Source organism: Mycetomoellerius zeteki, unplaced genomic scaffold, assembly GCF_001594055.1.
Source record: "Mycetomoellerius zeteki isolate Tzet28-1 unplaced genomic scaffold, Tzet1.0 scaffold105, whole genome shotgun sequence".
Taxonomy (NCBI): Eukaryota; Metazoa; Arthropoda; class Insecta; order Hymenoptera; family Formicidae; genus Mycetomoellerius; species Mycetomoellerius zeteki.
In genome coordinates, this window is record NW_017255965.1 from 2189169 (window position 1) to 2333347 (window position 144179).

At 32.6% G+C, this 144179-nt stretch overlaps 7 protein-coding genes and 1 pseudogene across 7 annotated transcripts; 7 read left to right on the plus strand and 1 right to left on the minus strand.

Annotated features, from left to right (window-relative positions):
• The first annotated feature begins 5442 nt into the window (after positions 1-5442).
• Positions 5443-11076, plus strand: LOC108721325 (odorant receptor 67b-like). The gene is made up of 8 exons (XM_018445816.1): positions 5443-5772; positions 5921-6041; positions 8924-9206; positions 9303-9648; positions 9892-10128; positions 10337-10450; positions 10586-10741; positions 11026-11076. Exons 1-8 carry the CDS (start codon positions 5443-5445, stop codon positions 11074-11076), a joined length of 1638 nt encoding a protein of 545 aa, XP_018301318.1.
• Positions 11077-12087: 1011 nt separating this feature from the next.
• Positions 12088-29299, plus strand: LOC108721331 (uncharacterized). Its single transcript, XM_018445830.1, is given in 20 exon segments — positions 12088-12344; positions 12746-13088; positions 13248-13315; positions 13317-13473; positions 13643-13756; positions 13868-14023; positions 15427-15446; positions 18768-19110; positions 19667-19780; positions 19900-20099; positions 23069-23329; positions 23754-24096; positions 24245-24478; positions 24673-24786; positions 24906-25074; positions 26518-26797; positions 27279-27624; positions 28688-28801; positions 28921-29076; positions 29249-29299. Coding segments are annotated over 20 exon segments (3840 nt in total).
• LOC108722079 (odorant receptor 4-like) lies at positions 18258-21479 on the plus strand. Its single transcript, XM_018446994.1, has 6 exons — positions 18258-18364; positions 18768-19110; positions 19266-19499; positions 19667-19780; positions 19900-20055; positions 21429-21479. The coding sequence occupies exons 1-6, from the start codon at positions 18258-18260 to the stop codon at positions 21477-21479; spliced, it is 1005 nt and encodes a 334-aa protein (XP_018302496.1).
• Positions 29300-31508: 2209 nt separating the features above from the next.
• LOC108722139 (odorant receptor 4-like) lies at positions 31509-33209 on the plus strand. Its single transcript, XM_018447090.1, has 5 exons — positions 31509-31832; positions 32104-32340; positions 32641-32754; positions 32898-33053; positions 33159-33209. Exons 1-5 carry the CDS (start codon positions 31509-31511, stop codon positions 33207-33209), a joined length of 882 nt encoding a protein of 293 aa, XP_018302592.1.
• Positions 33210-34333: 1124 nt separating this feature from the next.
• Positions 34334-36637, plus strand: LOC108721335 (odorant receptor 4-like). Its single transcript, XM_018445844.1, has 6 exons — positions 34334-34590; positions 34960-35302; positions 35626-35862; positions 35979-36092; positions 36248-36403; positions 36587-36637. The coding sequence occupies exons 1-6, from the start codon at positions 34334-34336 to the stop codon at positions 36635-36637; spliced, it is 1158 nt and encodes a 385-aa protein (XP_018301346.1).
• A 1546-nt stretch (positions 36638-38183) lies between these two features.
• On the plus strand, positions 38184-40754 carry LOC108721342 (odorant receptor 4-like; annotated as a pseudogene).
• A 2381-nt stretch (positions 40755-43135) lies between these two features.
• LOC108721349 (odorant receptor 13a-like) lies at positions 43136-49317 on the plus strand. Its single transcript, XM_018445868.1, is given in 8 exon segments — positions 43136-43183; positions 43186-43437; positions 45910-46175; positions 46644-46980; positions 48193-48423; positions 48767-48880; positions 48967-49122; positions 49270-49317. Coding segments are annotated over 8 exon segments (1452 nt in total).
• Positions 49318-64993: 15676 nt separating this feature from the next.
• LOC108721477 (uncharacterized) lies at positions 64994-68219 on the minus strand. The gene is made up of 4 exons (XM_018446034.1): positions 68102-68219; positions 67176-67375; positions 65973-66116; positions 64994-65232 (listed from the first exon to the last, which is right to left on the minus strand). The coding sequence occupies exons 1-4, from the start codon at positions 68106-68108 to the stop codon at positions 65146-65148; spliced, it is 438 nt and encodes a 145-aa protein (XP_018301536.1). The 5' UTR covers positions 68109-68219; the 3' UTR covers positions 64994-65145.
• Between the last annotated feature and the right edge of the window lie 75960 nt (positions 68220-144179).

Consider the following 144179-nt stretch of genomic DNA (forward strand, 5'->3'; position numbering starts at 1 on the left):
CATAAAATACACTGATTTACTTTTAGAGATTATGATTTCTGCAAATTGAATCTGCAAAAAATTAAAATCTCTAAAAGTAAGAAAATCAGTGAATTATTACTGAAAAACAGTAAATATATTCGCCGATGATTACATCAGTTATAAGTGTATAAGTACTGAAGTTACTGATTCACTTTTAGAATACTCTAGTTCTGATAATCAAAATCCTGATTAATATAATTAAAATTTTCTGGTTAGTCTATTTTCAATCAGAAATTTTTCTCAGTGAAAGAAAACTTGAAAAATTCATTCAACTCACACACGACAACGAACATATAACTGACCATATCGCATTTCGAATGCAATTATCAGCTTTCACTGATGCCGAGCCGTAGTGATATATAGTTTTGATATAATTTTGCCTAATACGGAGGGTGATAACTTTAATACATCAATTGCTTCGTTCGGGCATTTATCCTGAGGATGGAATTTTTCTTCGACAGCAATAATTCATCTGTACAAGCTCATAATGATAACGCAATTTTTTCACCATCTGACAAAAGCGTGCTCGATTGACGTACTAAATACGCTTTAATTATGACATTGGTAAGTCAAGATTTATTGCTAAAGTTCAAAATAATTTTACATGAAGTAATCATCGTCAATATGCTTCTGATCATAAATCTCGTTAATTGGATATAGATAAAACTTTACATTAATTTTGTAAGCTAAAATTTAAGTTGTTTAAAGTAATTTTGCATCGATATTATATGATTTATTGCTATAATAAAGCAATGTAAAAGAAAAAGGCATGAGTTAAATTTTTTTGGCTCATAATAACTTAAATTTTTTAAATCTTTTTTACAGACTTTACTTTATTAAATTTTATAATATGTATTCATTATCTGTCAATATTCTAGCATCATATGTATACATAGTATATATATATATATACAAAATAATGTAAAAAAGTATTTAAAATAACTTTTTTGTCAAAGATATTTACTTATGTATCTTTCTTCCAGTTCAATTAACTTGTTGATACGTGTGTATATGTTTTAGTTTCCCGATAGTGTTATTTATATAAAGTGCGCTATAAGGTTTATCTCAATAGTTATTTTTGTTTCGTTACTGTAATTTTTAGATATTTCATACTAGTGATCAAATTAATTCTTATGAAATCCTTTTTGCAAAAAGGAAAACATGTACCGTTTAATCAGAATCATTATGGTTAATCTGATAAACATTATAAGTTTATTTTATTTATAAAAAATGTTGGGGGTAATATTGTTACATCGCTGCAATTTATGTGTAGAATACTTTAATTATTTGCTCCGTAGAAATTGTTACTGTTATTGCGAGTCAAATTAAGAGATGTCAAGAAAATTAATTGTTATCAATAATTTCATGATTTTCAGTAGTTAAATATATATTATTTAGAAAGCTGCTGACAAAAAAATATGTAGAATATAATTTTCGACTAAAAGTAATAAAAACTAAATTATTAATACTAAAATTAAAATATTAAAAAGGTATAAAATTGATTTGAATTTTATATAAGTGTTCCAACATTACGCGTTAGATAATAATATTCTATAATACTATTCTCTATAATAATATTAAAAAAGGTAGAATTTCGATTTTAGAGAATAGTGGTAATCGCATAGTTTGAAGGATAAAGATATGAAAAGAATGTACAGGATATTATAATGCAAATAACGTTGCAGTCAATAAACGTTTCCACAATATTGGTGAAGAGTATTCCGTTTTACATCATCATGAACCTCGAGGCGTTCAGTTTTTGCTTGGTCGAGGAATTACTACAAAGGTATAATGTTAACTCAATAACTCGATTTCGTAATCCATTTTAAAGTAGTCTACAAATATATAATGTTTCAGCTTGACAACGAGTGACATTTAATTAATACTTGTCCTGTAAACTTTAATTTTAATAACGGATATATAATATTTAAATCTTTATATTTAAACCAATTTAACTGCAGTTACGTAGGAATTAAGGACGATTAGCTTTTGTTATATATAACATATAGCTTGACAGCTTTAATTCTTTTGTCATGTTTTACGTGTAAATTATGTTCGTAATAGTAAATAATTAGAAAATCTGTTTCATTTGGCCTTTAAAATCAGCATATCGTCAATGCGACTTATGAATCTCTTTGGTACAATATGCACGTAAACGAGAGTTAAATGATATCATTTTTTATTTGAGATCGCAAAAATATGATTAACCAAATTATAATTAAAAAACAATAATAATTATAATAGGACTTTCGAATTTTAAACAATATAAAAATAAATAAAGTAGGCTAATGAGAGTCAGCAACGATAAACGGCGCAATTTCTTAGTGAATAATTAATACTCAGAGATTGGATTGATGTCTTCTTTATTTGATGAACGTTTCAACTCTCTTTGAAGTCCTTTTCAGCAAGAAAGATACAAGTATAAATAGCTCACATGTCCATAACGATTAAGTCACTCACAAATTGATAAAGATGAAGCGTTACTGATCATCATGTAACATGAAGCGTGTCAAGAAGCTTAGTTACATATATAATATTTAAATTTAAAAAGTAGATATGTTAAATTCAGATATAAAGATCGTACATTTTGAAATCATGTCCGTGTATGACGACATGATTTCAAAATGTACGATCAAATGTACTAAGCTTCATGATACGCTTCCATGATGATCAGTATATATATATAACGCTTCATCTTTATCTTTAATTTGTGAGTGACTTAATCGTTATGGACATGTGAGCTATTTATACTTGTATCTTTCTTGCTGAAGAGAACTCCAAAGAGAGTTGAGAGAAACGTTCATTAAATAAAAAAGACATCAATCCAATTTCTAAGTATTAATTATTCACTAAGAAATTGCGCCGTTTATAGTTACTGACTCTCATTAGCCTACTCTATTTATTTTTATATTGTTTACAATTAAAAGTTATAGATCTGTCATTGATATATTTTAACAGTATAATCGAAAGAAAACTCCATTATATTTGTTATATTTTTATCCTTTCTCTATAATTATTACAATTACAGATTGTGAAATCATCGGCGTCCTATTTGTATCTGTGCTGCTGGCCATGTTCTAGAAAAAAGTTCATTATGTTCAATTATAAAAAATTGTAAATTTAAATATTTAGAAATTGTTTAAAAAAATAATGTTTATAGTTATATTTTACATTCTGTCTTCTCTTTCATTATTTTTCATTGTCTCATCGTCATTTTGCATATCTCATGTCTATACGTGCGCTACGTGAAAAAAACATACATTTTTTAATATTTTATATTCTGTATAAGATATTTTTGTTTTTAGTTATTTTTATTTTCCCCAACACACTTTGCTACATATATTTATCATATTTACAATTTTTTCTTGACTCTCATCCTACTAATATCTTTAGAGTATAATTTCTCTCTCTCTCTCTCTTTCTCTTTCTCTCTCTTTATTTTTTGTTTTTTCTTTTCATCACTTATTCACACATACTTTCATATTTCTTAGTCTTTTCCACATTTAACCTGTGTTTATCTTCTCTATTATTCGTTTTCCTTTTTTATTTTTCCGACGCTTACATTCCGCTACCCTTCACTACTTATTTTTGCCTAAAAATATCTCAACATCCTTGTTATTCTTAATGCCCTATTGTACCTCAGTTCTCTCATTCGCATTTTTTTCCTACCTTTATACATCTCTGTCTTTTTTCTCCTGTGCTATTTCTAATCCTCCTTTCTTCCATAATCATATATCACTTTTCCTAATGAAACAAATAATAATATTTGATATTACAATTAATTTTATTTATTTTAATTTTAATTTATCTTTTACGCATGAGAAACAATTAACAGATTGTAATATTTAGTTAAATCACGATTCTGCTTTCACTCTATCAAAATGAAATAAGATTTTATGTATCATTCTTTTTTAAATAAATATTAAAAGTTGGATATTATAATTTAATAATTTTGTGCATACAAGTTAAAACTCATAAAAATCTATATTTCGATATTATTGCTGCTCTGTCGTTTATTATGTGCGTTAATGTGCTTGAATGTGCGCTTTCGTTGAAAACCAGAATAAACTCGGAAGAAAAATCAATAACTCGAAATATACGTAAAGTTGTGTTAAATGAAGTCGAACAAAGTGAACTTATGATTCTCTCTCTCTCTCTCTCTCTCTCTCTCTTTCTCCGTGTTCGCTCATTATTCTCTCTTTGCTTCGAGTCCTATCGATTTCCATTCCGACTTAATATATTTTCTGCGCACATAGCGTCCTGTATTTTAACTGCATTACTTTGTTATACTGCGTTATACAAAGGGACAAACAAAGAGAAGGAGGGTGAAGAGCCTGAGTTGTAAATTTCTTTTTCTTCGCTTTTCTTTTTTTTTTATTTTATCGTATTTTAAAGTCTGAGAGCGTATAACTATAACCACGATCGGTGCTCTCGATTTTCTTTAAACATGCGATTTTCACGCAGGTTGAAATTTTTTTTTATGCTCTCCGCCGTTATAAATTTAATATTCGCATTTGCGTTTGAGTGTTGCTTATCTATGTTTGCTTGAATTTTTAAAGCAAATCGCTTACTTCTGCATCAGTGTCTGTAGAATTATTATTGATTTAAGAGATATCCTCTTAATATTTTTTTTCTTACAAGAATTACGAGTAATAGGAAAGGCATAGCAATTGCGTATGTAATTTAAACGCGCAAACGCAAATATTTAATAACTGTGAGAAGACTAAAATGTGTTCTTTTCGCTTTCTCTTAAAATTTTTCAATTCGTATCGAGACGCTCAGTTTTACACATCGTATGATTGATCAGCTTTGTACGATTTAGTAATATCAGTTATAATACAAATTATACATATATATTTTTATAAAAGAAGATGAGAATACAGTAAATTATTATAATATAAAAAGTTGAAAACGAAAAAAGTATGAAACAAATACCTACAAGCACTATCAATCGAACCGTTGAAATTCCGCTTCGTATTTTTGGTATCTGGCCAGGTTCACCGTACATTCCATTTTATAGAATGTTTTGGACGATTGCACTCGTGGCTACTCAATCTTTACAATATCGATATATTATTTTGCACTTACACACTGTCAATCTTTCCGATTTGATGGATGGTTTAAGTGCAACCTTGAGTTTTAGCCAATTTTTTTCTAAACTCATCATTTTCTGGTTCAATCAGCGGTAAGACACGAATAGCTATAATTTAAATGTTAGAAAGATATTAATAATATTTTCATAAAGAGAGGCACTATTATTTTTAATCATATTATTTGTGCACAATGTTATACAAATTCCTGCATATGTAGTAGCTCCAGAAAATTAAAATTCTTTTTACTATTATATTGTGATAATTAATAAAATCGCTCATAATAAAAAATAATTAATAAAATAGAACATTTGATAAGATATTGAAGATGATGGCGATGGACTGGAAAAAAAATAGCAGTGCTGATTTTAGTGCACGTGTGAGAACAAACAAAGCCATTCTATCCCAGAATTTCGCTAAAACCGTCTTTGGTATCTTTTCGATAGCCATAACATTATACACCGCTAGCGTGTTCACATTTGATACGAGTAATCTAGAAGAGACTGACATATCCATGCGACCGCTTATTCTAAAGATGGACTTTCCATTCAATAATAATAATACACGATTTGTTTATGGATTGGTATTAGTTACACAATTCTTTTGCACAGTGCTATGTGGCTGTACTGTTGTCATGTTAAACGTTCTCCTCGTTGTCTTAGTAAGTTGAAATTGTCTTGAAAAGTATTGTTTTAAAAATTTATAATTGTTGCGACCTTAACTAATGTAACGCAATGTTCTATGGAATTATATAATTATTGAGATTATGTACAAAATGTAGATGAAATCACGCTTTCGAAATCTTTTAGGTATTACATTTAGCTGGTCAAATCGAGATTCTCGGAAAATGGTTCACAAACATCATTTCAGAGGAAAATGGACACAGGCTGAACCTAGCAATGATGAGGAAAATAATTGAAAAACATCAGAGTATTATTATCTTTTCAAAAAGCATTGAAAATTTATATTCCGATATTGCGTTGATTCTATTCGTGTCAGATAGTTTGATTATATGTTGCATCGGTTTTGTGCTGGTTACGGTAAGTAATTATGATGAGTGTTCCCAGTAAGCCAAAATGTTTTGAAACATTCCAGCAACACATAGCAGCAATGTCGCTAAAACGTTTCAAAATATTTCTTGCTTATTGGATTGTTGCTGAACAATCAATAATTAAAAAAAAGAAATTTTTGTAAAAAGGTTACTGGTAATTTATTTAACTTTATTTTAATTTATATATAACTTTACTTATGTTAGCCTACTTATCATTAATTATTTTAATATCACCATTATATATATTATATATATATCACAAGTATTATTTTTAATATTCCTAAGTCAATTGGAAGGCCCAATGCTGCTACGATTATAATGAAGTCCCTTGGATTTTACCTTATAATGAATTTTGAGGTATTCATGTTTTGTTTTGCTGGAGAATATTTAAGTTTTAAGGTTAATATTAACGTCTATAATGTATTCATTTATTAATAAATGAACTGTTAATTTTTCTCTTTGCTTAACTCTCTGGTATATAGAGCAGAGCAATTGGAGATGCTGCATACGACTCCTGTTGGTATCAATGCAGATTTCAAGACAGCCGGATTATTTTGCTCTTGATAATGAGATCGCAAAACCAATTGACGATTACAGCTGGAAAATTTATGGACCTTTCCCTCGAACGATATGTCAGTGTAAGAATACTGTCAAAATATTTTTGTACTGTAAAAATTAAAATTCCTTCTTAAATATACATATAATATTTTAAATATATTTAACTTAAATATATAAATATAAATATATTGTTATATGTACTATACATATTATATGTTTACAATCCTACACCTTTTATATTTACAATAGTACAGTTTTTATAATAAATAACATTTCACATATATCTTTTATATTACCTGCATTTTTATGTATTAATTTAATGATAAATGCATAATATTTGTTATAGATTATAAAAGCTTCAGCATCTTATGTATCAGTAATGCTAGCGATATATTGACAACAAAGATACGAGTGCTTAACATTATAGCTACGATGTAGTAATTTATAATTGTTAAATCTGATTATTATATATAAATAATATGCACGTATTGAATAAAAATCGCATTTTGCTGTATAATATAATATTTGTTTTACTTTTATTATTTGAATGATTCGTGCAAGTGCGTGCAAATCAGTAATATGAATTAATTCATTATATTAATTGTAAAATTGACATTAAATTTTCTTTATTTATCCGAGAGAGATATGTTACAGGTAACAAAGATTCAAAGAATTGTACGAGAAATTCACATTTATGATACTTAATTTTAATAATTTTATTTTATTTCTTATAGTGCCTTATACTTTTATATTTTTAAATTTTCGAAAGGAATTAGGGCTACGAGTCAAAGGTTAATTATTGTGAGTTAAATTATTTGTATAAACATATCACAACAATAAAAACACTTTAATGTCTGCTATAAACAATTAAAAATCAAAGACAAAAGAACAAAGAACAGACGTTTCGATCCCTTATCAATGTTGAAATAAAATTAAATTAGAATTATACTACGATCTCATATTATTCAGATGACATAATTGAAGCATGGTGCAATGGAAAACGGTAATATAATGTTCCTCCGTATAAATGCATGATTATAATTTCTTATGTTAGAATCTTAATAGACAAGCAATGCGACGAGAGAGAAAAATCGTGTCATCTTTAGTCTGTACTGAGACAATATGTCTCATTATATTGTCTCAGCACAGACAATATAATGATGACACGATTTTTCTCTCTCGTCGCATTGCTTGTCTATTAAGATTCTAACATAAGAAATTATAATCATGCATTTATACGGAGGAACATTATATTACCGTTTTCCATTGCACCATGCTTCAATTATGTCATCTGAATAATATGAGATCGTAGTATAATTCTAATTTAATTTTATTTCAACATTGATAAGGGATCGAAACGTCTGTTCTTTGTTCTTTTGTCTTTGATTTTTAATTGTTTATAGCAGACATTAAAGTGTTTTTTATTGTTATGATATGTTTATACAAATAATTTAACTCACAATAATTAACCTTTGGCTCGTAGTCCTAATTCCTTTCGAATTTTTAAATTTGTTGAGTCTTATTACTATTTTATATTCTATATTTTTATTTTACCGAGACTTTAGAGCAAGTTTAATTCCGATGTGCAATCGTCCACAATCCGTGACGTTTCATACGACACTCTGAATTATTAAAGCAAATAATAGTTGCAAATACGCAGTAACTATCTTACATGAAAAATATCCTTCAACAGGTCTTTTCTTTCAAAGGTGATTGTTTGTGAGAAGTTGAGACCTTATGACTAAATAATATTTTGTGCACAATTACTTGGCAAATTTCTCTATATTTTCCTCTCAAATCTCTTTTTTGCCCTCTAGATCTTAAGACTTTTCCAAGATCGCGTCTTGCTAGCAGAGGTATATTCATCGTATAGATCACTAGATATCATTATATATTTACGCAAATTATTCGTGAGTGCATAATCTCCATTGAACAGAACGTGAGACGACTTTGCCCATTCCCTTTCTTTTTTTAAATTACAAGAGATTGCTTCTTTATGCGCACGCAGTACGATAAAAATATTTAATGAACAACCATCATTGGTCAATCCCAAGAGTGCTGTTTACTTCATATTTTCTTAGAATTCCAGTCTTCACGTAAATTTTCTACAACGTACATCAAGTACGTGGAGAACATAATTTCAGCTAGAACACACATGTTTCTTATACTTCGAGAGTATTCCTAGATTTTGACTTGTAAATAGACAATTGCAGAGAAAAACAAGAAATTATGAGGAATAATCGTACGATCAATCGAACGGTAGAATTTATGCTCACCATGTTCGGTGTCTGGCCAGGTATATCATGCGTTATACTCTACAGAGTGTTTTGGATGATTACGCTAGCAATTAATCAATTCTTCCACTACTCGTACTTTGTAACGCATTTTCATTTCGACAATCTTTTCGATTTGATGGACTGTTTGAGTAGCTTTTTGGCGCATGTAAAACTAACCGTTAAGCTTATTATTTTCTCGTTGAAACAACGGTAAGCGAAAATTAATCAATTAAATAATTAAAATTTCGTAAAAAAAGTAATGTGAAAATATGCTGCAACCGTTCTAAAATATCCGATTGTTTATAGAAAATTCGTAGAAATCTTGACAACGATGGCGGAAGACTGGAACGATTGCAATAACGACGGTGTTGCGGTGCGCGAAACGGCAGGCAAAACAAAACTATCGAGTCGTATTTGTAATGGATTAATTATTCTTCATACAATCGCCGCGTTTGCATACGTCATTGGTATTCTCCTGGCCGATGCCGACGTCACCGATCGAACGGCTGAACTCCCTCTCATGATGAAAATGGAATATCCCTTCATTATAGACACGCAACGCAAGTACAGTCTGGTATTAGTTACGCAGTTCCTTTTCGTGATGGTGTGCAGTTGGGGAGCTGGTTTATTCAACGCTCTGTTTCTAACTCTGGTAACCTGCACCTACATAAGCAAGTACCATAAGAAAAATATAATTATATTTGTAATTAATAGCTAACTGTAAATCATTAGCATAAATATTAGAGTAAATTCGAGAATTAAATATTCATCAGGTTTAATTCACCCTCGTGCGATTTATTATGTTCATTTCTCATAACAATATTTTTATAGTTTAAAAGTAAAACAAATAATTGTAATCACATTGTGTCATAAATGACAGAATCTTTATTAGTAGACTCTACACGTAGGCAGTCAAATAAACATCCTGCTTTGCTGGTTGACAAAAATTGGATCAAAAGACATCGAGAACAAGCATGATTCATTCGTCACTGTCACGACGAAAATTATTCGAAAGCATCAAAAGATTATCAATCTTTCGGAGAACGTTGAAAACCTCTATTCATACATCGCTTTGCTTCAATTCACATCAAATATAGTGATGATATGCTCATTAGCATTTCTTATTGTGACTGTGAGTAAAGTTATTCAAATTTCAAATATGAAAATACGCATTTTATCTTAGAATCAATACCATTACTTAATTTTTTATACAATGATCTATCTTGCATATTTATGTTATATCGCATTATTTAATTTATTATAAATAACTATTTATAACAAATTGAAACAATTTTTTATGTGTTGAATATGTTTATTTTCGTTCTACCTCAACATTGTAGGCAATTGGCAGTCCCGATGCCACTGAACAAATAGTAAGATCACTTTTATTTTATGCTGTAACGAATCTCGAAGCATTTATATTTTGCTTCGCTGGAGAATATTTGAGCAATAAGGTTAGCAACGGAAAATTATTGCGATTATAATAAAAGAATCCTAAAGATAATTTAGCGTTTATGGTATTGATAATAATATTACAGAGAAAAATATTGTAGAATTTCTATTTTTATTATATCTACATATCTTCATAGAGCAAAGCGATCGGAAATGCAGCGTATAATTCTGCTTGGTACGATATGAAAGCTAAGGATAGTCGTGTTCTATTATTTATAATTTTAAGATCTCAAAGACAATTGAAGCTTACGGCGGGCAAGATGACAGTTCTTTCCTTTGAGTGCTTTACAAATGTAAAAGATATATATATATACATATAATAATTAAAGAAAAAACATTTCTTAACTTTTTAATATAAAATAACATTATAGTTACTTGTTACGGGCAAAGTCCGCAAGTGGGAAGTATCGACATTGCCCAACCCAATTGCATTGGGTAATATTGACATTGTCCGGGCAATGCTGACATTGTAGAAAAGACAACTCGAGCAATGTCGACATTGATCACTTGCGCACTTTGTCCGTAACACATAAATATTTTTCTTTATCACTGATGATAATATGTAACATTGTTATAGATTATGAAGGCTTCGGGATCGTATTTATCAGTACTACTGGCAATGAAATAAACGCCGTAAATCCATTATGTAACTAATTTCTTAAGTTACAGTTGCCAGAATTAACAAACAAAGTGATTAAATAAAGATCGACATTTTTAATTAGAAAAATTAAAACATAATATATATGTACATATAAATACATATATTAATAAACACATAGTAAATATTTTTTAAATATATACTTTTAGACTAATGCAATATAATTATTAATTGTAAATAGAAAACTGTAACACTGAAATCGTGATATTTTTTTTCGTTAATTTGAAAAAAATTATGTTTTTACATGGTTTCTATTTAAGACATACAACTCCTCAGTCCTTCAAACATACTTTCGTATATGAAACATTATATTGTACCATCATTACACCGATTGTTACATATGCAGTCTATGCACTTGTTGATTTCTTGTAAAACACCAGTGCTCACAGATATGCTGCTTTGTGCATTTGAAAATACTTATATATTAGCACTGCATATGGGTTTATTTGTTGCTTTTTTGCTGTAGCTTTAGCGCATGAATTTCAAAACTATTCCGGAGTGTAAGCTGAAGTGCGACTGACCGTATGATGCGTACACCATCGCGTTCATGTCCGCATGAATCATTGCATATTTAAAATGGATAATATGCGATTACATTACGAGCCCCTAAGGGAAGTACAAATAACCCTATGTATTCTCTCTCTTCTTATATCGATGTTGTGAAAAGCTACGGTAAGTGTATGCGAGCGAGGGCTGCATGATGAAAATATTTAATGACATACTCTCATTGGCCGATCATAGTAGAGAGCGCCCATTTGATGATCTCATAGGACCTTCCAGTCTTTGTAAAGTTATTCTAGAAGATACATCGAGTACTCGCTGGAAAATACTGAGTGAGAAATATTGAATATTGTACAAAAGAGAGAAATACAGAAAGAGAGAACACAGTTCCTTTACCTCCCTGAAAAAAAAGTGTTTGTCCTACGTATAAACTGATGTTTTTCCTCGCGTAAAAACGAAAGCGAAGTGAAATAAAGAACTATGACGCGTAAAAGCACAATTAATCGTACGTTAAAATTAACGCTTATTCTGTGCGGTATATGGCCAGGCACAAAGTGCGTTATAATCTGCAGGGCGTATTGGATTATCGCATTAGTAATAGATGATATTTGTCACTGCCGTTATCTTTTAATGCATCTGCATTCTAACGATTTGTTTGACTTGATGGACTGTTTCAGTAGTTTCCTAACGCAAATAAAATTGACATTTAAGTTGATTGTATTCTGGCTGAATGAACGGTAAATATAAATGCTACACAATAAATAATTTGCATGTATATTACCTAAAGTTAATTCTACTATTATCTGTCGTTACTATCCAAATTCATTACAATTAATACATATTTAGATAAATAAATAATTAAAATATTTAATAATCATTATTTGTTATATACAAATATTTGTTTTTTTAAATTTTGTGACAAAAAGTGAGAAAAAAATTTTTGTACACATTTTATTTTGACAAAATGTAAAGAAATTGGCAAGTTAAAATATCATTTTTAAAGAAAGTGATACATAATTAATAATACGCGTTTACATAATTATATGTAATAATACTTTATACAATATACTTCTCTAAATACATAATTCTGTATCATTTGTCCCATAGCCGGCAGAATAACCAAATTAATAATTTGTAGGAAATTCTTTAAGATCTTGACGATGATGGCAGAAGACTGGAACGATTGCTCTGGCAGTAACATCAATATGCGCAAAACAGCGAGCATAGCTATATTAGCAAATCGTATCACTAGTGTAATATTCACGCTTTACACGTTAGCTATTGTTGCGTATAGTATTGGCATTCTTTTGGCTGACGTCGACGTCACCGGGAAGTCCGAATTACCTCTTCTCTTAAAGGTGGATCTTCCTGTTAACATAAACACAAAATTAACGTATAAAATGCTTCTGACCATGCAATTCGTGCATCTCATTATGTGCGGCTGGGGAACGGGTATATTGAACTGCTTGCTTTTAACTTTGGTAGGTTGCGACGAGTGCGAAATGTACTTCTCATAAATAATCCATATTAATAATTATAAAGTAATTACTAATAAATATTATGATAAATCAATATTTTTTTTCGCTGTTTAATGTATTAATTTGATTGATAGATACAATGTACAATTTTTTTTTTTTTAGACTTTACATGTAGGTGGTCAGATGGATATTCTGCGTTGCAGGTTAAATGAACTCGTACCACGAAGGATCCGAATCTGTCACCGTCACGACAAACAGAATTATTCGCAAGCATCAAAGAATAATTAATTTTTCGGAATATATTGAGGATTTATATACATACATCGCATTAGTGCAATTTACATCGAACACTGTGCTGATTTGCTCTTTGGGATTTCTTATTGTAACGGCGAGTGAATACATTAAATATTTCTCATACATAATAATGAATACTATATTTTATAAAATTAAACATAAATTTGTGTTGCAAAATAAATTTTTTGCAACTCGTTAGGGTAACGTAAAAGTCTATTTATAATTTTGGAACGCATTTAATAATTGCTACATTAATATTGCAGGCGATTGGCAGTCCCGATGCAACGGAGCATATAGTGCGATCTCTTTTATTTTATACCGTGACGAATCTTGAAGCATTTATATTTTGTTATGCAGGAGAATATATAAAAGACAAGGTTAGATATGAGGAAATAATTATGAAAATAATCTATAATTATTATTTCGAGATTGTTGGACATTGTAATACATATAAGGGCAATCTTTTAACGGTTTCCAACTTTCTTCAGAGTAAAGCTATCGGAAATGCGGCGTACAACTCCGCCTGGTACGAAATGAAACCGAAAAACAGCCGTAATTTAATATTCGTGACATTAAGAGCGCAAAAGCAATTGACACTTACAGTTGGAAAAATAATGGATCTCTCCTTAGAATCTTTTACAAGTGTAAGTCTTATACGTAGGACACAAGATAACTTTGGACAATAATTGTATACATAGGGTTAACCAGGGTAATTGTGACGAAAAAACGTAAAGTTGTGGAATTCAACAACGTATCATTTTCTTAATTTTTATTATTTGTATTTAATTCTTGTACGAATAATTATTGTAAAGCTTCTACTATTAATAGGAAAATATTATTTGTTAAGAATGAATAAAAAAACATTTATAATAATTACAAAATGCAAACGATATTCATTCTTAGTATTAAAATATATTTTCAACAAAGATGAACATGTCTTTTTAACATTTAACATATGTTATCGTTCTTAATATATATTTACGCAAAAATACACTAATATTTCTTATCATAAGTAAAACTTTCTTTCTCTTCGGAATATATAATAGTTTCGCGACATGATCTGTAAAATAATTACATATATATTTGCTGAGAAACCTTATAATACAACATAAAATTATTAATTTTATATAAGACAACATTGAGCGATAAAGGAAAACAACACGAAGATATGTTTAAGGTTCGTTTTCTTATTTATAACTTCAAAATTGTTACAAATCATTAACATGAAATTAATATTCATTTGATAATATATACGGATTATGCATGACTATTATTGTTGTACAAATATGAGCTAATTGTCCAAAATATGATATTTGAATTGTAATTATGTAAAATTATTAATGAACTCACAGTCGTCAGTATTTCAATGTGTCGCATTTGGGTAAGCCATAACTTAATGCAATCGCGCGCGAAGCATCATGGTTTCCCCGAAACTTATCGTCACAATTACTCCATACATTGAATTCACTGTAGGGTAATTGTGGTGTTCAATTAAAAAGTTATATTCATTATTAATTGTACTATAACCTTGACAAAACGTTTATTTAGAATTATAGTAATCTTAAAGTAATGAATATCGTATTTAAAATGGCTTCGTTTGGAAAAGAAATAACTTTGAATAAATATCTGCGAACTTTGATAACCTGACTATTTTACAACGCTTTACGGATTTGATAATTATTATAATATACAATTTTTGTTCTTAGGAAAACTTGTGTCAATTTAAAGTCAAATCGTCATTAAACGTGGAATAATAAAAAATGTAAAGTCTTTTTGTATTTTATTACAGTAAAACTAGACACTGTCGCATTTACCCCGCCGCTCCATTACAATTACCCCGGTTAACCCTAATATTTATATTAAGATACTTTCTATATAAAATTTACTTTTTGTCTACGTAAATTTTTTTTGCCAGTACATTAAATTTGTAAATTTTTTATAGCAATATTCGAAACGCATTTTTCTTGGTGACAAAATCATAATATTCTAAAATATTAATTTCCAATTAATATTTTATAACTAACAAAAAATTCATTCTTTATTATAGATCATGAAAGCATCAGGATCGTATTTATCAGTACTGCTAGCTATGCAATAAACACGTCGCTTGAAAATTTTTATATAATAGTCGTGAAGCATACATCGTATAAGTATACCTTCACTAGTGACAGAAATGCATGTAGTACAACATATATTTTCGTGAACTGAATAATAGTATAATTGAAAAATATTCTAAAATCGTAGTAATCAAAAGATTATAAAATATAAAATTATAAAAGTCATTTTTTAAATACTGTTAAAGTACTCTTCAGATTTCTATTTTCTAAAAATTGTAAGATATCATATTATATGTATTATATTATGTTATATCGATGATACTTTTAGTCAATAATCAAAATTGAAATAATGAAAAACATAGAAACCAGATTTGACTTTTATGTCATCCATGTAAAATTTTACACACATTTGCATTTTTAGAGGAAATATTAAATAAAATAATTAAATAGTTAGAGATATACATACATTTCTCGTTATAAAAGATAAGGTTAAAATTAGTTCCAAAAAATATAATGTAGCAAGTTTCAATACAACGTTATTAACGACGGTATAACATTTAATTTGTTTGAATATACATCTACGTAAATTTGGATTGATATATACGTAGTATTTTATTTCATATACATTTTCAGATACTCATACATGCATTTGTTAATCCTAATTGTTATTTTATCCGTACCTATATTTCTGTAACACAAAATCACTTTTAGTTATTTTATGCAAATTAATGTAGTATTTACTATAGAATTGCATATAATTGCCCGGTTGTTCATCCTTTAGAGTTTAGAGATTAGAACCTTCCTAAAGCACCATCACGATTGATCATCGGATATATACCTACACCGCTGTATCGTCCGCACGTATCAGATACTTAAAATGAACAATTCACGATTGTAGTACAAACACAAGATAGAAGGGAAAAAGACATCACGTATCTTTCCGTTTTTTACGTTAAACAAAAAAAAATAGTAAGGTCGCTTATATTTTACGCTGTAACGAATCTCGAAGCATTTATACTTTGCTTCGCTGGAGAATAATAACGCTTCGAGCAATAACGTTAGTAACGGAAAATTATTGCGATCGTAACAAAAGAATCGTTAAGATAATTTAGCGTTTATTGATAATAATATTACGGAGAAAAATATTGTAGAATTTCTATTTTTATTTTATCTATCTTCACAAAGCAAAGCGATCGGAAATGCAGCATATAATTCTGCTTGGTACAATATAAAAGCTAAAAATAGTTCGCGTTCTATTATTTATAATTTTAAGATCTCAAAGACAATTGAAGCTTACGGCGGGCAAGATGACAGTTCTTTCCTTTGAGTGTTTTACAAATGTCAAAGATATATACGTATATATACATATTATAATTAAAGAAAAAACTTTTCGTAATTTTTTTTATTTAAAATAACATAGTTACTTGTTACGGGCAAAGTCCGCAAGTGGGCAGTGTCGACATTGCCCAACCCAATCGCATTGGGTAATATTGACATTGTCCGGACAATACTAACAATGTAGAAAAGGCAACTCGGGCAAAGTCGACATTGCCCTCTTGCGCACTTTGCCAGTAAAATATAAATATTTTTCTTTATCATTGATGGTAATATGTAACATTGTTATAGATTATGAAGGCTTCGGGGTCGTATTTATCAGTACTACTGTCAATGAAATAAACGCCGTAGTATCCATTATGTAACTAACTTCTTAAGTTACAGTTGCCAGAATTAACAAACAAAGTGATCAAATAAAGATCGACATTTTTAATTAGAAAAATTAAAACATAATATATATGTACATATAAATACATATATTAATATACACATAGTAAATATCTTTTAAATATATATTTTTAGACCAATGCAATATAATTATTAATTGTATATAGAAAACTGTAACACTGAAATCGTGATATTTTTTTTCGTTAGTTTGAAAAAAATTATGTGTTCTTACATGGTTTCTATTTAAGACATACAACTCCTCAGTCCTTCAAACATACTTTCGTATATGAATCATTATGTTGTACCATCATCACACCGATTGTTTTATATGCAATCTATACACTTGACGATTCCTTGTAAAACACCAGCGCACACAGATATGCTTTGTGCATTTGAAAATACTTATATATTAGCACTGCATTTGGGTTTATTTGATGTTTTTCTGCTGTAGCTTTAGTGCACGAATTTCAAAACTTTTCCAGAGTGTACACTGAAGTGCGACTGACCGTACGATGGGTACACCGTCGCGTACATGTCCGCATGAATCATTACATATTTAAACTGGATAATATGCGATTGCATTACCAGCACCCAAGGGAAGTATAAATAACCCTACGTATTCTCTCTCTTCTTATATCGATGTTGTGAAAAGCTACGATAAGTGTATTCGAGCGAGGGCTGCATGATGAAAATATTTAATGACATACTCTCATTGGCCGATCATATTAGAGAGCAACCATTTGATGATCTCTCGTAGGACGTTCCAGTCTTTATAAAGTTATTCTAGAAGACAAATCGAGTTCTCGCTAGAAAATACTGAGTAGGAAATATTGAATATTGAACAAAAGAAAGAAATAGAGAACACAGTTCCTTTGAAAGTGTGTTTGTCCTACGTATAAACTGATGTTATTCCTCGCGTAAAAACGAAAGCAAAGTAAAATAATAAACCATGACGCGTAAAAGCACAATTAATCGTACGTTAAAATTAACGCTCATTCTGTGCGGTATATGGCCAGGCACAAAGTGCGTTATAATCTGCAGAGCGTATTGGATTATCGCATTAGCAATAGATGATATTTGTCTCTGCCGTTATCTTTTAATGCATTTGCATTCCAACAATTTTTTTGACTTGATGGACTGTTTCAGTAGTTTCCTAACGCAAATAAAAGTGACATTTAAATTGATTATATTTTGGGTGAATGAACGGTAAGTATAAATACTACACAATAAATAATTTGCATGTATTTTACCTAAAGTTAATTCTGTTATTATCTATCATTACTATCTATATTCATTACAATTAATACATATTTAGATAAAAAAATAATTAAAATATTTAATAATCATTATTTGTTATACACAAATATTTGTTTTTTTAAATATCTAACTAAAAGTGAGAAAAAATTTTTGTACACATTTTATTTTGACAAAATGTAAAAAAATTGGCAAGTTAAAATATCATTTTTAAAGAAAGTGATACATAATTAAAAATACGTTTACATAATTATATGTAATAATACTTTATACAATATACTTCTCTAAATACACAAGCTTCTGTATCTTGCATTTGTCCCATAGCCGGTAGAATAATCAAATCAATAATTCGTAGAAAATTCTTTGAGATCTTGACGATGATGGCAGAAGACTGGAACGATTGCGCTGGTAGTAACATCAATATGCGTGAAACAGCATGCAAAGCTAAATTAGCAAATCGTATCACTAATGCCATGTTCACTCTTCATACGTTAACTATTGTTGCGTATAGTATTGGCATTCTTTTGGCTGACGTCGACGTCACCGGGAAGTCCGAATTACCTCTTCTCTTAAAGATGGAGCTTCCTGTTAACATAAACACAAAGCTCACGTATAAAATGCTTCTGACCATGCAATTCGTGCATCTCATCATGTGCGCCTGGGGAACGGGTCTATTGAACGCCTTGCTTTTAACTTTGGTAAGTTGCGACGCGTGTGAATGTACTTTTCATAAATAATACATATTAACAATTATAAAGTAATTGCTAATCAATATTGTAATAAGACAATATTTTTTCCGCTATTTAATGTATTAATTTGATTGATAGACACCACGTATGATTTTTTTTTCTAGACTTTACATGTAGGTGGTCAGATGGATATTCTGCGTTGCAAGTTAAATGGACTCGTACTACGTAGAAATGAAGTATCCGAGTCTGTCGCCGTCAAGACAAATAGAATTATTCGCAAGCATCAGAGAATAATTAATTTTTCGGAATATATTGAGGATTTATATACATACATCGCATTAGTGCAATTTACATCGAACACTGTGCTGATTTGCTCTTTGGGATTTCTTATTGTAACGGCGAGTGAGAACATTAAATATTTCTCATATAATAATGAATATTATATTTTATAAAATTAAACGTAAATGTTTGTTGCAAAATAAATTTTTTGCAACTCGTTAGGGTAATGTAAAAGTCTATTTGTAATTTTGGAACGCATTTAATAATTGCTACATTAATATTGCAGGCAATTGGCAGTCCCGATGCAACGCAGCACATAGTGCGATCTCTTTTATTTTATACCGTGACGAATCTTGAAGCATTTATATTTTGTTATGCAGGAGAATATATAAAAGACAAGGTTAGATATGAGGAAATAATTATGAAAATAATCTATAATTATTATTTCGAGATTGTTGGAAAGAGACATTGTAATACATATAAGGGCAATCTTTTTTAACGACTTCCAACTTTCTTCAGAGTAAAGCTATCGGAAATGCGGCGTACAACTCCGCCTGGTACGAAATGAAACCGAAAAACAGTCGTAATTTAATATTCGTGACATTAAGAGCGCAAAAGCAATTGACACTTACAGTTGGAAAAATAATGGATCTCTCCTTACAATCTTTTACAAGTGTAAGTCTTATACGTAGGACACAAAATAATTTTGGACAATACTTGTATACATAGGGTTAACCGGGGTAATTGTGACGAAAAAACGTAAAGTTGTGGAATTCAACAATGTGTCATTTTCTTAATTTTTGTACGAATAATTATTGTAAAGCTTCTATTATTAACAGGAAAATATTATTTGTTAAGAATGAATCAAAAAACATTAATAACAATTACAAAATGCAAACGATATTCATTTTTAGTATTAAAATATATAATATTTGATCAACAAAGATGAACATGTCTTTTTAACATTTAACATATGTTTTCATTCTTAATATATATTTAAGCAAAAATACACGAATATTTTTTATCATAAATAAAACTTTCTTTCCCTGCGGAATATAGTTTCGCGGCATGATCTGTAAAATAATTACATAGATATTTGTTAACAAACCTTATAATACATTATATAAAATTATTGATTTTATATAAGACAACATTGAGCGATAAAGAAAAACGACACGAAGATATATTTAAGGTTCGTTTTCTTATTTATAACTTCAAAATTGTTACCAAAATCATTAACATGAAATTAATATTCATTTGATAATAAATACGTATTATGCATGAATATTATTATTGTACAAATATGTGCTAATTGTCCAAAGTATGATATTTGAATCGTACTTATGTAAAATTATTAATAAACGCGCAATCGTCAGTATTTCAATATGTTGCATTTGGTAACTTAACGCAATCGCGCCCGAAGTATCACGGTTTCCCCGAAACTTATCGTCACAATTACTCCATACATTGAATTTACAGTAGGGTAATGGTGGTGTTCAATTAAAAAGTTATATACATTATTAATTGTACTTTAACCTTGACAAAACATTAATTTAGAATTATAGTAATCTTAAAGTAATGAATATCATATTTAAAATGGCTTCGTCTGGAAAAGAAATAACGTTGAATAAATATCTGCGAACTTTCATAACCTAACTATTTTACAACGCTTTACGGATTTGATAATTATTACAATACACAATTTTTGTTCTTAGAAAAACTTATGTCAATTTAAAGTCAAATCATCATTAAACATGGAATAATAAAAAATGTAAAGTCTTTTTGTATTTTATTACATAAAATTAAGCACTGTCGCATTTACCCCGCCGCGTCGTCACAATTATCCCGGTTGACCCTAATATTTGTATCAAGATACTTTCTATATAAAATTTCCTTTTTGTCAACGTAAATTTTTTTCTGCCAGTACATTAAGTTTGTGAATTTTTTATAGCTATATTTAAAACACATTTTTCTTGGTGACAAAATCATAATCTTCTAATTTCCAATTAATATTTTATAACTAACAAGAAGTTCATACTTTATTATAGATCATGAAAGCATCAGGATCATATTTGTCAGTACTGCTAGCTATGCAATAAGCATGTCGCTTGAAAATTTTTGTATAATAGTCGTGGAGCATATATTGGTATAAATATAGCTTCAATAGTGGTAGAAATGCATATAGTACAACATATATTTTCGGACTGAATAATAGTGTAATTTAAATATTCTAAAATTGTAGTAATCGAAAGATTATAAAGTATAAAGTTATAAAAGTCATTTTTTAAATGCTGTTTTCCATTGTTTTCTCATTTTTTATGTTAAGTTTTCCAAAAAAGAAATATTTTTTAACTTGTCGGAAAATTATTAACTAATTAAATTATGTCAGCAAAAAGAGTATATATTCTTAACTGTTCAAATTTTATGTATTAAATTAAATTTTCTATAATTTTTTACTGTTGTAATTTTCAGAACTTTTAAAAATCCTATGACGATTTTTTGATTTTTTAATGAAGTAAAGTTAGATCACTTTTAATAAATAATAGCATAACATTTACTTAACTCATTCATAATTACGCTAAAATAACATTTCTAAGTTGTGTCACTTTTGAAATAAAACAATGATATGTCTGATAATAATGCACATTTTTCTTTATCACTGATAGTATTAACATTGTTATTGATTATGAAGGCTTCGGGATCGTATTTATCGGTACTACTGGCAATAAAATAAACCCCGTAGTATCCTTTATGCTCGGTCCACACAAGTAACAAACCAAGTGATCAAATACAGATCGACTTTTTTAATTAGAAAAATTAGAACATACTTGTAATATAGTATATGTACATATAAATATATATTAATATATACATAGTAAATATTTTTTAAATATATACTTTTCGATCAACGCAATATAATTTTTAACTGTACATAGAAAACTGTAACACAGAAAATGTGACATATTTTTCATTCACTTAACTAAAATTATATGTTCTTTCATGGTTTCTATTTAGGACACACAACTCCCCCCTCAGTTCTTCAATCATACTTTCGTATTTGAAACGTTATATTGTACAATTCTAAGCGCACACAGATACGCTGCAAATACTGCTTTGTGCATTCAAAAATACTTATACATTAGCACTGCACTTGGGTTTCTTTGCTGCTTTTCTGCTGCAGCTTTGGTGCATGAATTTCAAAACTTTTCCGGAGTGTACACTGAAGTGCGACTGACCGTCAGATGCGTACACCGTCCCGTTCATGTCTGCATGAATCATTGCATATTTAAACTGGATAATATGCGATTACATTACCAGCACCCAAGGGAAGGAAAAATGACCCTACGTATTCTCTCTTTTCTTATATCGATGTTGTGAAAAGCTACGGTAAGTGTATGCGAGTAAGGGCTGTATGTGGTATGATAAAAATATTTAATGAGATACTCTTATTGGCCGATCATGGTAGAGAGCACCCATTTGATGATCTCATAGGACCTTCCAGTCTTTATGAAGTTATTCTAGAATATACATCGAGTTTTCATTGGGAAATACTGAGTGGGAAATATTGAACATTGAACAAGAAAAAAAAATAGAGAGCACAGTTCTTTTACCTCCCTGAAAAAGCGTTTGTCCTATGTATAAACTGATGTTTTTCTACGCGTAAAAACGAAAGCTAAGAGAAATAAAGAACTATGACGCGTAAAAGCACAATTAATCGTACGTTAAAATTAATGCTCACTGTGTGCGGTATATGGCCAGGCACAACGTGTGTTATAATCTGCAGGGCGTATTGGATTATCGCATTAGTAATAGATGAAATTTGTCACTGCCGTTATCTTTTAATGCATTTGCATTCTAATGATTTTTTTGACTTGATGGACTGTTTCAGTAGTTTCCTAGCGCAAGTAAAATTTACAATTAAGTTGATTATATTCTGGCTGAATGAACGGTAAGTACAAACGCTGCACAATAAATAATTTGCATATGTATTACCTACAGATAATTCCATTATTTAATGTCATTAATTTCTATGTTTATTACAATTAATATAGATAAGTAAATAAATAAATAAGATATTTAATAATTATATATTTAATAATCATTATTCGTTATACACAAATATTTGTTTTTTTAAACTTTGGACAATAAACGTGTACAAAATTTTCGCATACATTTTATTTTGCGAACATGTAAAAAAAATTGATAACTTAAAATATCATTTAAAGAAAGTAATGCATAAATGAAAATACGTTTTCATAATTATATGTAATATATATATAATACTTTATACAATATACTTCTCTAAGTACACAAGCTTATGGGTCTTACATTTCTCCCATAGTCGGCAGAATAATTAAATCAATAATTCGTAGAAAATTCTATGAGATCTTGACGATGATGGCAGAAGACTGGAACGATTGCGCTGGCAGTAACATCAATATGCGTGAAACAGCATGCAAAGCTAAATTAGCAAATCGTATCACTAATGCCATGTTCACTCTTCATGCGATAACTATTGTTGCGTATAGTATTGGCGTTTTCATGGCTGACGTCGACATCACCAAGCAGTCCGAACTACCTCTTCTCTTAAAGGTGGAGCTTCCTGTCAACATAAACATAAAACGCACGTATAAAATGCTTCTAACTATGCAATTCGTGCATCTCATCATGTGCGGCTGTGGAACGGGTCTATTGAACGCCTTGCTCTTAACTTTGGTAAGTTGGAAAATATACTTGTCATATATAATACACACTGATAGTAATTATAAAGATAATTGCTAGTCTATATTGTCTTAAAACAACTTTTTTCGCTATTTAATGCATTAATTGGATTGACACTATGTATTATTTTTATTATTTCTAGACTTTACATGTAGGTGGTCAGATGGATATTTTGCGCTGCTGGTTAAGTGAACTCGTACCACGAGGAAATGAAGGAACCGAGTCTGTCGCCGTTACGACTAATAGAATTATTCGCAAGCATCAAAGAATAATAAATTTTTCGGAATATATTGAGGATTTATATACATACATCGCTTTAATACAATTTACATCGAACACTTTGCTGATTTGCTCTTTGGGATTTCTTATCGTAACGGCGAGTGAAGACATTAAGTATTTCACATAATAACGAATACCATATTTTGTAAAATTATACGTAAATTTTTGTAAAATTTTGTAAAATTTTGTAAAATTATACGTAAATTTGGCAAAATAAATTTTTTGCAACTCATTAGAGTAGATGTCTATAATTTTGGAACGCATTTAATAATTGCTACTTTAATATTGCAGGCAATTGGCAGTCCTGATGCAACGGAGCACATAGTGCGATCTCTTTTATTTTATACCGTGACGAACCTTGAAGCATTTATATTTTGTTACGCAGGAGAATATATGAAAAACAAGGTTAGACATGAGGAAATAATTATGAAAATAATCAATAACGATTATTTTGAGATTGTTGAAGAAAGAAATTATAATGCATTTTAGTGTAATCTCTTTTAACGATTTTCAACTTTCTTCAGAGTACAGCTATCGGAAATGCGGTGTACAGTTCCGCCTGGTATGAAATGAAACCTAAAAACAGCCGTAATTTAATATTCGTGATATTAAGAGCGCAAAAGCAATTGACACTTACAGTTGGAAAAGTAATGGATCTCTCCTTAGAATCTTTCACAAGTGTAAGACTTATACGTAGCACACAAAATAATTTTGGACAATAATTGTATACATAATATTTGTATTAAGATACTTTCTATATAAAATTTACTTTTTTGTCTACGTAAATTTTTTTCTCCCAATCCATTAAGTTTTGTAAATTTTTTGTAACAATATTTAAAACGTTTTTTGGTGACAAAATCATAATCTTCTAAAATATTAATTTGTAATACAAAAAGGTCATACTTTATTATAGATCATGAAAGCATCAGGATCATATTTGTCAGTACTGCTGGCTATGCAATAAGCACATCGCATATTTGAAGATGTTTATATAATAGTCATGAAGTATATATCATGTAAATATATCTTTACTAGTGATGCGTATGGTACAACATATTTTTTTTGGTAGCCTAAATGATAGTATAATTTACATATTCTAAAATCGTAGTAAATATAAAAATATAAAAAATTATAAAATAAGTCATTTTTTAAATGTTATTAGAGTACCTTAGACTTTTATTTCCTAAGAATTGTAAGATAGTCATAATATATTATGTCGTATCGATAATATTTTTAGTCAACAATCAAAATCAAAATATTGAAAAATATAACAATCTGATGCGACTTTTGTGTCATCCATGTCCAGTTTTACACACACTTTTAGAGAAAATATTAAATAATATAGTTAAATATTTAGATATACCTACACTTCTTGTTATAAAAGAATGCTAAAGGAAGGACGCTAAAATTATTTATAAAAAATATAATGTAGCAAATTTTAATACAACATTGTTAACGATCACGCGCGGTATAACATTTGATCTGTTTGAATATTCATCTACGTAAATTCTGATTGATGTATACCTATGTAGTATATTATTTCACATACATTTTCAGATACAAATACATGCATTTGTTAATGCTAATTATATTTTATCCGTATCTCGATTTCTATAACACAAAATCACTTTTAGCTGTTATATGCAAATTAATGTAACATTTTGCAGTATTGCTCATAGTTGCCCGGTTGTTCATCCTCTAGAGATTAGAACTTTCCTAAAGCACCGTAGTCACGATTAATCATTGGATATATACATCGCCGTATCTACGTCCGCACGTATCGTTACATATTTAAGGTGAATAATTTACGATTGTAATACAAACGCATAAGATAGAGGGGAAAAAAACCTCATCTATCTTTCCGTTTCATACGTTAAACAAATGAAAAACTACAACGAAATGTATTTACGGTCTATGCGCTCGACACGATGAAAATATTTAATGAGCAACTCCAATTGCGATCAATTGCTGATGGTTGAATCTATTGATATTTCTTAGAAGCTTCCAGTTTTTTTTATGAGCAAGTATTCTATAATACGTAGAAACGCATGCGTTTGATCAGAATATATTTCTTTTATCTACCTGAAGTTTTTTGTTCTATTGTACGCACCTTTATGAATTCTCTGAGCACAACGGAAAATAAAGAGAAATAAGAAATTATGACTCGTAAAAGTACGCTTAACCGCACGTTGAAATTTATGCTCATTTTGTGTGGTATTTGGCCGGGCGCATCGTATGTTGTACTTTGTAGAATATTTTGGATTATTTCATTGACAATTACTCTATTCTGTCACTACCGTTATTTTCTGACACATGTACATTCTGCTGAAATATTAGATTTAATGGACTGCCTATCCAGTTTCCTAGCATATTCCAAAATAATTATTAAATTTCTTGTGTTTTGGTTAAATGAGCGGTAAGTAATATTATTTAATTTGTATACAATGTCGAAAATATTTGGCAAAAATATTACGATCGATGTCATTATAATAATTCAAAGCTTTAGCGAAAGATATTGTTATTTCAAAATCACAATTTTATAGAAAATTTATTTATACAATAGCTTTCTCTTTAAAAGTATATAGAATTGCAAGTAATATTATTATGTACTCACCAAACATTCTTTTTAAAACATTGTATGTGCATTTCGTGGTAATTCGACCAGCTTCAGATAAGAAAATATCAGCCAGAAAATAAAGCGCTCTAATTAAAAAATATAGTTGTAATATTTTTTCTTTATAATATCAATATATAATTATACTTATTATATTAATAATTTATAAACAAAAATTGTTGATGAATAAAAATAACAAATCTTTAAATATCTATTGATATTTACATGACGACAATTAGGATTATCTTGCGGTAGTACGATTAATAAAAGCAATTATCCACAGAAAATTCGTTGAAATTTTGACAGTGATGGCAGAAGATTGGAATGATTGCGCTAATAGTGACATTAGCATACGTGAGATAACACGCAAGGCGAAAATATCGGATCGCATTACAAACGCAATCATCACCCTTCATACAACGACAGTTGTTGCATATTGCATTGGTATCGTCTTGGCTGATGTTGATGTCACTGACACTGCGAAAGAACTACCTTTAGTCAATAAGGTGGAAATTCCTTTCGACATAAACACGCAAATTACGTACAGAACCGTTTTAATCACGGAATTTTTACTTATGATTCTTTGCGGATGGGCGGCTGGTATAACAAACTCTTTATTATTAACACTCGTAAGTTAAAAATTCTTTATCCATGTAAACTGTATCTAATTAAAATGATAATACGTGTTTAAAATGCCGACGTAAAAGATGTAAAAATTGAAATGACTTATAAAAAATTTTATTTGTGTTTGTTTTGACGATATTATTTAATCATTGTGCATTTACTTAATTCGTTTGAAAGGAAAAAATAAGCAATGATAGATCTTACGCAAAAAATTAACTCTCGTTAAAAAATTTGTATTCTCCGACACATTTTTAAAGAATTACATGTCCTTGTTCGGCGGGTTGTAAGACACGCAATCGATCGCTAACAGCATTGCACATGTCTGGCAATACTAGCCTACATTTTTGCTTCCTTTGGTGTTCTTTTTTTTTGCAGAAATATAATCAAAGAACATGAACTGTCAGACATCACGTGTAACTGAACGCGCGGCTCCTTAAAACTATGTTGGAGAACAAGTTGATTTTCCTGAACAAAAGTTGATCCTTTTTTTTATATAAGATTCTCTAAATTTTATGCTAGACGTCCTAAAACATTCTGTATACATTTTTTTTATTTTGAGAACCTAAGATATTTTTATTTTTAGATTCTTATTTTTTATTTTCAGATCTTACATACGGCTGGCCAAATCGAGATTATGCGTCATTGGCTGATGCAACTTGTGCCTCGTAGGAACGAAGACAAACATAAATCAATAGCTGCGACTACGAGTAAAATTATTCAAAAACATCAAAAAATCATCAATTTTTCAAGAAACATTGAAATACTTTATTCGTATATTGCGTTGCTTCAGTTTGTGTCAAACACAATAATGATATGTTCTATAGGTTTCGTTATCGTAACAGTGAGTAATACTATTAAATATAAATAATAATATTGCAATTCTTCCAATTGTAGTTGACAATAATATAACACTGTTTAATAATAATTTATTTTTTATATTGCATAGCATTATTTATATTGTATATTATACGTTTAAATTTTCTTTGTTATGTTTAATTTATATTTTATATTATATTGTAGACTTATATTTTTAATAACTTTTTGTATATTATTTTTGCAATTTTTCAGGCAATCGGTAGCCCCAACGCGGTAGAACAAATAATGAAATCAATTCTATTCTATACTATAACAAATCTCGAAGCATTTATATTTTGTTATGCCGGAGAATATTTGAATAACAAGGTTAGTGACAAAATAATATTTATAACAATGATAAAAGTATATAACTATTTTCTTCATCTCGCAAAATATTGCAAAGAATATTATAAATATTAAAAATTTTATCATTTCCATTTTCATAGAGTAAAGAAATTGGAGTCGCGGCGTACAACTGTGAATGGTACGATTTAAAATCTACAGAAAGTCGAATCTTGTTATTTATTATATTGAGATCGCAGAAACAATTGACACTCACGGTAGGAAAGATGATGGATCTCTCTTTGCAAGCTTTTACAAGCGTAAGATTTATACGTAAACTTTTTATCTTTAAACTCGAAAAGAAAGATACATGACAAAAGAATCATAATGAACTTACTTATTATATATAGAATTATATAATATTAGAATATTTATTTTAATTAAAAATATCAATTTCCAAAACAAAAGTGGTAACTGATAACTTTATTTTAGATCATGAATGCTTCGGGTTCATATTTATCAATGCTATTGGCGATGCAATAAACAGGTCGACAACTTTTAAGTAATTATAGAAAATATAAATTATTCCTAATTCACTAGTTACAAAAACGCATATTGTAATAAAACATATTTTTTCAAATATAATACAAAATAATCGTAAAGTTTCTTATTTTTTTGTTTAAGTTATCGGTACATGTACAGTTAAGAAATATCGTAAACACTGTTTACTATATGTAAAGAATAAAATTTATTATTTGCTTAAATTTTAACAAGTAAAATAATGTAAATTTCACGTAGCGTTGCACTTTATAATTTTTATTCCTATCGATTCTTTCTCCCCTATAGATTTTAGAACTTTCCTGAGAGGTCATTGGCTATCATTGACCATCAGGTATTATTGTCATATCTGCCTATATATATTACGCATGAATCATTACATATTTAAAACAGACAATTCGCGGTATACTATTAGTGCTCAAGAGAGGGAGAAATCACCCTTCTTTTCTTCCCCTCTCACGCAACGAAATTCACGAAAAACAATAACGAATATTACATACACTAAAATAACAACACGTTTTTATACACTTGTAAGATTTATCTAAAAACACTTTATCTCGACATTAAAACAACATATTTTTTATACTTGTACATAATTTATAATAAATTTTAAATAATTAATAAGATATATTTTGTTTATTTGATTAACTATAAATTGTCATTTTTGTATAGGTAATTTGTTATATATGCTAGATATTATATAATTACGTATATTCTATCTTTTTGCACAATTACGAATAGTTTTGATTTATTTAGGTTGTGATAAATTTTTCACATATATTGTCACATCCGTGATTTCAGAAATCCGTGTAATACTTATAATATTATTATCATATTGCTAAAACATGAATATTGCTAATAACACATAAATTATTATAAAAACTTTCAATTATTATACAAATAACATTTTGTTCACGTAGGAGTTCTCTTTCCTTCCAATTTTTATATAATCTCTATATTTCGAAATTTTCCTGAAAGTCCGGAGACTGACTGACTATAGATTATACATAGTTAATTTATCTACCTCCGCACGAATCAATGCATATTTAAAGTAGACAATTCGCAGTTATATTATCGGCAGTGAGGGAAAAGTGACTCTTTGTTTTTTTCTTTTACCTTGCAACAAATTTGAGAAAAAAATACGACAAATATATTTGCGATCTGTGCTGATAGTATGATAAAAATATTTAATGAATACAATTTTATTGATCAGTTGCGCTGAGGGATATACCTGTTTAATGTTTTAGATTTTTCTTTCTACCTTTCAGTCTCGGGCAGATATTCTGTGATGTATAGTTTCCATCAAAATATAAACTATATTTCACCGAACAGTCCATCAAAGATAAATACACATTTGGTTGAAGCATATTTCTTTTGTCTTACCGAAGATTTTCATTCTGTTATCTGTCACATATTTTGACGAACTTATTCATGCGGGCAAGAATAAAAAGAATATACGAAAAAAACGGTATTGAAGTATGTAAAAATTTAGTTCGATACCCATCTGTAAATAATTTTATCGAACTGTTAAAATAATTATATAGGATGTTCAAGCTTGTTGTCAGAATATCGAAGTTTTTTGCAGTATTGCTCATTATACTTGAGTTTCTTACATAATTATTTTGATGATCTAACAAAATTATTTTCAGATTTGTATATCTAGCTAAATTTTTAAATATTTTAGCAAAATCGTTTTTTTTTTCATACAGAAAATTATGGATCGTCAGAATCCGCTTAATCGGACGGCAAAATTTATACTCACTTTGAGCGGTGTTTGGCCAGGCGCATCATGTGTTCTATTTTTGAGAACGTTATTCATCGTTTCAGTGATAATTATTCAGTACTGTCACTACCGTTATTTTATGATACGTATGCATTCGGCCACACTTTGGGAATTCATGGACATCCTGCCTGTCGTTATGGCACATTCCAAAATGCTTTTTAAATGCTTTGTGTTTTGGTTAAATCAGCGGTAAGTAACATATATATGCAAAATTGAAAAAAAGATTTATAAAAGTATTCCATTAAATTTTGCTGATTGGAATACGTGAAGGGTTGGTTTACATATATTACATTCAGGAATAATAAATATCTAAAACATGGTCACAGCACGAAAATTAAGATTGCTTTAAGATCGACAATATGATCGGCGAACACCACCATTCATAGAAAATTCATCGAAGTCTTGACAATAATGCAAGAGGATTGGAGTGATTGCGCTAATAACGATATCAGCTTGCATGAGACAGCAAGCAAAGCGAAAACATCGGAACGTATTACAAACTTAATACTCATTCTTCATACAATGACAGTTTCTGGCCATGGCATCGGTGTCATCCTGGCCAATGTCGACGTCACCGATAACACGACCTCGGAATTACGTTTTTTCACTAAAATAGAAGTTCCTTTTGACATAAATACGCAACGCACATATAGATGTATTTTAATAATAGAATTCTTTTTCTTGATGATGTGGTCCTGGTCGTCTGGTGCAATGAATTCTTTGTTAATAATTCTAGTAAGTTGTGGATGTGTAAATGATATTCAAGATCGCGAAAATAATTTAAACAATTTTTAAATTTTTTAATTTGTAACTACATTGTATATCATTTAAAAGCTCGATGCACATGGCAGATACAAAAATTGGAATAAACTATGCTATTTAAATTATTTACTATTTCCGTGGATCTTGATAATATTATTCTGTACAATATCCATTTTTGCAGTTTGTACAACTTGTAGTCACGGATTCTGATTAATTCCATAGGCAATGGGATCTTTATTTTCAGACCTTTCATACAGCTGGCCAAATCGATATTGTGCGTTACTGGTTAACGCAACTTGTATCCTCCGAGGATGAAAGTAAAGATGAATCAGTCGCCATCGCAACGACTAAAATTATTTATAAGCATAAAAAGATTATACGTTTATCAGAATATATCGAAAGTCTTTTTACGTATATTGCGCTGGTGCTATTTGTGTCAAACTCGATAATGATTTGTTTGCTAGCGTTCCTTGTCGTAACGGTAAGTAAGATTATTAAATATAAACTTATAGTGTTTCTCTTAATATAATTGCAAATAATATAATATTAAATATTAACTTATTTATTAATATTTAAATTTGTTTTATATATTTAATTTTTTTTTATTAATTACATTTACTTAATAAAATATATGTTGTAATGAAATGTAATAATTAAATATATTATTATATTTAATAATAATACATTTGTATATTACTAGTATTATATTAGTGTTATATTTAATACTAACTAGTGTTATATTTGATAATTTTTCTCACACCATTGTTGCACAATATCACAGGCAATCGGTAGCTCCAACGCGTCAGAGCAATTAGTGAAATCTTTTTTGTTTTACTTTATAACGAACCTCGAAGCATATATGTTTTGCTATGCTGGAGAATATTTGCAAAACAAGGTTAGCAATAAAATTTATTTTAAAAATATTAATATTTACCGTAGAATGTTAATAAATAACAATATATTGTATTTAATTAAAAAAGCTGTTACAAAGAGAATACTAAAGCATTAAAAATTTTTCTATTATTTCAATCTTTATAGAGTAGAGAAATCGGTTTTGCGGCATACAGCTGTGCATGGTACAATATGAAATCTAAAGATAGTCGTGTCCTGTTATTTGTTATACTAAGATCACAAAAGCCACTGACGCTTACAGCTGGAAAAATGATGGAACTATCCTTACAATCTTTTACAAGTGTAAGATTTATATTTATACATAAAAATGTCGTCTTCACGACAAAAAGTATTTTTTAGTAATATTAAAAACAAAATATTGAATTCTCTAATACAATATTCTTCTAGATTATGAATGCTTCGGGATCATATCTATCGGTATTATTGGCAATGCAATAAACTAGAACGTCAATTTTTTTTAACAAAAAAGTGTTATGACTCAGGTAACAAGATATTAAAGGTGCCATTTTAAATGTCAAAATAATGATAAATAACATTAGCTTATTACCTGGGGAATTATTTATATGTTAGTAATTCTAGGAATTCACATTTTGTAATATAGTATATTTATATTTCTCCAAATATAAATTTAGTACAATAATCTAATTCGCGTCTTTTCTTAAATTACAATACATCGTATAACGTAGTCAGATTTTATATTAATTACAAAAATCATGGATTTATTCCTTGCACAATTTAAGGATAAAATGTTAAAATATTTTATTATCTCTGCGAAAGAATCTCCTTTTGCACGATAAATATATATAACGATATGCACATATCAATATTATTTTAATAGAAAGTTCTTAATAGAGAGATTTATCTGTATTAGATAAAAATTTTTCACATAATAGAGAAAAATAATTAGAATTATATGCAACTTTATATATAAAACCAGAGTAATTATGTTTCAAGAATCGGCATTTTTGCCGCGTGACGTTAACATCGCGAATTAATGTGATACAATACTAAGACAATAAAATCAATAGTTACATCGCCAACGCATCGGCACTGCCACCAGTTGTTTCTTATGAAACATTATCGTCCATTTACTAGCCAGTAGATGATTTCTAGGAAAAGCTGTAATACTGCGATGGACAAAAATTGTCGACATTCTCTTGTAGGACGGACGATACGTGTACCTCTCCACATGTATCATTACATATTTAACATACGCACTTCATAGCTGCATTGTCAGTACCCGAGGCGGGTGAAGAATATCTTATTTATTCTCATTTTTTTTTCACAAAGTTTCAAGGAAACATGACGGATGTATTTGAGACTTGCACGCACAATAAAAATATTTCATGAGCAACTTTCATTGGTTGATTTGCCAGAGGTGCACCCACAGCTCATCAGTCTTTACGCAGAGTGTCCAATGATATACATTGTGCTGTTATTGGGAGATATATCTCTAAATTCTTTAATTTTCTCAAAAATTCTCCATTAACAATTCTTACTCTATTAAATATTTTCTAATGCGTTTGCCTGAACAAACCGAGTGCAAAAATAAATAAAGGGTTATGACTCGCAAGAGCACAATTAACCGCGTAGTGTTTCTTATGCTTCCTTGGTGTGGCATCGGTTCAGGCAGAATAATTATTTTAATCAGCAGATTATTTTGGATTATTACAATAGGATTTATTGGACTGTGTCATTGTCTCTATTTTTCGACGCATTTAAATGTGCAGAATTTTTTTAACTTGGTAGATTGCTTATGCAGCTTCTTAGCACACGCGAAAGTAATCACTAAACTCATTGCGTTTTGGGTGAATCAACAGTAAGTAAAGCGAATGTGCAATGTTATTTAAATAAAAAATTTGTCATTGTCATTTATAATTTCATTATTGATGTATAAATATTAATTAAGGTATATGCAATTATTAAGATCAAAAGCCTAATATTGCATTAAAAAATTACAAATCCCTTTTTATAATTATCTTTTTGCGCTTATTTAATTTTTTATTATTACTTAATTTTGTGGAAAAAAAAGAAAATTACAAAAATATGTAAGACAAAATTTCGCTGCAAAAAGACAGTGATGGTCAATATTGTTTCGGAGATGAAATAAAAATACGGTTCACTGTGACGCGATGAATAGGACTTTTATTTGAATTCGACAGCATGATCGAGGAACAATCGTCCACAGAAAATTCGTGGAGACTTTGACGTTAATCACGGACGACTGGAGTGATTGCGCTAAAAATGATGTCGGCATGCGCGTGATGACAGACAAGGCAAAAATATCGGATCGTATCACTAATATGATATTCATCCTTCACACGATGACGATTACTGCGTATTGCATAGGACCTATCATCGCTGATGTCGATATTACAGATAAAATCGAGTTGCCACTTATCAACAAAGTAAAGCTTCCCTTCAGCGTTAATACGCAGCAAATGTATAGAGTAGTGTTAATCATAGAATTTATCCACATGATTCTTACAAATTGGGCATCTGGTGTTATAAATATCATATTTTTAGCTATGGTAAGTTATAATTGCATAAGTAGTTATAACTAAAAATATATAATTATAATATTTTGAAATTTTGTGTCGTCCTTTTCGTCGAATAATATATCTATATATTCATATTTTGCTTTTTAATGTCAAAAACATAACTCTACAAAATTAAAGACCGATTCCGTGAAATATGTTATCTGTATAAGATGTTTTGTTAAATATATTTTTGGAAATTATATTTATAAAAATTGCTGATATTTTGTTTCATTCTTCTACATAAACTATTGATGTTTGATTATTTTTACACGTACTAAAAAAATTTTAATTAAAAATTGAATCTTCTCTTTCAGATTATACATGTAGGTGGACAAATGGATGTTCTGCAACGTTGGTTGGCAGAATTTATTCCTAAAGAAATCGAAAATGAGCAAAAATCAGTCGTTATCACGACAAACGAGATTATTCTGAAGCATCAAAAAATTATTCAATTTTCAGAAAATATTGAGAGCTTGTACACGTACATTGCGTTATTGTTATTCGCATCAAACACAATATTAATGTGCTCGCTGGGTTTTCTTATCGTAACCGTAAGTACAATAGTTACTCTGTGGAAAGAAATTTGTATATTCTGTAAAAATAAATTTTGATTATATTCGGGCATTAAATAATGCATAATGCTATTATATCTTCTTTATTTTCTCAGGCTCTTGGTACTGACGATGTCGTGGAGCAGATGATGAAATGTCTTTTATTTTTCATGTCAACAAATCTGGAGGCATTCATATTTTGTTACGCCGGAGAATATTTAAATAGTAAGGTCAGTGATGAAAAGTAATTACTATAACAATAAAAAAAATTATTAATGACAACGTAGATCATTTTATGTATTTTTTTTTATAAAAGAAGACATAGAATTAAATTTTATTATTAAAGTAATATTACAAAGCATCTTTGTTACTTTTACTTTCATAGAGCAAAGAGATCGGATTTGCAACGTACAATTGTGCATGGTACAATTTGAAATCTAAAGATAGTCGCATTTTGTTACTTATAATATTAAGATCACAGAAACAATTGACGCTAACAGCTGGCAAGATAATGGATCTCACCTTAGAATCCTTTACAAGTGTAAGATTTAAGCAGAATAGAAAATTTTGATAGTTAACTCTATCACTATTGAACAATATATATTCACTATTTACTAGACAAAATTCTTTTTTATCAGTGCATTTTGATATAAAAATATTTTATTCGTAATAGCAATATTCTATTTAAATATCAATTCCTAATGTATAAACAACATTGTTATAGATTATGAATGCTTCGGGGTCCTACCTATCAGTGTTGTTGGCGATGCAATAAACATCACGTTCATCTCAACAATCTTTAATCAATAGTCGTGAAGCGGGTACAGAGAGAGAGACATGTAAATATCTTCACTAGTTATATATTAACACAAATTGTAATATTGCGTGTTTTGCTAAATATTATTCTATGAGATAAAGATAATTTACGATAAAGATAATTTTATTAATGAAATATGATACATGAAGTTATGGTAAACTATACAGTTCTCTGTTTAAAAGTGCTATAGCATCTCGGTTTTTTATGGACAGACAAAATCGTGGATCTTTCTTCAAATCGATTTCGCAATGTAGAAGATACACACAAAGATAGATATATAAATACGCAGTAATTTAATTTTCTCTCATTTTCTTATTCTCTGTCATCCTCCAAACTTTAAAATATTTTCGAAGCTCACTGAGTATGACTCGCAGTCGAATATACCGTACCTATGTCCACGCACATCATTGCTTATTTAAAGAGAGCAATTTGCGTTATCGGTTCTCGGAGAAAGAGAGAAATGACCCCACCTGTTTCCTCCTTTTTATTAAAATTGTCAGAATCCACAACAAATATATGAGCAGTTTACATAGAATACGGTAAAAATATTTAATGAGCTATTTCCATTGGTCGACAGTTCAAGGGTAAATTCGTGTGATGACCACTTAGGAACGCACAGTCTTTACATATGCAGCAATTGTGTGATGTACGTCAGTCCATCGAAACGTACGTCTGGCAGAAGTACATGATCAAATTCATTGTATTTTCTTTTACTTCGTTAAAGGATTTGTTATACATTTTTGTGCTCGCCCTCGTATAGAAAAAGAAGTAAACAGAATATTATGATCCATAAAAGAACGATTGATCGCACACTAGAAGTTATTTGCACTTTGTACGGAATATGGCCAGATTCGCGCATTCCGTTTGGCAAACTATTTTGGATTATTATAACAATAATTATGGAGTTCTACCATTGTCGTTATTTTTTTATACATTTTAATTCCGATGAACTTTCCAATTTGATGGATTGTTTGAGTAGCTTTATGTCATATATGAAATTCACGATCAAGGTTATTGTGCTTTGGTTAAACCAACGGTAAGTATAATGATTGACGTAAATAATGATATAAATAATGATATAAATAATGATATAAATTGTTTATAATCAAATGACAGTTAAGTGACGTGTGACGTATTTTTAAACAATTAATATGACGAAAGAAAATCTATAATTAATTGATTTAATCAATTACATTTTGTGTTAATTAATTAAATCACATTTTGTATTAATTAATCAAATCACATTTTAAGATATGATTGCGTTTAGTAACTACATGTATATTTACATGTGTTTAATATTGCTTTGCATTTCCATTTAATTAAAAAGAATGTAAAAAGCGTGGAAACTGGTTCGAGAAAATTGGAGCATATTATTAGAACTGTCCAGTAACATTTGGGAGATGATAATTTTTTAAGAACTTGAAAATGATCTTTTTTGTGATCGATAGGATAATCGACGAACTAAATCATCCACAGAAAATTCAACAAAACTTTGGAATTGATGATGGAAGACTGGGATAGTTGTGCCAACAATGAAATCTACATGCATGAAATGATACGCAAGGCAAAATTGTCGAATCGCATTAATTTCGTGATAGTACTTCTTCAAATATTCAGTGCTTTTACATACTGCATAAATATCATCTTGACTGACGTTGATGTCACCGATCCCACATCTGAGTTGTTGTACACAAAATGGAACTTCCTTTTGACGTGAACACAGAAAGAACTTACAAAATAATCTTATTAATGCAAATTGTGATTTGTACCATGACAAGCATAGGTACTGGTGCTATAAATTCTATACTTGTAATATTGGTAAGTTAAGGAACATAAGCAATTATCACGAACGATAGTTGTAACGATACCAACTATAAAAGAAATAAATCATCTAACGATATTGAAATCTGAGCAGAGCTTTTGTGTGTAAATAAATATGTGTTACTACCAAAATTGCAGCAACTGTGTCCGCATTTGTTGGCAAGTTGATGCCTTCACGACATGACAATTTTAAGTAGCAACTTGCCAGCAACTTACCGACAACTTTAAAATTTTCATTATCAAAATTTATGCTGTTGCCGTCATGTTGTTATAATAATCTATAAAATCATGCAATGCAATCATATTACTGACAACGCGAGGTAATGCTACTAAATTGCCATTAAACCGCTAGCAATACATATATACACATCGTTGTCTGCTACAATGTCGGTATATTTGAAATCATTGAAGACGAATATACAGCAAGTTGCCAGTATCATAAGCAGATTTGTACGATTTTGTTGGGACACGCTTGATTATCTGAGTTATACTTAAAGAAGATTGAGAATTATAATTTTAATATAAGCGACGGATTTCTTATTTTCAGGTTTTACATGTAGGCGGTCAAATGAATATCCTGTGTTACTGTTTGATGAATTTCGGAACTAAGGAAAGTGGAAAGAAGCACCAATCAATCACAACGGATGAAATCATTCGGAGACATCAGAAAATTATTAATTTCTCAAAGAATGTAGAAAAACTGTTCACGTACATAGCATTCGTGCTATTTATGGTTAACTCGATATTGATTTGTTCATTGGCGTTTGTTATCGTAAGCGTGAGTAAAAGATTGAGGTTAAAATATTATGTATTAATAATTACTGCTTGTCGCTTGCTAAGAAGCGCACGACTACTTTAATTAATTTCCTCGTATTTTATAACAGAGGTATGTAAATAAAGGCAACTATTTTTATAATTGCATAACAAAATAACGATTTTTTTCATGTATAGGCAATTGGTACACCCGATGCAATGGAGCAGTAAGATCGATTCTATTTTTCGCTGGGACAAATCTAGAAGCGTTTGTATATTGCTTTGCTGGAGAATATCTGAACAACAAGGTTAGCGATAAAATGACTTTTATAATGATGATTACAAATGATGCTAAATTTCGTTAAATTAAAATATTTGAAAAATAAATTATCATTAGACTAAAAAAATTTTTATAAAACGTACTGAAAAGCTTTCTCATTATTTCCATCTTACTAGAGTAAAGCGATTGGAAACGCAGCATATAATAACCGCATGATATAACTTGAAACCTGAGGATAGCCGTATCTTATCATTTATAATATTAAGATCGCAAAAGCAACTAACGCTCACTGTTGGAAAAATGGCTGATCTCTCCTTAGAATATTTTACAAGTATAAGAATTATGCGTAGAATATAAATTAATTTTGCACATTATTCGGATGTATAATGTTTTACAACAAGTGCGAGAATATTTGGGAAATAATTCTAAATGATAAAATAAGACAGACATTGAGAATAACAAAATTGTGGTGAATTATCTTTTAAATACAGATGTTTAAATATAGACGTGCTTTAGACATCTTTACGTAAATAATTAAAATTTATTTACAGATTCTATTAGTTTAAGATTTCTACAATAGATGTCTATTGAACATAAAAAATTTAATTTATGATATTATTTCAGTAGTTTAGCTGTGTTTGTAAAGTCCGGAAAAATTTCGGTGCGTAGTGAATATGACTACAAATATGATATATATGCAAGTACATATATAGTATATATATAATTCACATTTTTTGAATTATTTAAAAGCAATTAAGATCTAACTTCGACCGGCATTAGGCCTTTAATATATAATATTATTAGTAAAATCATAATCTTATTATTCTTGATTTTCGTCTTATTTGATTTGTGATATATTATTTCAGTAGTTTAGTTATAATATCACAAGTCTATTACAGTCACTTCTTATTAAATTTTCTTCCACCTGTTGCCGAACATCCTGCATATAACAAATATTTTATATATACATGTATATAAAGTTTTTTTATAAAATATGTATTAACTTTTCTTATTCTTAGAACTGGCTAACTTATTCAAATTTTTTGCATTTAATTAATTTCAAATTTTACGACATTGTTTAAAATGTGCTTGTTTGTGATCATTTGATATCTGTTACAAATTTATAATTATGTATAAAGATAGTTTTTACTTGTAAAACAAAGTGACACTGTCATGAATGCTTCGGGATCATATTTATCAGTGATGTTGGCGATGCAATAAACGTTATGTCCGTCTCGTCGATCTTCTCAGCTGGTATTTATAAAACACACAGATAATGTGCAAATTACATTACGTTAGTTCAAAAACACACGCAATGCAAATCATTTTCCAAAAATATTTGGAGTAATTTAGAAAAAGCATGATACGAAATTTAAACTGCGATCTGAAACTCTGAAATGTAATATACACATAGTTAAAGTTAGGCAAAGCAAATTCGAAACAGATCGATATTTCTCAAATAAATAGGTATCTTTTAGTATTGACACTGTTAAATGGTTTTATACGATATCGTGTGACATACATAACATGCCCCAGTTTTATTCCATAATGAACTACTTACTTTTATATTCATCAGTCGATATCCATAGGTTTTTAATTAATCTCTCGCAAATATCGCTACACCAATGCACATTCAGATATTGCGTACACAAAAAAACATACACGTCTCGTAGCATCGCAATACAGTTTTCTGTTTCTTCGTCAAAGTCTTTTCACCCTCTAGATTTCAAAAACTTTTCAAAGGATCCCTTCTAAGCTCGATTTGCCATCGCACATACGTCGCCCCGCCTATACGTCCGTTTGTATCGTTGCATGTTTAAGGCAAACAGTTTGTGATCACCAGTGTACGAAAGAGGGAGAGAGAGAGAGAGAGAGAGAGGGGAGAGAATTAATTCTGCCTATAGCTTTCTTTTATCAAAGTGAGGAGGAGCAGCGGCATTACATTGGTGGTCATGGTACGATAAAAATATTTAATGAGTAACTTCTATTGGTTGTTGGCTTAGGGGTGCACCTGTGTAATGACCTCTTACGACCTCCCAGTCTTCACTTCGATATTTGTTGATATAACATCAAGTTGTAGACAGAAAATATATATTTAATGAAACTATATTTTTTTATTTCTTTTTGAACGTATTCTTGCCTACTATATACACGGTGTGACAATAAAATTCGGTGAATATTCTTATATTCAATTTGTAAACGCATGCAGCCAGTTGCGGCATCGTACTTATTATAGATTAACGAATCTAGAAATACATTTCAACATGTTGCACGCCTGCCCTTAATGGACGGCTATGTTCAAGCGTGGACTAGTAACGAAGGAGCATACGTTCGTTAATGAAAATGGAACAAAGAGCTAATATCAAATTTTGTTTTAAATTGGGCAAACCAACTGTACACACATTTTTACGTTACTGCATCATTTCCATAAACTTGTAACATTAAGTGCGTTTCCGATACGTTTTGCCCAATTTAAAACAGAACTTGATATTAGCTCTTTTTTTCCATTTTTATTAACGAATGTGTGCTCCTTCGTTACTAGTCTACGCTTGAACATAGCCGCGCATTCGTTAAGGGCAGGTGTGCAACATGCAGAAATGTGTTTTTAGATTCGCTAATCTATAACAAGTACAATGCCGCAACTTGCTGCATGCGTTTACAAATTGAATATAAGAATATTCACCGAATTTTATTGCCATACCGTGTATGTATATATATTGATACACTACCATGAATGTGGGTGACTTGGGACAAGCGTAGATGACTTGGGACAGCATATATTTTTGTTAAATTCAATCATGGAATCCATCCATGAGTCTCTAAAGGAAGTTAAGTTTAGTTTTGAACTTCCTTTAGAGACTCATGGATGGATTCCATGATTGAATTTAAAATACATGCTGTGCCAAGACACCTACACTTGTCCTAAGTCATCCACATTTACGATAATTTACATATACAGTTGACAGGTAAGAATAAATACGAAATTATGACTCGTAAGAGTACAATTAATCGCACGACAAAATTTATGCTCATCTTGTTTGATATATGGCTAGGCTTTTCATGCGTTACATTGTGTAGATCATTTTGGTTTATTACGATAACAATCATTCAATTCTGGCACTATTAATATCTCTCAAAACTTTATAATTCCAACGATGTATTTGATTTGATGGATTGTTTCAGTAGCTTTTTATTTTTAACATACTTGAAATTAATCGTCAAATTCATTCTCTTTTGATTAAATGAGCGGTAAGTAACAAATGCAATGCAATTAATGAAATAATATGTAAATATATTTTGATAGAGCTGTACTTACACATTTGTTATTTTTTTATTTGATCAATTTATTTTATCAATTCGTATACTGTCTGCTTAAAATCTCTAATGTTTATTAAGAGTAAATGTTATTTCATTTTTAGTAGTATTTTTCGAATGCTCCTTTTTCTCTTTTTGCATTGTCGTTCAATTTCGGAAAGTAAGAAAAGACGGGAAATTAAAATTTTGTCACACTGCTTTACGATCCAAAGATTAAGAAATCATTAAATTCATAGCATAATTTATTATATTTTACATGACATAGAATATTCAACGAAACGTTGACAATGATAATAGAAGATTGGAATGATTGCGCTGACAATAATGTTGAGTTGTGCACGAGACATCAGGCAAGGCGAAAACATCGGATCGGATTATCAACACGGTCGTGACTATTCACACAATGGTCGGTTTTTCTTATGGCATGAGTGTCATGTTGACCGATGTTGAAGTCACCGATCAAACGACCGAACTGCTTCACATTCATAAAATGAAAGTTCCTTTTCATATAAGTACACAGTTTATGTACAAAATTGTGTTAATCATAGAAGTGATATATAGTATGTCCTGGGTCCTTTCTGTGCTTTTGGTTTGATAAATAGTTTACTGTTATCTTTGGTGAGTTACAAGTATACAAGTAATTAATACAAATGCACAATTATTTATAATAAAAATAAATAAAATTTATGTTTAAGAAAAATTAATTTACTTTAAAAGTATTTACGTTAGTGTCAGTTCTGTACAATTAGTCAAATTTTTTACTAACAAAAGTACTTTTGCAACTTACTACAATTTAAAAACATGAATTTTCATTTTCAAATAGGTAGTGAGTTCTTTATTTTTAGACTCTATACGTGAGTGGTCAAATAAGTATCCTGCGTTACTGGTTTGCAAAGATACCCGAAACTAGCATTGACAAATAAAAATTTACTATCATTATGAACAAAATTATTCGAAAACATCAGAAGATCAATTGATTTTCGGAAAATATTGAGCACGACAATAAACACTATGGATAAATAATTCTTACTGTAATCTTCTCTTTAATTAATAATATCATTTTTTAGACCGTATATGTGAGAGATACACCGATAAATTAGAGCCCTGGTCGAAGCTAGATCTTAAAATGCTTAAATGATTCAATCTTGAATCACTAAATATGATATATATGTACTTGACATACACACAATTGTAGCTTAACGAACTGTGTACCGAAATATTTCCGGACTAAACATAATTAAACCACTGTAGTAATTTCGCGAATTAAATTAAATTCTAATAATTTCGATGCTCAATCAGGCATCATATTTCAAAGATGTTAATATGTTGAAAAAACTGGAATTAAACTTATTGCAAAAAATATTACCTTGGCCAGGAGTTGAAATCTCTTGTATTCCGTACAAGCGTTCTAAGCCATTAGATTACCGACAACTCTCTTTAATTGTTCTATAAACAGCCTTTCATAGTGAAAGAATTTCAATAGTGAAAGACTGTTCATCGAATAATTCAAAAGAAAATTATAATAAGATTCTTGAAAAACACAACTTTTCAATTCTCGAATCGAAAAGAGATAATGAATAAGTTGAACCTCGGTTAAGAGTTAACCGTAAGTTGTGAATCTGAGCCTTAATAAGAAAATAATGCTGAGACACAACGCTAGAGGTGCGTTCTGGTTCACTCATGATGTGCATGATGTATCATTTATCTTTGTTATTTACCAAATATAAACAGGTTGAGTCAACAATGGTACGATTTTAACTTTCATCAGAAAAATTTTTACATAATTTAAATGCAAAATACAAAATACTTTCAAAAAAGTATTTAAATACGAAATACAAGATACAAAAATGTATTTAAATACGTATTTTAAATACATATACTTCAAATACTATCCACCCCTGATTTTGTACATAACACATTTACCGTAATTATATATCTTCCAGAGGTTTATATTTACATAGCTCCTCTTATCATATTTAGATGTTGCAGACTATTATATTTATTAAGTATTATATTCTTATAAAGCTATAGCTTCAGTATATAGTAACAAATATATTAAATTCTGACACGTTGTTGTAGGTCGTAAATGCTATGGGATCGTATTTATCTATATTATTGGAGATGAGATGATCGTCACATTCTATCTCTTTACCTTTCAACTGAACAAATATTAAAATACTCAGATAGCCAAGTCTGTCGAAAACAGATCATATATTCAATAATATATAAACTCACTAGTTAGATGAGCGTATAACACAATATATAGTTCTTCAAATACATACTCCAAATCTATTTAAAATTCTCGATTTCCACGAATCCCGCGAACTTCCCTTCCTTCCCGATGCGACCCTTCGGAAACTTCTTTGTCTCTCTTTAGATCAATGCGCATGATTTTTCGACGTACTATAAAATTATAAACCGGACCTGTGTACATCGACCTCCTGCGTGATCGTACATTTTTAACGAAAATTGCACGGCATCGTATCGTTCGGCGCATAGGGCGGAAGGACGGTCCCTCGGTTTCCCTTCCATCCGTAAAATCGGCGATCGCCGATGACACGCGCTACGACAATTTTATCATACACAGAGCGATGAAAATATTTAATGAGCTGTCCCCTACCCGGTCGACGGTGGACGAAGGTAGGTTTCGTAGCAAGTAACCCTCCGGCATCCTTCAGTTCATCCGCAGCGTCTACAGGGACATGTCTCGTGCTTCTATCGTTCATAAATTTGTTTTACAATCGCGCTGACGTACCTTCCGCGTTTTGGTTAACTGTGAGCTTTGTGGATTCATTTCATTAATCCTCGTCGATTGATAACGCGCCGGTACCAAACATTCTTTCTCCGTTCTTGATAATTAATTATACTTATATATAATTATTTTCCGTAAACCGATAACAAAATCTCTGATATCTCACTTTGAAAAAGTTTACAATAAGTATCTCTCGCGCTTCCTTTAAAGGAAGAGATTTTCTAAAGAAGAACGTGTATGGTCTACTCTTATTTTAGCCTCGACTTATCGATTATGTCATAAAGTGTTCGCGATTGATCGAGAATTAAGTCTTGTCAAATGATGTCTGCTAATACGATTACCCGATCGATCGAGATCGGACTTCGAGTCGTCGGCATTTGGCCAGGCGCGACCTACGCGATCATCAGTCGACTTTTCTGGACCACGACGATGATAGTCGCACAGATCTTTCAGTATCGCCACATGGCGATGCACCTTAATTCCGAGGATATCTCACAGCTGATGGATGGCCTAAGCGCGACGCTGTCATACAGTTTGTTATGTGTCAAGTTGATTGTTTTCTGGACAAAACAACGGTATGTCCGCATCGTCGCTACTTGCAGTTCATGACTTGCACTTCACGATCGCGCAAATCGAACAAATGTTTGATAATACGAAGCTCGCATGCATCCGTAATTATCATTAAATCGTTTCAAAAGGTTATAGAATTAGTGATTGTTTTTTATAATGAGAAAGCTTTGCGAGCACACTTAGAAATCATTATTCCGGTAAATGACATATTTTTTTTTCTCGTAATACATCATTTCAACAATTTACAAATAATACATTTTTAATACCTCCTTCACTATCTTTCTTATTGTAATCGTTATTATATTGGGGAATATCGTTATTAGCAACAATGATACCGATATCCACCTTCGCATCTTTCGACCTACCCTCTTCATCATTCATCATCGCATAGAGACAAATAGTGTCCTAATCATAGTCTTCGAGGGGGGAACATCTTCGCTCTCGCGGTGCTGCACGAAACCGATTCTTCCTAGAATATTCAACGAAGTGTTAGCGAGCATCGCGACGGACTGGAAGGAATGCGGGGATGCCTTGTACAGCATGAATAACGTGGCCAATCTCTCGCATCGTTTCTCCAATTTGATCATCGGCTTGCACTCAACGGCCGTGCTGTTCTATGGCATTGGCGTCGTCGCCCTGCGCAGCGACGACGTCGTCGACGCTGCTGATCGTGAACTTTTTCTCAAAATGGAGTTACCCTTCGAGAGTGGCACGTCGCCAATATACGAGGTCGTCATGACCACGCAATTCCTGCATCAAATGACGGCCGCCACCGTGATCGGTGTGCTCAGCGCACTGCTCGTTACGCTGGTAAGTTGGAGCCTTGGAGGCTTTCAACCCCCGGGGGATTTTCAAGTTCCCGACTGAGATTACCCCCGGGAGTGCATCCCGAGAGATAGCTCGCGTTACTGCGATAACTGTTCGTAGTACATTTCAATTTATTTAAGAAAAATTCGAAAAAACTTATTTGTGAAAAATTAATTTCTAAGCGAGTATTGATTTGATGAAATTATTAAACGAATTTTTGATGCTAGATATTTTATTTGTCTTTTCTTAATTAATGTTAAAAATATTGATTGTTAGGTTACCGTCTCATTAAAATATTTACATACCTAATATTTAATATTTATTAGATACATTTCTATGAAAATATTTCTTTTTATCTGAAAAATTTTGGATATACCAATAAATTATAAAAATTGTTAATAAATCTCTGTTTCAATAAAAGTATTAAAATATCTGTTATCTAATATATAATATTATATAGCCTTAGCAGAGATGAGGGAAGATTATCATACAAGATTGATTGTCAAAAAGCTAATAACTCAATTAGTATATGAAGAGCATTCTCTTCTTTTTACTTTAAATTATTAATATAATATTAAATTGTTGCATAATGATTTATGTCAAAAATATTCTTATATTACTCACAACGATTTTTAAGAAAATGAAGTTGAAGAATAAATTTCTCTCCTATTTCGTTTTTTAATTAAATTAATACATGTACAATAAGTTACGTATTTTATAAGTGAAATAATTATTTTACTTATATTAATACTATAATTACTATTATTTCTTGATAGAACTGACATTAAAATAAAAATTGTATTTTTTGTATGTTTTATCTATATAAAATATGTAACTTGCCAATTCTGACACGTGTGACAATCAACTCCGAATACGAAACTATAATTGTCACATTTCTGTAGCTTTATTTAAAATTAAATGTTTATTTAAAAAAAATATTAAAATACATCATCGTACAAATAAACTTTATTTAAAATTAAATGTTTATTTAATTTTAAATAAAGTTTATTTGTACGATGATGTATTTTAATATTTTTTTTAATACCTAAGGGATGTAGGTGTATTATAATATATATAGTGTTTTAAAAATTTAGTCACTTTTTCCTAAAAATCATTATTTAAAATTTGTGACAACCAGCCCCTATATTTTTTTAATACTTTATTAGGTAATATTAAAATTTATAGAGTGAACGGATAATAGAATCAAATCTCTAGGTGCTTCATGTAGGTGGTCAAATAGATATTTTACGAGAAAAATTATTGGACATTTTACCAAAGGAAAAGAAACCATTTGTTTCTATGATTACCATAGGCTCCTTAATTCGAAAACATCAGAACATCATCGTTTTCACCGAAAAGATTGAGAATCTATACTCATATATTGCGCTAGCCCAATTCATATCAAATACTCTCGTTATATGCTGTTTGGGCTTTATCATCGTAAACGTAAGTAATTTTAAGGGCTCTTTCACAGCACAGATTAATAATCACACATTTCTGATTTATATTAATAACACATATACATCGAATATTTACGAAAATCAATTGTTATTGTTTATATAAAATGTTATTATTTTTATTTACATACATGTATGTATATATATATTGCATATATGTATATATATTATATATATATATATATATTGTGATAATATGTGTGATAATAAATTATAATTTTAATATTTTTATAACGCAATTATTATTTCTTAAAAGTAATTACTATTATTAGTAATTACTATTATTTCGCGGTAGAAAAGATCCGATCGTGCACATATTTTCAATATTACAGTCAATCGGCGCCAATGAAGGCTCTTCTATGTTAGTGAGATCTCTTTTATTTTACGTCGTCATTAATTTAGAAGCGTTTATCTTCTGTTTTGCTGGCGAATACTTAAGTATCAAGGTGAGCGGCTGTTGACTTTACTATGGCAATTTTATTTCTCTTATTTTCCACGTTCCGAATTTTCGCTTCGACTTGACTTCCTGCAGAGCAAGATGATCGGCGACGCGGCGTACCAGTCTGTATGGTATGATTTGACTCCCAGCGAAAATCGAATCCTTCTATTCCTGATAATGAGGTCACAAAAACAACTGACGATCACCGTCGGCAAGTTCATGAATCTCTCTTTGCAACAGTTCGCGAATGTAAGTTTTACGTAACGTTGCTCGGATTATTGTTGAAACTGTGTACCTTATTACATTCGCTAGGTGTAAATTATGAATTTAAAAAGAAATGTATACAATTATAATAATATTTATTTTTTATACACGTAGAAATTTTGTTTGTCGTAGATCATTAAATCGTCAGCGTCATATGTCTCTGTGCTATACGCGTTGTAAAGATGTAATTATAACAGATAATTGCTAATATTAAATTACTTGATATCGCTGAAAATTGAAATAAAATGGAAGATTATTCTATTTTGAATAAAAGTCAATGATCAGCTGACGTACCTTTGGTTAACGTCCTTTTATTGCAATAATGTTTACGCAAACGTTGTTAAACGCTTACAGTTTACGCCATCAGCTCACTAAATAAAAAATATGCCGTTGCTTCTGAAGGCAGAGGAAAGAAAATATTTTTTATAAGACGCGCATGTCCCGGGCTTTCATCCCCTAAAAGAACTTTGAAACGTCATTCTACGCTAAATTGCGGAAGTTACCCCGACGCCGGCACATCGGGAACTCTCCCCCGTCCTCGTTATATTCACATGTATTTCGTTCTGGCGATACCGCGCGATCGTGCCAGATGGCCAGAACGAATAGATCGCAACGCCAATGAAATTATACTGAGATTACTCAGCGCTATTTCGCGCATACAATTAGGACGCTTTCACACGGCAACGGAAATCAGCCCCCGGAGGGACAATTTTATTAGAGACGACCGTGTCTGCGTAGCACAAGTTGCTGTAATCCTATCGCCCCTCGCGGTCGTTCAATTTGCGAACTTTGAGTTTACACCCGGTACGAGAGAAGAGAATTTATGCCTCATGTCGTTTGGTAAAAATACACATCTTATACGTCAACCGTGTCAAGGTAATGTATAGGGGAATTGTGGAATTCTATCCTTCGTACACAATTTCCTGTCTGTTAAAGAATTCCAACATGATATTATCCCACAAAAGTTCCTTAATGAAATCTCATTTCCAATTAGATTTTAAATTGAATTTTTTATGAAAATGTAAAATGACCATTTATTACAAATGTACATTTCTAATTTTATTCTGTAATCACCAGTTCTAATTGCTTATATTAAATATTTTGACGAGAGAAAAATTTCATACTTTTATATTAAATATTTTTAAATATTAATTATTCATAATTATGTTTGAATCTGATACTGTACAGAATATGTTCGTTCAAAAATATTTCTCTACAGATTTACTTTACATACACGGAGAGTGTAATTTTCAAAATAAAAACTTTTATTCCCTGCGGCGGTTTTATATCGCTGTAGGGGATGAACTTTCTAGATTGTCTAAGAATTATATCCTGACAATGTAAATTATGAATTTTCGCTTACGTCAGATTTTATGTAACGATGCGGCGATGTCGCCACATCTTACTAAGTACGGAATTATCGGAGTCGGAACGTTGGCGTCGTAAATTTCTCTTCGAGTTTCTCATCATCACACGCTGAAAATTCTTGATTTTTGCATTTATATTCTCAACTTCCTTACGACTTTCTTGAATTTATTGACATGCAACTACATAAAATGTGCCAAGCAGAAAAAGACTTAATATTTCTAAATAATTTTTCAACAAAAAAAACGTGCATTTAATTAATCTGTGTACATACAATGAATCTGCTGCTATGGCTTTTCAAAAATTACATGACTAGGCGCCTTCGTATTATTATTTTTTTATCAGATTTACGCATCAAATTTTTTTCAGAAATTATACAAAAAGTAAATCTGTTACTTAAGTACAGTTGTCTTTCTAGAGACAATAGGGAGTTTTTGCAATAGCGTTTATCTAGATACGGTGAACGCTAAGGTCAGATTATTTTCTTCTTAACAACTAATTAAGAAAAAGATAGCGTGACTTTAGCGTTCACCGTATCTGAATTTACGTTATTGCAAAAACTCTCTAATATAAAGCCTTCCTATCACAATATAAATAAATTTTACTATAAAGGTTTTATAAATTATTGTAAAAGTTATGCATTTAATTTGCTTCTGTATTTTCCTCTTATTATTTTCATCAATCATATGCGAAATGTGGGTCAAAAATAAAAAATAAGAGACAAACTCAATATATATATATATATATCATGTGCTTCACTATTTAAAACGCAGTCCGTTATCGAGACCAAAATTAAGTCCGTCAAAACAAATACAATTTACTGAATTTAATCGAGCTTTTTATATCGAAGGAGACCTGGCTGACAATTTTACTTTTCCATCGTGAATTTCCAACAAGTGGAGATCTCGCGTGCGAGTACCCGCAGGTAATGAGCGAACCAGTCGTTTCCAACTTTTTGACGTTTAGAGGCAGTACGATTTTCCGGGGAAAGCTGCGCTAGTGGTGGCAGTTACGGTGGTGGCGGTGGTGATGATGGTGATGGTGGTGGCGGTGGTGGTGGCGGCGGCGGTGGTGGTGGCGGTGACGGTGGTGGAAGCGGCGACGACGACTTCCCCGGGCCGAGCGAATTGGTTTCCATGGAAACCATCCCGAAGCCAATCCGGGGTGCATTCGTACGTACATTTACCCTTGTCGTGGCGCGTCTGCAGCACCCTCTCTTCTCCCCTTCTTCCGCTTACCGCCCTCAACCTCTATAAACTCGCACCCTCTCTCACTCTCATCTCTCGCACAGCTCTTCGTTCTCTCCAACATTTTTTCTCCGTCTGTCTTCCTTTCCTTCTTTCTTTCACTTTCTTTCCCCTTTTTGTCTCTCGATTCAAGTTGTTCCTTCGTCCGCAATTCCTCACCGTTTTCCGTCTCTTTTTCCCCGCCTTTTTCATTCATTTTATTTATTCCTTATCCACTTTTATTGTTTTGTCTGCACACGGTCTTGCCGTATCTCCAAGCTTCCATTTATTACTTCGCGCTCCGGTGATCTCGTCACTTATGAATCCAAGAATAAAGTTTCCACCTCCATTTAAACATTTTGTTTAAATAATGAACGGATATAAATAGGACACGGACACGAATATAAATACTAGTTTTAAAAAGTTATCGGACTTGTCTATGCATAGCTCATGTTCATTTTGTAAATGAACTTTTCTCACGTTAAAATATGATTTTCAATACTAAATTACTGCGACCATTTTGTAATCTAGGTCGAGAGTTGAAAGAACTGCGATTCAATTGAATTCCGGAGTATAAATTAAACATTTGGACATTCTGCACAATAGAGAACTTTTAACGAAGAAGAACTTTTCTCTATAATGTTTCATCTTCGAGAAATACATATGAGGGATACTCGAAGGTTTTTACTGTCAGGTATATAAATGAATATTAAATATCGTTCTCGTTTAATATGTTTCTTCCGTAAAGTGTACCTTTTTTTATTAAAACTGTTATATTAGAACTGTTTATTTGTTATTAAAGGATTCTTTTTGGCAGTCCATCCATCATAACGTCCATTAATTATCTTGTTCTACTTCCTCTTTAATCTCTGATTTTCCAGTTATCTCTTAGTTTTTAAGCGCAGCATGCGCGTTCTATCTTTATTCTGCTCTCGTTTATTTCAGTCTACGAGGTTGTCGCTGAATCCATAAAGCGACGATGTGACATGTCGATCGTTACGTGACCCTACAAATGTTATTACGTGTCCCATTACCCCTGCTCCGAATACTCAGCAACTCGATGATCCACAAGGGTGTATTTCGTTCAACACATCATACATAGCATTCAAGTCTAGCGAATTACGCGAATTTCGCGTTCGTATTTAGTGTACGGCGAGAACAATATAAATTTTATTTAGAAGCTGGAATTTAGAATTATATACTGCAATATTTGGAAGATCGAATTTAAAAATTACAATTTATATCGTTTTGTAAGTATAACATTAAAACGTAATGCATTGAAAAGAGAGTTTGATAATAACTAATTTAGCAAATGTTGAGTGAAATAATTTCAGTCAAGTGTTCGACTAATACAATAAAAAATAATTTTATTTTTCTAAATATTTAGTATTATGGTTGATGATATTATTATGTTCAGAAATACTTACTAAATATTTACATAGAAAAGTAAAATTATTTTTTATTATGGTATATTAATCGAAAATTTGGTTGGAATTATTTCACCCAACAATTGTTAACTATTACCAGACTCTTTCTTCAATATGTTAAAATTTAATTTGTATCTTATTAAAGTGCGTAATATGCTGCAATAATGTTCTACGGAGAACGCGCAAATCCTGAACTCTACCTGTCAGAGAAAATTTATTTCTTCCTTTTAGATGAAATAAGTACATGTGGCATCGATTCTGGAACTTTGCTCGCAGGGAATGTCGCGGAAATCAAATTCCGCCTTGCAACACGTGAGTACCGACTTCTCTGTTATTTCGTGAAAAACGGCGCAATACTCATGCGTAGAGGAGAGGAAGTTTGTAAGGAAGTTTGTAGTCGCTTGTTCAATAATCCTCGAAGAAGGTATGGCTCCTTTGTCGAAAGCTTAGAGTTCAGTTGCTTTATTGCCTCGTAATACATATTTATATTTAATTTACGGAGTCCTCGAAGATCTCGTAAACCTTTCCTCTACCGTGTAAATATAAACGATTGTGTAATCACATCGTAAAGCACAAGTACTGAAGTGAGAAGAATTATTTCAATTTCGTTATTAATTTCATTATTAACACACGTGATAACAATGATTACTCTAATCTTCTAAAATATAATACCTTTCAGTCGATTTATATTTTTAATGTAAGCGAGATTAAATAAGAGAAATTAATACAACCGTTGTTCATAATTCACACAATATGATTACAATATGTAAACGAGTACGATAAGAAAACTGGTTTATAATTCATGAGTTACCCTCCGGTTATCACTCATGAATCATTCGACGGTCACATAATGCTTACTTCTGCAATGGCTATCGGTAGAATTAAAATTCATACTGAACGCATTACTCGACCGCAATTAACATGCATTAAAGCACGGTGGTTTTTCACTAGAGCTGACATGTACGATCAGACCGATTTATGTAACTTCTTTTTTCCTCTGGCGACGTGATTAACGTCCGCGCGTATAATTTAATTGTAAGTATATTACAAGTGCACACGTTATTGACGCATATTCAAAATGTGAGGCAACCACGCGATGTAGACTGCATGTTTCAACATAGTTCATAAAGATAGCGAGTTCATATACGACGATAATCGTTTATCTTTATCATACACATCAAACACAACCGATCGTGAGAACGTGCCTTCGGCACTCACGATGGTCAGCACACGAATACACATTTCTCGATATGAGTAAGCAAACGAACTGCTTCTGCGTTCAAGGACCATCCCCTCGCTTTAGGACAAGACGGTAGACAAAGTGTTGGTCGATTGTGCCCGAAGGACACTTTGTCGATCGTACGCTCTCTTATCCTTACACGTACACTTCTCGCGAGATCTGTTTTTCCATCTTTCAACCTTTTCATGTCATTATCTTCCTTTCCGTTGTAAAAAAAGTAGATGGCTCGCCACTTTCAATTGTCCGCGATGAAGAGCAAGAAGATCTCCGTAAAGCTCATTCTACAATTGAGTGAGCGTAGTTGTAAATAGTTGTAGTTGTAAGAATTAACCAATCACAGCCGAATATGAGGAGAATATTCTATTGTGCTTCGTCAATTCTTGCGACTACAACCACTTATGCCTATTGCACACTGAACGCGATGAGCGATGAACGACGAGCGATAAAGATCTGCTTTTTCTCATGTGACGATGCAAAGCAAAGCTTTCATTAGATATCACTCGTCGCTCATTGCTTATCGCGTCCAGTGTGCAATAGGCATTACAACTATGCTTACGCAATTGTAAAATAGATTTAATAGAGCTTTAGATTTACAAGAGTAGCGCGATCTTAGCCGAATTGTCAACAACATTCCTACACTGAAAAAAATTTTAGTCATTTTTGGTCCAATGAATGATCGTTAATTAATGTCCGATTTAATGTCCGACTTAATGTAGTTAATTCATTGATACGATAACTGAATTCATTTATATAATTATATATTCATCTTTGCAATGAATTCTAGTAATAGTTTTATAACCTAAATCATGATGAAGATTTATTGGACCAATTTTCATTATTTTTTCATAATTCAATAAATATTTTATTGTATTTACGTACAGTTTTGGTTTAGTGTATTGACTAATTTGACTGTCATTTTTACAGTCTAATGGCTGTAGTCCAATAAGTATTTAGTAATTCTTATAACATGATCTAGTTACTAGGTCAAAAATGGCCCACTTTCGCGCTACTCTTGTAAATCTAGAGCTTTATTTCGTAAGCGACACTCCGATTGTGAGATGAAATGTTTAAAACTAACGTCGTTATAGTTTGATGTGCGTCAGCACGAAAGATAATACGTCCGGTGCACAGGAATAGACAAAGCTCTCTCTACGTGCTATTTATTTTTGAAGTAATAATTCGCAATAGCTGTCGATACCAATGAGCAAACAAAAATTGGCACGCGCGCGAAGTTGCACTAAAGTTCTCAACGTCGATTTCACGCTGCTTGAAAAATGTCAAGTGCACGCTCCATGGCAACAATTTAATTTTCAAATTGTATCCGCTTCCATATGAGGTATTTGAAAAATCATCGATGGGAGCTCCGTCAAATCCCGCATGTGCGTAGCTACGTCTTTCGTAATTCCGAAACAATTTAAATTCAAATCGCACCGCCGCAAATCCGTGTATTGCCGTTGTTTCATAACGCGGATTAAAATAGCGGCCGCTTGCAAAATCATCCAGTTCGTAGTGCGTTTTTAAAATATCATATCGGTTTTTACGATAGCACGATGGAAAAAGTTTTACAGAATTGAGAGCGGACATTATAACACTGATAACATTTTTTTTCATGACGTGAACACTTTGTCACGCTTATGAAAATAATTCTTTCGAGGTTGCGAATCTCTCGAATTACTTATAACGCGAAAACGGACTTCTTATATTTACGGATAAATATCAGTGAAAAATAAAAGCTTGATTATCGATACAATTTTAGCTTAACGAGCGACTTTATAATTATAGTTATATAATGACAACCGCCTTGAATAGGTAAATGTTGTTTTTCTGTGGTACAATGTTACGTAGAGAAGTTGGCGTCGGTGTTACGTAATCCTTTGATTTCTGTGAGAATTATTAATATGCATGAGACAAAGATAAAAAAACTCAACCCTTTTTATGAAATAAAAATATAGTTCTATCAAGCGTGACTTTGTGTCGAAATTACACTGTATTCTTGTAGTCTATTTGAATACATCTCTCACGTATCGCATACACGTGCTACCGTTGATTTTTGAGCGCAAACGCCGGTCATGATTGAGTTCACCCGCAATTTGTCTTACATTAAATCGGTTCAAACGGGTTTCAAAGCGAAATGCTTTAGGTCGACCTCTTGGCTGCACCTCGCCAATTTCGACATGATTTACATTCGAATCGCGAGCAATTCGACCTCAGCTACGAAGTGCGCTTATTAAGTGCAAGCACCGGCTGAAAGAGACTTTAGTCCCCGCGTTAGACGCGACGATAACGAGACTTGGACATCTTCGGTCATTCGAACAGCCACCAAGAGTCAGGGTAGTTAATTAAGATCCGTCTTCGTCTTTATCTCTCTACCTTTCACCCTGTTCGCTCCACCATCCACGTAGATCCTTCTTCGGTGTCCTTTTGACATATTTCGGAGCCGTCGCACCGTCGCGATCGAGATCAAAGATACGCTTTTGCGAGTTTTAATGAGCACGAGTTCACCGCGAAAACGACGACTCCCGTAATTATTCAATTACGGTGATGCTTGTCGGTGAATATCGTCGCGACGTCTACCGAAAAGATTATATCAAAGAGCTGTAGTTAAAAATTCCTTTGTGCAGGGAATTGAGTATTCTCTATTACGCGAATAATACCGCGGCGAAAATTTTGAAATTCGTGAGGGAGAATTTAGTTACGACTTATTCCTGTGATGTAATACTTCAATTTGAGCGGTATTTATTTGATCTCTTCAATTATTAGATATGAAATACTTTAAATAAAACTTTCAAAAAGCACTAAGCCTAACGTTAATTAATTATGACGAGATTAAACAGTTCGATATAGAGATATTTCACAAAATATCAATAACAAAAAGAGAGAGAGAGAGAGAGAGCAGCAACATCTTTTCCAATATGTCTTGTTTTCAATTTACCACCTTCGACGATTTCGTACGAATTGTTGCATCTATTGAATTGAGCCAATATCTCTTCCTTGGATGAAACAGCGCGGAATACATCCTTTGACAAATCGTTCGCATTCGAACACACCGCGAATTTAGGGATTGAAATCTTATCTCCTCGATGCAGACAATTCTCTATTCTCGCTCGTCTCACTTGCGCCCTGCGTGCAACGTACATAACGCGTACGGGGACCACCCTTAAATCCCCTCATACATTCATAAAGACCGCCTGCGAGCAAACAACTAGGATGAATTCTCGTTTCATCGGCCATCAGGAGGGCCCGTTTACATCCGAAAAGGATGGGCGGAGCGACATATGCGGGCTTCCTTCTTTGTTCTCCCGCACCCTTACGCCCTTATCGATTGGCTTCCACATGACGGATACGCACGCCACCCACGCGACTGATCGAAGTACACGCATATATTCAGGGTGTGTGAGTTCATATACGCATACGTATGTACGTGTGTTCGTATAACGCACGGTAGGCATGAGACCAAGGGTTTCTCGTGTGTACATCTGGCAGTTTCCAATGATAACGTCCGAACCATGAATATCGCTGCGATATTTGTTCTCCGATGCGAGAGCACAGAGCGAAACTATGATTTCATTTGCAGTTCCACGTGTGATTGTGATGTTCTGCTGTGAAAAACGATGCAATATCCCGAATAGTCATCCCTTTCTATCGTATCGTATGTCGATGACCGTCAAGTGGTTTTTAAAAAGCTTTGAAATGAAAATTCCACGTTAATTAAAGTATCCGGTGGTTCTAGTAATTTCTGTTGCGTCGCAGTTTCAGTTTTAACTCTAAATTAAATCTTTGTAATCAAATCGTTAAATTTTAACCATGTTATTTGATTATTCCAATCAAAATAAGTAAAACTATCATATTAAATAAAATAAGATATCTCATTGGTTAATGATGCCATTTCATATTTATGGAGAAATTTATGGAGAAATTTATATCGTGTAAAAATTAATGGTGCACGTAATTCATTGTACGTTTCGTTTAATTTCTAAATTTATTAACCGATAAACTCGCTCTAAGGAAAAAGGTCGACTCATGTTGCGCCTCTCACGTATTTCCTCGCGAAGCACCAACAAAACGGAAAGGAGGGGCTGATTCTCTGGAGGTCTTAACTTTTAATTTTTTAAACGTATCCGTGGATGCTTCGGGAAAGCCAGATGCTCGAAGCCCGTAAAAGCCTAGCAGTTACCTTCTGATGGCCGGTACAATTTGTGTGCACGATCACGTCGCGCATGGGAAACTTGAGTAGTCAAGAAAAACTGCAGCAGAAAATAACGAGCAATATTTTTACGAACAAAAATATTTCTCTGTGTAAAACATTCTGAATAATAAAACTGGTAAATCGTATACTGATTTGTGTAAAGATATGTATATTTTTAAGAAAGATTTATTAATCATGAATAACTTCTTGGACCGACTTCGAAATATATTGCTGATACGTTCATTTGTAATTTTGTGGGAGAGATTCATATATTCATCGATTAATGACTACGAATCGATCGACTGTTCTTTTCCATTTCTTTTTTTGTTGTTGCTAGTGTTGCTCAAGCGTTGCTATAATAATTCTTGCTTTTACATCTGTCGTGCTCAATGCCTCACATTGAATAGCGTGCAGATCTGCAATGAAAAAAGTAAGCTTTTTGTGAAGCCGGTTTGTCATTATGTGACAGGACCACGAAGTTTTTTTTTGAAACTATCCAGAACCACGCCCGTGCGCTGCAGACGCAGGATCGTCACTTTGGCTATTGTTGCACCCCTTATGTCGCGTGTCATGCTCGCACCCCCTCTATTCGCCTTTAGTTATGCTAATTTCTGCGTGGCTCTCCCTACAAAATCGTATGAAGCGCGAGAATATAAAATCGATTTCATAGGCTGTCGCGAGCATATTAGTGTATATATGTGAATTTTATATATATGTATTATATATAAAGTTTTTTTAGTTATATGCAATTATACATATATACATTATATATTTAATCATATTTAAAAAGAGCGGTGAAAAAATTCGATTTTAAAAATTTCATTAAAAAAATTTTTAAATAGAAATTTCGTATATTAATTAAAATGTCCAGTGATTCTATAATACTTGCTGGCGCGTTGCAGTTTTAGTTCTGATCCTAAATTAAATTTTTATAATTAAATTGTTGTTAAAGTTCAACAATATTATTACTGATCGATCAAAGAAAAATGATTTACAATTATAACACCAATACACAAATTAGTGATTAAAAAAAATTACCAATTTTTCTTTGCGATCAATGAATACACAAGCGTGATTAATTTCAAACAATTCTCATCACTTCATTTATACGCATTTCTCATTGCCGCTATTATTCGCACCAATAAATAATTGAAAATGAACTGCGATTACAGTAATCGCACATACAACATACAACACACGCTCGGATGATATTTCTTTATAACTTCGAACGGGAGAAACTGTCCTCACGAGGGCAATCGAGATCTTATAGTACATTCCGTATTGTTACGAGGCCATTACACGGCTGGAAAAACGCGTGCAGCCTCTAATGGCAGATGGTGTTGGGGCTCGCGTTAGCGGCGCAGCTGCAGACGGGAAGGGCGGCACGAGCGAGAAAGGACGAAGGGGAGAGGATCCGCGAAATCGCGAGGACCACCCTGTGACCCCCATAGTCGTCGGAGGGGCCCCCCTTGCACGCGGGTTGCTCCCTGTAGCTCTCGAACGCTAACCTGTTAGTGTATGGTTGGGCCCGTGCCAACTTGACGATTATCGCGCGACGAGGAGAAAAAGCTCGTTTTGAAAAACCGGGAATGGGAGCTACAAGCGCGTATCGTGCATCACGCGAGAGAGCGTGAATCCCGTTATCATCCTGCAATGCACGCCGCGCGCGCGTGCCTGTTGCAGACAACAGTGAAAAGCTCACTCGCGTGGACCGCGAATAATGGATATGCGTTAAGCACGCGAAACGGGCTGTCGTTCAGCACACGTTCGCCTCGTCGACCCTGTAAATGGGAAATGCACGCTCTGTCGTTTAAATTGATTAGTATCGGCAGTGCCATATAATCAGATTAAAACAGAGAGCAACGAGAAGCACTCGAGCTAACTGTATGTATATGTCAGGATTTTCAGAAAATTGACTTTCACATTTATTTGAAGAAGTACTAGGAACGGACCATGTATCGAAGTGCGTCTGAATTTAATTTGGAGTTCAACATTCTTTTGTACTAAGGTGCTTAATTTAATCGTTAAATACTATACTGTGATTACGTGGTTACTATACGGCAAGATTATAAAAAGAAGATTATACGTCTTGCATCTAATACTTTGCTAATACTTTATATATTTAAAATATATATTTAAAAAATGGCTGTATCATGTATAGAACTCGAATTTGATTACGTAGAAAGCGTTGCATAGTAAAATAAGAATAATGATATGATAAGAATATATTTTCCCAAAAAATTTATAATCGCTTTTGGCACAGAAGTAATAAACATGAGAGATAGAGAAGGAGAGGGAAAAGAGAGAGAGAGAGAGAAGCGTTTATTTGAAATTCTGTGGCAAGCCGTCTAAGAACATGCAAAATAAATTGAAACTTAAGAGAAAGCGAATTATGACAGACAGAGGTAAATAAACGGTAAAAGCTAAAGATTAAATGGAAAGGAAAAGATGTGTATAACTATAAAAGTAAAATAAAAATATAAAGTAAAATAAAACGTGAATACAATGTGATGCATATTAAAATTAAGATAAAAAAAAGAAGAGAAGGAGAGGCAATGTGTGTTATTCTTTTAATTACGACTTCTTTAACGTTTGACACGATAAAACGAGATTTTATTGTTGGAACCAGTCGCGATTGCAGTTTCATACTTACGTATCGTTTCAGCTATAGACTCACCCTATCATGGAATCGGCGGATTCTCAATACTAAACAGCAGCTGTCGCTGTGCTCTCGACGCAGCGGGGGGAGCAGCTGTCCTCTCTCTCCCTCTCTGCTCTCGAACCCGGATCCCGATTCTGGTTTTGCTTGTCGTATCTTCCGCGCCATATGCGTGGATGGATTCGTCTCTACGAGTGACCCGATGTACCTTCCAAAAAACGTGTTTATCCAAATAAAATAAATGTTGCACTCGCAACAGTACATTCGATGTACAAAGCTCGATACGAACAAATTGGATCGAACCCGCTAATGTTTCTTCCATCAGAACATTAATCCCATTTTTTTCAAGGCATCGATTTATAGAAACAAATTCCGATTTTTATTTTGTAACTATGGACTAAAAAACTGATTCTTTTTTAACCAAAAAGATCTGCGGAACATATACGTTTTAAAATATATTGAAGACGTAAATTGTAAGGAAGAATATTGGTGAATTGGAGTATGAAAAGATCGGTCTAAGATGTTAAATTGAATAGATTTTCATGAAACTTCTATCAAACGTTATATTGGGTCATAGAATATTGGTGAAAAGATTTTATGTAGAAATGATAAGAAGGGCCAATATGGCGACTTGGGATAAAGGCTGTGCCGCCTTTCGAATAACGTTCCATTCTTTTCAGCAATTCCAGGAGATACGATAGATATTTGTTCTAAATCTTTGTAATTAATCGATAAATCGCAATGACACTTTGCAAATCATTTTGAATACTTAAAGTACCATAAAAATATTTAGATTTTTATTATTTTTTAAAATTTTAGTTTTCAACAATAAAAATAACAAATAAATAGGTTATAAAAATGTATTATTCAATAAAAATAAGGTATTATAAACATAACTTTTATATGTATATAGTTTGTTTAAAATATAAACATTAATGTATACGTTGTATATGTCTCTCTATCGAACCTTCTTAATCTTATGAATTTCGCAGTGCATTCTCTCAATCATTCAAATGGTCTGCGAATCTTTCAGCTTTTTTCTCTCATTATCAAATTTCGAGAAATGGGATGATCTATCAGGTTCTACTTGTTTTATTGATTTGATATATAAAATCCTTTCACCAGTATGATTCCATATGATGAGTAGAATATTTGATGAGTTACATGAAAATCTATTTTGTTTAATATTTTTGGACCAATCTTTGAATACTCCCTTCAACACACATGTCGAATAACAGCAATATTATGAGTGAATACTTTTGTAACGAGTTTTCCGTTGTTGCGCTTCGACGATACGATTGACGTAAACCGCAATAAGCGCGGATTTATCTAGTCAGTATATCGATACGCGAGCGCCAGCGATTTCCGGACCGCAGACATAAATAAAAAAAAAAAAAAAGAAAAGATCCAATCGAGTGCGAAGGAGGTACGATAGAGGAAACGATGAAAATTGTAGACAGACGTGAAAACGATCGACATGAAGTCTTTTATTTTGTGATGTAAGTCACTATTTACTTACAGTCACATATCGATATCGTGGAAACTGATGCGATAACGCAAAAAGCAAACTTGGATGAAGGAATCTTTTTATCTTGGGGAATGGTTTCGACGATTTATCAATATTTGTAAATCCGGATATAAGACGTTTTTCAACAAGGACACAATGTAACACAACGAATTATTCCAGCCTTGTTTAACGTTGACAAACAACATGGATGTAATGATTCATGAATAACTGTGTTACACTGATCCTTGCCGGAAAACGTCAACAAGATATATGTTCTGCGAAATGTTTCGTCTCAAATTTATAAGCTCGACATTCGAAATGCGACAATCGCGCAAAACGTTGTTTGATTCTCGCTTAAGAAGATCTCATTATCAAATTCCCCCAGCTTCAGAACTAAGAACTAACAATACTCTCGTATTATCGTTCTCATCATTTGAAAATCCTGTTCAGCCGAGTTGGACTCGTCCTCCTCATCAGCTTAATAAACGTCGCTCCCCTTTCGCTCATCCACATTGTCAATTATGGCGTAACGTGCACACTACGCGAGGATGATCGCGCGCGTGTCAATCGACTCGCGTCGGCGATTCGGCGATGAGAGGGGTGGTTCGCCCTCAACCTAAGCAGCATTGTCCGCCCGATTCTGGTCCCGCTGCCAGCTGTTGCCATTTTTTTTATTTAGCCCCTCCTCGCTCGTGCTCGCCCCCGGGCTCTTTTGTCGAGCGTCGCGTCGTACTCGTTCACGTCAGTCGATCCGAGCCGAAATTAATCAAAAGGGGACGATCGGTTGCACGTGGGCAAGCCTCTTCCTCCTCCTCTTGTCCCTCGCCCTTGCGCAAACGCGCACTTTTCCTCGATCAAAATATTAAATAGCGCAATCCCCAGTAACAATTCCGCCTGGAATAATGAGGGGGACGAGGAACAAGAGAGAGAAAAAGGAGGACGTGGAAATGAAGAAGCGAATGGCCACGTGCCAACCATGGGAATATAATGCCGCAACGGCCACGTGCTTAGTATCTATCGGGTGAGCGGCAGAAAACGACCACTGGTTGCGTCACGGCGGCTTACGCTTCCAACTTTGTTTCCCTCGCGCAGTCGGCAATATTTATTTGCATCTGGGATTTATCTCGAGCGCGGATCCTAACTGAGGAGCGTGAAAATTGAATCGCCACCGATGAAGAAAACAGGCAGCCACTCCGTGTGTAATTTACCCCCGCGATTAAGTAAATACGTGTGGTAATTGATTCGAGTAGCTTTGTGATAATTGTAAAAGTCCAAGAGAATGTATCTCGGTTTTAACGTTAATAAATGTGCCTTTATTAAAATTAAATGCACGAATATTACGTATGCCGAACTGTTATATTAAAGTAAAATAATCTTCAACAGTATATAATTATAATAGAGAACACATAATTATTCTGGCGACGTTCTTCATTGGAAGTTTGTTCTGACTGATAAAACTTTTGATATTGACATTTAGACCGAACTACTTTTCTGTGAGTCACTCTGTATATTCAATCCCGATTTATCAACGTATGTTATCATAAGTTATTTAATTATATGATTATTCTTTTAAAAATTTACTCTTATTTTTTTCAAATTTTCATAATCTTCATCTTATCTTGTAGATAAAATAAGTCAAAGTTTACTGGACGTTAATATTTGTCTTTGTTTTCCATTGAAAATTACAGAACATAAGATTTGTACGTAATGGAAAATAGCTTGTTGTAAACTTCCAGAGAACTACGGCATTTTCTGACTCACGCTTTACGTACCGCTGAATCATTTGATGCTCGTGACAGCATCTCGCATCGTAAGCGTGGAAAATACAATTCAAAGACCCAAATGACATGACGAATCGCGATTGGGCCATAACGCTCCGTAATCACAATCCAAAATTACAAAAGGAGGTGCAAATGGCGACGCCATTGCCGGTATAAATTAGCCTGGCTTAGTCTGTTATGCCCTTTCTTTCCGCATTAACTTAAGCGTCGATAAATTACTTTCTCTTCATGCTAATAGAACTTAAACGAGGGTAGATAAGAACTCACGACTCTCCGCCGCCAACTTTGTAAAATTTTAATCTAACTTCGAGAAAGCCTCATAAATAAACATGGCGAACGTTTCGAAACGCTATTCGCCATTTACGGTATACTGTTTATTACTGTTTCGTTTATTGCTGTTTCCTATAAAAGTATTTACATATAAATAAAGAACAAAATAACAATATTAAACAAAATGTTTCAATCATACATATTTGTTAATACAACGTAAAATGTGTTTAATCCTAAAATATACTTATATAGAAATCATTTTTCGCACAATTATAAACCATCCGTTATTTGTCAATCACGACTATTCCAGGTGAAAGTGTTTCTACAAGCAAATGATTGTAGAAGATTTAATATTGCACCAAGACTTCATACTCCTTGTATGATATTTCCTTCCCAGCGAATGGAATGTACAGAACACCGTGACTTCTATGGATCTGTTAAACAATAGATTCAGGCATATGTAAAGATCCCTGATCGTTTTCGCACAGGCTGTTTTCCAGCTGGGACACGCTATGTCACACCGTGTAAAGTAATTGTTGGCAAGCAGTTTAGTTTCATAACATAACATCAGAGTGCATTATAGTCTTCCATTCTTTTTTATACAAGTATTAGTGTATCTATAATAGACTTATGATTTTAATTTATAGACTTAAATTATAAAATTCTTTGGAAGGATTGCAGTCTTATTACAAAATAAGCATAGCTACTAAATAATTTTTTTGTTTAAATTGATAACACTAACATATTGTACACACTCGTACTTAGAGCTTTTTACATTCAGTAAAGTAACACTATGTCATAGTTGGAACACTTTGTATTGAACACATCAGTGTTACACTGTCATCTGTGTATTCCTCATGGAAAACAACCACAGACTGCGTTCGGCTTGGACGTTCACGCGCTGTAAGTTTCATTCTATCTTCTTTCCGTATGTAATGAGCGATAAAAATAGAATAAAGCTTATAACGTAAGCGTCCGAACGTTCAAATCGATGTTACAGTTTCGCTAAAATTAACGAGCAGTTGAACTCAAACAATGGGCGCGTTCAAATCATCAAAACAGTTAGCCTGCTCACCAAGCAAATGAACATGATTGGTTGTTACTTATAGATCCAACTAATCATATTCACAATCACTCGGCTTAAACGCGCCAATTGTTCCGATTCCTAGCGTACCTTTCCTACGCAGGGTGCACCATTGTGATAAACACGGCCGACGTAGAGCACTTCCCCGTTCGCAGTCCTCCCGGCCTCTACCGCGTATTCCGGTACGTGACCGTGACCCGCTCGGATCCAGTTGAAATGGGCGGGCATCAATACCTAAGGTACAAAAGCCAGCGTTGTGTTTCGAATTACATCCGCCTGGATTTCGCGACGGAAAGAAGGAAGGGGTCTCGAATCCAGCCAACAAAGCGACGTACTTCGCACTTTCCTTCCGACCCCACCCGATGCAAATAGATTAGCCCGCGGACGATCGTGCGGCTGTGTAAGCCGAGTCGAGAAGAAATTGATTTGGACGAACGCGATCGAGTGCACGCCAAATAGCAAACAAAGGGTCCGCCTAATGCGGGATCGAAAGGATGTACTTCAGTAACGCATCGAATCCCGCTACCGATCAATACTGAATAATACGTTTCGTCCTGCATTCGCTATCCTTGTGCTTTCGTTTTTTGTTTTATCTGGAAAGTTGTCGAGGATTATCCACTATTATCCCTCAGTATTTTTAAGAATAGTGAATATCGATGACAGCTATTGCCAATCGGAGAGATAATAAATTAAATTATACGTCATTTCATTCGTATAGAAGGTGTCCCGGATTTGCTACGACTTCATCAAGGGAGGAAATGATTGCGAAAATGGAGGGAAACTGGAAGAGGATTTGTCGGGGCAATAAAACGCGCTCAATCGTTTCTAGAATATCGCCGTGCAAATATCCATGACTAACACACTTCGCTCGATCGCACAGTCGTAATCTTATCTTTGCCATCGAAATGAGATACGCCAGGGATATAGAGGTAAAAGGCAATGCGTTCGTGGGTTACGTTATGTAAGGTTTTACGTGAACTCTTTAATTCGCTTATTAAGGAAAAGAGGAGCATTATGAAACCAGTGCGCTCGTAACTATCGATGCGGAGGCAGAAACACATAAAAATGTAGTTCGCGTTACGTAATTACAGATTGATTAAAATTACGATGTCGTAAAAGATAACTAAATGAAAATAATTGACACGCGATTGATGGCGTTCGAACAACGGCGTGTAATTGGAACTTTATTTCACGTAATTGGAAGAGAAATAATTTCGTTTAAATTCCAACTCGATGTCAACGTGTGAAATAACGAAGAGAATCGAATCTCTCGTTTCTCGCGATCAGTTATACCTCAAAGTCATGTTTTATGTGCTCGGCACCTCTGTAGCTCACGTAGGCAACTCCATGATCCGGCTTCACTTTCGCCGGTAGCATGTCACCCTGGTGCATGGCACGACCTATGACGAGATTCATACCGTCCAGATCCCTGCCGATGGAGATCATCATATTACGGTCGACACAGGAAGACGGCCATCTGACCCATTTGTATCCTACAATAGAACCATCAAATCACGATACTTTCACGAGGTCGCTCGTAATGTTGACGTATTTCAAGATTTCCAATCAGAATTTATCGTGCCTTCTTATCGTATCGGTTATTTATCACATCGATTCTCACAAGTAAGTAAATAAATGAGTAATCGTTACATTGGTTATTAAGCAAACTTTATCACATTTTTTTATCACAAAAAGAAAAACTTTATAAGATAACAAAAAGATTATTAACTTTCACGTTGAACTTTCACGTTTTGATTTATCATGTTTGTCGATAATTATCGAAATATTATACCCTTCATAATATTTTTTAAATGATTAATAAATAAATGAAACAATTATGAAACCATTTTGTTATAATTACAATTGTATATATATATATTGTTAATATAATCATAAAAAAAATCGTTTTTCAAAATACTTATTATCAGAAAACTTTTAAATGAGATAAAGCGAATACAAATGATCAAGAAATTTTTTAATAGTTTATAATTATTAAAATAATTATATTAAAATATTCAACATATTTATTATTTTAATATATAATAAATAATAAATTATAAAAATAGAATCGTATTTCGTCTTCATTTTTTAAAATCGTATCCTAAAACCAACTTTGTATTTATTTCGTAATTTGATTATTACTTTTACCTGTTTACCTATGATTTTACCTATGACTTTTACCTATTTACATATGAATTTTATTCAATATCACTGCTTACCAGGCATTATTGTTCTTTGATAGAAATCCGCTGTCGTACTATCACGCTACGATGAATAATTAAATAGTACAAGTGACGATTTGCGTGGCGACACGTTTAAGTGAGAATTATCACTGAACGTGTCTATACTTTGGGCGTAAACGAGCTGAAGTCGCAATCCCACCAGTCGAGACCTTATCAATCTTATCAGCACGGAAACGCATGTTACATAGAGCCTGTGGCACGCAAAATGCCATGTTCGAACACATGAGCCATATTATGCTATTCATTCGTCATATCACGCGACGTGATTCCATACCTATAATAATCTCATTGTTACAACTTTTACTTTAACTTCACGGTTGTATGACGAAAAGTGATGTAAATATATCGATAAAATAGCGCGAATTTGCGACACGTAATACATTAATCACTGTTACGTGCAAGATAAAACAAATTCATAATAATCGATCTGATCGCATATGTATGTCATCGAGAACAAATAAAGGAGTCACTATAGTGAGCGAAATATGTTGTACTTCGCCTTTCGATTACTTTATTTGTTCTCGATGACATACATATGCGATCAGATCGATTATTATGAATTTGTTTTATCTTGCACGCAGAGGTGGGCAGTATTTGAAGTACTTTTTTAAAATACGTATTTAAATACATTTTTGTATTCTGTATTTCATATTTAAATACTTTTTCTCAGAGTATTTTGTATTTTGCATTTAAATACTTTTTTTTTAGTATTTTGTATTTTATTGTAAATTTGTAAATACTAAATACATTTAAATTATGTAAAAATTGTTTTGATGAAAGTTAAAATCATATTATTGTTGACTCAACCTAAAGTGCGTTCCATTTCACGCATGATGTGCATAATGCATCATTTATCCTTGTTTACATTTGGTAAACAACTAGGATAAATGATACATCATGCACATCATGCGTGAATCAGAACGCACCTATAGCGTTGTGTCTCATTATTTTCTTATTAAGGGTCAGTTTCACAACTTACGGTTAACTCTTAACCGAGGTCCAACTTATTCATTATCTCTTTCCAATTCTAGAATTTTTTGCCAACCTCGGTTAAATTAACCGACGATTACAAGGTAATAGTGGGCAGTATTTGAAATATATGTATTTAAAATAACGTATTTAAATACAATTTTTTGAGTATTTTGTATTTCGTATTTGAATACTTTTTTGAGAGTATTTTGTATTTTATATTTAAATACAATTTTTTGAGTATTTTGCCTATCCCTGTTTGCACGTAACAGTGATTAATGTATTACGTGTCGCAAATTTGCGCTACTCGATATACCATACTTACATCAAATACTTACTCGGTATATTTACACAAACAATTTATTTTAGACTGTTTGAACTTATTAAAAATGAAAAAAAGAAACGCATGATCCCATTAAAATTTTGATAAATGGAATACAAATTAAATTTTCAGAGCAGACAGTAATTTGTCACTTCACACAGTGCAAGTTTATCAATCGTATTTAGGAAGAGAGAAAAAAGAAAGAGAGAGAGAGAAGAACAAAGCTCAAATCGGACAGTCTCGAGTAAAGAAGACCCGTTATTTTCTCGTCGCTGTAAACGTCGCAATCGTGCCTCGCGAGGAATGCACGACTGCGGAGGAATGAACTTTCTCATTCGTGCGCGGCAGGAAACGAGCGATTTGCCGCGCTCGAGCGAAGAGAAGTCCATCTCTTATGTATCTCCGTGTCGCACACAGAAATACACGAGTTACGCGATTCATGATTCACACTTTGAGCGATCGCGCGTAGAGTGTTTGGTCATTATCGTCAGGTAAAATCTTGTTAGAAGACACATATTATATAATGAGAGAAAATACAGGTGTAATCGAACTTTAGGTGACATTTATTTTAAGTAGTATGTCTGTATGCACATGGAAGAGCGATCGTTTACTGTTCCCGTTAAAATCACGGATAAAATTAGTAAGATAAAAGGTTCGTTCTTTTTCGCCGGAATCGCCTGCCTTCTCTAATCGCTGATCCGTAGTTAATTGTGCCACAGGTAATGTATTTAGAGCAAAGGCAGTCTGTTCGTTTAATGAGACGTATAACGAGCGCGCAAGTCGCTTCGAGCGTAAAAAAGAGGTAAGCATCTAACGATCAGTCTCGTTTGAAAATTCTGTATATCGGATGCGACGGATCTGATGTGACGGATAGCGTCCGAAATTCGAGACATTTAATCGAAAGAGATGAGACAGAAGTGTCTTTTGCCGTGCTCTTATATGCAAGAAGGGTGATTTAAGCTCGAGGGTGCTTTAATGGATTTGCTAAGGCAAGTGCTATCTCATGGATATAACTCCCTCGTCCCTTTATGACTAACGCTTTCGCTCGCACCGTGATCGTTCTTTTCTTTTTTTTCCTTTTTCTGATGTATATATATATATACATATATATACAGCGGAAAAAGAATATATATATACATATATATATATATAGTGTGTAACCCAAGCTGACATAAAATATCGGAATCAAGATGATATTTGCCCAATACTATTGACACGACAGAAAAGATATTGCAGCATTCGTTCTAGTTGTTCAAAAATTCTCAATAACAATTGCCAATGTACATTAAAACGCTACTTTAATAAAAAAAAAATATATATATTATATGAAACAAATCAAATAGCAGAGATTATATATTTTCCAGAATTAGAACAATTTTTCTTTTATAAACATCGATAAATTTATGTGCAATATAAATTCTAAATATGTGACAACACGTATACCAATATAATAATATAAATCTCTAGATATATAACAAATTCGCGCAAAAAACATATACATGAATTATTACAATGTTTAGTGGGGGATATTTGTTTCAGTGTTATTAGATCTATTAATTCCGAGCGAATTGTCGTCATTATCCGCAAAGATAAACATTTTCGTGTTATAGCAACTTGCTTCAATTAGTGCGACGGCAAAACTAGGTTAATTTCGCTTAACGAAAGCGCTCGCCTTTCTAACGAACGTTAAATCACAGGATTCAAGCAGAAGTGCTGTACGCATAGCAGACGCACAGCGGGGTAGATTCCACGGCGGCAGGCACAGAACAAGAGAATTGCTCAAGCCGCTGAACCGAACAAAACACCCTGGCCGGCGCTTTAAGCCGACAAAACAATTCCGCCAGCGGAGTGGCGGCTGGCAAATACGTTGCCGGTAGTCAATGTTCCAAAAGGATTCATTTGTCTCACTCGACAAAACGTCGGACCGAGCGTGCGCGATACCGCGTTTATTCCGTATCACGCTTACGCTGCATTCAACATGCACATCCATGAGTAATGCCATGTTAACGTGTCAAGTGCGACTCTCCGACCTGTTTAAGGCGTTTGAACGTTAACATGTTAAATATGATGACGTTATATATCCATGCGGATAACTAGAAATATTTAAAATAACTCGATCTCCGAGAGATATTTTAAACTTTTATACATCCTTTGAAGAGTTTAATCTCTTTAATCTTTAAGTAGATAGGTGGCTACAACACTATACAGTTATTTCTATACAGTTATCTTAAAAATCTTGTTCTAGAAAAGAAAATTAAAAAGAACTGCCAGAAGTCTTAAAGTTAAATATTTTAAAATTTTTATATTCCTCTATCTCAATATATAAATATATAACAGAATATATAATAGAAGAAAGTCACCGATACTGACATAGGTCTCTTAAAGTCGACATCCCCTTATTTCTTAAAAACTAATTTTTGCACCTTACTAATAATAATAAAAACGTGATCTGTTTAGCTAATTAAAGAAGTACAAACTCATAATTCATATATTTAGTGGCTTATTTCTATACCAAATCAGCTAAAAACAAATTCTATGAATCTAAGAAGAAAATTCTTATGGTGTTCTTTTGCAAATTGCGTAATTAAAATAATGGTGACTGTATTATTGATAATATTATGTCATTTTAAATGTTTATAGTTTCATAAATTAGTTTTCTTTACAGAATAGGATATATTTTTATTTATAGAATAGGAATGTTGGCATTATTGCCTACTATGTCAGTTTTGGAGTCTATTTTGTCAGATGCTCATTTTTGCATAACTTACGAAAAACTTAATTATTGCAAAATTGAAAACAGTATTATAAAAACTGCTTATACTATCTGATAGAAGACATTTTTTTAGTTTATATTTATGTTTTTGAAGTTGTATTTTTACCTTTCGTTTAAGAAATATTGTCTAAAAACAAAGTGGTATGTCGGTATCGGTGACCTTCCTCTATAAATTTAACTTTATACACACTGTTAAAAAATATAACTATAAAAATAAAATTTGTTTGGAGTGTTCTAACCACCCTACTTATTTACTTAAAGGTTAAAGATAATTGTAATTTTTGTAGATGTCCGTAATTGATTCGACGTGATATTACTCGCAAGTATGATTACCAGCCGTACTCTTTTGAAGTACATGTATTCTTCTTAAGGTCATAAAATTTCTGATCATTAATTAAAATTTTATATTTAGAAAATTATATTAATAAGAATTGTCAATAAAAATTATTGCAAAAATTTTGTTTTATGAAATACCCACATTTAACGCATAAAATAATTATACCTCCTTCTATTGTCCCGAGATTATTATCTTTTAAAAAGATAATATGTGTATGTACATATGTATTTTTTTCTTGTAATTCAAATATGGTAATCCTTTGTGAAACGTCGATAATTAATCTTCGTAAAATAATTACAATAATCTCCGAAAAAATGATACTATACAAATCTTTTTAATCTCAAATAAATATATACGGAACGAGTTAACTCTCGCCATATAGAATCGGGAAACAAATCGCTAGACTTTCTTTATGATGACAAAAAGGATTAAAAAACAAAGTACATTTTTCTTTGCTGTTTGGTAATTTTTTTATTCGTACCGTGATAGAGATCCTTTTTAATGGAAGCTCTTTAATATGCGAACAGAAACGTAGCTGTATACTTTGAATTAAATGTAAAAATTCGTCGAAATTCGTTAGCATATATCCAGAGATTGCTCGAGACAGAAAGGATGAAGTCGAAACTTCGATAATACTACTCGATTCGATGCTATGTTTAAATTAGACGTCTGTTTACATATCGCTAAATGTCTTGTATTTATCTCGGTTGATACGAACATAGAAAATGAAATATTTTACGAAAATATCATTTTGCGAAGTTTGTTTAAATCTTATTAATTTCTTGCTGTTTTTGTTCAGCTTAATTCCTATTTATATTAATTTCGTTCAAGTATAATCTCTCAAATCTTTAAATCTCTGATAGCTTTTAAGCACAATTTTTTTAACGGCTTCTGTTATATCACTTACAATTGTTAAATCACCATTAAGAATTCTGAGTTAGCCAGTAATTCCTCGGCGAATGTTATTTTAGCGGCGAAAGGCTAACAAAGGCAAGCAAAGCTCGAGCTGTTGGCTGAGCCAACTGAGGTGGCACAATAGCCGACAATTCCTGAATATCGTCGGGTTATTTAACGTAATTAAAGTAAAAAACCATTACTAATGGCAGTTAAAAATCCTCGTCATACATTAATCGTTTTAATTTCAGGAGTAAAAAGAAGAATGTTTTTTTTCAAGACGAGTCTTGCGATTACTCCATGTCAGCATCCTTTCGCCCGGTGAATACGCAACAACCGAGAAAGATGCGAGTCTCGGAGAATTCCGTCAACAGAAAACAAAGAAACACCGCAAAGGTTCCACAGCAGTATCGCGTTTTCTTTGTTCAAGCAATCCCGCCACGCGACGCGTCGCGTCGCGTCGCACAACGCCGAAGTCTCTAGCGTTCGAGGTGGAGGGAGAGCTCGAAGCTGGCACCGCGATGGATCGATACAGCACCAAGGGGTAGTGTTATGGGGGTGGCTGGCTCGTAATACACGGGGGCTCGCCGCTATTCCATGATGGCTAAAGCGTGCGAGCAAGTGAGAAAGAGAGAGAGAGAGAGAGAGAGAGAGGGTGGGTGGGAGGAAGGGAGAGAGGATTGAGAAGAGGGGACGAGAATGAGAGAGAAAATGTACGTGCACACCCTCTGCTCTAACCTGGCGGAGGCAGAGCTAGCGCCAGCAGCATCCCATTCGTCAATTCTCGTCCCTCGTTGTTGAAGGCTCTTTCTCTTTGTTCGAGTTCGTTAAACTTCCAGTCGGCCGACGCGACTTCCTACCTCCGCACCCCTGAACCTATATCCCTTAACCGTTTCCTTCATCCTCCGCGCGTTTCTCGCACCGGTTCTTAATTATGACGGATTTGCGTCTCATTTCCTTGCGCTTAAGTGAGGCTCACCTTGAGATTCGCGGCACGAGTTCGAAATACTCCAGTACACATTTCACAGTCATCCCAATTATTTGCCAACACGTTGTACTATTACAGTATGCTATTATCTTAAATAATGCTTATTGTTTCTCGATTTCTTTTTAAAACCATTATGCTATATACATTATCGTCACTTAAACATTGATTTTAGAAATAACAAACGCTGTAAATTTATTTCTGAGCAAGAGTGGGTAGCTGAAGACTAATATTTCTGAAAGATGAAAAAAAATATAATCAGACATAAGCTTTTAAACTCGCGAGAAGTCTCGTTCTTCGCTGCAAACGGTCTGACTAGATCGTGGAACTTACTACTTGCATCAACCATAAATGCTCTCAGATAAAGTTGCACAATATTTGTGAATGTGTTTTGTACTACTGTTTTTGTTAAAAAAAAAATTATAAAAGAAATAATATTTACTTCCCGAATAATTTGAGTATATATTTTCTCAATAAATCTAATCTGAAATAAAAATAACAAAGCTAAAATAATATTGATTAACATATCTTCCTGATTGTGTTGAATGTCTTTCTTCTTATTAATAGTTTTTCCGTAATTCTCTCATTAAACTTTATTCAAAACAATCAAAGTTCATTATATATTCATTATCACTGTATCTGAATAAATTGTTTACATAAACAATTAAAATCCGTCATTTATCATCGTTATACGTCGTTATATATAATTTGCTTGCATTACTGTTTCATAATCCTTTAGGTAAAATTAGAGATCCATTGCGATTGCGGGTCAAGGACGAACGAGGAAACTGACGGCCTCGCAATGCGTTTTCCGATATGCGCTCGCTTACAAAATTGAAGTCATGGAAACACTCAACGGTCTGCATTACAGTATACTTTTCCGCGAATATAGCGACGTTTCATTGCGCATAACAGCAGGTCACGAAGTTCCTTGGACTAGCTCGAACAAAGAAGAAAAATGACGTCTGCGTTCTGGTACAGTTGCCTCGAAGTATACTCTAACAATAGAATAAACTTAGAAAGATAAAAGACAATGCGTAAGCGAGCGAAACTTCGAGGAAGGTGCACGACACCATAACGATGATTATTTTTTATGATCCCGCAGCAATGGAACCAGGATAAAGTTCTTGGTCTATGACATAATTTTCGTCTTATCACAATCTCATTAACTGCGCGCACCTTTGCAACAGCATTCTAATCAGAAGTTCGTTTCAAAGAGCAACGATGCATTTATAATTGTTGCAGAATTTAAATAATTTCATGAGACAAAGTCGCTAACTAATCTTTGAATTAATAATTAAATAGCTCTATATACTGCTATATATATACTCTAAATTTCTTACAGTGAAATTTCACTCCGAGGAAATAAAAATACAACTACCCTTAAAAAAGTGAAAATATTTCACTTCTTGAAAAAGAGTGACAATCTTCACTCTTTTTACGAGAATAGTGAATTTGCACTTCAAAGGAGCGAAATCTTAAAAAAGTGAGATTTCATTCAAAAAAGAGTGAAGATCGTCACTTTTGTTTAAGAAGTGAAATATTTTCAAGGATAGTTGCATTTTAACTCTCTTGGAGTGAAATTTCACTGCAAGAAATTTAGAGTGTACGTTAACTATTTTATATATGTGTATATGTATGTACATACAAAATGACGCTATAATTGAAATATAATGTATAAGCTATGTATATACAATATTGAAAAATATACAGGGTGACCCATTTTAATCTATTACCTCAAATATTTCCGTTCCCTTGCATTTTACAAAAAATTGTTTCAGACAAAAGTTGTATGGTTTAAAGGGGACCATAAAATGGTACTATTGATTTGACCTTGGATAGTTGCTTAAAGGTCACATGAAGGTCACCTTCAATTTTTTAAATAAAACCCACTATTTTTCATTACATATTCTTGTAGCTTACCTCGAGAGCTTTCCAAAACACTATAATAAAATATTTTTTCATTAAGTATTCTTCGAGTTATAAGGCTCGAAAGTTACAGTACAGCCGGCATTAGCATTACGCAAGTTGTTCGACCGACGGCTAAACCCTTTTGAATGTTGTCAGGATCATGTCCTGGATAACATTTGTCAAGATTAAGGCCAAGCAAGATTGTAGACTGTACCTCTTATTTTAATTTTAATTACTAAAAATTCATTTTTACGTAAAAATGAAAATAAGAGGTACAATCACCAATGATTTTGATCTTGACAAATGTTATCCAGGACATGATTCTGACAACATTCAAAAGGGTTTAGCCGTCGGTCGAACAACTTGCGTAATGCTAATGCCGGCTGTACTGTAACTTTCGAGCCTTATAACTCGAAGAATACTTAATGAAAAAATATTTTATTATAGTGTTTTGGAAAGCTCTCGAGGTAAGCTACAAGAATATGTAATGAAAAATACTGGGTTTAATTTAAGAAATTGAAGGTGACCTTTTCATGTGACCCTTAAGCGACTATCCAAGGTCAAACCAATGATACCATTTTATGGCCCCCTTAAAACCATACAACTTTTGTCTGAAACGTTTTCTTGTAAAATGCAAGGGAACAGAAATATTTGGGGTGATAGATTAAAATGGGTCACCCTGTATACATATAAAGCTCAACTATTATGCGTTAATAATTTATATAAAAGAGCAATTTCCTTCTCTAGTTCTAAATTTTTTTAAATTATTCTGTGCTCGCGCATCGTATTTATAAAGAAGTTATGACATAAATTGTATAGTCTTTTTTTGTAATAACTACTTTACACACAATACTTGATAAGACAAGTAATTGGTATATTTTATACAATATGAAGAACATTCGTCCCATCTTCGATATCACATCAAAGAATGTAGTTTTAATACGCGCTAATTTTAATATTAAAAAGAGGTTGATCGTGATAATTTAAAAGATAAGTTTGCAGATATAATCTGATTGCACGAGAAGTGCTATAATTTTACAAGCTTCGGAGTGACGGAGCATTATGATTACAAATAGTCAGACAAAACGTATTTAGACGTCAGAGAGAAAGGAATACACGACGGTTACAAGATAGGAATTTAAACCAGGTTTAGTCATAGCCAGCTTTCTCGAAGCACCATCTTTTCTCTCGCCAGCTCTATGGTAGCTTTTGTACCGAAAGCTTCCACGGAGCTTACGTTCCATTCTAAATGCATTAACCCCTGTACATCTCCCGCGTACTGCACTTTACCCGCTCCTACTTCATCGGTACGTCTTATCCCGCAATTCCCACAGGCGATCCGACATCACAACTATTACAATTATTTTCACAGCATTATATTTTCGCAGACATAATACTCTTATTTTATTTCAGTATTGCATATTCTGCAAATCACGTGCTCGAATAAATTTATTAACAATAATAATAAATAAGTAATAATGCAGTTTATGAGAAATTATTTGAAAATTATAATTCTGTTAATAGCAACACACATTTACATTATTATTTAGTTACTTATGTCTTTACATTAAATAAACACTTTAAAAGATATGTTTTGCTTTAAGCTTTTTTTCTAATATTTTTATGTCATATTAATCTTTTCGAGCTTTTTAAAATTTGTAACTACTAGATATTAAATTACAATTGAAAATTGTAATATTTTGTGACGTTACTAAACTTTCTTGAAAAAATTTGTTCATATTAATCGTTTAATGTAGTTTTATGTAGTTTAAAGACAGTTTAACGTTCTAGAAACTATGGTATGTGTAACTTATCATTTAATACATTTAACGATACAATATGGTTATAGGCTCGGCGCGCCAAGTTTGACATTATTTTACTCAGATTTCATATCTTTCGATTCAATGTGCATTGAGATTACTCTGGTCGTTTTGTTGGACAAGTTCGATCTTTAACCGCGTCGTTTTCCTCCCTGAATTGCTGCGGAAGTGATTTCACCATAAGATGATTGTCCCATTGTGAGATATAATATTCTTCCTGTTTACCAGACAATAGCAAATAGCAAGAGAGAGTTTTAGAAAGAATTGTTTAGAAAGAATATATATCTTAAATGTTTCTACAGAAATATAGAATAATGTCTAATAAATTCTTAGAATAATGTTTAAAATCTACAGAAATATAGAATAATGTCTAATAAATTAATCTCGCAAAGTTTATTCATATATGTATGTGTACTTTAATATTATTTATTTATCAAATAGAAAAAATTTTGTACGGGGTTATTACAGTGGCGATATACTTTACCAAAAATAATCAATCAGTGCAATAGATAATCATAATGATTTTGTTTTCTAAAATGGCATTAATATCTTTATAAGTTTAACAATATTTAATGAAATAAAAAAATATAAATTGAAACTAGACTGACAAGAACAAATCACTTAATAAATATAATATTGGTAAAAAAGTGGATTTTAGTGCTTAATAATACTAAATGCAAATTTTTGCAAATATATATTTCCGCTTTGATCGAAAATAGGATCATTTCTACTAATTGAAATAAAAAAGCTGCAAATAATTCTACTAATAAAAATTAAAGAATTCAAATAATTGAGATAATATTACTTCCCAGTAACAGTTATATTGTTGAATGAGAAATTATAACTAACAGGTACGTTACGTGTAACTTGATATTTACTGGGTTCTTTATATTAAAATTATTTCTAACCATCATAAAAATATATTTTCAGAATTTAGGAAAAATGTATGGAAGAGATATATTGTGGCAATGATATGCCGTTCCAAGAGAAGTTAAAACGTAACAAAACTCATTTCGAAGCCAAACAATTCTCGATATAATAGCTATAATATCCATGATGATCGTCAGTTGTGCAAACTATGTGAACCACTTCCAAGATTGACAATACTGAAGTGCAATATCTCCCTTCATATTTTTACGAGGCAACCTCTTCTTCCGCTAACGACTATCTTGGGAAAGAACGTTTCTCAATCGAGTTTCTCCGTGTCTAAACTAAAGTTCATCGGAATCGAATTGATATACCGTGTCCAAGACTAATAAAACTATAATATTAACGCGAAAGTCACAACGTTTGACGTTCAATATTTACGGTAATTTGCATGTTTTTTCTTATATAGATATCTCTATTCTAACAAAAGAGAAAATATTTTCTTAATACATAATAATATATAATAAAAAACATATTCTATATAAAATAGTATTCCCAATATTTCTTTTAATTATTTATTACTGATGTATATCAGAACATTATATAATAAAAATATAATTTTTTTAAATATAATTACATTATTTTTTATATTAGAAAGAGGAAAGTCAAGTTTTAATATATATATAATATATATTAAATGTACAATATATATATATATATATATATGATACATTTAATAGACACGGTTATAAAAAAGTTATTTTTAAATGTTTAAGAAGGAATTAATATTATTAAATTCCATTGATTACTAATAATTGATTAATAATTATGCTTAAAACATTATTTTCTTACAGGTTTCTAGGTAATGATAATATTTCGACAATAATTAAAGCTTAAGATGATTACAGAAATAATTTTGGAAGAGACTGTATGATATTCTATACAATAAGCGGGTGTTTGCATCATCGATAGCATTTGAAGGATCTATTACTTGCTAAGGTAACGGCGATTCAGGTCACTGTAGAAAGTGGATATTCCTTGTATTAGTTGTAATACTACCGGTAGTTGAGCTAACAATGCGAGCTGTTACGGTCGTTAAACGATGTAATTACCGCAACGTTCAATATTATATTACAATGAATTAATTAGCAGTTTTAAACTTATATGTAATGATGTCAATTAAATCTCAATTATTGCGTAACTTTCTCCAAAAGAAATTTATTCAGATATAATTTTTGTAGAGTTCAATCTGCCTAAGATAAAATGTAAGATTAAATATCGTTTTTAATTACTACACTGAGAAAAATGGTCTGGTTGGATTAAATAGTAATTCTGGTGGAAAATGGACAAATCAGAATTTTCTGGTTAAATCTACTAGAATTCTAGTTGAGATAATCAGAATTCTGATTGATATAATTATTCTGATAAAAATGAGAATCCTAGTAGATTTTACCAGAAATATTGTATCAACCAGAATTCCTGTTATCTCCAGAATTCGAATAAATTTAACCAGAAAATTCTGATTCGTCCATTTTCAACCAGAAATTTTTTTCAATGTAGCATCTTTCAAAATATTTAGAATCATTTAAGTTCATTTTAAACTTTATCAAATGATGTGACGTTTGAACAAGGAAAGTTATGAAAAGTGAAACGTGTCGAAAATTTTGAAGACATCTCATGCGTAAACTTCTGTCTTTTCAAAAGAGAAGCTTATACGAAGAAAGTGTTTTTAGGCCAACACTTTCAGATCAGTCGTTCTTTTTTTCTACTTCCTTTTTTACAGGTGGATACGTCGCACTTCCTTTACGTAACACGCGCGCCATGCTCCTTTCGCCTCACCACTGTATCGCACCGATCTACTTACGTTAATTATAACGGAGATTTTTAAACGAAAAGTGCTTAAAAGGATTAAAAAATTCGTCGGCGACAGTAAAGGACCATGAAAAAAGATATCGGATTAAATTTGCTAAGAGGAAAAATCTGAAATTCAATTTCAAATCTTTCCAAGAATTTGCGATTGTGAGAGGGAATGCGCGATTTTCATCACATCTCTATATAAATAGGTTGCTTTAATGAGATTTTTGGCATGCGGAAGGGATGCTCGAGTCCAAGGGCAATGGGTGACTGACATCATGCAGGCACAATATTTTTTTCTATCAAAAGTTCGCCAGGGTTCCCCCATATGCTATATAACGATAATTTCGCTTTTTCTTTTTTTTTTTTATGATCGCCTTTTCGGTATTTACCCTTGGTTGAGGATTTACGTTGTCGACTTCTGTAGTGGCGGATTTTCGCATAGAGGCATCTCGACATTGGAGGCTTCGACTTAGCCTGCGCATAAAAAGCAGTCTCACATCGAAGGGGGATATTCTTTTCTAAAGGTTTTTTTCCTCGTAAAGAGAGGAGTTACAGGCCGTTATTGGAACGCGTTCTTTCAGTCAAATGCTATCGACGTTTCCTACTTTTTTTTTTATTGGAGATAAAGATTTTAAATTGTATTTCGCACAGCTTTTCATTTCATTTGCGCAGCTGAGCGGTTTATTCGAGAACCTAAGATCATTCACTGTGAAATACTAATATTAATTATCACATAAATGGTAAAATATTATTAAATAAACGGCAATAATACTATACCGCGAAATAACAACAATAATACTTAGTAAAGTTACGATTATTACAATTAAATAATAGAAGATTGTTGAAAACTCACATCCGTTTGTTATAATTATTTACAGTTGACCTATTTAAAAAGTAATGTAATCTTATTATAATTCGATAATCATCTACTAATTAATTATTATTGTTTAATATTTTGAGCAAAAGGAGATTACTATCTCTCTTGCACATAATTTATACGTATACATTATATCATTAAAGTAAAATTGTGTAATTATTAGTTTAATAATACAGTAATATTTAAAGAAATTATTAAGAGTATCTCAATAGTCACATTTTATTTAAAAATACGATGACAAGCATTTATGGCATCAAATTTTCCGATATATTTCCATTCAAATATGATATTCTATACACACACACGTAAAACTTAAATAAAATTAAATATAAAAAAGAAATCACTATGTCACGTAGTTAAAAAGTAAAATGGAAAAGAGATCGTTCTATATAGGACATTTATATAGAAGGGATTACGAGATAAAAATTGAAGGGCATTGGAAGGATTGGAGAGGCAATTATTACCGTGAAAAGTACTCTCATACTCTTGATCGGAGAAAAGTTGCATCGTGATAGGAATGGCCTGCAGCCGAGCAAATTAGAATCCTGCAATTTCCTTCCAGGAAATATCCCGGAATATTCTACTGAGAAAACCGGTTCGCAAAGCCAACGCATCCTACGAAAATGGATCCCTTCGTCTTTTCCCAACAGGGATAGTTATTTCTACGGGAGACTGTTTAACTTATTTTATACGTTTCCCATATGAATACGTTATCACGGATTAAACATTTCGTCCAATATTTATTTCGCAAATTCTCGCATTACGATAACAACTTATCGCGTTTATGAAAGTCTATGAAAGTTTATGAAAGAAATATCTAAGATAAGAGTAAAATTCATGTACTGATATACCTAGAATAACTCTTTTTAAAATTACAGAATGTTGAGAGATTTAATCAAACATCATAGTAATTAATTATATTCAAAAGCAATATCTGTAGAAAAGTGCGTTTTATTCACGCGTGAAAACTTCAGGACGAATTTAATTAGAAAATTTTTGCGTATTACCTTGCGCAAATCGTGCTGCGCAAATATGAAAAGAGACGGGGGGAAGGGAGAAAGAGAAAGAGAAAGAGAGAGAGAAAGAGAAAGAGAGAGTCATATGGTAAAATGCATCCGGAAAATATTAATTTACGGATTCTGTACCGCGCGTATACTGCTCGATTATAATTAAAGCGTGACCGAGAACGATTAGATAATTAAATCGATGCGCTGTCCGATGGATTAGGAACGCGACTATCATGTTTGTTCTCCAAAATATTATTTCTATCATGTTGTCGCGTATTGTAAAGAATCATCATGTTGTCACGTATTGTAAAGAATAATCATATCTTTCTTTCTGAAAATCTGTGATGATGCTTTCATTATTTTTCGTTATGACATAAAGGTGATACACTCTTTATCACCGGAAGGGTAATCAAAAGTTATAATGGATAAGTCGATTAATTCAGGAGCTGTCACGATGGTAATGAGTCGATAAACAATAAGTTTAATACCCGCGATGGTTTCGAGGTACGATGGTTCATCGTAGTTTACCTAGGTAAACCCAATTTACTAACTTTAACTTTAACAGCGATGTAGTCATAACACGAATCTGTACGTAACATTTACACATTTACACATTTAGTGTAAATAATAAAAAAATAATTTTTCAACTAGAAACACTAATATAATATTGACTTAAATATATCAGTAATACGATCGTAAATATACTTCGATAAGCCCACAGTATGTCTCATGATGTGTCTACACACAAACATAAAATTATTCCAGATATATAAAATTTGTAATAAATACAAATCAATGAAGAAATGACATAACATTTGCGTAAAATTGTCGTTTCTCTTGCGTGATATAACAATTGCATTTTAAGTAATATAATATTTTGATTTTAAAGATTTTAAAAATTAAATTATACAATAGAAGATATAATTTGATACTATATATAAATATGCACTAAAATTGTGTTAAAAATTTCTAACAAGAAACAGAAGATAAGCAATATTGGACACGGAAAAATTATACTTAAAAATAAAAACATGTTTAACTTTCCGTAACATCCTATAATGAAAATGCGATTGCAAAAACGATCGTTTTTTAAAGATTTTCCATTATTCAGAAGAACGAATTTTATTGACTATGAAAGAGGCTGTACACGCCGCGCCGTGCTGCGCCCGAGGATGACGGCGCGGAGGTAGTAAAAGAGGAGGAAGAAAAGGGGAGAATAATTCTGGTGAACGCCCTCCCTGCCTTGACCTCGGCGACCTCTCGTTGTACTCGTCCGACTCGGGACCAGATTCCTTCGAAGCTCCGAGAACGTACAGACCCGAGTAGGCGCGTGCAGTTGCACCGCGCCGTTCCGTATGACGACGGTATATTGCCGATGCAATTGGAATTTCTCTCCGTGGCGAGAGATTGTAGCAATATTGTGGCAATATACGTCGTTCGAGCTCGAATAGCAAATATTTCCCGGTTTTTAGATGAACATCGAACTATTGTAAATAGCAATTTATTGCAATTGCAGATAAATCTCAATGCATATTAAAATATTAATCAATTATAATATATTTTATTATCAGTATATTAATATTAATTAGAACCGGATTCTTCATTTAGATTATATCTGTGCTCACCTGTTGTTTTGTGAAATTATTTGTAAGATACTTTAGATACTACGAGTAAAATAGCATATTAATGCAATATTATATACTAATGCATTGCGCATCTTTTACGGTCAGATATATTTCACGCAAATGCTTTTACGGATACATAGGATTTGAGAATTATTCCATGAATTTATGCATTTCTCAGATGCTACATGTTGGCTTAATTATGTCACTCGATGATGCATGGTGCAGCAGCCGCGATTGGATCATATCTCACGGGACGTCCAGTAATCCGATGAACCGGTCTTGTCCGCCAACGTGACAGGATATTGTGTTAGCATCCTTGTTCTCTCGTCGCACTTAAATTAAAAGGGCACTAATGAATCCGCCTTGAGTTTTAATTGCATCATTATGTTAAATAAAATATTAGTGCTAAGTGACGATAGAGAGAGAGAGAGCGAGAGAGAGAGAGAGAGAGATATTTATTTCCCTCTTTTTTCTCCTTTTTTCTATCTTTTAAAAATCAATTTAATTTGTAAAACAGTCAATATATTCGATGGACGATCAGTTCAAACAATTTTAGTCAACATACTAGTATAATTATATGCATCCCCATCAATTACTAAAATACTCCGTATATATGAAATACGATGTTTGTTCTCGCTGCGACGATCATTATCGGAATCACTCTGCTGACTTCCCGCTGCATCAATTTTAAATCACCCCTTGGCGATCGGAATATTAGGGGTCGACGCAATTCTCTCTCTCTCTCTCTCTCTTTCTCTCTCTCCCTCCCCTTCTCTTCCTCTCTTCCCCTTTCTCTTTCTCTCTCGGTACAAAGGTTTCGGGCTTTATTATTTTGTGAGATGAATTTGAATAAAAAAGGAGAGCAACCCCAGCGGAGAGGATGAAAAGGGGGATAGAAGGACAGAAGACACAAAACCTGGAGAGGGGTTCTTGTATGGAGAGGTAATTCTGGTTGCAGAAGGACATCTGTCGCCGCGCGAGATGCAAATTAGTCAGCAGGACTCGTCTCGGGACAACGTGTTCTCTCTGTGTCGTCGAGTTTCTCTTCTCGTCTAAAAGTCGCGTTGGCGTTTGCATTAAATAATGTGTATCAGGAAAAAGCTGTGTAGCGAATTCATAAAGACTTCATCTGACGACACGGCTCATCGGGTAACATGATTGAATTTCGCACTCTGCCGAGAGAGAGCGAGAGAAAGAGAGAGAGAGTCGAGAATGCGTCTCCTTATATTATTGATTAAGCGACTCCTTTTGCAGCAACGTTCTACTTGTTGCTTGGATATTCCTCTTCCGTGCGGCTCCGCTTGAGAATCGTATAAATCGATAAATATACCCGAGCAAATACTTCTCCAGATTGATTTAAATCGCTGGCTTAAATAATCGTCCATTAGATACGCGCAAACATTTTTGTAGGTTTAAAAACTTGTATCGAAAATCACTAAACACTCCATTGAATCCGCGCGTTTTCAATTACATGATAAATGAATTCGTTTGAAAAAATGAGAAAGTAAATATTTCTCGGCATCTCGAAATCGCGTTTTATAGCTATTTTTTTATAAGACTACAAGACTATAAACTACTCGTATCTCACCTCTGAGGAAGCATCACTATCATGTGTCTTGTATTTTCAAAAATACGAGGTTACGTCACAGTAAAGAAAATCTGGCGTTCCCACGTGATAAATGTATTTTTTTGTATCCTCGTAAAAACATCTCACTGCGGTTTTATACTTACACTTTTATAGTGTAGGAAGTTATAATATTGTCGATGGACATACCACTGCCTTTTTTTTGTTCGCAAATTTACGTATATTATTTTCAAAAGAAGTTTTTTGATGTTTTCGTCTTATTAAAGAGCATAAATAAAATCAATTTAAATTTTTGTATTAATGTTTTTTTCAATAACTATTCTATATTCTGAAAATTTTACAAAAATTAGAATGTAGATGATAACTCAGATCACTTTGAATGCATAAGTTCATGTTACTTTAACCGCGCTTTCTTTCTTTTCTCATCGCGCGAAATGCTTTCATCAGGATTTCTTGCGATCTGATTAGAAAAATTTCTCATTTCGGCAGAATAATCTTAAAAATATCCAGTATGTTGAGCTCAGCAATTTTCTTTTTCATCTTTTTCTCTGCCAAAATCTCACTCGTTCCCAGGTGACACGTCGTTCAATGTTTCCACGATTATATCATTCTTTCATTCTCGAAAAGTTTCTTTCTCTCTCTCTCTCTTTCTCTCTTTCTCTCTTTCTTTCTCTTTTTCCCTGTTATAGAGCAAGGACGACGCCATCGCGGAAACCAATAAATCCATTGAACGTCGTGCCTCATACGTCAGCGAAGTCGGTGCGGCGCAGCGGTGCGAGGGAAAATGCGAGGAGAGCCACAGGGAAGAACCGCGACCCGTAAAATTTCCTGGCAAAGTCATTCCGCGTTTACGGTGGCCCATAAACATGGGGAAACGTCGTTACGCCCGGGGAAGATTTTACGATAGTGGTACCTGCCTCCACCCAGCCCTGTCGTTACGCTCTACGCTTCTCGTGCGAGAGATAACGCCTCTCGATCGTGAATAATCTCCGTGTTCCGGCACACGCGTGCTCGAACCAGAATTTTGCTTCCTAAATAATAAGTTCATTATTATGTCAGCGAGATATGTATACGCGAGTTGATTTCCTAGAAGGCGAAACCATCTCGCGAAATCACGGAAAGCAAAACTATGTTATCTAAAACAATTAGAGAATTGTATCTTAAAGTGTCTATATTATCCCGTAGACACTTCACTTATGGAAATATCTCTGTTTATCAAGTCTGACAATAAATCTCTATCGAACGTATTCACGCAAGTATAATTTTTTAGCCCTCAATTACAACTATGAAAATTGCTTAAGTTTTAAAGTTGCCTGTTTGAAGTACAGAATGCAAGTGAATTATCGCCTTACGGTGATTGATAGTTCAAAGTTATTTTATAATTTAAAACCTCATGGCTCATAGTACCACTGTCTAAAATTTTCGTTTTGGAGCCAAATATAACTCGTTGCTGTAGTCGAGAGTTAAATAAATAGATTTTCGATCTAAACAATATTTGCGAAGATTATTTTTCTTGTTTTCATCCGATATAATATATTTAGTATCTAATTACGATTTTTTCTTATAGCTCTTTATATAATCATATATAATGAGAGATTTTGATACGATATAATATCAAGATACTTTTATATCATAGTATAAGTGAGATCGAAAAGGAAAAAAGTGAAAGGATGTGCGAAACCCTGCGTAATCGATTACAATTTATTGATAGTATCACCAATGTGGAACGTGAGAAGCTTATCTGTCCCTATTACAGAGATCCCTGATAATTCGAAAAGGGATTGTCAAGATTCTTTACGCGAAAAAAAAGGGGAAACCAATAGCTATTACATCCCGAAGCATCAAAGGAATATTTATTTCAATCTCTATTTCGAGATTTTTGTATTATTGGAAGAAGTATTGAATTCGTAAATTTCGTAAATTTTATGAATTCTTACAAGCACATCATAAAATATATTTTCTTAAAAATAACAAAATAAACATTTGAAAATTATGTAAAAGAGATTAAACGCTAGATAATGTTTCCGTAAAAATTTTCATGGCGACAATTAATGTAAAAAGATTATAAAAATAGTGACATAAGAATAAAACAAAATATTCTTTTCAAAATAATATTTCTAAGATAAATTTCAATAGATTTCCTACCTTTTAAAATAATTTAAAAGAAAGTTATAAGAAAAAGACAATTATAAACTAAGTAAATTGGATAAAAGACCGATAAAGTGCGTGAAGTTATGGAATATCACAAAGTCTTTAATTTACAATAGTCTCGCATAGCGACAGAGGATAATGATTGCAAATCACCCGATCAAATCGATTCAACGGAGACCAATGGGGACTCTATAATTAAACGCCTGGAAATTGTATCACTGCGTTGCAAGTTCGTGGGAACGCGTGTGTTGCACGTGGCATGGATGTGGCTCTCATCACCTACACGAGTAAAATATAACAAGCAGAGGCCTAGAGACTTTAATCAGCCATAAAAGTGGCTAGCAACAAGTGGTAAAGCTTTGAGTCTCCAAGAGCTTCGCCTGGCATGGCTATAGATCCGGGAGACAATACCTAGAGAAAGACGATTAGCGCATCTCCGTATTGGCAAAAGAATGACATTTCAATAACCTTTTCCCAATAATTATTTTCTTAAAATTTTTCTTTGCATAAGTGAATAACGTCGCGTTCATTAACCGTAACAATATTTTTTACTAAATTAAAAAAAAATATCTGTATTGCTTAGTAATAAATTATAAATTATATCTTTTCTAATATTTTTTAGAATTCCACTTATGTAAACAAATTTGTTACTCTCTGCTTAATAATGTAATTAGAAGCCAGTAATTTTGAATACGTAATATTAATAATTTACTTCATTTAACTTTTCCCTTCGCAGTTTCACCACTCTCTCCAACTATTGGCAATTAATTTTGCACAAAGAGCTGTATTTATATTATGTAAGTTATATTTGCAAACGGAGCGAATTTCGTATCACAAATTTTCTAACCTTTTTAAAATAATAAATTATGTATGTAATTAAAACATAATTTCTTTGCACCTTTTACATTCAGAAATAAAAAAAAATTTTATAAAATCCATTTAAATTTAATGTAATGTTAGATTATTTATTCAGTCAGTTCAAGATTTTACTAATGTCTTAATACACACATAATAAATGATCACAAAGGCAGAAGTTAATGTGTATAATTGATAATAATATAAATCGAAAGGAAGCCGTTTGTATATCGAGTACTTCCTTGAGGCTACGGCGAATATATACGGCTAATACGAGCTGCCCTAGTTTCATTGATCGCTTTACTCGTCGTTCCCTGGTGTATCCTGTTTGAATTTAAATTACGTATGCGGAATCGTGTATACACATCGAAGCCAAACTAATAAATTAAGAGAATATGACAAAGCCGACATAAACTTACAAAGATCTCTTGTTGCAAACAGTTGGTAAAATAAAAATATTTTAAAATGTCAAATTTTTATAAATCAACAAAATAAAACGTTTTCTCATAACAAGAATTGTTCTCTAGTTTCTGTATTGACACAGTAACACAATAACGCAGGTCTGTATAGTAAATAATATGATTTTTATATACAGGTTTCGTTTCTCTCGTGAACCAACTTCAATAAATCTCTTCAATAAATAAAAGAAAAAAGACTTACAGACACTTTTTGCTAAACCAATTGTTAGAAAATATGATTATTCTAATAGCAAACGGTTAATTGCTGTAAGTTATTAATTCTAAGCTTAAAATTATAAATTAAATGTATAGACGATCTTCTGCTTTTTTGGCAATTTAAAAAAATGTGTATTCATTAATGTGCTTCGTCTTCTCTATTTTTCCGATTTTCTTTCTCTTTTTTTTTCGCTAACTTTTTAGTATTACTCGAAATACTCGATCGACTATTTCGCTAACAGCGCCATTATCATTGCTACAATTGCCACTATTTGTCGAACTATTAGACAGTACTATGTAAACAAGCGCTGGCGTCTAGCTGGCGTAAAGCAATTACATGTTGTTACTTGTACATGTCCGATAATGGATTTTACAGGTCCCTTTATTTCAACATTCTTGAATAAATGGAGAAAAAGAATCTATTTGTAATGTCTACATAAAATTAGTTTGCATTCTGTTTAAGACTATATCATTACAAATAAAGAAAGGTTTGTCCAAATAACAATCAACCGACTAATATAAATTTCACACAGAACATCACGATGAAATTAATTGTGATGATAAACTGTAATAAAAATAAATTGCTATTTCTGTCGATAATAATTAACGCTTCTCTTGCTTGAATTCTGCAAATTCAATTACTCAAAATAGTTCAATTGGAATTTTTTATCGGCAATCTACTTATTTTATTAGGTTCCATTATTACTTTTTCAAATGATGCGGTTTTTACAAGCTGTCGCATGTTAACTGTTATCATTTTCATCGGGAGCCGCGAAAGGACGACAAAGCGACTCTATCGTTTCAACAATAAATTGCACCGTCCAATGCACGTGGTGCACTGAGGTTAACAGCTGTCGCAGCCACCTCTCGTGCATGTGTCTGTACATATGTTGAACGCTACAGTGAGAACAAGGGAAAGACAGAGGCAGCAAAAATATTATATACATGATACATAATGCGTAAGTCTACATGTATATTTTAATTATATCAATAGGTAAGACCACACCTGTGCGGACAAACCGATGATGCTGCTTTTTAACCTTCCTGTACAAGAATATCTTTCCCCAAGCAGTTCATCGCGTGCAGATTAAATGTTATATTAATAATTAAAGTAGCCTGTTGCCTGCTAACTCAACGAGAAGTAAAAGATCTCATTAAACGAAATGCGGGCAACATCCATACCATATTGAAATTATTAATTCTCGTCTGATCATTGAAGTTAAGCACGGTTAGAGTACTTGGATGATCGCTTGGGAACATCGTGTAATATTGTCTTTCAATTTTTTATTTTTTGCTCTGAGTCAGAAAAAAATCCTATGCAAAGAAAACCACTAAGCAGAATACTGATTATTTTGATATATTGCAACTTTTTTAATTTACTATTTAGATCGAATTTAGTTTAACTTATTTTTATTTCTAAAATATAATTGTATTAAAAAAATCCAACTTTATATTGAATTTAATTTGTTCATTTTGCACGATTATAATACAACTTTCTCATTTTTAAATATGTTATACTTATAAAATATAAAAAATAATACATTTAATTTTTAGAAACTATGGAAATCTGATAGAATTAACAGAACGTATTAATTGTAAGTCAGGGAAGAGTTACTTTTACAGTTATTTTTTATAATAACAATTTGATAATGATGCAATTTTTTATGATTGTAATGATGATATTAACTAACGCTGAGGTTATATTAAGGTTAGGAAAATCACTTTAAAAAGTAAATTTCATCATTACGCGGTACTTATTAAAAAAAATAATAAATAATGAGTAACGCCGTAAAGTTACTCCGTTACAAGTTACATTAAAAAATAAAGAGTTACAAATTGCGAGTTATTTTTTTCAATAATGAATTAACTTTTCCAACTTTAGTGTTACATTATACCATAAAAAAATTCACAAAGTCATTACCAAATTGTTATTACAACAAGGTAATTATGGTAAGTAATGGCAATTACAGTAAATAGTTACTTCCCCCATTCCCTATTGTAAGTATATAAGAAATAAAACAGAAGTAAATAACGAATATGACGGCAAGAAATAAATATATTGCATAACTTTGATACTTTTTTATCTTACCCGACTATAATATAACTTTCTCATTTTTAAAAGTTATAAAATATAAAAAAATATGAGGAGCAGATTTTCAAAATGCGTTTTGTCCAAAATTTGTAATTTTCAGAAAACGAGAAAGAAAGAAACTACGCACACAAGAAAATTACGCACTTTTACAGAAAATAACAATAGGTATGCCAATCAATAGGATGTGAAATATAATATTAAACAAAATTGCTAAACAATTGCTAAAAATGTTAAACAAATACATTTTGATCGTCTCTAGTTAAAAATCATAATGCCCTTCGAAATGTCTATGTTTTTTCAGCATATAAATTAACAATGAAAAAATACTTTCTGAATATTTCAGAATAGCTTATAATATAAGTCTTTCAACACTGAACACCACCTCTAATTAAAAAAGTGAAATTTTGCACAAAACGCATTTTGAAAGTCTACTCTCCAAATACAAAAATAGTAAAATACAAAAGCAAATAAAAGCAAGAAAATTAAATACGCAATATGATATCACTGCATCAAAAAATGCCGATAGATAATTGCATCAATTTTCACATTTATAAAATATTAGATATTAGTAAATTTATGAAGTTTTACTTAGAATGCTTCTGGAATTTTTCATTCTTGACTGAGAAATTGACCGTTTTTTCTTCTCGGCGCGAGCGGTACGGACGATAAGCAATGGTATTACAAAAATAGAATTCTTTTTTACGCACCAGCCATCACGTGTAACATGCGGCGATGCTTACGCCAGCAAGAAAACAGCTTAAAGCCCGTCGTGGGTGGGTGAGATAAGAGGTTTTAAGAATCGGTATTTGCCTGCAGTGGGAAATACGTGACGTTAGCTTGCACGATTAGATTCGTCATTCTAACAGAGAATGCGACTAAACTAACACATTATTAGTATAAATAATATAACTATTTCCAACATAAGACATAATTTTCAAAATATAAACGAAACTTATAATTTTCGAAATTTAACGAATGAAAAATCGATGATCTGCCTTGACATTTTTGTTAAGGAAAGATCTTTCAAATTGACTGAAGGAGCTTTAGTTAAAAAGATATCCGCTCGTATAGGAAGAGAAAAACACTTTATGTGGTCTCGCGTTGCACACGAAATTGGAGTATTCTCGTGGTGTGGAAAGCTTCCAGCGTGGCGATAAAAAGCGGTCACTTTTATCCTTTCGAGGTGATTACCGGTGTGTGTGTGTGTGTGTGTGTGTGTGTGTGTGTGTGTGTATGTGTGTGGAGAGGAACTTGCCATCCCTGCGAGCTCTTTTCGCTTTCGGTATGCTGCCATTGTGCGGACTTGCGCTACTTAGAGGGAATATGCTCTTAAAGATAATGACGCGACAGGGTCTCCGCGGACATTATTAAGTCTTCCTTCCTCTCACCGCGATCCTTTATCACAGGACACACGTTTCTGCTGTTGTCTCGACAAGAGCAGATTGATCTTTGTGTAGAGAAGTCCCTTTCCTTCGAACCGAAGGAAAGAGAGATCAAAACGTTTCTTCGTCAGTCGCGAGGGTACTGAAAAGCTTTTTCAAAATCAAAGAAGATCGAAGCAAGTCAGAATAAAACGTCCAGTTTAACGACTGTCTTTTATGTTGAAAATTTATTCACATTTATTTCTTCGCTCGATTTAATTTAATAGTTACGGCCATTACGGCAAACTTTAAGTAATAAATTTCATAAATTGTATCATATTTTTTAGAACGTAACATTATGCGCTAAATAAACGTCATAAATATAGTTTTTGCAATCAATTTTTTAAATATTCACTTTTAAGATTTCTGTGAATAAAGTCTTCTTCAATCGATGTGTAATTTTATCCGTTTTGATTATCCTACGTACCAGAAAATTTGTATATTAATTGCACAAATTAAAAATATATCACACACACACACACACACACACACACACACACACACACACACACACACACACAATAAAATAATATTTTATTTAATTCTATCAACATTTGTATATATTCTCTGACTCTAATAAAGTCTCGTATATCTCAAGAATATAACCACTTCAAACAGATGACCTGTTTCGTGGACTTTAGAAAGGTAAACGTATATGTGTACTAACCGAAAAAATTATTTCATTAATAATGAATGATCGACGTACGCTTCGAACGTAATACTGTCAAACGAGGACGAGAGAAGTGCAACGTAGGGGAGACCGGGGTCAGTAAACTATAGGGGTAAGTAAAATAATCGAGGCTACGGTATAAACAAATCGCACCAGACACGCGTAAACTCGTCTGAGCACGCAGCAGCGACTGCCGCTCAGTCTGCTGTAACATCTCGTTCCTAACACATCTATGATAGAAGTTACGCTACAATTTAAAAAAATCGTACACCTAAGTAAACATTTTTATTCTTAAAGTTTTTGTTTTACAATTGTATATAATTGTCTGAGATATTTTATTTCCATTTAGGTAGTAAGCATAGTTCTTACTTAATAAAGTCCAACAGATTTTTTTTGTTTATCTGGTTTTGTTGTCGTATACTGTTAATGTTTTTAAAAAATGAACGGATGGGGCTAATAGGCTAACCACAATACGAGGCTATATGATTAATTTAGTGACGACTCTGATAGTATCTACTCCCAAACTTCTTGAAATGAAATCTCGATACAAATTGATAGAAATCTTATCGTTCTCAATCATTCTCTATCAACTTTTTTTACCAGTAATAATAGTTAAATTACATGTATAAGAAATTTTTCATGCATATGTATAAATATGTATAAACATATATAATATGATAAATTATATACGTTTATGAACATTTATACATAAACATGTATAAATATTCATAAACATATATAATTATATATGAAACATATCCATATATGTTCATACATCCTTCTTTCTTTTGTAAAATTATTTTTAAGTGTAATAGAAGTAATAATAATAATGTGAAAATATTAAGAATAATTAAAAGTATAATTTTGTGAACATGCGTGTGGATACTCTAAATGCATAAAGGGTAACTTATCGTATTATGTTTGTTATAACTGTAATTCGGATAACGATTCGGATTAGATAAATTGTCATTTAGTACAAAGTTATACATTTTTTATAATAAATATGTTTGTGTTTAAAATACATTTTTATAAAATTTTTGTTATTATGTAGCCAAAGATGTACCTTAAAATATTTATTAATCTTCATTTTAATAATGTTAATCAAATTACCCCATACCATCAGTCATTTTACCCCGGTCCCGGGGCTAGTTAAATCAGATGGAATGCATTAGAAAAATGCATTTTTTTTCATAGTAATTATCAGTTTAGTAATATGCATATTAACAGAGGTAGCTGCAGTCCGCGAAAGTTTTGGCATAATTCAAAAGCACTCGTCCATCTTGCGTACTTTGCATCTGCAAAGTTTGGGAACGATTCGAATACCGAATGACTGAACAGGTACGAAGACATGAATACGATACATATTTATTATCGATACGTTGACATTTTTCTATATAATATTTTCTTATGTAAATTATATATCCGTACTTAAATATGCAGTAAGTGAAAAGCGAATTATTAATATTATATCGATATGTACAGGTAAACAAACCATTAATAAAATACTTGTTAAAATGTATCAGCGCTAAAACGCTTTTATTTTTTGTAATACTGACGTTAAAAATTGATCGATCGTCGCTTTAATGTTTGTTAACAAGCAGTTTAAAATTCAAAATAATAGAATAAATCATGTAAAAGCGATAAGAATTGCAAGAACAATTATGCAAAAATAAGACAGTTTTTTTTCTGTCAAAACTTTTACAAGAGAAAGTTATGTAATTATAGTAGTTTTGCATTATAATAATAAATGGAAAAGCAAATATTTGAGAGATCTAATCGCAGTCGATGGAATTTTTATGATTACAAACATGACTTATAATATAGATCATATAATTAATTAAGATCACCAATATAGCGACACTCTATAAAGAAGGAAAGGGGATGAACAAATTTCTCGGAACAAAATTTAATATCTATCACTAATGATCCCTTTTTCGAGAGGTAAATTTGAAAATGTAGCTTGAAGGGCTGCGACACGAGGAAATCGATGATCATCTAGGGGATGATAACCAATCTCCGTGCTTCCCGGGTCGACATATGAAACCGACGGGTCGATTAATAAAAGGACCGTGTCGAGATTACGCCATATTGTAATGCGGTCGAAATAATTACCGAATTCGACGGATGGATTGATGGTTGGTCTGCGATAAATTATTCGCGCGAGCGCAATTAGACGGGCCGCCAAACCGGCGTAATTGCGCCCGTTGACCGCGTCCAATAATGTACAGGAAACGATGTTAAGCGGCAGAAAGACCGATTCGTATTTCAGCTACATCGTGCAGCAGGTGCCTGTAGCTATTACATAGCGGTAATGTTTAAATATCTCATGACACCAAGGTTCCATGTTATATTGCGTATGTAATTTACTACCAAAAAATTTGCGTGTAACAAAACTCTCTACAGTTTTTAAGTAATCAATGATATTAACGTTTGTTAAGACAGAGCCTTGCCTTTACGTTATGCATTTATTATCATGCAAATCACAATAATGTTATAAACACCTACAAATCATGAAATAATAAATTTAATGCATTCTCTAAATTTGAATCAGTGAAATTCAAATAAAAAAGAAAGGAAGTTTGATCATTATATGTATAGCAGTTATATTCATAGTTTGCTAGATAAAATAGATAAAATTTCTTTTTTCTGAATTATATACATTTCTCAATGAGATTAGAGTATCAAGAAAAAATTGTACTTTTTTTCAACAATAGAAAAATGCGAATGGTACTACAACTTCGTTAGATAGATGTCTGACTGTCTGGTCGAAGGTCGACGAACAGCGAAGGTCATTTTTCCTGTGTGGCCCTCTCTCTTTGTGCGGCCAGAGAAAGGGCTCCCGTGGGGAAGAAGAGATAGCAAGTTAGCTCCCGACAGACTTTCGCTTTTCTGTTCGTAGGGAAGTCGGACGTGAGCGAGCAACTTCCGGCTGAAATAGAGGGAGGGACAGTGCTCTCATCAGTCTCACCTTTATTTGCCCCGTAAATAGGATTCCGTTTCTTCAGAGTGAGAGAGATAGACTATAAATCGAGAACAATCCTTCTTGATAAAGAATTGTCTACATTTAAGTCATTTGTTATATCAAGACAAAGTTTTCGAAATTTCGCGTCTCAGTTCAATTTTACTTCTATTAATTTTCTGATATAAAAATGATTGAAATAAAATTTTCTAGGTAAGTTTTATTACTTTCCAGATGAAATCATAATTTTTAATATAACAGTAAAAAATGAAAATATATTATAATTATTACAACATTTTAATTCCTGTTTCAAAGTTGTGATTATATTATATTAAATATGTATATTATATAGGCTAAAAAGTTCAAGGTGAAGTATATTGCGTTACTCTTTGTAAAACTCGGATTCAATTTTCGGTTGCGTCAATTTTTCCTCAACAGAAACATCTTTCTCGCGCAGTTCATATTTTATTATTAACAAGAAGCACGTACCAGAAACATCGACCTTTGCACATTCGCAATTCCCGATTGAAAGGGGAATATCACTGGAATAAATTCCCCTACACACGAGGTTCTAGCCATCATACAAAAACGTCGCGAAAATTTTGCATTTGACAGCCAAAAATTTTCTGCGGACTTAAAGAAACGATTGAATTTTTCAAGATACTCGTTCTGGGACGAGTCATCTGTTCCCTCGTATCTTGTGAAAAAAATGTGACGTCAAGAGAAAAACGAATATGGTCGACGAAAAATTACGCATTCTACTCGTAAAGCGTTCCTCTTTTCGTTTTCTTTTTCTCTTGAAAAACTCATTTTGCTCGGAATGCTTCATGTTGCGTATCGATTAAACCACATTTGGCGTGTCTTCAGCATAATTCATGTTTCGGTGATTGCGCAGAGCAAATATTCAACAATAAACGTGTTTGTGTTACAGAATTATGAATCGACACGAATTACAGACTGTCATATGTTACATACAGAATATCGGAACTTACGAGTTTAAACTGACTTTCACATACTAGACCACCTGAATAATTCCGAATTCTAATTAATGATAAAGTACAAACATGTTGATCGGCGTTTATTACTATTAGAATTGAGAGTTGCAAATACCGAAAAGTTAACAATTCATATATAATATTTATGTTATAATAAATATATATTCACTGTTTCCAATCAGATGAAAAGTCTAATTATTGAGATGAGAAACCTGATTATGAGATAAAACATTTTTAAAAAATAATGATATGCACAAAATTCTAAAGATTGAGAGATTAATTCACAAATGTGAAACGTGTTACACATTTTATATTAAAAAAAAGCAAATTTAGTTAGAATGTATGTGTATCTGTTAACTATAGTTGGAAACAGGACAATACACGCAATGACGATCACATTATACCAATTGGATGGTTTACAACCCTCTAGCGTAATATTCACATTTGTCTCCGAATTTGCTAGACACATTGAAATCAAATCGCTCGCTTGCATTGCAAGCGAACAATTCTGGACGTTCGTGTCGGGTTACCTGTCATTAATTCATATCGGTTAATGCATGCAGCAATCACTAAAACGCATACCTGTCGAAGCACTAAGTACGAAATACATTTTTCCGTTATATGTAATGATTTCTACTATCTCTTCGATTATAAAATTTTGATAGAATATCTGAAATTATAAATTATGAAATTGGAAACAATGATTTCTATTTTATTTTTTAAATATTAAAGTCTCTGAAGTACCTAAGTTTATAAATTCAAGCGAAAATAAAAGATATAAATTTAATAAATAATTCAAAGTACGATTCGAGATATTTAAATCCCAGAATTGCTAAAGAATCAATTACCATTTGTAAATATCACGAGTCAATAATGTATAATTTCTGTTATCTATTACTTCGATTCCTATGTCAAATGAATAAATCGCATGAAATATCGAGTTTGATAAACAATTGTTGCCTCGATACGCTTGCGTGAGAGTTAATTAATCGCGCGAGCTGATAATCGCTAATTGTTCATAGGGAATCGCATATCGAGGAATAATAATACAATGCACAGAGCAACTCGCGCAGCTGCCTTCTCGCTCGAGGCTCGCCAATAGGCGACAAAATTACCGCGTGTATTTGCACACAACACGCGTTAACGCAAAAAAATGAACACCGTACACCGTACACAATTTGAAATATTCAACAAGCTTCAAAACAAACGCCGATTATTCTTTATACATTGAATTAATCTCGATGAATTATTGTCGCGTATTAAATTTAATTTATTAAAGGAATGAAATTATTTTGTTTGTCAATGGAACAAATATTTATGCAAATTAATTCAGTTTTTTTTTTGTTAAACTTTAGTATTCCAAGAGAGATTCCAAATTATATACATAAATATAGTTAAGGAATTTTTTTCAGTATCTTTGAGTTACAAAAACAATTGAAATGCAGAGAAAAGTTCAAAGAACAGTAAAATTTTCAAAATTATTCTCAAAAATTTGTTAAAAGAAGAAATGCTTTAAAAATTATTCTTAAAAATTGTTAGATTATAAGAAAGGTTTTCTTCAGTATATATTTTGTTAAAAGAAAATTTACGGTATTTCCTTGCTAAGATAAAAGTTGATCAGGTATCATCAAAGACAAGAACAAGAAGATCAAAATAAAAGAATATGCACTATTTCTAAGAAAGTTTAGCCAATATTAGTTCTTGTGCTTGAATTATCGTTTGTAACAGCACATCATAATTTTTTAAAATAGAATGTCGCTTTTGAAATATCTTGTTTCACTTTTATTTGTTCTAATTTTTTGTAAACGAAGAATGTAATCTAATCTAATTTAGTTTTATTTATACAGGGTCATTTTAATCTATGGATCCGAATATCTTCCAAATTACGGTATCTACAAAAAAATGGTTTAGATAAAAGTTGACCAGGACAGAGGGGGTCATTTAATTGTACCATTAGTTTTGACCTTGAGGTCAATTTTGAAGGTCATTTCAAGGTCACGATGGTTTTTTTAAATGGGACACCCTATTTTTGACTGCGGATTTCGAAAGAGCGGAAAATTTTACATCAAACTTGTCTTATGAAAAAATTGTTTTTGCGATCTTGGAAAGGTCAAAAATGAAGGTCAAATGCCTGAAAAACGATCTGGTGTACTTTTTCTGAAATGACGTGGTTTTCTGGGTAACACAAATGTGCATAATGCTTGAAACAAGTCAATGAATTATAAAAGTGTAAATCACTTTTACACAGAAAAAGTACACCAGATCGTTTTTCAGGCATTTGACCTTCATTTTTGACCTTTCCAAGGTCGCAAAAACAATTTTTTCATAAGACAAGTTTGATGTAAAATTTTCCGCTCTTTCGAAATCCGCAGTCAAAAATAGGGTGTCCCGTTTAAAAAAACCATCGTGACCTTGAAATGACCTTCAAAATTGACCTCAAGGTCAAAACTAATGGTACAATTAAATGACCCCCTCTGTCCTGGTCAACTTTTATCTAAACCATTTTTTTGTAGATACCGTAATTTGGAAGATATTCGGGTCCATAGATTAAAATGACTCACCCTGTATGTATCAAAAGTGCCTATTGCTGGGCAAATTACGTAGTATAAAAGATTGTCTTTATTTTCTTTTCATTCTTATTTATGTGTAACTACTTTTACGCGCTAGATTTCGAATGAATTCTTTTAAATTCTCCTAGTTCGCATGTTTTTTTGTAACGTTTCCTTGAAGAAAATTTGCCGTTAATACCTACGAAACATTCGTCTATGTCTGTCTCGAAGAGGCCTCTGAAATATTCATTAGTGCAGGGATTTTCGTGCAGACGCTCTTTTGCATCGTGCCACTGCGAGTCAAGACTACGTCAGGATGTCGCAGTGCGGTATGCACGTGCGAGCCAATGAAAGAAATCGGACGTTACTGCGCTGTGTAGCGAGCCTCGAAACTTCAGCCGCAACCTTAAATCGCGTACTCGGATTCGCATTGGATTCAAACGCCGCGAGTAAGCCATCGAGGAAATGCAACTGTAGAGAGTCGATGTGATTATTAACCCTATCGAATAAAAAGCTCTTCGAGAGAAAGCTTACTTTTACGATCTCTGGGAAGCTTCACGTCAGATTACAGGATTTAAAAAATTCAAGCAAATTTGAAGAATTCCTATTCAAGTCGATCAAAAACAGCAGAATAGATCTTTTCCTTATTTTATTGTTATTAATAATTATAATTCAACTGGTGAGTTCTGAACGATTTTATAAAAATATTAATCTCATGATTTAATTAACATTAAATACGTTCAAAATTGAAATTGAAAAAACATTTTTATCGTTGCTTTATCATCTGTATATTTTTAAAAATACTCATCTTGCAATTTTACTTTGATTTTAATTTTCTTTTGTGAAAAGAAATGATCTATTCTTTTTTACGAAAGAAAGTTAGAACTTATTAACACTCGCCATGAAAAATCAATTTGTTGCAATGAAATCATATGATTCCTTAACCGCGTGTAATAGCCTTAACAGCCTGCAGCAATAGCTCTTTGTTTCCTCGCGGGTAATCTCATCTCTTCCTGCAGGATTTGCGAGGGAGAATTGTGATATTGTCGACGCAGGTCTATTCCCGTAGCAGTCTCCCTGCGAGCGTCTCGGCACGCGCGTAACCAGTGCCGATACAACGCCAGGGAATCGCCTCAATTAACGGCGTAACCATGAGCTATTGTTTCGACCGGAGCACATACAGCGTACCTTGCGTGCAAGTACGGTACGCTCAGTCAACCGCTCGAAATCGGAGCTCGTTGGGAATGCGACACACTATAGCGACATCCGATGTCCGATAATGATCACCTGTATACGGAGCAAAATGTTTCCGATCAATCATCATCAGCTTAGATATATGTATAACCTTCATAATTTCACAGTCCATTCGTAGATTAATTACAGGGATAGTACAGAGATTGTTCGATCTCGCGCTTGTCTATTCAAAAATTGAAATATGTCATCTTTTTGTAATGGTGCTTAGTACTAGCAATTATTAAGTTTTTCAATATTATTCGAAAATATCGCAGTAACGATTGTAACCGATATTTTAAAGATATTTCGTAAAATATTTTAAAAAATTCTCGACCTACATTTTATTAATTTAATTATAAAATGTTTTTTCAAATAGAATAATTTAGGATTTGAAATATTCTAAATGACATACAGAAAAACACGAAGAGTTACTTGACTTTAAATAAACTCAGAAATGAATAGGTAATTTTTGCAATTTTTAAGTCGACTTTTAACCATTCGTAGGCGAAATTATAAGAATTGGTAGCATGGTTCATTCGGAAAGGTCTCAATTAGACATCGAAGCGACGCTCTGTCGTTGTCTCACGATTCCGATCACCACGATCGACGGAGAAGACCAGAGAGTCGGTTGCTTGTCTCGCTCCAGTGATTTCGAGGGTTTGTCGCCCGCGTTCCTCTCTCATCCTCTTCTCTCCACTCTTATCCCGAAAGGAATTTAATCAGACTACCCTTCGAATCGAGTCGATTCGAACCAAATTGAATCGAATAGCTTGTAGCGGCAGGGACGAGAATTTCTCGCGGCGAATGAAAAGACACCCTCACGAAATATTTGACGAGTTTGAGCGAAAATAGCGAACTGCACGGGAAAACATCGAAGGAGAGAACGGTGGGAGGAAAAGAGATACCATATTTCCGACGATAAATTTCCCGTTGGTTCCTCGGGTCGGTTGAGATAGTTCAAAAACACGCCGAAATGAATATGTTGGGGTCAACCAAAAATGATATTATATGTACGCATAAAATATTTTTCTGCAGTAAAATTAATATGCTGTTGAATAGGAGAATTGGTATTATTTATCATCAAATAATTTTGAAATTTGTAATTAATTATTATAAAATATATATGAAATTATATAAAGAATGTCTATATAATTATATATATCTATTATTTGATCAGTGAAAAATACATAAATAAAAAAGAATTACAAATAAAAATAATTAGCCTTAAAAAAACAAAAAATAAAACGACCGTTAATTTACAATAATCTGTTAAAAGCTAATTTATATTGGACAGTCAGTTTTAGTTTATAATTTATGTGCGTTTATATTAAAAATACCTCGTACGAAACTAGAACGATACGTAATTGTTATTTCGCTAATTGTAATCGCCTTGAGCGTCGTTTTCTCTTCTTTCCATATTATTTTTCTCCCATGATGTTAATTAAAATATCGTGTTTTCTCATGTAAGCACTGAACAATGTTTTTTAAACATTAAAATAACAATCACCCATATTCTGCGAAACTCGTAAAAATTTGTTTCAAAACAAGTAAATTTGTAATTTCGACAAAGCGAAACTAATTAACAATAAGATATTATACATAATAAGATATTATACATAATAAGATATTATACATAATAAGATATTATACATAATATCTTATTATATTATTGTCTCACTTCTATATTATAAATGATTAAAGATTAAATAAGTACTTTTCTTCGTTAATTAAAACACGTTTTTATTGCCTCATGTTGCGCAAAAGAGAATTCCAAATCCTCCAGAGAAGATAACTATAGAAAGAAACTTATAAAAATTGCAATGAAAAATATTTTTATAGATATCATATAAAATGTACGTGTATGTATGTAGAACAGAGCATCGTAAACATAACTCACACGAAAAGCATAAATCTCGTGACAATTTTCTTAACTCTCTTTAGGATCTGATTCATTCGCGTGAAACTCGTGATTAACTCGTCTCATATTTCAAATATTGTTCTCAATCAAGTGCGCTTTGTTCTATTATGTTCGTTCATTGCCGCCGACACGACAAATCCGATCGTGGCGAATAAGAAATAACGACGTTGCGTCGCATTTTTTTGTTATGCCGATAAGAGCGAAACGAAATTCCGACAGATAATTGCGAGTCTTCGGATATCCCCGGTTTGACTGTGCTGCGACATAATTCGATTTTATATCGCGCAAGAGAGATACAAGCGGGGCATGGCTGACGTTACATTCAGGAGACGCTTAGCAGGGCTCGTTTTCATGACCGGAAGAACGCAGCTTGTAATTTCTCTCGCAAAAGCCTCTCTCTCTTTCCACTTTCTCGCTCTTTGTTATTGTCTCTCTTTCTCCCTTACTTCCTCGAGCCTCCTCGGTTTCGGTCGCGCGACACAATAACGTGCAATTACGCGACACACATACAATTGCTACAGTACGTTCAGCGCAAGCAGCACTGCGCGCGTAACCGCTGCTATTTCAAGCTGCGGCTGAACCTCTCCGGTTAGCCCCTGGGGGGGTTGGAACGATTCAGGGGAGAATATGCGCTGTTAACATTTTCTCTCCGCAAGTAACTTAACACTTTAAACCCGACGCTGCCAGCATTTCGTGGCATTTCAATCACCAACGAGACGTGAATTTATTTTCATACGTATTATGTAATTTATGATTCCTTCAACGAGAGAATCGTTTATATATATCACGTTTTTGCTAAAAATAAATGCTTACACATCTCTATGATCAATCTCCATTTCTTTTCCAGTTATGTCTATCGTTTAATTGGCGTTCCTAGAAATGCTTCTGATAGATTTTCTTAAAGTATTGTAAAATAGATTGCTCCGATTGATCTAGAAGTTTGTCAAAAATTGTTTTACCATGGTATACACACAAAAATATCATTCTACTCTTAAGAAAAGTAATTACTCATGTCAGTTTACTTTTTCCTTTTAAGTAATGGTTGTTGTAACAAAGAATATTTTCTTGGAAATAGTCTTAAAATATATTTACTCCAAATTTTAGTAACTATTATCATGTACTCAAAACGAGAATTTATTTTCTTTTGAAGAATATTATAAAATTTTACCAAAAAGCGATTTCATTTGTATAATAAGGAAATTGAATTTGTTATAATTTAATAATTTTGATTGAAATACTAATTTATTAGGATTCAGAATATATTTTGAATAAAGATTGCTTGTGATGAATTTATAATAGATTTGCGGAGAGATGAATGAATTTTTTAAATTCTTAAAGCAAGTAATTAGTATTTAAATACAGTATGTGTGTGTGTGTGTGTGTGTGTATGTGTGCATTATTCTGTATATACGTTCTAAAAATTATGTTCTTGAATGCATTTGTGTCGTGCATCTGTATGAAGATATTTATGTATTTTTAATTTTATCGACATGCAAAATCTAGTGAAATGCTTTGAAAGACTTGTGGAAAAGTATATGTAATTTGGTACAAATGTAATACTGACACACAAACATATAATAGTAACATACAAACATTGTTACAATAAATAAATTCGCTTACAATAAATAAATTCTCTTGCTTTTTTTGATGTTTCTAAAGTTTGTTTAATTTTCTTATATATTATAAATAATTCTATAATTTAAAAAATATTTACGCAGATATTATTTTATACTACTTAAAAAATGTTGTAAATTTTATCTATTTTAATATTATTTTTGTATTTCACTGATATTTCATATTGTAAATAGTAATATTTTATAGTAATCAACTGTATAACATAAATATTCTTTTGATTGTACAAATATTATTGCTAGAACTAAATATCGTAACAATAACAATTATTTCAATGCTAAAAATAATTTTAATGACAGATTTCATTACAAAATTTTCCATAATACATTGCAAGAGTTTCATAGAATGTTATAAGAACACTGTATAAATTTATTATATTAGAATTTAATTATAAAAGAAATTCTTTACATAGAAGTGTGAGTGGAAGAAATCATGTATATTAATTTATGATGAAGAGTTAAAGAGTCCCGTTCATTGCGAGTCTGAGCTATGCGATAGCTGGTTCTCGATATCTCGGGTCGTTTAACTGTGGTAGACTCATTGCGGAAAATTGCATTTCTGTCTGTGATAAATCGTCGAGACGCGCTGTTATGCTCGCGCGAACGGAAAACTCGATGTCTTGCTCTCTCTCACCGAATCCGACGACATTCTTAATGCTCGAATTAAGATCGTTTCAGACAACTCTTTTATGCAGCCTTTCATCATCTAATGCGGCGCCTCAAATACGACATTTTGGAAATAACTTCGGAATAAAATTTTATTTCGTGAATTTTTAAGGAAAATATCTATTAATTTTTCGGCACGTTTGTATTTTATATTAAAGGATTTTATATGTTTTATAATACATGTAAAACTCTTTGACCTTTTAACACGTTATTTATATGTTCATATATGTATATATAATATATACCGATTCAAGTAATATAATATTTGCGCATAGCAATTTGCCATAGCAATATATCTAGCACGCTATGCTTCAAGCTATCTTACATTTCCGAAGCATTTCTGTTCTTCACTAAATCTTCTGTGTAAGTATATATAAGCACAGTCGTAAAAGTACATGAAGATATATAGATATCGCATAAATAAATAATAGTAAAAGCAAATTTAAATTGAATAGATTTCCGAGGATCGTACGAAAATTTATAAATAATCCTAACCGCTATAAAGTTTACAACCAATCAAAGATATTTTTAAAAAGTAATATATTTTAAATAATCCTAGTATCGATTATGTAATGATCGATCATATAATTGAATTTTGTACCTATCTTTCTATAAATGCATAGAGTTGAAGAAAGTTTTACTAAAATAGGAAGAATGTTAAGCCATTTTTAATTAATCATTAAATTTGCTAGTAAGAATAAGGATAGAAAAATATCACGAAAATCAAAAATCTCTTTCGTAATTAGATATATCTAGGAAAATTTATGTTTCATATGAATAGATTTTAACAAAATGATTTAATATAATAAGAAATCATTACCTACTACTGCATATATCTAATCTGTACACCAGAACCAAAATTCACGAGTGGATCTTATCAAATTTTCAAGATATTTTATCATCGTGTTGCGCGAGTAGCTTTAAAACGCAAAGCATTTCTCATGATTTTCCTTACTTGCCTTTCACACATCGAATCTCGCCCGGCGCGAGCACGCTGCGAACGCGTCGAAGAGAATCCGCCTTCCTTTCAAAACCAGCTCCATCGGTTTCCTCCATGGGGAACTAAGTCCATTAGACATTCAGTCTTCTCTTTTTCCGCGAGATAGACGAGATATGGGTACGAGCGCGATGCGACGGAACAGTAAAGCCAATGCGAAAAAGACGCATCCGTCTCTCGGCGAAGAAGATTCATTGCAAGTAGCTGAATAAAAAGAGTATCCAGTAAATTAAAGTATCGAAAACCGCACACGCATTCTCGGATTCGATTTATTTATTTTCTCGAAGGGTATGAAAAGATTAAAGAAACATCTGTTCTTTTATACGATATTAGTTTATCTGGATAGAAGATTACTTATGGGAAAATCCTTATTTCGTCTCTTTGATTGAATCCTTATATGGGTTAAGGGACAGGCCAAATTGCTCCCACAAGATTGACGCTAATTGCAGGTCGTGACGTAAGGGACTGGAGTATATTGTAGGTCAGGATAGCACATAAGGACAAGCAACTTTACTAATACACCTCTACAAAGCATGACAAGGTTGCGTTAGAAGCGTTTTTTACACAATATCGATTTTAATTCACTAAAAAATGTTACTTTTATATTAAATGTTCGATTTTAAGATAAGATGTTTTGAAGAAAAATGTATTAATGTCAAAGATACGTTAATTTTAACAGCTATAAAGTATTCATTAAAAGGTATTAATTTTTAAATTTTATATTGTTTATTTCTCAAGAAACTTATTTAAATACAAAGCTTATTCATTTTATTTCGTATATCAAATTATCTTCCTTATCGCAAAAAATGTACTTTCTATAAAAAACTAATATTCTCTTTTACATAGAAATGAATAGAAATCTTTTCCAAGTTGAAAAGAATAACACATTTATTATTATACATTGGAAAAAGTAAAAGCTATTTAATTTCTTTGTTTGAATAATACATAAAATAGCTAAGAATTTTTTCAGTATTTAAAATTAAAAGAAAAGTATAAAATGGGGTAATGAGAGTCAGCACGGTAATTAGTGCACAAATCTCTTATCTATTATTAAATATAATAACTTAATAATTCATTACACATCTGTTACAAAGTGTAATATTTAAAATCCGTACGTTATAGTATCAACTCCGTTTTTTATCTTTTTTTATTTTAATTTTTTAATTCTTCTATATAAAAAAAAGAAATCTGAAATATACTAAATTATTTTTAATTCTATTTTTAATTCTCATTAAAATTGTATTATCATCAAACAGTGTATTCTAATATCATGATATCCATTATACAATATACATATATTGTTAAGAAATTTGCTTTAATCAACAGTTTTTATTTTGCAAAACTTCGTCACGTAACAGTCAATTATCCGACGAGAAATAATCGATGGACGCGAGAAACTCCAAAAAAAGAAGGTCGGGAATATGGCAATCGAGGAAATGGCCGTCAATAGAAGGGAACGATTAGGGTGCTTCAAAAGCTCGAACGGAGGGGAGATCGTATTTATCACGGTTGTTCAACCTCGTAGAATTGCGTGCGTGTTGCACGTTTCCTTCTATGGTGGACCACAACAGGCCTGGGAATGACAGCTCGTTACGAGAATTTTCAGGGAAACTTGAGCGTATTCGGGTAGCGCTCGCTGTTAGAGGATCGCTTTTACACGTAGGCCTAGGTTGCCTGGTGATTACCAATCAATCCTAAGAAAACACATTCCTTTCTTGTTGCAAAAACAGTCCTTTCGAAAAAAGAGCGTGCGCGAGGTATTTACTAACAACGTGGGTGATATCTCAAACAAAAGTTATAAAAACACAGTACACTGTGATGAATTGAGATACACGTGTTCGTCGCTTTTTCACACAAAAATATTTTTTGTGTGAAAACTTAAATCAAAGTACTGACTTACAAAGAAAATTTTGTGAGCAAGAAAAATAAATATTGTGAATAGTATGAGAGATTCATGTTCTCTTTTTACTTTTATTAGTAAAAGAAGATTTGACATATGAATTTTATAATATTATACAATTTCGAAAATTGTATAATACACTCGATAATATGCTATCGTGTATCGTTTATATTATGTGAGACTATAATTACATCTGTTTATAGTTCATAGATTCTTAAAAATATTAATGGACATAATTAAACTAACTACGTTTATTAATATTTTTAAGAATCTATGAACTATAAACAAATGTAATTATAGTCTCATATAACATAAACGATACACGATAGCATATTATCGTGTGTCGCAATTTTCGAAATTGTATAATATTATAAAATTATATCAAAATTATATATCAAATCTTCTTTTACTAATAAAAGTAAAAAGAGAGCATGAACCTCTCATACTATTCACAATATTTATTTTTCTTGCTCACAAAATTGTCTTTGTAATTAAATTAATTACGTGCAATGATATAGATGGATACGTGCACGTAAAACCTATGCTAATTGGAAATTCGGAACATATCGAGTGTAAATAAAACGTTTTTAAATGATTCATGTTTATAGTAATATGATATTTTATGTCGAGAATTGAAAAAGAGAAAGAGAAGTGAAATTATACTGCACCGATAAAAAATCAAAATTATTCCCACTTAATAATAAACTATTGATATGGATTCTTATTCCAGTATAATAAATTTCATTTCAAATTCGAGATAATCTATTATTCGTTGTATTTGTTATGATTCTACTGTAGAGATATTCTGTTTCAGACAGTTTCTGACAGGTTGAACATACATGAGTACGTTTGTTTTTGCGAGCAAAATATGATTATTGTGAACGATAAACCAGACAATTACAAATAAAACTAGAAAATTCTGACGTTATTACTGATAATACTGATTGTACTCACTAAATAAATAATCTTTTTCCGTGAAAGCGAAAATTGTGATAAAACCGTAAAGCTTTCAAATATTTCAAGCTTTAATTCAATTAAAAATTAATAATTAATTCTTGCATTAATTATTATAATATCAAGATTGTTAGAATAAACTCAATTATTTATTTTGCAGGGTTTAAATCAAAATTTTTTATTAATCAAATAATCTCAATATTTGTTTTTTTTTTAATTATCGTAATCGGATAAAAAATTGATTGATCGAAAATGAAATAAATTTACAATCCTCTTCGTTTCTAAGCAAATTGCGAATTATAGATTAGTGTATCGCGCAAAATGAGATCGATCCAAGATATTTCTCGGCGACCTTACGACTGGCGACTCGCAAAAGAGGGACCAATCCCTACTCGCAGTACTAGACGTCGCATCCTCTCGAGTTTGTTTCCACCCCTCGTTTGCCCCCAGTAGCCCTTGGCCTCGCTGGCTCCTGCCACCTGCTAACCTCTGGCTCGCCTGCGACACGTCAATATTCGCTATCCACCCTCCGAAAACCGCCAACCCCACCATCGCTACCATCCCAGAGGTTTGAGGGGCGCAGGCGCTCTAGATAAACTAGATTGCACGATGGAGCCTCTGGTACCGAAGAACAAAGCGCTCGGATACGCTTGTAGCGGTTCGTACGGATACCATGCACTTGATAAAGCCGCGTGTCGCGAACGCCAAATTCATTTACGAACCATTATTTACAGCGAAGCGCCTAGATTCTGAGATATAAATGAAATAAACTTCTCACGTAATTACAGCTATATTACACATAATACAGAATTTCTTTTAATCAAAGATAAGAAATGAATAGATAAATTAATTATAAAATATCGATAATATATGCAATAACTTGATTAAACATGTCAAAGTTTTGTGGAATTTGGTAGAATTCGGTGCGTTATCAAGACGTTCTTGATAAGAATGTTTACTGAGATAGGAAATATTAAGAGTGAAAAATATCATATTTGGTCAAGACGGTTCTTTGTACATAATAATATTTCTTAGCAAATATAAAGTCCTTAATGTTACTATACAATTATATGTATATTCTGCCTTTTAATCTTCTGGAGATATAATTTCTTAACAAGTAAAACATGTATGTGTATGTGTGTATATGTATAAAAATCGAAAATCAACCTGTAATTTTCCAAAAGAAATAATCGCAGTAAAATAAATAGGGAACAATAGCGTAATAATTTTCGCTTTACATTCATAACAAGCTCGCATTAACGTGTTTAACACACGCATACGTTCACGTGTCAAACATGATAATATAAAAGTCAATAAGCGGAACGTATAATCGAATATGAGGAAGTGTTATCTGCAATCAAATTACAAGATCAAACGCAGCGTTTGTATGCATTTGATGTATCGAACTTTGGCGAGTACGGCCGTAGAGGCTGCGAATTCGATTAAAGCCGGTTTATAATTCACAAGACAGATGAAACTTAAGGGCACTCCATGTGTGCTTTAAATAAACATTATAATAAATTCGAAATAGCGACGGCACGTGTAACGGTAATGTAACGTCAATGTTTCGCGTCAAAGTTGGAGCGAAAAATTATCATAAAGAACGACCGGCTTCTTTATTAATTTTATCGGTTTAATATCACGTTGATTTAATATCACGTTTATTTTAAATGAATCTTAATCCTTTGAATGATTGTTTATAAAAAGTGCAAAAACGATTGTTGGAAATGCTGATACTTTCATAATAATCAGATTAGCATTAAAAACAGACAGTGAGCTTCTATTGAACTTATCCTATCTGCATCTCACGTATCTGACACGTGTTATACCATGTTATATGGTATATCCATCACACAGTATCGCAATTTTTCGCGGCAAACTAAGCGTTGCGCTTGGAATGTAATATCCTTGAAGCAAGTAATAGAATACCATGCAATCTAAAAATTGCGGAAAATCTCAAAAAAATCTCTCTCGTTCTCTTTTAAAGAAATCATTTAATTTTAAAAGAACTTTTCTCTTATATATAAGATAACGCAAATGCAATCTTCGATAAAAGTTTTTAGGCATGAATTGGAAGAATTTAAATGACCGAATTTGTGCCATTTGAAATAAATGGAAATTGCTATTTTACGCATCAACATTACAGCAAATCGAAATTTTCGTTTCACTGGAAGATATTACTCGCGTTTCGCAATTCAACAGGCCGTCTGCTGTAACCTATTCCATTGTACAACAAAATTCTATGATTTTTCCGATGTCGAAAATCGTGAGTGAATTATTAGTTAAAGGTCCGTGGCGTGATCAATAAATAATATTTTGTGTACCGATATTTTTTTTTATAAAAAAGAGATGAAGGAAGTTATCTATATCAAAAAGCGCTGTGTGTGCTGTATTTACACTTTGACTCGAGCAATTCTTTATGTTTAAATGGAACTGACATCGGGGAAAATTAGTTAACGCGAGCGATACTGGCGGAAATTCTTTTTGTCAGAAGTGACCAGCCAACCGGCCGGCAACCGTTCGCACCACATTCAACGCGATACCTTCGAAACAAAAGCAACTAAAATAAATAGTAGAATCGGTATTTTCTAACGTTCAAACAGTCTGGGCTCCATGTAGCGCGCAGTTGCAAAAACGGCTCGTTTTTCACACGAAATTGAATCATAGGAGGATTTCTGTTAGAAATCGGTCAAAAATCGGAAATAGATCCCGTCACTTCAGTTGTTTCACAACTTTATAAAAAACATTTAAAGCTTATCTCTGCGATAATGTTTGAGCCTAAAAAAATACACCAAAGTGACAAAAATTATCATTCTCTGGCGAAAACAAAAAGCGTAAGTTCGAATATAAGAGAAAAGTAACAGAACCGTAAACGAAGCTTCTAGGAGGTAAAAATTGAAGCAATGAAACGTAAAAGAGGTGTAAACGCCGAGTAATCTTCCGTTTTGTTGTTTTAATTTTCGCTTCCTACAAGTTTCATTTACACTTCTGTTACTCTCCACCTACATTCGACTGACTCTCCGATTTTTATTTTTGCCAGGGAAATCTAATCTATTTAACATTCTATTCTCTCTCTCAGCGCTGCAACCCTGTTTAAAGCAATGATCTTTGGGAAAATAGGCACGAACCGCAGAAGTTCCGATGCTCGCAACCGAGAATGTATTTCACCAATTGCTTGTTTAACAGTGATCTAATGCAGAGTGGACCGAAGAAATCCCAAAAGGTTCGTACGAGCGGTAAATATCGCGGGGGCGTGCGAACCTGCGCCCAGGTTCGTCTCACTTCACCTCATCCCCGCACTCTGCTCCCGCACCGCCATTGCTAACCCCTCCTACGGCGGGGTTCCGCATCCCCGCCTCGCAAACGTCGCCTCGTCGGCTGCTTCGTCGACTGGCGTCAGCGCCGTCAACGTCGTCGGCGTCGTCGTCGTGGTGGTCCTCGCGTCGGCGTAAGTCCCGCCGACCAGGCTCCCGCGAGCGAAGCTGCACGGCAAGAATCACGAAAATTCGACAAATTCGCGATTATCTGCGTGCATCTCGCGCACTCGCGCGTACCTCGAAATCTCGCGCGCTCCGCTCCGTGAACCGGAAGTGCGGAAGAGAGCTCGGGTTCAGTGTTATTGTTCTACTACTGTTAACGAGTGTGTTTTTCATTATAGCGATAAGCATTATCAGAGATCTAAGACGAATCCCAAACGAATTCCAAAGGAGATTTCTGGATCCGGCAGTAGTTTACATCTCTGTCACGTGGCGAATGTAACGAAAACGCGTTGTCGCATGGCTGACTCAAGGTAAAGGCATTTACGTTACATTTGTCTAGAAAGATTTACATTTTGCACACATTTTTCATGTCTCTTTATCTTTTAATAACGCTTGCTTGTTAATCTTCATATATACTTTTGAAAAACTACTAAAACTCTTTTTATCGAAATTAAGATTGATGCTTTCACACGTTATATTAGAGTTCTATTAAAAATAGTTTTTATGTCAGCTTCCTCGATAAATTTAAAGTTAATTTTTCTTTAACAAAAGCTTTCAATGTACAAAACTTTTTGTGTACAAACAAAATCATAATTTATGAAATTATTTAATTATATATTATATATATCGCAAACTACATTCTAAATAAATCACAGAAAAATTGCCATAATAAAACTATGATAAACGTCCGAGATTACTACATTTATATGTATATCATCATGAAAATATATCATCCTACTGTAAATACTCTTAAATTATATACCTTTTAAAAAATTATTAAAATTATTTGACATGTATATTAGTATGTACTATATAAAAACAGGTAACACATAAGTCACTAAAGCCATAAAAAGACAGTAAACGACTCACTGGACGAAATTTTGGTTCAAAGAACGAAAAATGATATATGATTTCTTTTGACCAACTGGTTCGAGTTATTTGAAACTTTAGAAGTATCATAAATATATTATATTCTCTCACATCGTTTTCTACCCGTATATCTACGTTCAATACTTCCTCTACCTAAACCCTCATCCTTGCTGGTATCTCGACGTAGTGTAACCAGATGCACTTGGGACGAGCTATTAATATGAGAGCCCTATTTCGGTCTGTGGTGTGTTTACAAGCTCGAGCTTGCCCCGTGCATGAAACGGAAGTACGGCGGATTCGCTTTTACATACGACGCGTTGGAAAGTCGCTTTTAACCAAGTACTCGGCTGCCAGTCGCAATTTCCCTGAATTAATTAAGATTGCGTTCATCGTGTCAGCAAGCCTGGGAGTTACAAAGTTGCGTACGCCAATCAACATGTCGCTAATAGAGAGGAAAAGTGTAGAGAAAAAAATATTCTTAGCTGCGCTAAGAAAAGATCGTGTTTCGCCGTAATTAAGGCTTCTTGATCTAGATAATGATGTGCAATATCCATTATCGTTCCTTTTTGCACAAGTTAGAGGCAGTGATTTGCAAGTAGTGTTATAAATAATTAACTACGGGCGAATGTGTGTTTATACAGAATTGATGTTAATTATTTCTCCGACGTAATTTTACACGAACGTAACAAACATTTACATATACTGCAAATTCAAATTTGTTATGCAAATAAGAATTTTCCAAGCTACAGTTAGAGATTCAATATCACATCACATTTATTTGAAATTTTATGAAAATATAAAAACGTAATTATAGTTTTGCAAAATATCCAAAATAGCGCAAATTAAAAAAAAATTAAACATAAATCTAATAACGAGTATATATTTGATATTTTTATTACCATAATTAAAACGTTCTAATTTATAAAAATTATTACTAAGATTTAGGTCCAAGATATTAAAATTTCAGAAAGATGTGGCGACATTAAGACGGTAGAGTAGATACATATATAAATTATTTTACGGAAGGAAAATTCAGAGTTTTGCCGATGGCAAAATATACACAGATAATCACCATATGCGATGAGATATGAAAAGACAAAGACGCATGGTCTCATGCGTTTTCATGAGACTTCATTGCTGACCGCTTCTCAGCGTTCCTTTTCTCTTCGTTCTCTCCATATTCGCGACCCAAAGATGCCGAGTACACGGTTGCGTAATGCTCAACGGAGGAGAAAGTCGGCCTTACGAAGACTGTGGAGTTCTGTTCGTGCACGTGGAGTGCGCAGACGTTGGTTCTGTAACCGCGATCACCAAGCGTTACACAAAGCGCAGATTTCCATCGTACTTTCGACGGATAAAACACTCGCGCTCGGCCGCATTATCTCGCCCGCTTATCTCCACCGTCGAGTGCTTGGAAAATACGTGTTCCACACGTTGACGTGCGCTTTGTTGATTTTCCTCGCGTAACTTCAAGTTTCGATCGTTAAAATAACAGTCTCACTTTTGCGCCGCAGTCCCAAATAGATATTTTGTTCCAATTGTATCCGAGAGCCGCGTTCACATTGCTGCTAATTGTTTTACGTAAAAAGACATCGATGAGCTGAGAGATTTAGAAATAAATTTGTGTATTCTACCGCAGAAAAATTGGATTACATTATAATTTTATCTCTTTGCGATTAAGCCAACAAAATTTTGATTTAAATATTGTTCAACCTATGATAAATCCGATTGAAGACATAATCGCTACGTTTGCGTTTATAGCATTGTAAAAAGTCAGATAAAGTTAAACTCTTTTCCGATATTAAGAATTACAAAAGGATTCCATTAAGTACACGTAATTCTATGCAGATATGAGGATAATAACGGATGATGCTTTCATTCTGTGATGTCTTTATTCAAGACACCCACAACGACGATTAATCAAGATTTTCTCAGATCGGAGCAGCCATCGACGGACATTTCCGGGGAAATGTTAATGGAAAGGAAGAAGAACGCGCTTATTTGTTAAAGCAAGCTCGTCGACAGGGCGCTTTTGATTCAAAGACAAAGCTCACTTTGTCTTCGCGTAATCACCGCACCGATCCCGATACGGATGACGGTTGTAAGGAGACTGCGCTTTTCCCACGAAAGTACACTGCTAGGCGTGTCTTTTTACTGTCAGATATTCTCGCGGCTATAACGATTCCCTCGCAAAGAAGTCTTCAGCTCGAGCCGGATAGCTCGTTATACTGTCCCGCAAAAGAAGAAAAAAAAGCAGTAAAAAGTACATTTTTCAACATAGCTTGCTCCGTGATCTAAAAAAGATATTTATCTTACTGGTTTATGTCACGGTATTTCATAAACTCTGTGACTACTTCATTAGTTTAAAAATTAAAAATCTGACACAGTAATACATGCTGTAAAATGTGTTACACGTTATTAAATTTTTAATTACTAGTTAATATCAAGATTGCTTCTCTCAATCAGAATTTCTGTCCGTTTATTATATATACCTTCATCATCCGATAGCCAGAAAGCGACGAGCGGAATTTGCTCGTCAAAAGAAACTAGATTTACGATTCGAAATCATAAGTTTCTGACGGTAAACAAGCCAAGAATATATCTTTACGTAATGTTGCACATTTTCTATCAAGTGCAGGTTCTTTGACAGATTCGGAGTCGCAACTTTTTTTAAAAAAAAAAAATTGTAAATTATTCTCTTTAAAAAATGTTCATCCTTTAACAAATATGTGAAATCATTTTAAAATAAAATCCATATGAAACGGAGCAAGCAAAGAATTATTAGTTATTTGTTTACACTTTAGACTTTAATGGACGCTGCAATTCCACATGTCAATATTTAGGAAAGAAGCTTTACCAAACCGATCTGTTATATGATTTGTTTGTATTGGTCATTTAATTTATGTTTGTTACACGTGTTTTAATGGTAATCGTTTTCATTTTATCAAATTAAATATTGTAAGATTTTTGTGTAATACGTAATATGTGAATTTCTTATAATAAATCAACGTTCTACATAATTATTTTAATAGTCCAATAATTATTTACTTATTTAGTTAAATTTTTAGAATGCATTCTAAAAGTTTGACTAAATAAGTAAATAATTATTGGACTATTAAAATAATTATGTAGAACGTTGAAATAAATTGCTAAAATGTCAAAACTTTTTGTAGCATTGTTATCAACATTTATGCTCATTTCTATCAATGTAGTTTAATTTTAATCTCAGTTCGATTAACTCTTCATCTTTTTCTAATTCTAATTCCCAGTTCCACAACTTAACTTATTCATTGTCTCTTTCCAATTCTAGAAAGAGATGAAAAACAAGTTGAACCTCGGTTAAGAGTTAACCGTGAGTTGTGGAACCGAGCTTAAGAATTAGAAGAATAAGTTGAACCAAGATTAAAGTTAATTTACATTGATAGAACAGGCATTACGTTTTACATAATTATTTTAATAAAATCCAACAAAATTATTTTCCAAACTATATCTAACTAAATCTTTAGACTTCATCAAAAGCGTTCTTTCCGTATAGATCTCGTATTATCTTATTCCTCGATACATATATCCCAACAATGATCTCCCGAAAAATCGTGTTATATATTTAGCAAAATTTCTGCGAGAACAATTTCAGTGCGAATTTAATTCACGAATGCGATAATATTCTTGCAAACAGCTGGTCGCTTTTGTTTCTCGTCTACCGGAACGATAATAGCGACTGATATGGCGCGTGTCATAAGACTGTGCGGCAAGCTCTGCAGGTAAAAATTGTATTTTCTCATGAAAGTCGGATGAATCATGCCGCGGTACACGTCGTCAGCGCCGACGATGCAATTCCTACGGTCATCTTTTCTCCTCGAGGTTACGTTGCTGGTCCTCAGTTACGGAGCGGCATAATAAGATTTCGCCGTGTGTTTCACTCGCTGGCGCAGTAAACTCGAGAGCCTCCTGAGAAAGGAGCCCGTCCGCTTCGTAATTACGCTCTCGATGAGCCGTTAATCCGCCGTCGATCTTACGGCTGAAATTGTTTCAACAGCGAGCTTATCGCGTTTGAAATGGCAGAATATTTAATCAATATTGAATCGGTGACTTTAGAAACGTATAATTAAGTCACGAATATACATATTAATCTTAAGGATAGAAAACCTTCTTTTTCTCGTTTAGAAAATATAATTTATTAATTAGAAAATTCCAATCTCTCCAATACCTCTCCGCGCGCGCGATATTCGTTTCAATGTTTCAAAATTATCAAACTTAACATTCATTTAGGCAGAGTTGTTCAGTAGAGGAGAAGGTGATATTATGGCACCCCAGTTACATTTTACACAATAACTTTGTTAATAATCAATATTTAAATTTAAAATTTGATAATTACATTCGTGAAAATGTTGTTGAATCGATTCTGGACTCAAAGTTACGAAATATTTATTACTTAGGATACTATTAATAAAAATGTAGCGACATTGCATGACTCGAAGAAAAAAATGAGTGGTAATGTGGCCTTTTATAAAAATAGCCTTAAAATATTAGTTTTGTTTAGAAAACAATATTTGGTTACAAAATTAACAAAAAAGTAAAACATTTCAAAATGTATGCAAATGAATATATATACATTCACATAACTTCTGTATATAAGCTGCTCAGTATTAAAAATAGTACACGTATAATATAATAGATTAACAGTAGAGATATACAATCGATCATCAAATAATTATTTTGATATGAAAATCTCAAAAAAGAGGTTGTGAGTAATCAATATCCATAGATGGCCACATTAGCAAAATGTCATAGTATTGTTTAAACTTGCATAACTCAAAATATACACGGTCAAATAAAATGTTAAATAGCAAATAACACACTCAAAAATACATATATTTATGTGATAATGTGCTCAAGTTTAAGAAGAATGAGGGGAAGTAAGTGTAATTAAATGCTAAAGTGTACCTCAAAAACGTTTTGAAATACTTGAAAGTAAAAATGTGTTATAATAAGTGCTAGCTATTGAGTATTGGTAATATTAGCGTCATGATGTAACGGCGAGCTACTGAACTAATAATTCCATAAGTAATCATTAGGATCCACTATATAATAGCAGAGATATTAAGGGAAGTCACAATATGTACACTGGTCATAATACCACCTTCTCCTCTACTAATAAGATTTGATATATATTCAATGAAGATGTATTCAGAGTGAAGAATTATGTTGCTTCTACGCGACAGGAAACTGTTCGATTCATCTACTTTCACTCCTCGGATCAGAATCGCACGATAGATGCTTTCCGTAAATCCATGAATCTCGTGAGAATCCGACATCTTCCTGTTTGAGCTCTCGGTGCAAAAAGGCCAGATACCGTAATCTCGGCAGATCATATTTTCGAGACCATTAACTTTCGCAATTTAGCAGTTCTTACCTACGTTTAGCAGAAATGAGAGAGAGTGGGAGAGGGGAAAGAGAGAGAGAGAGAGAGAGAGAGAGAGAGTTGTCTTTGTTTTATAACAAAGCCAAGAAGGTTAAATGAGACCTTCGAGGTTTCGATTATTTTACCCTACCGTTTATTCAGGAAATAGCCTTGCGAGGAAGATACACGATAAGACGACACTTAAAAGTGCTGTCTCTACGAAACGCGACACCTCGATATCTACGCGTAATAGGTGTTGACGCGTTGTGCGGAAGGTGAGATCTCCTCTTCCTCCTCCTTCGCCACTCCTGTGTATCTTCTCCTCTTTCAACTTTCGATCGCATTCCATTTTATGCGTCGGCGAATCTAGGTTATCGCTTAGACGACCATCGCGCATCGTCGCGTATCTATATCGGTTTCTGCACCTAAGATATGAGCCGCCTCGAAATGCTTAGTATTAAGTAACGACACGAGAATCTTAATAAAATTGAGATATTATGCAGTTTTGAAAAAAAATCCTTGTAAATTCATTGTTTTTATATATTTAAGGATTCCATCAATATAAGATTAACTTTGATTTCGGCTCGATTTATTTTTTATCTTTTTCTAATTCTAAGAATTAAAAAAAGATAAACAGAAAGTTAAACCGAGATTAAAGTTAATATTACATTAGTGGAACTAAGCTGTTAATTCTACGCTTGAGCTGAATAATTAACGAAGAATATATATTTGTAGCGATATCTGTATATTCAGATAATTTTCCAAAAGCACAGTACATCGCATCGAATGAATCCTACCGAAAAAGTTTGAAATTTTCTCGCGACACGAAGTTAGAACGAGAAGAAAGATTTCTTTCACTGAAGACATTTTTTGCTCTTTTATATCTTCTCAGATAGTTTTTGCCAGAATCACCGTTGACGTCAACGTTTTTACACAATCTTACAAAATACCTGTTCGTCTCTGATGCTTGGATACATTTGAGGAAAATTTAATGTTCTAGAATTTAATGAGACAGAACGCTATTCCACTGATGGATAAACATCTTATTTGAAAAACACTAAGATTATTATACTACTTGATGAAGAATAATTATAAGTCGGTATCACTCATAAAAGGAGTGTTCAATTTTTTAAGATATAAAAATGTTTTATTCTTGTCTCCGTTTTTCAAACGCTTAAAGATGTTTTAGTTTTAAACTTTTCACAATAAACAAAACACTATATGTTTGGATTTAAAACACTAAAACATTTATAATTTAAGTATCTTTTGTTATTAAACTTTTGTTTTGTAAAGATATTTTAAACGGAAACATTTTAAACATTGCTTCTTACAGTGTATATACATCTTTTTCTACTTTTTAAATTTCTAAAGATAATTAAATGTTATTTAAACGTGGGTTAGAATTCTGTAACTCTTAATAATAGTAGAGGAGAAGGTGGTATTATGGCACCCCAGTTACATTTTACACAATAAATTTGTTAATAATCAATATTTAAGTTTAAAATTTGACAATTACATTCGTTAAAATGTTGTTGAATCGATTCTGGGCTCAAAGTTACGAAATATTTATTACTTAGGATACTATTAACAAAAATATGGCGACAATGCCTCGAAGAAAAAAATGAATGGTAATGTGGCCTTTCATAAAAATACGCTCAAGTTTAAGAAAAATGAGGAAGTAGATGTAATTAAATGCTAAAGTGTACCTCAGAAATGTTTCAAAATACTTGAAAGTAAAAATGCGTTATAATAAGTGCTGGCTATATTGAGTATTGGTAATATTAGCGTCAATGGTGTAACGGCGAGCTATTGAACTAATAATTCCATAAGTAATCATTAGGATTCGCTATATAATAGCAGAGATATTAAGGAAGGCCACAATATATACACTGGCCATAATACTACCTTCTCCTCTATTAATATCTCGGTTTTTATTACATATTATATCTCTGCGCAATGATATTAATATAATACCGACTATCGTTAAGAGTCAAAAAATCCCAATGCTGGACGTTAATTGCTATGAAACTTTCGATAGAATTATATCTTTTCACTTCTTCCTTTATTAAATAAATTAATCGAAACAAAAATCGGTAAATATTGAATAAAAATAAGAAACACTTTCAAAACAACGCTATATATGTTACCGATAACTATCTAACTTTAAATATACTTGTTGCGTCTTATTTATGTAGTTACATACTACTGTTTAAAGTGTTGGACCAATTTACGATCAATTATAATATAAAGTTCTAAATTTAACTTAATAAATGCTTTTCCTTTTTCTAACACAATAATTCTCGGCTATTTGTATCAGATTAATATCTCCACTTACTTTGAATCAAATTATTTGACCTGTCCGACATACAGTTCAACTGGCCGCGGATTTCTGGGATAGCGATGGCTGGTTGCGGAGCAGTGAAGCGGTGTGAAACGGGCGCGAAGGCACGAGGAAACTTGAATTAATAAAGCAAAGCTTATAGGAGCAAGAAAGAAAGAGAGGCAGAGAGAGAGAGAGAGAGAGAGAGAGAGAGAGAGAGAGAGAGAGAAGGCACAGGCAGCGGCCGCGCATGTATTTATAGATCGTCTTGCAAGTAAATCACTTCGGTTGCGTTCAATTACGCTTCTTCCGCGTCGTTCCGATATGCCCATTTTGGCCCAATCTCCGTTCTCTATTAAGTCGATCGTTCGACGGCTCAATTTAAATCGTCAGCGCGGTTATCGACCCGAGGAGAAAGGGTAGAAGACATTGCGAGTGCACAAGCAAAAAACATAGGTACCTTCCTATTAAACGGAATGTACAATTGACACAGAATATTGCAATTTTATACATAAAATGAGTAAAATATTATAAGAGTATTTCTAATCACCCCTGGATCATGATACATTTATTTTATAATTTATAAATCTGACTTTAAAAAATCTTTATAAAATGTCGCTTATATTTTGAGAAAAGATGACACTTCATAAGAGAGATTTTAAGCATGATGTGTGATACGGATACTGTATTATTCGGATTCATTGCTTGAGAAGTAAAAACTCGTGTATTTTTGCGAATTAATGATGATTGATGAAGACTGCAAACGCTCGCCGTGGAACTTTTCACTGAATTGAACTATATACTTCTTTTTCGACCAAACCTACAGTCTAAATGTAACGAATTTAACATACTTGGTTACAACCAACGAGTAGTCAGTAGCGTCAGTAGAGTACTTGTAAACCAAGCAGCCAAAGTTTAAACTATCCACTCCTTAGAGGCTCAAGTATCTGACCGAGTGCTCAGCCAAGTGCCCGCGGTGAGTGTACACTCGGAAGCAACGAGAACCATAGAAAGGAAAACTTTGTTTTACCCTGAGCTTGTTGCTGTAATTTAAGTTCATTCCCGCATAGATCTTCAACCAGGTTTGAATTTAAAGGAGGGATCCATTAGTACATCGTAGAATAACAACATAAATGTGAACAACATTATATTTTGTACGTTATTTTGCAACCTTCTAGCGCTTTGCTTATTTCTCACGAAAGATCCACGAGAGCAAAAGCTTGGTGAACCACGTACTTGAGGAAAACTCAGAAGCTATATCTACGCGAAGGAAGAAACAGTCTTCTAGCCGAGTGCATGATTAATGCTTGGTAAACTTAACCGTCTTGCCACTGCTAACGTGTATACGTTTATGACGCTACAACGTCAATTTAACGCAAGCAACTCGTTGTTCATATATTGAAAACGGCGCCGTTGTTGAGACGAAACGGTTAATTTCGACTCTGCATCTTACTAATATATATTTAAAGGAGCTAACAAACATTTCTGTGAATTTCTTTTATTTGCTTCGAGTATATTTAAAAAATGTTGCAAATTCATAAAGAGAAAGAGAGAGAGAGGAGGAGGAGAGAGAGAGAGAGAGAGAGAAATAAATTATTTCATCTAATTAATTAAAATACTCTTCTTTTGTCTTCTCTCTCTCTCTTTACATTTTTGTAAAATTTTCCTTGTTATTCACACACGTAGATATTAATACTATTTTAATATAATAATATTTCTATTATAAATATATAATATTCAATATAGTTGAATATTATATTTGCTTCAGGTACGTATAGAAAATATAATTCATGACTAGTTTACTAATCAACATTATTACAATTTTACGAATAATTGCTTCTAGTATATTTAACGATTTAAAAAATATCTGACTCGTGACCATCTAAAATTAAATTACACTCTCGAGAAGTTCCAGTGGATCTCATGATGACGTGAAGATTTCTGGCACGACAACAAAACCAGCTGCCACCTGTGAGTCGTGCGAGGCGAGTAATATGATACACGGTTATGATAAATTCGTGATTTAATGATAACGGCAAATGGCGGTTTATATCATGATAAAAACCAATTAACTTCGTGAAACGCTGATCCGAGTAAATTGTACTCGTTTGCAAAGGGCAGCGCGCGAAATGTTAATTAATTAATTCTACAAAGGTTACCTCCTTCGTTTTGCCACGTGTCGCAACGTCGCTCTTAATTCCTAAAACGACTACCTGAGATTTCACAATTATGGTTCCGATCTCATCCAGATTACGCAATTAATTTACTCCATCGTAAAACAAAAAAGGAATTTTAATAGTATAACTTATTGTCGTATATTAGATATCCATTACGTGAATCGAATCTAATGCGATGGAAAATCGGGAATTCCATTTTTATTTCACGGAAGAAGCTCACATCATTCACTATTAAACCTTCCAAGAAGTGAAACTCAGCGAGACGCAATGTTCTTATACTCTATCGTGATTATTCTCGCGAACGATGGCATTTAATCTTCGCGCGAAATCGAAGAAGCTTGTAAAGCAAATCGCATTCGAGGTCTTGCTCGCGGGATATACTGCTTAACGATTGATGGTTTCGCGTGAAGGAGGCATTAGAAGAAAGAAAATAGCGGATAGATATTGACCCCTTCTATAGATCTAAGAGGCTTTTACCTCCTCGGAAGTTCGCAACGTTGTCATTAAATGTACATTAAGATCTAATGCACCCCCCACGTTCAATCACTTTCAATTTAATTCAGTTTTCCCCCTTTTTTTACAAAAGAATTTTTTTACAAAAGGAAAAAGAACGTAAATCTATTCGTAAAAATCTTGAAAATATGTTTCAAACAAAAAATTGTTTAAATTATTAAATAATTAAATATTTAAGACATATTTCTGTATCAAACAAACGATTTTTTCATTGTACAATGGCGTTAACGAAATTAGAAAATACTGAATTTGGTTGGACGCCAATATTGACTTTTAGAAATAAACGTCAAGTTATTATGTTGTAGAAAAGCAATTGAAGAGAGGTATCCGAGAGATGAAAAACAAAGCTATAAAAATGAAAAAAATGGTGTCGAAACTCTAATGTATTAAAGTCTAATGGATGATTTTTCAAAGAATTTTACGTAGAAAAGTTGTGAAATCATAAAAAATACTTATACAATTTTGATTAAGCGAAGTACATATTATTCTTTCGTAGAAAATTCTGTTTGACTAATGACGTTTATACGAGATGTATGAAAATGCTGTAATTCATACGAACTGTATGAAAATGCTATACTTAATTTATTCAGAAAAATGTTATAAATAAACCAAGTTGATTTAACTTATATAAATTCACCAAATTTAAATTCCTATTTTGTATTTGTTCTACAAGTATCTGATTTCTAATTAGAAAATCATTTCCTCATTTAACAAGACAATTGAACTAACAATAATCGTTAATACTGATCATTCGCCAATGCTTAATAGTAGATAATAAATGGATTTAACTCACCGGTCTGCTTCATCAAGGTGCCGAGACGTGTAAGATAGGGAGTTGTCATACATCGTTGAAAGAATTACGCGAATAAGTACGAAATGTACGGACAGATCTATCGTACAGCATGACGCACAGAATTCCGGATCTCCGAGAGAATTGCAGACAAAATTGCATTATGTCGTCCGAGAGATCGTATCCAACTTTCGGTCCCTCGAGGGCGTGGGAGACTCGCGTCGAAAAGACGGTGACGTTACCAATTTAATAACCAATTACACACAAGCCGCATCTATGCCGCATTATCAACCGTGAATTATGTTTGCAGGGTACACTGAAATCAAATTTAAAGCACAAAATAAAGTACCGTGTAATTAAAAAATGCAATATTAAATTTTGTGATGCCACACTGAAAAAAAATATAGTCAATTTTAACAAATATTTAGTTTAATACTGCCAACTAAATATTTCTTAAATATAAAGATATATTTATTTGATACAAGAAACATTAATTTGATTTAACAATCATTCTTTTTACTGAACAAATATTTATTTACTGTAAGTAAATGTTTAGTTGGCCGTATTGAACTAAATATTTATTAAAATTGACTATATTTTTTTCAGTGCACCTATTACTAAATAAATACATTTTCTGTTTTAATAATACATGTATATAAGAAGAAAGATATAATACTCGTATATATAAATAAATATAAATATATATAAAACGCATTTAAAACAAAATATAAAAATATATATTTTATATGAGATAAGATATATGTATATATATATATCTCCTGTTTTATACATATGTATATACATATATATATCTATTCTATATATACGCACATATACGCGATATATTATATCTTCTATTCCCCCCCCCCACACATACACGAGTTTGTCAATAACAGAATGCGTTAATTACAAATATAAAATCCTTGCATATTATTACGTATGATAATTTGGCGTTATATGGAGAGCATAATACAAGAGAGATAAAATATCAATATTATCGCGTGAATAAATGAAATACACTACCTATATGAGATAACGCGTTCCGATGTACATAATAGTGTAATAGCGATATGGAAGTATAATTGAGTACAAAACCAAATTAATTTAGTATTTTGCGGTGAATTGTTTACCTTGATCATTTCTCTTGTGTCGAGAAATATTTCGAGAGTAACGTAAATGCTGTTTTCTTATTTTATTAACCTGCTCGCTTGTGTTTAATCACGAAACGTTATATGCAATACTATACAAACAAGGTACATGATGTAAACATAGAACGTGCACGACTTTCGCGGCGCAAAATGTGCTTAGTATAAATGTTGACGATAAGCAACGTAGGCAGTGATAAATATCACAGGTTTATATGCGAATTCATACACAATTCGTTCGTAATAATTGATTCTGAATAAAAAAGAGTTCGTGTCGAAAAAAGATAATCCGTTATAATCTTTTCTTGGATTCAAATCTCACGAGTTGCAACACATGAAATATGATGATCCGTAAACACTCACGTCATCTTAAAAAGCATTTATCTTAATTACCATTTGATTAATGAGACAATTTATGTTTAACTTTCTATATCTTCGCATAGATTTGTTCAATCTTTTTGAAACTCATGTATTATTGCAGAATGTGAATTTTTGATTAAGAAATATGACACCGTTTGTTTTCGTTTTTCCTCGTTATGCACGAAAATGTCTATATGCAGATATTCGATAGTTTATACCCCGGAACAATGTGTAAATTCCGAGCTGGACGCAAGTGTGAGCCCGTTCGCATCATAAACACGTCGCGGATATGGCACAGGTGGACGCTACACGTGCGCCCGAATGATGTCATTATGCTTACTCTACCAGTGATCTTTCCATGTTTGGTATTTTGCAATGACGAACATGCCCGCGGGATAGATAAGTAGTCTCGTGTGGACGTCACACACCGCGAATAAAGGCAATTTTTTATTATCGACTCAAAAAATGCGTCCATGACTCGTTTCGCCCGAGACGTATATTTACGATTCATGCTTATAATTAATTAAAAGGATTTATTTATGACCATTCGTTGCCATTTCGTATAATTTTATAATGGCAATAAGTTCTTAAGGATCATGTTTTATTCAAGATAAAAATTTTTTATTTAAACGACGTCTTTTTTAGCAAAAATTTTAGAAATTAAATTTTAGGTACATTGAAAGAGTAATTTTACCGAAGAATCTAAAAATTTAACTAGGTCTGAAAAATAATTTTGCTGGACTATCAAAACAACTAGATAAGACGACAAAATTGGTTACTAGAATTTATTAAAATATTTTGCACCATTGCTTATCATGTTTAAGATTCCTGCAAAATTATTTTAATGATCCAATAAAATTATTTTCAGATCTAGATTTTCAGATCTAGACCAAATTTTTAGATTCGTCAGCAAAATTCCTCTTTCAGTGTACTTAAATGGTATACTATGAGTCAATTCAATTTACAATGAACATTGCCTCAATGAAAATTTAATATAGGATAACATAAAAAATAGCACAAAAGCGGATTATAGTCGTTAAAATACAGACACAGTTTGGAAATTTTTCGAAAATAAAATGCTAAAGCTTTAAAAATAAAGGAAGAAATATTTAGAACGCCACATATACGTCGCATTGTAATCCACATGGTAGATCAACGCGTTGCTCGTGTAAATTTTAACATATGCGTTAGGACCATGAAGCAAAGTTGCAAATCCACAAAAAATACTGAAAAACGTTCTGGAAACCATATCGAATACGCGGACGGGATTACGATTTATGCTATAGTTCGAGATACAGGAAGAGGCCCGACAAATCTCGTGCATTCTTCGGGATCGTATATCATCGCCGCTATCAAAAATCTATCGCGATTTATGGATGTGACGTATCCGTCAGACGAATACGATATAGGTGCGTATAGAGTGCATAGATCTCTTTTTTTTCTCCGTAAGCAAAAGCATATGCAAGCAGTTGATTTATTCTGCGGCTATATCCATTGCCGCACGTTCGCGTCCATGACACGAAAATCCATCGTCGCGCCGGATCCGAGACGCGTTCAAAATGATGAGGTACGAGTTGGAATGCTGTGGTCCAGCCACACCTATTCGGATTCCAAACCGATAGACCGTCTTCATCCGAAGGATGTTTTCCCGCTCTTCGTTTCTCGAAGTTGAACAGGCGTTTTTGGAGCCTTATTGATCCCTTTTCACGATACAATGGAGTTTCCTAATGGATGCACGGATATTTGGCGTCAAACGGATAATAAACTGATGGGCGATGTGCCAAAATATGTCAGACCAAAGTACAAGGTGTCGCGTACAATATTCAACTGTCCGATAAGCGATTGACGATGGCCAGTATGCTTTTCGTTCGTGCTCACATCGATGCCTGCGGTCGTGGCGTGGCAGATTGTCGCGTCGTGTCGTCTCGCGGCCAGGGTCAACCACTTGTAGAATCCTGGCAAGCGTCTATGTGGCTCGCGGTATTCGACCGGATACCGTGCCAAAATTTCATGCCATTATAGCCTTTGTTTCACCGTCAATGACCCCTTGAAGCTCCCGCATTCGCGTTACCTCAGCGATCTTATCCGGTGAACGCCGTAAATGTCATTAAACGAAGCTATTAGCTTACTCACCATGTAACACTCTGACTATCTTGTCGCTGACAAATGTAGTTTGTAAGGACTCCGTCATCTATCTATAGTTTCATTTACTCAATCAGAAATAACTTAATTAAATATTTATAAAGATATTCATTGAAAAAAGCAGAAAATATTATTTGGATGATATAATGTGCATTTTTTTTTAAAGAATCTCTTTATATCCTATAAAGCCGACTTTAAACGTCCTCAAATAGCACAAAACGCTTATGAAATGTTAACAAAGCGCTAAAAAAGCATATATAACCGTTTTTTAGCGCTTTGCTAAAGCGCTGCTGTGCTACTTGGGTCGTCTTTACAAGACTTTTCGGCTTTATGGGATATAGGAAGTTTTTTTTTTTTTTTTTAAATGCATATTATATCAAATAAATAATATTTTCTGTTTCTATGAGGTATTCGTAACAATGGATTTTTTCCGGAATTAGCTTGTTAAGCCTAATATCCAACCTCCAGTCTGGAGGATTCATACATATCCACTGATATATGGGACCTACAGTTTAACGCCGGATTTGAACGGCGCTGGTGATCAAAGATCTCTTAATCACCAGATGGAGTCATGTTCGGCTCTTTAAACGAAAAATATGGGCGTAGATGGGATTGAACCCGATATACAGATCGCGAGTCAATCGTACCGAGCGGCAAGCCACTCGACATCCAAAGCCTGTCACTCATGAAATGCATAAAAGAGCATAAGCATAATGAGACTGCAATAAGCATGAGACTGTTGGACCAATGAGCATCCACCATAATGTCGCCATTGATATTGATTTACAAAAGATGCTCATTGGTGCAGCGGTCTTATGTTATGCTTATGCTGTGTTATGCCTTTCATGTGTGACAGGCTTAACTACGGTACGATACAAAAGATAGCTACCTGAGCGATTACCAGTCTAGTTCTGCATACTTTACATATATTCGTGCATTTTTCAACTTTGAGTTTTTCAAGACTCACGCGAAATTAGCTTGGCAAAAGCAATAACCAAATAATGAAGTTAAATCTATCATTGTACTATTATTCGAATTATAATCATTTTAGTTCTGTGTATAGAAAAACTATATGGAATATTATTTAATACAAATGACGCTTATTTGTGACCAAACGCTAAAATGACAGTTTAAAAAAAATTTATGAGTGTAGCGAAAATCAATGACGGATTAACGCATAGGCAAACAAGGCACTTGCCTACGGCGGCAAATTTGAGGGGGTGACAAATTTTTGAAGACAAAATATTTACACAGTTGAGATAAACTTTTAATTTGTTAATCTAACGTTTTTACACGAGTTGCACCGAGCATATTTTATCAGAAACGATATTTTAAATATACAGAGAGAGACAGAGAGAGAGAGAGAGAGAGAGAGAGAGAGAAGAGAGAAGTTGAAAATGTATTATATTATTCATTAAGAATTATTAATTGTTTTCACTTTTCACCAACCAATGTGGGGGCATAAAGGGAGCAATGCACTGCACACAGTTCAATTGTACACACCACTAATCTCGGCCTGTTCCTAGTAATTTTTTATTGTTTCACCAATGAAATTATATTATTTTAAATTAGCCAATTAACCAATTAGTGATGTGGGCAATTGATATACACCCGAGTATAAATCATTTTTTTTTATTCATTTTCCCTTTTATCAAATTTCTAAATTAATGAAGCTACCTGGGGGCGGCTAGATATTGGTGCCTAGGGGCGATAAAATGCTTAATCCGTCACTGACGAGGATAAAAAGATCTCGTGAATGTATTATCTGCGATATTCGCAAAATACTAAATCTATCATAATACCATTATTTCAATTATAAAACAATATATTTAATGTAATATATTTAATACAATATATTATACATATATAAATGATGTTTGTAGCAGTGACCAAGCGATAAATGACAGTTTAAAAGATATTTGTAAACATAGCGAGGAGAGAAGGATCTCGTGAATGCGTTCCCTGTGATATTCTCCAAACGTCTTATTTACGCCAGGTCATTAACGAAAATCGTTGTCGAATCGTCACGATAGGTCGCACGATAATCATAGAAATAGATATCGTTCCCGTAGTCTGGCGTAGTCTACCCGGGGCGCTAGAGCACGCACGCCTGGTTGAATGTAATGTACATGCATACCGTGTGACATGTATGCACATGCATATGTGTATGCGTGCCACAATGATATACACGCAAGCCTGAACAACGTGGGTGCTGCATTGCGGAAATTCCAGAATCGCATATATTATCGATGTTAATTCGTTCCCTTTATATATATTCGGCCATGTGTGCATTAACGCGCATTTACGTGTGCCGTACACAAAAGGATCTCGCAAATTCACCACGCAGCCTTTTGGCGGAAAAGTCTTTCTTCGTTGAAACCGAAATGAATGTTTTAATAGAATTTCATTTTATTCCAAATATATCACAGTTTTGTGGAAAACATTTATTTTTAATATTTTAAAAATTCTCAGAGATTATACATATCACGAGACACAAACAACAAAACGTAAACAGGAAATTAGCTTCCTTTTATTATTATAATAGCATGCATATATCAATGTCACTATATACACGAAAGATAAATCGAGTACTATCGCATCGGTGATTAGCGACACGGCGATCCTATATATTCTTCAAACATCGGGTTTTCGCACTTTCATCATGATGCAATTAGTTCCTTCTTCAGTAGATTACGATCACATAATTGAACCAAGTGCGAAGATCTTGTTCGTAAGTAATAGACCGCGCCGGTATAATTAGTCATGTGCAAGTCACGTGGATAGATTTTATAATCGCGAGTAAGCAACAGGCTTCAATTTCGAGATCCGTTGGAGAGTCTTTATGCGCGATGAAACGGAAAGTTTCTCTCTCTCTCAGATAATACGGAACGATAACTCCTCGATAAAAAAAGGAAAATCCCGATTGAGAAATCTCTTTGTCCTCTGAGAAACAAGATTTTCGTTTGCTTCTCCTCCTCCTCCTATGCTTCTCTTCAAATAATTAAAATCTATAAATCCTTTAGCGAGATTTTACGACCTGAATACGCAAGTGGCGATTAAATCAATATCGTCTTTAGTCTTATATAAATTTATAAGGACTCTTGTAAAGAATGCGAGAGAGAGAGAGAGAGAAGTGGATACAAATTGTTCATACTTAAATGAAATATTAATTAATACATAGAAGGTACTGTCTCTTGTTGTCGAACTCGGTTACAACATTAGTTCATTAATAATGCAGGACACTCTACCTGTGATGCGGATCAATTCGATTAATTGAACCAATTTACAATTATAATTACATGCATAATATTCGCTTATTACCCATACATTTAATTCAAAATTTATGACTGTCGCATTATTTAAATCATTTGATAGAATTATAAATGTTGGGTTAATCAATTTGCTTTTTTCTTCTTAGATGTTACATAATTTGAAAGATATATTAATTATTAATCGTCATACCAATATCCTTGCATAAATTTTAACTATTATTTGATATCTTTAATCGATTGGAATTTATGATAAATAAAGTCACGGTTTAAAATGGCTACGTTTACACCGTGCATTTAGGCCGCGGCATACAATAGATGTCCTTGTTTATCCTGTAGGTTAAACAAAGACACCTATCGTATAGGTCGCGGACTAAGCGCACGGTGTAAACGTAGCCATTAGCAATAGAAAGCATACGAAATTATACGATTGCTACTTTGACAACAAAAGACATTACCATATATGTAACGATTATACAAGTACATATGCACTGTAAAAAAGTTCCGTAAATTTACACATATAATAGATGTAAAAATTACATGATTAGTCCTGTAAATATAAAAAATCATGCAATTTTATAGAAATTATGTAATTCCACAGAAATTATGTAAATTTGCTTTTATTGTGTAAATATATCTTATTATGGAAAATTACGTAAATAACAGGATATTTTGAATATTTTCTGTAGTTATCCAAATTTTAGTAATATTATGTAATATAACAGTTTAGTAATATTATGTAATATAACAGTTTTTCACGTATTGCTGTTGTAATGTATAATAATAATAATAAAATGTATAATAATAATAAAAATGTGTAATAAAATGTATAATAATATATAGTGCGAAATGTATTGTCATATTATCGTTCCTATAACTATACATACATATTGTAATTGTACTTCCACAATCTGCTTAGTTATAAACCAAGAAATTATTTTTATTTGCATATTGCAAATTTACAAACGCGTGAACGTTTACAACTATTATAGTGGGTCTCAAAATTACCCACTATAATAGTTGTAATTTTACACAAAAATTTTTTACAGTGTGCTATGTAGTACAGATTACGTCATATTATGAGAATATTATAAGAAAGTCACACACAGATACTTAAAATTTTTAATTAATTTTGATTTCATTAAGAAAGATATGACAAAAGAAGTGATAAAAAGAAAAATAAAATAGGTATACACTATTTTATTGGTTTACAACTAATGTTTCATCGCCGATCCTAATGAAATTCTAATAAATTCTTGAGAGAGAATGCTTGCAACTGATGCAAGTTGTAATATTATCAATAATATAATACCCTGAGCGATACTCGCATATTTCTGTAGCGATCTATTGCTAATAATAGTTTACAAAATTCTAAATTATTTTAATATACAAAAACTTGCTTATTTATTATGAATTCCTTGTGGTACTAAAAAATGTTTTCTTTTTTAAATTGGAAGATTTATAAATCTTAAAAAAAATTAATGATAATTATTAAAAATGTCGAATATTATTAAAGTTTCATTACAAAAATAATTTTGTCTGTATTTCTTTGTAAACTTATCAAAACGTTTTTAAAAACTTCTTGTATGTCAAGGTGCTGATTTTTAGGTAATTCCTTGAACATCTTTATTGCCATGGCTTGGCAATTTGAAAACCGCTTGCAGGTATTCGAGATATCATCTGAAATTACTTAGAGATTAAAGGATAAAATATTCGACTCGATGCTATGTCCGATATTAGAAATTCCAGCGCGCAGGCACCCCTAGATAACATCATTTATGTGCTCTCGTCTGTGTGTATTCCCATTTGGAATCACAGCCGAGCCATCGGAAGAAATTCCCGTTAGTATGCTCCCATCTTAAGTTGCAATTTAAATGCGCGTTCTCAGTTACCATGTAGCTCCCGTGAAAACCTCTCATACGAAAATTCTAGATTCTACGAGACAACAAGAAGCGTCAGAAAGAAACAGAATGTATTGCAAAGTTATCGTCTTTATTACCGTCTTATCAAGCCAAATTTGGATTATCGTCATATCTAAACAAGTTCATAAAGATAACTAAATTTTTCCAGGGAAACTTTTCATTTGGAATATTGAACTGAAAATTTTATGTTCTATCGCAAAAGCACAAAGATGTCATTATATAACAGATATCATTATATAAAACTAGCCAGTCTCCAATTTAAGTTCTCTCGGATTAATATCGGATAATTCTTATACGGATTATTCTTAAACTTTGTGGAATTTCGATGGTCGATGAAAAACGAGCTCAAACTAAGAAGATCCAGTCGATTATTGTCGCTCTTTCCTCAAAAGAGAGACGCTCATGCTGCTGCGTCTTTGCATTCTTCGCCGTTCCGTCGTCACGGAACCGCCACGTCCGGAGAAAAGAGAGGACGACGAAGAAGGTGGCAGGTAAACCAGTTTCTCTGAGCCCCGGCGGGACCCTCGGCTCGGGTCGAGGTCCCTCAAGATGCCCTTCGTTCAAGAATTCCCAGGCCTCAGAGGAGTCCTGGGTTCAGTCCGGTGTACCTTGCTCTGCACCGCGTCTAACGGTCTGCCTATTGTCCCCTTTGGGGTCCGTAGCCTGAGGCCCTAAATCGCGATCTGGGCGCCCCGAGATCCATCACGCACCCTCTTTCCTCTTTTCTCCATCTTTTCGATCATTCGCATCATTGACGAGACACAGATGTACAAATTTTTTCTTCGAACGAATCGTGAAATGATGAAACGAAGTAGATATATATGACAGACAGACGGAAATATATTTATTCTCTACGTTAATTCTTTACTTTGCAAAGTAGTTTTCTTTGAAATTCCAATTATAAAATAATTGAAAAAAATTAGAATTGAAATTAATACATTGAGCAATTAATTGTGATACTAATTAGAATATAAACCTTTATTTCAATATAAAACAATAGTATAAATCTAACTAATAGCTTTTTTGACACTGACTTTTTCAAATCGTGTAATAGACTTGACTTTTCTAAAAGCAAAGATTTCCAGTTACAAAGTGGGTTGTCTACAGAGTTCTACACTTTGGACAAATTTATGAAAAAATTGAAAATCGATTACGACGTTTACATAAAAAAATTCAAAATTATTAACACATTGACATGCGTATATGGTCGGCTTTATATAGAAACTGCTGTTCAAAATTTACTTGACAATAGGGAAGACTATTTGAAACTAGGGAAGCTCCTTTTTCGAATCGTGACTATCAAAAGACGCATTCCGAGGTAGTTCGAACGGAATGCAGCCGACAGGATGCAACGTTGCACAGTCGCAGTCGCTACAGGCGGCGAGACGTATCGCGAGGTATATAATGGTTGCCCCGGCTGGGAAAGAAGGCGGATGGAAACGATGGAGAAGGCGAAACTGGATGTAGCGAGAGAGGTGCAGCGCGAGATGAAAGGGAAATGACGGGTATAAATGGCAGATATGCTGATCTAAGAAATTCCATAGGCCACAAGATATCAGGAGATCGTAATAAGTAGGGAAATAAAGAGGAAACGTGAAATAAGAAATCTAGGAGGAGGACAATATAAATTATATGGCAACAGCACAGTTTATGACGAAAGTCTCATGAATAGTCTAAAGAAGTTCAAAAACATAATATAAAAGGAGATGCTTACTCTCTAAATTCTTTGAAATAGAATTTCACTCTAAAGAAAATTTAGCTAGTCTTGAAAAAGAGCTCAATTTTCAATCTTTAAAAGTGAGTTTTTACTCTTTAGAGTAACAATTCACTCTAAAAGTTTTAGAGAGCACGAGATTTAAATCTCCCTGCAAACTCATTGAGATAAAATAAAACGGAAATACATAAGAAAAAATAAAAGCCCATAAATAGCGACGCAGAACATATTGACAGTAATTACAAGCGGAAGAAGCAACCTCGTAAAGAGAATCATGGCCATAGGAAGAAAAGCGACAGGTAAAAGGAAATTGTGTGAGCCGGGAAGAAATAGAAGGATACATGAGAGGAGAAGAAAGGCGATCGTTTCGATCTGAAATGGACGAAGAGCGGGGTAGCTCGTACACCTTCTACGTTCCAGTGGAAAGGACGAAAAGGATAAGTGGAAGCGCAAACGCGCACGTTTGTAGGAGAAGAACAACGAATGGCAAAGAAAGGCGAACGAGGGAAAGGGAACAACAGGGGGAGGGGGGAAGGGAGAAAAAGGGAAGAAGACGGCTCCTTGGCTCCCCCGCCTCCCTGTGAGACTTCCACGAAGAGAGACCTATGGGGTCTTGCAGTCCTCGGCTTCACGAGCTTCCTCTACTCTCAGCACAGACCTGCGCGGAGAGAATAAAAGAGAATAAGAGAGAATAAGAGGCGTAGGCCTGGCATGGGTATCGTAGTTTCTAACTTCGTATTATTATACGCCTTATACGGCGGTATGCCATACATCACGGCGGTGAGTCGGTTGGTTTTACCAAGAATCAGGACTCAGTCTTGACCAGGATTTGATGGCACTTTCAGGACACGTGTTCGTGATTAAATTTAATTAAACGCGCAGATTTCAAAACGAATCTTAGAGGGATAGACAGCACCTGGCAGATTAATCGCTTGTCTTGTTAATCCTAAATGACTCTTGATATTGTTGAATTTTTCGGTATAATTAAATTAATACGTGATAAGGAGATATAAGAAATACGAATGTAATATTTAATTTGCTTTATCTGTGAGTTGTATGTTTAAAAATGCAAATTAAAAATATAATTAAAAATATAATCTCTTTTCTTACTAAAATTATAATAATGTAATTTTAACACTTTTATATAAATTATATATAACTTTTTATAATTACGACGATACAGTTAAATGACGAAAAGTTAAACGAAAGAGTTAATGAAAAGCAAAGGCTCAGATATTATTCTGTAAAATAATTAAATCATTAATATTTGTCTCTTCACTGTTTTATGGAAAAAATAAAGACAAAGTCAAATATGTGATTTCTTCCCTTTTAAATAAAGTTGAATGGTTACTAGAATTTATTTTTGAATGTTTCATGTTCATTGCATTACTCATTGTGTAGATTAATATTCATTAACGTTCATTATTCAGAGCATTCTAGATCTACCAGCGCGACTCTTTAATTAATTACAGCGAATTTTATTTATAACCATCGTATAATAGAATAAAATCACAATGAAAGATCATTTACAACAATATCTACATTATCTACATGTACTATATGCTTGTTATTATTTTAGTGGAGACTGGCGTTTCACGTTATGAAAATTTTCATATTGGCAACACAATTAATATTTCAATCGACACAAAGCCGATGCATAATGAACATTCGTGCATTCGTAAACTTTCGCTGTCCTTTTTTGCTGGTTTTACTGAATATTTAATTCATGCTGTTTCATAGCGTTTTTTTTTCTATCGATAGACGTAACTCGTATGTATAGGACAAAGAATGCACCGCGCGATCTTAACGTTCCATCGCGTAGACATATCCAGGCTATCTTCGCCAAGGTCAAAACCAGTTTGGCCATCTTCCGAAAGAAAAGCAGCATCGTGCGAGGCTTTTCCATAACCAGTTTCACTTGGCCCAGATACTCACGTTCAGATACCCAATGTCGTTTCCGATCTAGATCGCATGAGTCTTTTAAGGAGAGTTCATCCTCGCGACTTAAAAATTATCTTGTTAAACGTCATTATAAATACCTTAACTGATTTTAACGGTATAAGTTAAAGCACAAATATATAAATAAATTGTGTACAAACTCTTCAAATAGTTTTCATCTAGAAACTCGTTCAAGTTTTAAGTTCGAAAAGTTTACAATAAAACGAGGAATCGGAAAGTTGAATTGCGAAGCAATCCAATACTCGAGGATTTCGTAAAATAGTTATATCGAGAAATGTTTATATATATACAACAGAATAAGATTTTTTAAAAATACAAATAACCAGTTTTGATTTTTTTTTCTTTTTCGCAATATATCGCTCGACTTTACTCTGCCATTTTACCTAATTCAAATTGGAAATATTTTTCAAGTCCGAAATATGCAATCATTTTAAGGTTCAATTGTGAAAAATGTTAAGATTAACTTTTTTATTCAAAATTGAATCATAAATTACGAGTTCCAATATAAAATAAAATAAACAATAATTATAATTTGCTTTGTAGATATCGATAAAGTTATATCTCTTTTATTTTTCATCATTTGCGCCAGACAGATATTGCGTCTATATTACACTACTCACGTTTGATTTTGTCATTTATCTACCATCACCCTTTTCACCCTTGCAATTTGTCAATCTGTCACTGGAAAATAAATGTTCCGTTAATTTTCACGGATCAAAGGAAAGTAGACAATACGTTAATTAATACCTCGCCCGTCCATCGTATATAAATGTTTCGAATGAAAAATTACGTCAACTTTATTGCGATTCCACCTCGCGCCTTCTGTTACGAGTCTCAAAGGGTTGAAAATGAACGAGGTGTCACGGCGTGACCTCATTCGCGTCGACCACCGGTTGCTTCCAAGTCATTCGTGAGAGATGGAAGAGACAATTCTCGCGCCTTTCAGAAGGAAAAATTCTCGACATCTCACCGGAATATAGAGTGATACTCGGAACAAATGATTCTCGATTCGTTAGTCACAGTGCTCGCCAACTCAACCACTTTCACGATCAGTTCGAGCCGATAGTTACGTTTCAGTCGTTTCGTTTACAATTTCCGGGGTCAGGAAATTTTACGTACGAAACAGCTTCCGGCGTCTTACGCCTGGCGCGTGTCATTTCCGGTCTATGAGGAACGTTAAACTGGAACGGCGAGTGTCGCGTGCGGAAGGAAATTGCGCGTCGGCGCGGCGACAGGATGCAACCTGATGCACGACGTACTAAAATATCCGCGTGCAAGAAAGGGCGGGGAGACCTTCGATCGGATACCGGTTTTACGGGAAACTATTAGCTGTGCAAATCACACGACGACACGCACGCCATTAATTACGCGTGTACGTTCAATCCCTTTATTTATTAACGTAATTGAACTGTACGTATATATAATAGTTTACAGGAGTTTACAGGAGTGGCCCTTCCTTGCCCTCCGATTGACAAACGCTATCATTAGTCATAATTTAGGTTCATTCTCGATTGAAAACTTTTCGTTTTGCATCATTTTGTATCATTTATCATTTTTCTATGCGATTTTATTAACTTTCTGGAACTAACGCCAAAATATGTAACACAATTACTGACGTTGAGTCTGTAGAAAAAGAGAAAGAGAGACCCATTTAATTTATGTTAATTAACACGGTGCCGCGCTAATTTTAAGTGACTCGCGCCGGGCTGTGTGAGTTGCCGGTGACCTACGACATTTTTGTTTTCGTTTATTATATTTCTCAAATAACATGTATTTTATAACAAAATTATTGTTAAAAAATTTTTTAAAATTATTATTATAAGAAAGGCCTAATATAACATGCATTATCTATCATTATGTATCCATATATATAGCGCATTAAAAATTATTTTATAATTACGTTTCTTTTTATAGCTAAAATAAAAATGAAAAATAGAAAAATAAAAAATGTCCTGAACGAAAAGTTCAGCGTGGCACAAAACGTGTTAAAAGACACTAATTAATTTTAAAGAATCAAAATGATATAAAGGAATAAATACTAAGTATACATATATATAAAATAATCCAAATTTGCAAATGTAACATAAACAAAATTTAATTGTTTGATATTTTTGACAAAGAAATTTTTAACTGAGTGAGTCCTCAATACACACATTGTCAGCTCTGAAGAATTAAATATTAAATTATAATGGAATTGTTTAGCTGTAAAATTATTTCTCTCTATTTAAACCACAAGAATTGTATAAAAATTTTAAATCCGATATTAGATCATTCGACGATTATGTTAATAATAGCAATGGATTTCCAAGTAAGACTTACAAAAAAATTGGTCTTGAATAGGACACTTGAATAGATCACTTGAGAAGTGATCCAAATGAGATTAGATCAATGTAATCCACGTCTATCTTCGAAGTTCATTCAAGCTATTTTTTTGTCAGCGTTTCGTGGATTAAATTTTAATCGTCTTAGGGGCGACAAGCGTCTTTAACTCTTGCGCAACCGATCGATCAATATTAAAGCGAATAACGTAAAGGAATAGGTCGCTAATTAAATGAAATACAAACTTGTTGAAGTAGCGAAATCGTTATTTCCGTTGCAGCACAAACTTTTGTAATTTGTCGAACGTTAACTCCTTCGAAGTTGTTTATTTAGTTTTCTTTTTCGCAAGTTGTTTCATTATGAATTACGACGAAACTTTATTCTGTATACTTAAATGTAATTTTTGTGGAGCATTCGAGAATGTCTTTATTAATAAAAATATTTGTAACTCAACATGCAAAATTTTGTATTTATGAGAAACGCTGATACGATTTTAACATTTTCGTTTCCAGCACCAACCTCTTTTCTCCATCGCTGTACCTTTCACCACGAGAATGCCAATTCGGATTACGATACGCGGTCATATTTATGACATCACGAGGTTGCCGGGCGGGAATAAACGAAAGTTGCAGGATTACTCTCACTCTCGTCGTGCTTGGAACGAGAACTCGTTTCTCATGTATAACAACAAGAAAGAGGGAGCGAACAGCTACTTAAGCTACTTTTTCATCTTGCAATGTTTTGTCGCGCTAGCACGATGTCAACGTTTCTAGAAGAAACTTCATCGCGTATCGTTATTTTATTGTGATGCAGGGGCGAGACTAAACTCTTTCGCAACTCTTTCGTAAATATATTAATATATGTATATGTATGTTAGCTCGTAACCTTGCACCAATTGCAACTTGTTCCCACAAAAAAAGATACACTTTTTTACAATTACACAATATCATTTCTTTGCAGTATCCGTATATTATTACAACCAGCTACATTATCGTCGGTTACATGAGATTAGTAACGTCAAGAGTATAAAGTGACTAACTATTTATAACAAGAACATTAAAGATTTATTTCGGATATGCCTAAATAAATTTAATCATTTTTATCTGACGGATTACAGGAAGAAGGATTATTAGGAAGAAAGGAAATTACTAAGCAGAGTTAATTAATCGAGAGATTGCTAATGATATTGACTCTGTGTTTGGGATTAAACGCGAAATGAAAGGAGAGATATAAAGCGCTTCAGAATAATTTTTGAAGTAAAAATGATTGCGCATTAGTGAGAGTAAAAAATTAATGTAAAGTTAAGCCGGTTACAGTAAAATCAGGTCAGGTTAAGTTAAATGTTCACATGCGATCATCAAACTTTCGAATAAAATCGTCGTGTATTATTATACAGAACGCGTTTGTACGAAATAAAATATATCTCGATTTTTCTTTCGCGAAAAAGTTGTCAGAAGAATAAATTTTCAACCCGTTTATGTGCATCCTAAAGTTTATTCCATGTGTAACTTTCCACGGAAACCTCTACTAGTTGAGATTTTTCTATTTCGTATTCTTTCTTTCTCCGCATACTTATCAGATTGTATGTCAGAGGGACGTGATCCTTCCGAAACCAAACTGCACGATTCTACTTTTTGCAAAATTCTTGATTTTAACTCTTTATATACACAATAATTTTCCTGTCCGTTGCTACACGTGATGGATCGTATCCTGTGTTAATGCCTTTAGACTCTGTGTACATTGTAATGTAATTTGAAGACATTATCCATTGAAATTATTTAATTCTATTGACATCATCTGAGATCAAATATACATAAATAATGTACATGTTAAAAAAATAGTCAAAAATTTGAAAAAAATAATTGTTTAATATGAATTATTCATGAAAGCGTCCTTGAATTAAAGTTTTTTTAGCCTGATTTCAATAAAATCAGGTATGAAAGAATTAATTTTCATCACTTTTATAAGTATATAAAAATTATTAAGTGATTCTTACATATACTTTAACATCTTTAGAAAGTATTTGTAAGATTGTGAAATTAGAAAAGTTAGAATACTAATTACTTGGTGCGCTTAGTATTTTAGAGAAAAGAAATACGCAGGATACGAATGACCTAAATGTGTGTAACAATAAAGATTAATATTAAAGTGATTAGTTTTTAATTTTCAATACGTTTTATTTCGTGGATTAACTTGATTTTTCAGACTTTCGTAAAAAATCATTAAAAAACTAGATTGTTTCAATCATAAATAATGCGGGACGATTTCCAAACTTCATTTCAACAATAATTTCAGGCCACACCCTATGGACAATATACACAAAGGTAAAAGTCATATCGATGCATTAATATCCTACGGTCGGAACAGATATACCAGACAAAGCATGGTATACGCGCATTTCGCAGACTCCACTCGAAATACCGGAGTGCATAATGCGTTTACATGATTGCACTGCGTATGTATGATCCATCATACAATTTTATCGATCCACGCCGTGCCGCGGCGTAAAAGGCTGTCGAAATGTCTGGCATTCCGAACTCACATGCGCGTCGGTGGCACGTATAACATACAGAGGGGGAGTAGAGTATCTTTCTGCGTACAATAAACCATAATATGCTGCGAATGTGCCCGTCCGGTATGTCCGCGGATGCGTAATATTTAAATAAACCATGAAAAGTCGAGGAACTCGATCGAGCGTTAAGCAGTCGGATAACCTCGACGAAAAGTCCTTGGAGAAAAGCTATCGATGAATTAAATCGTCAACCGACGTGACGTGGCATTCGAGTGTTTTCAACCGATCATTTGCGAAATTTTTATATATTTTTTTGGCATCGTGAATATGAAAACATATTATAGATAGCCGAATTCATATTTTGATATTTGCATGCGTCATTTACATTCGAATTTTATTGGAAAGCTTTTAAAAAATACTGTAACTTTATGTATTCGGAGGTTTACATATATTACTGAATCAATTAATGATAAAGATTATAAAATAAATATATATATATATATAAAATATATAATAAATATAGCAATTAAAACAAGAAATAAAAGCTTCCAATTAATGAACTTTAAAATAAACTTTGTCTTTGATACTACATTTCATGAAATCCTTCAGGAGAGTATTTTGTTAATTTAAGATATTTTCGCACTACCATTTTTATACTCTTTTTTAGGAATTTTTTGAGGAAAAAATATAAAAGCTATAAGCTTGAAAAAGCTGTTAGCTTGAAACTTAATACATTTATTTTTTGATGTTTAAATGTTCTTCACAAATTTTTTTAAACATTATAAAAGATTTTGTTGCCAATTATTTGCAAATTTGTATGGGCATGTTAGAAAAACATCGATTCATGATGACTCATGTAGTTTTAATCTGATTGAATTAAAGTTTTTAAGGAAAGTTTTCAATAACTTTTTTGTTCGACCTACAATTAAATAAAAATTCCAACTTTTCGATTTTTCCAGTAAGGAAGAAGCTAAAAAAAGCGAAAAAATTGAACTCTTTTTTGAAACTTTATCATTTTTTATAAAAATCAATTTTTTAACTTGGTTGTAGGTCGGACGTAAATTGCACTTATAATAGTTTCTGAATTTTTTGTTTCTGCATCATAAGTCATAGCTTAAGATGACATGATTATCTTGAAATACCTGAAATACAGATTTGCAAATAATTACCAAAAAAATCTTTTATAATATTTAAAAAGTGTAAACATTTAAACATTAAAAAATAAATGTATCAAGTTTTATAGCTTTTACACTTTTTCTCAAAAAATACATGGAAAAGATACTGAAAGAGAGAATACTCCTCTAAAAAACTATGAAGAACAAAAATTTCTAACGAGATTGTTATAAACACATACTCAGAAAAAACTAGTAATGGCAACTATAAAAGTGATAACTGGTGATAACTGGATAAGTTTGATATGACAAGAAATAAAAATTTCCAATTAATGAGGTCTGAAATAAACTTTATCTCTGATATTAAATTTCATGAAATCCTTTAGGAGAATATTTTTTTTAGTTTAAGAAGATATTTTTGCAGTACCCTTTTTATCCTCTTTTTAAATTTTTTAAATTTATTATTACCACATAAATGGTAAATTTAAGAAAATAGTTATATTCGCTATAATCACGATAACAGTTACTGAATAAAAGTATTTTATTTATTATTTAT

Excerpts from the sequence above, each read along its gene's own strand:
- LOC108721325 (XM_018445816.1), top strand. The coding sequence starts at position 5,443 with ATGGCGATGGACTGGAAAAAAAATAGCAGTGCTGATTTTAGTGCACGT. Across the intron at positions 5,773-5,920 it reads ACGTTCTCCTCGTTGTCTTA|GTATTACATTTAGCTGGTCA; the intron begins GTAAGTTGAAAT and ends GAAATCTTTTAG. Across the intron at positions 10,129-10,336 it reads TAGCATTTCTTATTGTGACT|GCAATTGGCAGTCCCGATGC; the intron begins GTGAGTAAAGTT and ends TCAACATTGTAG.
- LOC108722079 (XM_018446994.1), top strand. The coding sequence starts at position 18,258 with ATGCATTTGCATTCCAACAATTTTTTTGACTTGATGGACTGTTTCAGT. Across the intron at positions 19,500-19,666 it reads TGGGATTTCTTATTGTAACG|GCAATTGGCAGTCCCGATGC; the intron begins GCGAGTGAGAAC and ends TTAATATTGCAG. Across the intron at positions 20,056-21,428 it reads CCTTACAATCTTTTACAAGT|ATCATGAAAGCATCAGGATC; the intron begins GTAAGTCTTATA and ends ACTTTATTATAG.
- LOC108722139 (XM_018447090.1), top strand. The coding sequence starts at position 31,509 with ATGCAAGAGGATTGGAGTGATTGCGCTAATAACGATATCAGCTTGCAT. Across the intron at positions 32,755-32,897 it reads GAGAATATTTGCAAAACAAG|AGTAGAGAAATCGGTTTTGC; the intron begins GTTAGCAATAAA and ends CAATCTTTATAG. Across the intron at positions 33,054-33,158 it reads CCTTACAATCTTTTACAAGT|ATTATGAATGCTTCGGGATC; the intron begins GTAAGATTTATA and ends ATATTCTTCTAG.
- LOC108721335 (XM_018445844.1), top strand. The coding sequence starts at position 34,334 with ATGACTCGCAAGAGCACAATTAACCGCGTAGTGTTTCTTATGCTTCCT. Across the intron at positions 35,863-35,978 it reads TGGGTTTTCTTATCGTAACC|GCTCTTGGTACTGACGATGT; the intron begins GTAAGTACAATA and ends TTATTTTCTCAG. Across the intron at positions 36,404-36,586 it reads CCTTAGAATCCTTTACAAGT|ATTATGAATGCTTCGGGGTC; the intron begins GTAAGATTTAAG and ends ACATTGTTATAG.
- LOC108721477 (XM_018446034.1), bottom strand. Across the intron at positions 66,117-67,175 it reads ACATAAAACATGACTTTGAG|GTATTGATGCCCGCCCATTT; the intron begins GTATAACTGATC and ends TTTGTACCTTAG. Across the intron at positions 65,233-65,972 it reads GTGCACCCTGCGTAGGAAAG|ATCCATAGAAGTCACGGTGT; the intron begins GTACGCTAGGAA and ends ATTGTTTAACAG.